Here is a 136210-nt window from a genome sequence, read left to right as displayed (position 1 = left end):
GGGCTCTGAGCGTGACGGCGCCTCACACGTGACTCAGGCCTGGCCACCTGCCACTGTGCATCGGCTTCCGTCCCCGCCACCTGGGCGGATTGCGGGCGACTTGTGCCATTTCCTTTCATTTGTCCTTTTGCTACGTCACCAAGGATCTAGTCCTCTTTTCTATCCATTTTTTAACCCTCAGCCGAGGACATGTTTATTTATTTGAGAGAGAGAGAAACATTGACCAGCTGCCTCCCATATGCACCCCGACCGGGGATCGAACCCGCAACTTTTTGGTGTCAGATGACGCTCCAACCAACTGAGCCACCTGGCCAGGGCCACCTTTTCTATTCTTCTCAATGACAATTTTTACAGCACCCAGTCTGACGGCTCCTGCCTCCTGCTCCCAGGGTCCATGTCGCACACAGAGGTCACCACCTCATGGTCGAGAAGCCCCGAGGGGCCGTCTGCAATGGGCACGCTGTCCTGTACTTCCTGATTCTCAGGTGCCACAAACGGCCTGGTTTAAACATTTAGTGAATGTCGGTGCAGGCTCTGGTCTAGGGACCCACCGGCGAGCAGTAGAGCCAGCTTCCCTGACCTGCACAGCGACCTGTGACCCCCTTGTGGTGGCTCCGCTGGGCATGAACACTTGGTGTCCACGGCTGTTTGTGGGGGGAATGAACAGTGGGGGCTTCTCTCTATGTCCTCAACTCTGCCTCTTCCTCCTCCATCTCCGCGTCTCTGGCCAGCCCCCTGCCTCGCTGTCCCCAGCCCAGCCTGCACACTCGGGGTTCCAGCTGTCCCTTCTCTGCCAGCTCCCTACCCTGTCACTCCAGCCCGTGTCCTCTACAATGTCCCAGTTCCACCTGCTGCTGGGACACCTGTGCCTTGATTTGCCGGCTCAGAACAAGACACCTTCAAGGTCCCATGGCCTACTTCCCCCCCACACACACGTTCTCCGCAGCAACCTTTGCCCAGGTCACCCTGGACCCTCATCCTGCGCCAACTTCCCGCACTTCTGCCTCTTGCGCGTCTGCCCCGTGAGAGTCTCGCCTTCACTCCCCACCGTGGCTGTAACGTGGGCCCCGCCTCCCGCCTGGGGTCACTCAACGAACGGTCCACAGAGCGTGGGCCCTGAAGCCACGGCCTGCTGGAGAGCATATCCCACGAGGGCGTGAGTGGGCCGCACAGACGCAGAGACACAAACAGAGCCTGGGAAGGGCTGCGGGGCGTCCGCAGGATGCCCCCTGGGATTGCTGCGGGGACGGGGCAGCCGCTGGGACAGGATGATGTGGAGCTTCCTGAGGGGCCCCACTGAAGTGTGATGATTTAGCCCCTGGGAGAGACACAGGAAGCCGCGCAGAGCAGGGGGATCGGCAGAGACGAAGGCCAGAGTCGGTGGCCGGTGTGACTGGAGCTCAATGAGCGGGGAAGGGGGCTCAGAGGACAGGTGTGTGTGTCCCTCAGGTCGCGGGTGCGTCTTCTGCTGAGAGCAAAGGAAGGCCATGGGAGGCTCGAGAGAAGAGAGTGACAAGATCCAATTTCGATGTGTTTGAAATAACTAGCGTCTCAGTGGGGAAGGGGCTCTAGGGGAGACAGAGGTGGGGAGACTGGTCAGGAGATAGGAGGAGGCTGAGGGAGCCCCAGGACCCAAGATCTAAGTCGGAAGCAGACCTGCGGTGTGAAGGGGGTGGGGTCTGGGGGGAGGGCGTGAGGAGAAGGCAGCTGCCAGGCTGGAGAAGCCGGGTAGAGGGCCGCGCACAGAACAGGGAGACTGAGAAGCGGGAGGACACGAGTGTCCCTCCCAGGAGCAGCTGAGCGCGTGCATCAGAGAAAAGTGTCCCATGGCAGCTCAGGGTCCTCGGGATCACGGTGACTGTGAGTTTGCGGAGCGGCCCATCTACCTGCCACCCTGCCGATCTCAGTGGCACCTGGCTGAACACAGGCGACCCCAGCAGTTCAGTGGACCCAGAGGAGGGCAGGGCCTCCCGGGGGTCTGCAGGGAGGCAGTGCACAGTGACAACGAGTGACATCACTTTCTCTCCTGCAGCTCCAGCAGCCTCCGCAGCTGGGACTCCCAGTCCACATGGTGAGTCCCGCCCCCCGGCCCCCAGCTGCCCTCCCACTCTGCTCCCAGCACCTGCCTGCACTTCTGCAAGCCCCTGGGCCCAGATGGGGACAGGGTAAGGCAGCTGCGCCCTCTCCCTCCCACCTTCCTCAGCCCCCTGCTCCCAGCTGCCGGGGGCTTTGGCCCTCTAGTTCTGTGCTGGGGACAGGCATAGACACTGTCACCCAAGTAACCCCACCCTCCCTCTCGGCCCCCTTCCTCCCGGTGGAGGTGCTCAGTTCCACCGTAAAAGCAGCCGGGCCCTTCTAGTGTCGGCCCAGAGCAGAGGAACTCTCTGCTTTGCGTGTGTCTGAGGGCGCTGGGGCCCGGGGCTGTGCAGGTGCTGCTTCCTGGGACCACAGATCACGGCTCCCAGGACCACGGGGGTCGGGGTGTGTGTGGGTGGGGGGCTCTCCCTACCCTGAGCCAGGGATCCCGGCACTGGCCCCTGGCCTTTCTTGCACTTTCTCTGCCCTTCTCTGCCTGGGGGCAAGGACAGGTCTGTCCTAAGGGACAGAAGAGGACTTGAGGTCAGAACAGAAACCAGGCACTGGGCTCTCCATCCACACCTGCCCCTCTTTCGTCACCCAGCTCTGGGGAGGGTTTGCCCACTGAGTCCAGGTTACAGGGGAGGAAAGTGAGCCCCCACGAGGGATGTGGGGTGTGTGTGTGTGTGTGTGTGTGTGTGTGTGTGTGAGAGAGAGAGAGAGAGAGAGAGAGAGAGAGAGAGAGAGAGAGAGAGAGAGACAGCACGAGCACACACCAGCTGGTTGGGGTGCCCAGGTGAGCTGCCTCTTTCTAGAGCATAGCCCCGCCCCCGCCCCTTTCTCCTCGTTCTTGCCCAGCAGGAGGGGCAGCCGGCCCCCAGCGAGGCCCAAGCCCTGTGAGGGGGGGCGGCAGGCCACCCAGTTCCGTTCAGGGCTGCTTCTACTCTTGGTGTCCCCAGCAGGACCACAGGAGCCCCCTGTCTGAGATTTGAGGCTGCTCGCTCGGGTCCTGTTGCCTCAGGCTCCTCTCTCTGCCCCTCAGCAGGTCTCCCGAAGGCCGTGGTGCGCCTGGAGCCCCCCTGGGTCAACGTGCTGCGGGAGGACAACGTGACTCTGCACTGCCAGGGGCCCCACGGCCCTGGGGACGGCCCCACCCAGTGGTCCCGTGACGGGACCCCCATCCCGACCCAGGTCCGGCCCCGCTTCAGCTTTAAGGCCCAAGTCAACGACAGCGGGGACTACAGGTGTCAGACGGGCCAGACCAGCCCCAGCGACCCTGTGCGTCTGAACGTCACTTCCGGTCAGTGGAGGAGACCAGGACGGCCTGGGGGATGAGGACCTGAAATCTGCTGACAGGGCCGTGGGTGTTGAGGGATAGGGGTGGCTGGTCCCTGGGAGGCATGGCTGTGAGCTGCTGGAAGCCATTTCTGTCCAGTCATTTCCCTTTCCGCCCCCACCCCCCGCCTTTGCTTCCATGTGGGGTGCCTCAGAATGATGAGGTTGTTCGGCCTCAGTCCTGATTAAGCAAGAAGGTGACAAGGCCACCAGCAGGCCACTGGGGGTGAGAGAAGCAGAGGAAACCCTGACTTCAGAGAGCCCCACGTTCCTGGCAGAGCCCTGGAGGGTTCCAGCTGTGGAAGCAGACGCACTCCGCCCCGAGTCTCAGTTTCCCCTTTGCTCTGTGGGGGCACTGGCCCCTTGTCGGGTTCATTTCCCGGCACCCCTTCAAGCACGTCCAGTCCAGCTCAGGGCGGCTCCATCCCTCTGCTGACCTGGCGGCCGAGCTCACGGAGCTGCTGGCAGCAGGCAGTTCTCCGGGAAGTGCGCTGGTGACAGGACAACAAGGCCTCGTCACCGGTCCCCTCTCCTCAGCTCGTGCCCAGATCTCCCTCAAAAGTGCACAGCAGGCTGCTCCCCCTCGGCCTGGCAGCCAGGGACAGGCCCCAAGGGAAGGCTGGGTGGCCCTGCCCCTCCAGGAAGGGGAGGGGACACACCAAGACAGGCGAGTCCCCACCAATGGCCACACCAGCCAACGGGACCAGCAAGGAGTTGGATGCCCCCTGGAGGACTTGTTGACCAGCCACCAGAAGCTCTGGTCCCCTGCTGGGCCTCCCGGGGCAGGGGCAGGGGCAGCTCACGCATGACAGTGGGCCCAGCTCCCCAGGGGCAGCAGACCAGATTCCAGGCTGCAGGTGTCCACCCGCCCCACCCTTTGCCAGCCTCTCAGCTGGTCCCTGGTCATGGCCGCTGCTGTCAGGGCTGTGGGTGTTGAGGGATGGGGGTGGCCAGTCCCTGGGAGGCATGGCTGTGAGCCGCTGGAAGCCATGTCTGCCCGGTCATTTCCCTTCCTGCCCCACTTGTCGCTCTTACGTGGGTGCTGCTGTGACCAGCGCCCCCAGCCCCATGCACTCTGGGCCCACAAGTGCCCAGGGCCCTAGCTGAGAAACTGAGGGCAGGAAAACCAGACCCTGGGCTGCCCGGCTCACCCAAGGCCCCTGGGTGGTGCTGATGTCAGCCTCCGGGGCCGTGCAGGTGCTGAACTTGGCAGTGAGGAGCTCACAGGCCACCGTCCAACCACTGAGCAGGGCATGGCCCCTCTGTGCCCTTCTGTCTCTGCCCCTCCCAGCCTCTAGACAGGCCCTCACTGTGGCTCTGGCTCCCTCTGGGGCCTCAGGCCAGTCCCTCCACCGTAGCCAAGGTGAGGGAGGCAGTGGAAGTGGCACCCCAAGGTCCTTGAGCTCAGGTGGAAGTGGCTGGCACCTGGGCGCTCGGCTCTGTTGCCTTCCTTGGGAGCGGGTGGTAGTGGCAACTGCCCCAGGAATGGCCCAGGACAGCTGGACTCTGGCCAGCGGCCCACATGGGGCCCACAAGCCAGAGAGGTCAGCAGGGTGCAGGTGCCCCCTAAGGCAGACAGTTACACCAGGTCCCCCACATGCAGGTCCAGCCCTGTCCCCTGCCTGGGCAACAGCCCCACCTGCCTCAGGAGAAACAGGTGGGGATCCAGCAGCAGGGGCCCCCACCACCCACCGGGGCTCCAGCCCCACCAGCCCCACCAGCCCCAGTACTGACAATGCTGGCTGTCCCTCGGCCACCACCGCCAGGTCCCTGCTGTCTTCTGCAACATCCCCCTGCTGGGCAAACCTAACGTTGGCTGAGTCTGAGGAGGACAGGCACCTCGGGGCGGGGGGGCAGCAGAGAGAGCTGGGCCAGTGCCTTGCCTTGGCCACGGCGTCCAGACAAGTGGGTGACTCACACCCCCACAGGCCACTGGGAAGCCCCGACTGCCACCCATGTCACTGAAGGCTTTTGTGTCCAACAAGGAGCAGAACCAGAGAGAGAAACTGCAGCAGATGCGGCTGGGACAGGGCTGAATGAGGCTCATTCAGGAGCCCTTGGGAGGGGATGGCCCGTCTGCCGAGCAGACAGGCCGTCTCGTGCCTCCGAGAGGGTGGGTTCTGCAAGCTGTGGCCACCAGTTCTGGCTGCAGATGGGGAATAAATGAGTGAGTTTCAAGAAGCCAGCTGGACTCGTCCAGCTGAGATGCAGTTACAGTGGACGTGCCAGGACCCAGGGCCAGTGTCGCCGTCGAGGGGGCTCCAGTTGTGGGGACGCCCTCTTCCCCAGGACATGGAGAGTCAGTGTGGAGACCGGGCCCTGGGGCCCCTGCACTTGGCTGTGCTGGCTCCCACCCTGCATCCCCGTACCCTCTGGTCATCTGGCCTCAGGAGGATGGAGGAGATGTTTTTATGGCTTCTCCGTCTACAAGGCCAGGGGCCTGCACAGGCGTTTCCCAGGAAACGGATGGAAAGACCCTTTCATTGCTTGGAGAAGGACATCTCCCGAGTGCCGTGAATGTGAAGCAGGGTGCCGCCCCGAGAGTGGCACCTAGATGCATCCTCAGGAGCCTCGGGGCCCTGGGCGCACCTTCCCCTCAGGCCCCTCACCACCTGGAGCGGCAGAACCTTCCAGGGAAGGAAGAGCCGCCCAGCAGCTGCTGCGACCGCTGTCTGGCTTCCACTCTATTTTTTAAAATCTTGACCCTTCTCCGCCTCCCCACCCGTCCTACTTGGGGAGCGTGGACCTCCCAGCTGTGCCTGGAGCAGAGCCCAGGGGCCTCCATTCCCTGGGGGGCAGGATGTGAGGGGTGCTGATGCCAGAGAAGGGGGCGGAGGTGTCTCCCCAGCGGAGAGGCGGGGTGTTCCAACTCGTGTGATGTGCTGTCCCTCCGCACTGTCCCTCGGAGGCGGTGGCCCTGAGCTTTCGCTCGGTTGTCACCCTCTCCTGCACGCCGCCAGCTGGGGTAGCCTCGGGACAGGGGGCTCGCTCTGTCCGACATGGGGCAGGGATGAGGAGGGCTAGCCTGGCATGCTAGAGGCTGTTGTCATTCCCTGCAGCCCAGGCCCCCTTCCACCTTGCCTGTTGCCTTCTAGCCAACATTTCCTTCCGATCCCAACCCTGCAGCTCCGGGGAGCAGTGGCATGTGGGCTGAGCTCAGGAGTCCAAGCGCCCCTCTTGGGTGCTCTTCCCTATACAACAAAACATTTGACATTTCCCCCTCCTCAGTAAAAGGCTGAAAAGTGGGGGAACTCACACAGCAGACTAATAGCCCCCCTGGGACACGGAGGTCTTCCGACAAAGACCCCACTCCCCAACTTTCACCAAATGTCCACGAGTTTCTACTGTCCCCAAAGACATGGGTCTCCTACATCAGAACAGACCCTCCCATCTCCACCCCAGGGTCTGGGTCTTCCTTCCCCGAAGAGGCCTGTCAGGCAGGATGGGGTGGTGCCACCGTCTCACAGGACAGCAGAAGACAAGTGCACGCCCTGAGCACCCACGGTGTGCCCTGTCTCTCTGTCCACCCTCACCAACGAGGAAGCTGAGATGATGGAGCTCACCCAGGAGGGAGCCAGAGGGAGAAACCAGGGCACCGAGGTCCACACTCAGCCCCTCCTTCCCCACAGCCTGTCCCGCGGTCAGTGTGCCCTGGGTCTCAGAGCTCAATCGTGACCTCCGGGGCCCCGTGTCCCTTCTGTGTCCTTCAGACTGGCTGCTGCTGCAGACCCCGCGCCTGCTGCTGCAGGAGGGCGACCCCCTCGTGCTGAGGTGCCACAGGTGGAAGAACTGGCCTCTGTTCAAGATCACATTCTTCCAGGACGGCACATCCAAGTGGTACTCCCCTGCCAATTCCACCTACTTCATCCCACATGCTAACGTCAGTCACAGCGGCAAGTACCACTGCTCTGGATTCATCGGGAAGAAGAGGCACATGTCCCAGCCTATGAGCATCACTGTCCAAGGTGGGAGCGCTGTCCAGGCAGCAGGAGATGAGGCGAGGGGGTTAGGGTAGGGCTGAGGTCACAGGAGCCCCCGTGGAGGTCTGGGAAGCACCCCAGCAGTGCAGGCGGCCCCCAGGGCACAGGGCAGGAGGACGGGCCAGAGCTCAGAGCGTCCGCTTCCAGGGGAAGAGGCCCCACACCAGGACAGCGGCACAGTGGGCCTCCCTCACGGGTACAGGGGCCCCTGAGCCCCTGGACATTCCCGAGAGCTGAGGCCTTCACGTCTGTCCATCACTCTGTAGAGCCTGTGCCCAGCAGCTCATGCCTGCTGGACGCAGGGACGGTGCCTGCACCATGGGGGCTTCAGGCTCCCCTCCCTGCAACCCCTGAACTCTCAGAGGAACCCCGCTCCCTGCAGTGCGCCTTAGGTTAGTGGACAGTCCCAGGGATGGGGGTCGCAGGCCCAGCCATGGAGAGAAACCCCGGGCAGGTGAGGCTGAGGGGCCAGAAGCCCTGCCCCTGTAAGTGGCCCAGACACAGGGACCCGCACTGGGAGCAGGCGGCCTGTCCTGAGATCTGTCTTCCCCAGCACCCAGCCAGAAAGGTGACTCCTTCCTGGTGACCATCGTTGTGGCCGTGGTCGCGGGCATCGCTGCAGTGGCCGGCGTGGCTGCCGTGGTGGCCTGGGTCTGCCTCAGGCGGCACCAGAGCTCAGGTTGGTGGCTTTTCCTTGTTTCTCCTGTTATGGGCTCTGACGTGGCCCAGGTCCAGGCCCAGGGCCTGAACCCTTACCTGTGGCCCAGAGGCTCCGCAGCGCTCAGAGGTAGCCCTGTGTCACTTGTTCACTCACGCATTCCACGAGGCACAGGCCCTCTTGCTCACGTGAGGAGACCGTGCCAGATGCTGGGGACAAGGCCCAGACGCAGAAGTGCAGCCTGTGCCTCAGGGAGCCCCGTGCCTCCCGGGAAACGGAGACGGGATGAGAGCGGTGGTGGACAAAGGCACAGGCCGAGATGGGGGCAGAAGCGTGGGGTGGTGCGTTGTGGATGCTTTCACGGGATCCCCCCTCCCTCGGGGGGCAGACCTCCTGCGTTCCGTCTTAGGTCCTGGCTCATGGCGACATGTCCTGGGCCGAGCTCTTCAATGCCTCTGAGCCCCAGTCTCTTCTTCTGGACGAGAGGCCACTCGCACAAGTGCCGTCCCAGGGTGCTAGGCGGAGGACGAGGCCACGGGGCTCACGACAGTGGCCACTGCGCAGGGCGAGCACTGTCATCGTGCAGGAGGTGATGCTGAGGGTGGCCGTTAGCAGGGGCCATGGGGCTGGCGAGTGTCCCAGGCAGGAGCCACGGGGGCGAGGACCCGTGTGGCTGGGACAGGCTTTCAGGGCGTGTGAGCCCCACACGGCGAGGCAGGGACACCGAGAGAGGAGGTGGGCAGAAAGAGGGGCCCATCTCAGTCTCCGGCCGGCCGGCGCCCAGCACAGTGCCTGCTGCCCACTGGGTGCTCCGCACGCACTTGCTCACTAACGAGGCAGCGGAAGGACTTCTTCACCCTAACCTGTACTAATTGACGCCAAGCGCTGAGCGGGGAGGGAGAGCGCCAAGAAAAGCAACGAGCAGATCGTCACAATTCCTCTCACTGAAAAGCCAGGAAGGTCTCTGGATGGAACAGGTCCTTTTGCAGCCGGGGCAGGAGAGGTGACAGGTGGGAGCGGAGGGCCTGTCTGAGGGCCGAAGGCTCCACACTGGTCCTAAGCCAGTCCCATCCCTGGTCCTCGAGCTGAGGACTCAGGCCCCGCCCCTCACCTACTGACCTCCTGTGTGCCCTCCCAACCCTCCCAGGAGCCCCTGAGAGCAGGGAAGTGGGAGAGACCCCACCTGAGGAACCAGGTGAGTGCAGCCCCCTGGGGGCTCCTGCTGCCCCACCTGGGGCTGCCAGGTGCACGGGAGCAGGACGTGGCTTGTGTGAGGTCAGCATGGCGCCCAGGACAGGGAGGGGGCAGGGGAGGCGGGCAGGGCTCAAATCGCTTGGTCAGCTCTGAGACTAACACCTGGGCCTAAAGAGGACTGCTCCGCAGGGGCGGGCCTGGGCGGTGGGGGCAGCACACCTGCGCCAGGTAGAGGGGTGGGAATTCGCCAGGGTCAGCATTCTTGGGGCTAGGAATGCTGGGAAATCTCCAGAGCAGGAAACGAGAGACAGTTGGGTCTTCTGGGGGCTTTGGCAGGGTTGGCACAGGGCGGGGAGTGCAGGTCTGAGACTGAAGCAGAGGATAGCGGGGCAGGGCTCTCAGGGGGAAGGAGGCAGCTGAGGGGAGACCCTGGATTTGTTGGGGAGCCTGCTCAGGCTCAGCTGCCACAGAAAGTTCTGGGGCTCCAGTGGCATTGGTGGGCTTTGTGGGTGAAGCTCGCTTCTAAGCTTCTTGGCTGAGGGCTGGACTGAGTCCTGTCTCTATCGGGCAGTGGGACCTTTAGCGAGTCGTCCGCCCCGTGGGTTCAGTGCCCTGCTGAGGACGCGAGCTCCTTCAGGTCTGAGCTCCTGAGAGCCGGCGGCCGCCCAGCCCTGGCCCAGGGCAGACTGTGGGGAGAGGTTCCAGGTGGCTGCCGGACTGTCCTCAGAGCCAGAGCATGGAGGCACTGAGGGGCAGAGTTAGTCAGGGGAGGAGGCCCTTGGAGACCAGCCTCAGATGGCCGGGGTGTGACTCAGAGCAGAACAACAGATTTGAGGGCTTGAGCAAGTGGCGCTGACCAGCTGTGCTTCGGGCGGGGTGGGCCAGGCCGCGGGGGGACAAGGGCCTGCAGGGGCCGCTCCAGCGCTGGGCTCTGTGTGCAGCGGGCGGATGCGTCTCACCGGGCACTGACGTCACAGCCAGCACTGGGGCTGCGGCTGCCCCAGAGGCACAGCCGGGTTGCTGGGACTGTCGCAGGGCTGAGGGGAGGAGTACTCAAGACAGAGACTGGGGAATTCGGAGCATGGCACACGGGGACGCTTCGCCCAGGGCACTGGGAGGACACTGCCTGCCATGGTCTCAGGTGCCTCCCTCGCCATGCAGACGCCGAGGTTGCTGTCACGGGGAAGGGGTTCATGGTCAGGAGCTGGGGTGGGGGGGATTGGCTTGCTTGTGCCATTCCCTCCTCCCTCCCTCCTCGCTGTGGCGCTCGCTCTCCCCTTTCATGTCACGGAGTCACTGGATTCCTCGAAGCTCCCACAAGGGCGCACTTCCTCGGTCCAGCATGGCCCCAAGTCTTCTCACCTTCCAGTCTGTGATTGCAAAAATTCAGACTTGACTTCAGTGCGATGCTGAGCTGCCCGAGACCTCAGCCCCCAGAGGCCGCCTGCTTCCTCTGGGAAAGCACAGCGACTTGCTGAGAAGACTCGGGCGAAGACGGCAGCTGCCCTGCTGGGACCGAGGACGAGGCCTCGTGGACTCCGGAGTGCTTTGGCCTTGGGTGGCAACCGAAGCGCACAGTAGGCCCCCTCCTGCAGCAGGGCCCTGGCTGACCTGTTCCTTTTGCCCACAGCCAACCTCACCCACACTGAAGAGGCTGCCAAAGCGGAGGTGAGCCACCCAGCCCCCACCTGCCCCTCCTCCCCCTCCCCTGCCTCCCGTGGCTTCTCCATGGGTCCCGTGGCTCCTCTGCTTTCTCCAGGCCGAGAATACCATCACCTACTCCCTGCTCATGCACCCGGAGGAGGACGCGGGGCTCTCGGATTACCAGAACGTGTAGCCGTGGGGGCGAAAGCCAGGCGGCCCGGGTCAGTCTTCCGCCCTGATGAGAGGCCCCAGGGCTCCCAAAGAGCAGGACTCATCCCTGTGTGAGCGCCCAGGCTCCTGTCCCAAGAGTCACAGAAAGCGTGGTCCCAGCGGACAGGCTGCGCCGACCCCGGCCCAACACTGGTCACCGCCACCTGGCCTCTGCCTACGTCCACACAGCCAACGAAACGCGCTTTTACTAACACAGTGTCGCCGTATGGGAAGTGCCAGCGTTCCACATCACACGGGAAAAATTACGTGAACATCTGATTTCAGGTGTGACGCGCGGAGGAGCACAGGCCAGCGTGTTAAAGCGTCTGTTTTGGGGTGATGGGACTTGGGGGGCGGGTTTCCTTTCTTTTCCTCTACACAGCATGTATCACTTTTATAATAAAACAGCATTCCCGCTACCGTTTAAAGGCTGTGGGGTTGGAGTGTGCTCTGCCCTGTGTGTTTCCCTTTGGTGACGATCTGGGGAAGGTGGCGATGGGTAGGAGGTGGGGGAGAGGGGGCCGGGGGCGCCCTGCTCGTCCAGAGAACCTGTGCTCTCGCCTCTATGTCTCCTTCCTCTCCCTCCCCTGGCAGATCCATCACTCTGTCTCGTGACACCTGTTCACAGGAAGCCACACTGCTGCGGATCCCCAGTGGGGACTGCTGACTCGCCCTGTCCCCAGTCATGGTGACCCGGAGGTCGTGACCTCGGAGACCCCACCCCAGCAGGTTGGGGATGTGCCCGACAGCTTCCCTGGGGGTTCGTGGGTGCCCTGGGAGAGGCCTCGTCGTCCAGGGACCCTAACACACTTCCCTCCGCGACGTTCTTGCTGTCGGGAAGCAGCAGCTTCCCTTGCCGAGTGGTCTCTGTGGCTTTCAGCAGACACCACACAGTCCCCCAGTCAGACTTCACACTCGTGTTGGGCTGTGATCCCCGCGATTATGGGGTTGTTGGGGCTTACGTTGTGCCAAACTATGTGCTTTGGAATTAGAGAGTTTGAGGATTAGCCGTTCATATGTCGTCTGGTGGTTTTTCCGTTCACATACTCCTGCCCATTTTTATAGAAATGGTGCACGTCTAGTCTATTTATGAATTACAGTATGGCAGCCCACTTTATTTTATTTATACATACATTTTTACTACATGAATTTGAAAACTAAAATTAAAATACAGATAAGCACCCCTGGCTGGTGTGGCTCAGTGGACTGAGTGCCAGCCTGCGAACCAAAGGGTCCCCAGTTCAATTCCCAGTCAGGGCACATGCCTGGGTTGCAGACCAGATCCCCAGTAGGGGGCGCACGGGAGGCAACAACCCATTGATGTTAAAACAAAACAAAAATACAGATAAGCAAGATCATTAAGATCACCTGCAAACCCACGAACTAGACAGAATCAAGGTGGCATTTCAAGTGTGTGTATTTGTATTTTTTAATTGGGCTTTACGTGCTCCTAAATACACACAGGCAAAAATCCATGCTTATCCTGAGCGTGTAAGCTCACACAATACGGAAACATAAACAGTGAAAACGGAAGTTTCCTTTTGTCCTCACTGCCCGGCCCCCAATCCTATAACGCTTTCTCCATATGGTGGCCAGTGTGGCACGTTTGGTGTATATTTCTGGATTTTGGGTATGCATCTATACATATTTTTAAAAGATTTTATTTATTTATTTTTAGAGAGGGGGAAGGGAGGGAGAAACCGAGGAAGAGAGAGAAACAGCAGTGTGTGGTTGCCTCTCACGCGCCCCCTATTGGGGACCTGCTGCAACCCGGGCATGTGCCCTGACCGGGCATCAAACCAGCGACCCTTTGATTCGCAGGCCGTCACTCGGTCCACCGAGCCACACCGGCCAGGGCACATCTTTATAGTTGTTGTTGTTGTTTTTAACGTGATCATACTGTAGGTAGGCGTGTGTGGTTGGCTTGTTTTGATTGGCAGTGGGCTGTGGAGCTCACTCCTCGGATGGCCCCTTTTTGAGGGTCATATAATGTTTCACACCATGTCGGGCTGCCTATTTCCCGACACCCTGGTCAGTGTTGGGCACTCTCCGTTTTTGCCAGTGCGATTACAGTGGACGATGTTCCCGTTCTCTGCCCAGAACGAACTCCCCCGATTCTTGTAACAGGGGCTGATTTTGCACAATGGCTCCCCCTCCCCCTCAGTCTGTATGGGTGGGTGGGCTGACGTCATCCCTCATTCCAGAGGAGACTTGCGCTCCAGGTGGTCCACGTGGGTGCTGCTTCCCTGGAATTTACGTCTGGAGCAGAGAGAGCAGGGTCCTGCACCCCAGAGGCGCTGCCCAGACTGACCCAACGGCCTCCCTCCCTGAATCTGCCCTGTTTGCTGTAGTCTCTAAGGTCTGCCAACTTCCCTTTATATGCGTCAACTTAGATTTGATAGGTTCTGCTGTAATAATAACACTTGGGCTGGATACCTTTTGCAGAAGAGATCTTTGACAAACTTGTTTTTTCTGTCATCACTAGTCCCATTAGGCTTTTCAATCTCTCTTGGAGTCAATTTGGAAGAACTTTACTTCCCTAGGAAATCACCCGCTTCGCTGGCATGCAGCTGAGTGCTGTGTTTTCCTCCATTTGGGGCGATAATGGATGTGTGTGCAGTCACGTTCCCCTCTGAACCGAGACCCAGGATTCTCTTATCAGTTAGGGTGACTTCAGATGGAAATAACAGGAAGTCGTGATTCCAGTGCGCTAGAGCGATAAGGAAGTGTATTATCTCACGTAATGGAAAGTCCGGAGAGGGTGTCCTGAGCTTCTCTGGGTGTGGCCCTCGGCGGTGGAAGATGTGTCACTGCCTGAGAGCGAGGGGGACGTAGGGGACAATGGCCTCTTCTGCCCAGCTCTCTCTTAGGGGCTAGGAGGCCTGTCTCCAGCAACCTTCCCCTCACGTCCTATTGGTCGGCCCTGAGCCACACGCTCCTCCCTAAATCTGTCACCAGAAACAGGAATGAGATGACCTACCTGCCATCACTCGGCTCAACCCTTTTGAGCGGAACAGTCGTTGAAGTGCCGACCACCTTGGCCCCCGCATCTGCTTGTCTTAAGCAGGCTTGCGAGCGGTTGGCCTGCTTCCTCCGTTTCGTCACAGCTTGCGACCTGACGAGCAGTCTGTCCTTCGTTTGCTTCCTGACGGGGCCTTTCTTCTGCTTGATTGGGATTTACTCTATCGCTCATTTATTTCTCAGCTGATTTTACACAGTCACTAACGGCTATAACTTTTCCTCTTACTGCTGTTTTGGCCACACCCATCAGACAATTTGATATACACTCTTGTCATTGTCAGTTTTATTTTCTTCTGAACTCAAGGTTTAGTTAGAGGGATTTACTTTGTTTACTCCCACTATCTCTTTTTGTTGTTATGATTTCCCACCTTTATTGCACAGCGGTGTCACCTGTGTGATCTGTGTGCCTGATGATGTCTTTCAGTGTATATGTGAAGACAATGCTTTTTTCATTTTTCAATAAAACTTTTCTTTCTATTAAAGTAAGTTTGAGTTGTGTAACAGGACCCAAAGCTGCAACAAGAAGGAGCTGCTTCTTGCTCATTCCTCACACCCCCTCAGTCCTGTTCTCGTGGGCAATTTTTCAACAGTTTTAACTATGCCTTCTGCTAATTTACCACCATGCTTTGACTTTTCGGTGTTGGCTGTCACCCACCTGTTCCCCTGCTGTGGGATCCGAGGACTGGCCGCGGTGCAGCGGGTCCACGCCCTCCCCTCCTTCCTGACCCAGGGCTCCCATCGAGCGTCCTCACAGTCTCCTGACTGGCGCCCACCTCCGAGACAGTGCTCTCTGATGACGCCGCCTTTCCCCCGCAAGCTGTTTTCCTTCTAGAGATAATAACTACTTCATTTTCATCCTTTGTTTAGTTTTCTATGTGCCTATTTTTAGTTTTTCTCAGAGCTCTCAAGAACATTCTGAAGCAGCTTAATACTATTTCCCATGGGGTCAAATAACCAAGTAGTTTTTCCATTTCTCTCTCTCTCTCTTTCCCTCCCTCCCTTCCTTCCTTCCTTCCTTTCTTACCCCATCTCCCTCTCTCTCTCTCTCTCTCTTTCTTCATCAGCAAGAAGCCCCTCCTGGGATTCTCTGTCCTTTGACATGAATGTGGATTGTTCCAGCTCTTGGCACCTGCAAGCCACTGTCTGGGACTTCCCTTCAACCGTCTTTTGTATTAAACCCCCTTTTCCCTGAATCTTACATCTTCCAGTTTCTTGATTTACCTCCCTGCTTGGCTGGAGCGTGCTTGCCAGGTATCCTGAGAAAGGGTGGCTGGTAACAGGGTGCAAATGTCCTTCGTGCCCACCTCGCATTCACTCCCCTCACCTCAGTTCACCTGTACCTGCTGCCTGGTTCCGTTTCCCCTGAGAATTAAACTATGGGGCGGGGCAGAGCAGTCACCTGGAAACACCTATGTCCCCTGGGTGGGAGAAAGGCCCCAAAGGCTGGCTTTCCAGCTATGCCCTTATTTTCAAAACCATTCCCGACCCCCCTCTTGCATTGCCCCCGATTCCTCTAGTTCCTGAACCTTCCCCGGGATCTTCCAGGGGGTGTGTCTTGCTGCTCATCAGCAGTCCCTCTTTAGGGACATAAACTCAGTTCCCTGTAACTGAGTTTCCTATGACACATGACCAGTGTTCCTGTGCAGACATTGAATAAAATGTTGTTCAGTGGTGACTACCAGAGAGGCACCTTTATCTCCGTTTCTCTTAGTCAGACTTGTCAGAGATCTATTTTATTGTTCTCTTCACAAGATTACCTGCGGTTTTCTGATCAAGCCTTCTGTTTCATTTGCTCTCTAGTGTGTACGTAGTTCTCTCTTCTATATTCATATAGTTTTTCGTCTTCACTAATATCCTCTTTCTTATTTCTGATACTTTTGTATTTTTTAAGGATTTTATTTATTTTTTCTTTTAGAGGGGGGCAGGGAGGGAGAAAGAGAGGGAGAGGAACATCAATATGTGGTTGGGGGCCTCTCACGTGCCCCCCACTGAAGACCTGGCCCGCAACCAGGGCATTTGTCCTGACTGGGAATCGAACCGGTGACCCTTTGGTTCACAGGCTGGCACTCAATCCACTGAGCCACACTAGCCAGGGTCTTTTGTGTTTTTTAACACAAGGAAATATGTATAGATTTAAAGTCATCTGAGACATTTCCTCAGTAGTCCCCTTGTTTTCTCTGCTCCTGTGGCCATTGGAGTGAAATATTCCTTATTTCTCTTATATTTTTGAGAAAAGCACAATTCCATCAGAGTATTTCAATCATATAGACATTTATGTCAACAGGATTACTTCTCATCAAACCCCAGTAGCAAACATTTCTATAAGCTGCCCACGGATGGTTTTCACACCTCCAGGGGAGTCGCTGTCTTTGAGGGATCATGCTTTGGGTACCAAGTCCAGCCCTGGATGCCAGAGCAAGTCCTCCTGTGTTTTTCTAGACGGTGTGCAGTTTTCCACTTGGTATTTAAGCCCGTGACCCACTTTTGGTGCATGTTTTATGGGTTATGAGATGTGGGTGGGTCCGGGTCTGCTGGGTCGCCACAGGGCTCTCTCCCTCCCACAGGCCCATGCGCAGCTGCCCTGAGCTCCATAGGGCCACCTGCACCGACACCCATGCCTCTCGATAATGGAAACTTTACTGTAAGGGCTTATTTTAGATAGCCAAATATCCGCCCTCCGGGGCCATGGTGCCCCCACGTCTGCCCTCCTCTGCGGTTTCACAGCTGAAGGGTCAGGCCGGCCCCCCTGCCTTCACACAGGACCACCTTCCCCATTTCTGAGGGCTCAGGTCTCTTCTCCTGCAGCCCCCGAGGGCCTGGAGGGGACAGTGGTGGCAGGCGATCCCCGTGGGCAGAGCCACAAGCACAGGGCAGACAGTGAGGGGCCGCATAGTGGTCTGTGAGCTGGAGCAGATGCTGTCACCTCCACATTGCCTCCCATCCCTGGGTCTCCCTGGGTTTCTCCAGCTACCCGGTGCCTCCCAGCTCCAGTGTCCTTGGAGTCAGGGCCTCGGGCTGAGCCTGAGCCTGGGTCCCTCTCCACCTTCCCAGGGGCCTTCTCTGCATCATGCGCAGATGGCACCCGCCTCATGGGCTGCAGGTAGAGCTGAGACGTGAGTCCGAGGAACTCATGGCCAGATTTGTGTGGGTTTGGGACAGCTGGAGCCCAGGAGGGACCCGCCGGTGTCTGACTTGGTGCCATTTCCATCCTCTGGCCTCCGTGTGCTGCTGTGGCACCGTCACGGTCATTGGAAACACAGAAGGTGTGGAACCGGAGACGGCGGGACTGGGACACTCCTCCCTGTCCTCACTGTGGTCTCTGCAGCCTTCCAGCATCTTCCCGCCTCCGTCCTCAGTGGTTTTGCCAGCGAAGGGCAGCACTGTTGCCTTTCCCCAGTGTGTGCGGGTGGCCAGCGGTCAGATCGTGGCAGGCCTGGGAGTCTGGAATCTTGGGGGGCACAACCCTTGGGACTCGGGGGGCCTGGAACCACCGTGGCCCCATCTGAAGGATGGGAGCCAATCAGGGTTGAAAATGGGCCGAAGATGAGAAGAGAGGAGACAGTTAGACTCACTTCCTCTTTCTAATTTGAGAGGTTTCATGTTGACGAAGGTCAGGGTGTCATTGTCGGCTGCTGCAGAGACCCTCAGACAGCGGCCATGGGGCTGGGCGGCGTTCTCGGGGCCTGCTCTCCTCCTCCGGTGCTGTGGGGGCTGCTGGGTGAGTAGCAAGCACACTGGGACACTGTGAGGGGGGCGCAGGGGCCTGACCGAGGAGGACCTAGTGGGGAGGAACGGGGACAACCTGGGCCTCCAAAGACGCGGCATTCAAGAGAGTGTGAAGAGTACACGCAAGGAATCTGTTTTTAATTCTTTTTTCCTTTTATTTATTCTAGAGAGCGGGGGAGGGAGGGAGAAAGGGAGGGAGAGAAACACTGATCAGCTGCCTCTTGCACACACCCCAGTCGGGAACCAAACTCGTAGCCGGGGCACGTGCCCTGACCAGGAGTTGAGCCGGCCGCCTTTCACTCTGCGGGAGGACGCCCGGCCCACCGGGTGGTGCCGGCCGGTCAGGGTGAAACCAGGAGGTCTGTGTGCAGGACTCATGGCGTTTTCCAAACACGAATGCCTTTCAGCCTGGCCGTCCCTGTCCCTCGGCTGTGCTGCCCTCCCCAGTGACATCTCAACTGTTTTTCCTTTCTGCAGACACGTGTCCCCTGCACTTACTTCCCCACGTCCACACTGCCACTCAGAGCTCGCGGCCTGGCTGCCACTGGGTCTCTCTGGCCTAGGCAGTGACATCTGTGCTGACGGGCCTTCACGGACTTTTGAGTTCCTACCCCACTGCTGCTGTCCCTCGTCCCCCATGGCCCCGGCCCCTGTGCCCCACCGCGCCCGTGCCATCCATCTATCTCTCTGTCCCTTTTGGTGGCTTCGCTGCTCTTCCCTTGAAGCCTGTCTTTCCTGCGCTGCTTCCTTGCCTCCCTTCTGTTCTTTCTGTACTCGGCCTCCCCCGTGAGCTGATTTGCAGGTATTGTTTTCACTGCCACACCTGTGCCACTGAGTCCTAAACCCCATCTGCACCCCCTGCTGCATTCGAGCTTTGCGTTCAGATGCCCACAAGTCATGCCTTCTGCAAGCCTCCCGGGGCCGCAGCACCAGCTGGCGCTCTGTCCCATCTCGCACGCGGCCACCCAGCCACAAGCTCGGGCCCTGAAGACCGTCAGTTATCCGGTTTGGCAAGGGTCACCTCCTGCACTGTCCTGGGGCTGGCCAGCGACTTCCCAGCCGACTGCCCTGTCTCAGCCCTGTGTCCTTGAAACTCACTCTGCCTGTGGCCCACCCACGCTTCTTCTTGTGACACAAGGGCCCCTTGCCAGCCCAGTCGGGTGACCTCCGTGGCCTTGGCCATCCCTCAGCCTGGCATGCAATGCTCTAGGAAACCCCAGCAGCTTGGGTTCAGGCATTCTCATGCCAGACTCTCACCTGTCTCCAAACTCTGCTCACCCAGCCCCCTCTGTCAAAGTGGGCATCTCATGGCCCCGTTCCCCTCTCGCGCCCAAACTTCCAGCATCCCCAAACCCTCAGCCTTGGTGGCACCTTTGCCAGGATGCTGCCCTCAAGCCCTCCCGTGCTCCCTTGGCTGCCTGACCCTCTTTCCTGTCCCTCCTCGGGCAGAGATAATGTGTCCATGGCCTGTGCCGTCCACCAAACTCAGAGTTCCTTGTAGGCAAGAGGAGGCCTTTTTATTCTGTCTCCCAACCTTGTCCTGCCCGTGTTGGAATTCTCAGCACCTGCACTGTCGCCGCACAGTGGGTCGCAGATCCGTTTTACCAGGTGCACAGACAGGACCGGGTGGGTGTCCAGGCACGGCCCATCTCTGAAGGACTGTGGCACTTCTCCTGTCTCTGGGTTTGGTTGTCTTACTCACAAAAGTGACAGAAAGTGCCTGGTAGCCTGACCAGGTCTTGTGTTGAAAAAGGAGAAGGTGTTGAGTCCTGCAGAGTGACAGTAGAGGAACTGAGAAGGAGCAGCTGAGGGGGCGGGAGCTGGGAGAGGATGTGGCACCTGGGCCTGATGTGGCGAGAATTAGGAAGTAGAGAGGGGGCCCAGTGAAAGGAAGTGACAAAGTCAAAGGGCATGTGGGGACTGTGGGAGGGGAGAGGTCGAAGGGGAGAAGACAGAGAAGGATGGAGTGAGGAATGAGCACATGGCCATGGGCCGGAAGCGGGGAGAGGACCAAAGCATCGTGGAGTGGGGAGAAACGGAATTACCTTGCTGGGGACACCCATGGGGCTCAGAGGCTGGGTGAGCAGATTCAGTGAGAAATCCGTAGCTCTGACTCTCAGCCTGGGAGCAAAGAGAGCATCACTCCCTAGTTACTGAACTGGGACTAGAGGGTTGGAGCAGAGAAGGACATGGGAAGGGACATTTCAAGGAACAAGGACATCAGAGTAGAGATGGCCGAAAAGTGAAGACCCAAAGGTGGGAGCGGGGAAGGACAATACACAGCTGGGAACTGAGAGCTACTGGGGGTGTGGTAATCAGGGGCCAAGGGCCGAGTGAATTTGGGGACAACAAGGTTACGGAGGACAGTCCCCAAGGAAGGCCCAGGGGAAGACTGTGTCTGAGCGGTGTGGCAGGAAGGGCACCGGTTCTGGATTCAGACATTCCTGGCTCCCTTGCCCCATTCCTGCTCCCTTTTAAACTTTGGATTAGTTCGTCCCGTGTCCCAAGCCCGTTCCTTAAAGACTCATAAATGGGGGGTGAATCGAACACCCGGAAATCTTGTGTTGGTGAGATGAGCGCCTGTGGGGAAGAACCTGGCCTCTCAGGGTTCGAAATGACCCCTCCCTTCCCTCCCGTCCTGTGTCTGCTGGCTCTGGGGTCACCTGGTTTCCTGTGTCCACAGCAGCCAGATGTCACGCCCGTGAGTCCACATCCCACCAGTCTCTCCCCTGCCTCTTCCCCAAATCGCTGAGCCCTCCCAAGATTCCAGCAGCCTGGGAATCACGTCAAAGACCCTCAGAGGGACCCATGGGGGTCTGTTGATGAAATGGTTTCAGGGTCCTCCTGTTCTCAGTCTAAAACGGGGGATTCCCCAGAAGCAGGAGAAACCCCTCTCCTACCCTCTTTCTCCAAGTCACAGCATCGCTGGCTCAGCCGGCGCCCTCCTCTGCGGCCAGCTTTGAGCCCCTGCAGTGCGAAGGGCCGGCCAGCACCCGGGACAGCGGCTGCCACACTGGCCGGCACCTGACGGGCTCCAGGGAGGTGGACTTCCAGGCAGAGAGCTATGTGTTCAGCCGGCCCTTCCATCTGATTGTGTCCTACGGTGAGGTCCTGAGAAGGGCTGACGGGTGCGGGCCTGCTCTCCTGCCCCCTCCCATAGCCCCCTCGGCCCACAGCCCCCTCGGGAAGGGGCCCCCAGCAAACTGGCATTGATGGCACATCGCCTTCCACATCTTCAGCCTGCAGACTGGGGCGCCCTCAGGCCTAGGCCCTAGAGACATTGTTGGGGTGAGGGTTCCCGGGGCCCTCAGAGAAAGTTCCGGGGTCTGTGGTGGGCGGTGCTGGGGGGCACCCATGGCAGGCAGTGGGGGACACTCAGCTCCTGCTTTGGGTCACAGACTGGCTGATTCTGCAAGGCCCAGTCACCCCGCTATTCGAGGGGGACCCGCTGGCTCTGCGCTGCCAGGCCTGGCAAGACTGGCCCCTGACACAGGTCACCTTCTACCGAGATGGCTCAGCTCTGGGCCCGCCAGGGCCTCGCCGGGACTTCTCCATCACCGCGGTGCGGAAGGCAGACAGTGGGCACTACCGCTGCAGCGCGGTCTTCCGGAGCCCCGGCCCTGGGCGCCCGGAAACGACGTCCTCCTTGGTGGTCACGGTCCAGGGTGAGAGCTCGGGCAGTGTCCTCGTGGCAGAGCAGCGGGTGGGGGTGACGGTCCATTGACCGTCTTTCGGTGGAGGGGCAGGATCGCTGCCGGCCTGCGGAGCCTTTTCCAGTCCCTCAGCCCCCGCAGGGGCCGTGCGTTTCCGGACCCTCTGTCCCACACGCCGAGGGTCCGCCGACGGGGCGTCTGGACTATTGTCAGAGACGCCCATCGCTGGGTCTGCTCTAGTCCTGGGCGCGGGGAGACAGGGGACGTGCAAGGTGCCCACGGAGCCTTGCTGAGGTGGCTGGTTCTGACGACGATGTGACCCTCGGAGGCCTGAGCCCTGCCTCCCCTTCTGTCTCCCCAGAACTGTTTCCAGCCCCAGTGCTCCGAGCCGCACCCTCAGCCCAGCCCCAGGAGGGGGGCCCACTGACCCTGAGCTGCCAGACCAAGCTGACCGCGCAGAGGTCGGCCGCCCGCCTCCTCTTCTCCTTCTACAAGGATGGCCGCGTGGTGCGCAGCAGGGTCCCGTCCCCGGAGCTGCAGGTGCCTGCGGCTGCGCAGGGCCACTCCGGGTCCTACTGGTGTGAGGCTGTCACTGAGGACGGCCAAGTGTGGAAACACAGCCCCAAGCTGGAGGTCGGGGTGCAGGGTGAGTGGGCATGTCTGCTCATGTGTGAAAACGCGGGTGGGGGGGTGGGGGGGCAGGACGACCAGCCCCCCGGGGCAGGGGTGGTGTGAGCAGATTCACAAAAGACACAGAGGAGCCAGGAGTCGGGGTAGGAGGGGCTTCACCCCTCGGACCATGGAGACCCTGCACCAACCTGGGACGAGCAGCCTCGCAGCTGCCTCCCCCAGGCCTGCCACTCCCGACACACAGCCTGCGCCCTGGTGGGTGGTCAGTGTCCACAGGGGGACAAGGAGTCCAGGTCCAGGCCCAACTCGGGAGCCCCGCTGAGGAGGCTGCTTCTGACCTGAAATGCACCCAGACGAGCTGCCCAGGGCAATAAGGGGACTGGAGGCCGTGTCGGGAGAAGAAAAACAACAGAAGGGAACGGAGGGGCTCATCCTGAGGGGAGGTGATCGGGGCCTCCAGAGCGTCCCCCAAATGCGCAGCACAAGGAAGTGCATGAATGTCACACACCAGGTGTGGGGAGCTGAGCGCTCCTGCCTGGCTGAGGGGTGGAGCCTCAGGCTCAGATCTGGACCAGGAGGGGCTCAAGCTGCCCTGGGCCCCACAGCGACCATCTGAGAACTGGGAAGACAGACAGGAAGCTGAGGGCGGGGCCAGAGACAGGCTTCTGTGGGCACAGGTGTGTGTGTTTCCCACCCCATCCAGGTCCCTCGAGCTCTGTGGCACCACCCACCTCGAACCCAGCTCCTCTGAAATCCTCGGCTCCAGGGACATCTGCCGAGAAGCCCCTCGGGCCGCTGCCTCCACCGCCCAGCCCTCCCTCCAAGGGCGCTGGCCTGCCCTCTCCTCTGCAGACACCTGACCCCCATCTGTACCACCAGATGGGGGTCCTCCTCAAACAAATGCAGGATGTGAGAGCGCTCCTTGGTCACCTGGTCTTGGAGCTGAGGGACTTGTCTAGCCACCTGAAGCTGGAGACCAGGAAGGGTCCTGCCAAACGCGGGTGAGGCTTTCACCTGGAGTGTTGCTCAGCCCCCCAATAAACCTCACTCTCGTCCCTCTGTCCGTCCTGTCCACGCGCACAGAGGCATCTCTGGGATGTCTGGAGCCCTGTCCGAGCACTGGGCATGGGTGAGTGCCGGTGAACTTGCACCCACTGGCAAGTGGGGTCCAGCCACCCCGAAGCAACGAGATGTTTCCCTGCCTGCCCAGGGGACGTTTGGGAATGTCTGGAGACGTCAGTTTTGGGGGGCTGCTACTGTCATCTAGTGAGTAGAACACGGGGGGCTGCTGACACCCTATGATGCACAGAGCAGCCCCCACCACAAAGGATTCTGTGACCCCAAATGTCCATAGTGCCGGGGCAGAAACCCCGGCCTGGCGGAAGCTTGGTGTCCGACTGTGGGGGCGGGGGGGGGCGGGAGCTTTGCCTCTTCGACTCCCTCCCTCCATTCCAGTCTCACCGCGCAAATACTGATTAATCTCACGCTGGCACGCCGTGGCTCTACCTCTGCCCCAAGTCACGGTCTCCCAGGTACACGCACAAGTCAGCGTCTCTGCCTATGATCAGTTGCATGCCCCTCCCCCCTGGCTGCACAAGGTGCAGCGGAGGCTGGACCCCTCCCCCACAGGCTCCCCTGGACTCGGAAGTCTGCGGCGAGCCCGCTGTGGTGGAGCTGCGGCGGTTTGTTGGGACGACTTGGTCTCTGAACTGATTTTCTTTAAAAACACACGTGAATCTCTCTGGGACCGCACTAACCCCTTCCCTGTGGTTGGCCGGCGACCGTCCATTCCCAGGCAGTGGGAGCCTCTGGTCAGAGAGGCTGCGTGCGGTTCCACGCTGACCACAGCCCACGGGCCCCACATCCCGGGCGGCGCTATCCGCTTCCTCTTTCTTTGCGCCGATTCCTCTCTGCGTGGTGGTGACTCTCAGAGACTGACGAGAGACATGTGTGTCCAGACAAGCTGCAAAGAGACAAGGGCATGGGCCCTGGCCGGGTGGCACAGTGGGCTAGAGCGTCGTCCCCCGTCCCCACACGCCAAGGTTGCGGGTTCCATCCCGGGTCAGGCAGGGCACACGCAAGAATCAGCCAATGAAGCACCACTAAGTGTAACAGCGAAGCCACGTGTCTCTGCCTTGTTCTCTCCCTTCCTCTCTCTCTAAAATCAACTTTTTAAAAAACCCGAGGGAATAGAATCAATGTGCAGGTGTGAGTTTTATGAGGTGACATCTGGGAGGCACGTGTGACACGGTGCCTGTCCCACATGACCTGGAAGAAAGCCAACAATACAGAAATGTTGGGGGGGTGGATTTTTCGAGCCAAACTCTGAGCTCTGCGTGATGTGAGCCCTGTCGGTGGTTCCAGAGGTTTTCAGGGACAGCTGTGCGCTTTGTGAATTTGGGGTGTGACCCGATTTCTCGAGGAATCGGGCCAAGAGCCTGAGCTCCGTGCTCCGAGTGATGAGAAGCCAGACGAGAGTCACCTGGTGTGGATGAGGGCCGCGCTGTCACGCTGCCCCATTCTCACCGCAGAGGAGATGCCCGGTCAGGGGCCGTGCCAGAGCTTGGGGCCGCTGTGGGGGGCTGGGGAGGACCCACACCGGCGGGCCGGGGACAAGGAGGCAGGCTGGAGAGGGGGTGCAGCTGTAGAGCAGGTAGTTCTTGGTCTCAGCCGCCAGCACCTGGCTCTTCCCTCCCTCCCAGCTCCTGGGCCCCTGATCAAGTACCGCCCGCCTGGCTTTCCAGACTCCGGGACGCCATCTCTCTTCCATCAGAAGCTGCTCTCGGCACAGGATCTGAAGTGGCCCCCAGAACGAAACGACCGGTCCCATGTTCCCAGGAGGCCTTTGCATCTGTAACATGGACTGGCACCTCAGGAGACATTCTGAGGGAATTCTCAGAGCACGGCCCTGGGCGTCCCCAGGCAGGAGGGGCGGGGATGGTCTTCCACTGAGTGGCCTGATGGTCTCCTTCCTGCCATGGTTCGCAGGGACAGAGGTGCCCGTGCTGAACAGCCGCAGGTGGGGACGGGACCCAGCCCAAGCAGACACACTATCAGGCTGGAAAATTCATTAACTATTTACCCGAGCACCCGGGCTCGCCATTGCTCAGGGCAGATCACCTGGCTCAGGAAGACGGGGAGGTCGCATCCAAGGTTTCTGAGGGACCGCTTGTAGGGGCTTCTGTGCCACGGGTAAGGGGCGCCGGTGGGCGTGGCTGGGGCGGGGGTGCGGGGCGCCCAGGAGGACAGGGAAGGAGGGCTCCCTTGGGCGCAGGGGCCACAGGGAGAGATGACTGAGGCGGGCAGGAGAGGGGACTTTCTAACTTCTGAGCGTCTGGGGCTGCGGGAAGGGAGAGAACAGGGGAAATTCATTATGGTTCTCTCCTTGACTGGGGTGCCGGGTCGCCTCTTCCCGTCGGCTCCTCTGAGGGAGGCGCGAGCCCTGGGCACAGGGGACCCGAGGTCAGCCCCACGAAGCCGCACACCACTGTCTGTCCTCGGGGGGTGGTGAGCCCTGGGTGGGCCTGCAGGCCAGGCGGCTGTGTCTTCCTCAGCGGAGGCTCATGGGGCCGGATGGACGGCGGGTGGCAGGGTCACCTGCCGGCGCCTGGGCTGTGGGGTACAGGCCCCGGGGCTGGCCTGAGATGTGAGGGCGCTCTGGGGGTGGGGGGTCGGCAGGGCACCTGAGGGCTGACACCTATGCAGCCTGGCTCAGCGCTCAGGGGTCTGCACTGGCCCCTTCTCCACCCCCCAGGCAGCCTCCCCATCACAGTGCAGCAGCTGCGGGCAGACCTCATGTGGGTGCTGGTAGCCCTCCTGTTCCTGGGTGAGTCCACGAGGGGGCAGGAGACTGGGGTGTGCACGTGTGTACACGTGTGTGTGTGCTGGGAGGACACGCCATCCCCGACTCCAGACACTTCATTGTCTTGGAGGGATGAGGAGCTTTCTCGGAGCTGGGGAAACTGAGGCAGAAGACGAGCAGGACTGGACTCCTGCTGAGTCTTCTCTGTGGTCTGGGCGGCCCCCCCTTGCCTCGTATCTCCAGCACTCTCCCTCCTCCTCCTTCTTTACCTCCCGTTTCCCAGCTCCCGGCAGTGGACAAACCGGTGAGTCCTGAGCCTCCTTCACCCCAAGTTTCGACACCTTTCCCTTCAACCCCAGAGTGGCCTGTCTGGGCCCCCCTTGGCTGTTCTGGGAGAGTGCCTTTTCCCACTCAGCCACCATCCCTGTGACTCAGCTGGCCTACGGGCACTTACACATGGGTGTCACTGGGGGGCGGGGGACTGGCACTCAGTAGCCCCACGTGGTCTCTCCCCCTGGGGGTTGGGCTAGTGATGTGGGCCAGCTCCTGGAAGCTGGGGTTTCCTGAGACTTCCTGACCACAGAGCACACCTTTGGGGGCCTCACCACGGTCTTCTTCCCCACGTGGCCCCTCCCACACGCTGGCAGCCACTCTGGAGAAGCCCACGCTGTCTCTGCAGCCGCCCTGGACCACCATCTTCAAGGGAGAGCGGGTGACACTGAGGTGCGATGGGCACCACCCTCTGGTCGTGGAGCTCCGGCCGGTCAGCACCCTGTGGTACCTGGGCCACCTGCTGCTGCCCTCTCACGGGAGGAGCATGGAGGTGCAGACCCCCGGGGTGTACCGGTGCCAGACCCGGGGGGCGCCGGTCAGCGACCCGGTCCACCTCTCTGTGTCCAATGGTGAGAGTCTGAGTGGGGGGTGGCTCCTCTGGTGATGCTGGATGTCCTGTCGGAGGGGACGCTGGGCCATGCCTATCGGGGCGGGAAAGGGGGGGCTCTCTTGAGTCTCCGGAGAAGGGAGGTGCATGACAACGTGTGAGACACGCAGGAAAGCTCGCCTGTCCCTAAGTTCCCCTCATCCTCCTACCAAGGTAGGAGGCAGAAGAACAGTACTGCTAGTTCATGGGACTAGGTCCGAAGGTCCGAAGAGCAGAGGCCCGAGGGACCCGGGACACTGGTCAGAGAACCGGGCTGGGGTGGGGGTGGGGCAGGCAGCAAGGGGCGAGCAGAGCAAAGCAGGCCTGAGGTCCCCGAAGGGTGGTACAGCTGCAGGGTCACTCTAGGCTGACGGCCCTCTGTACCTGCCATCAGTAAGCAGGGCCAGTGTCCGTCCTCTCCGCCCCCACCGGTGTTGTGAAGACCAAAAATGAGTCACAGGTGGTGGAAGCAGAAAGTTAGCAGGCGGCCAGAGCACTTGCTCAGGACTCTATTCCAAACACGCCTATGTGGGTGCCTGGGGGCCAACGGAGAGACTGGCCCCGGGGACCTTTACAGGATAAGAGCGATCGCAAAAACGTGTTCATCGGGGCCCTGGATTGGCCACTTGTAGGGACTATTAGGTCCCCTGGGCCCCGTGGGCCACAGCTGTGCCCAGAACTTAATGACCATCACTCAGTGTGCAGACCAGCACCGACGCACCCCTCACATCCACCCGCCTCGTTTCTCGGTTGGAAATTGCGGTGAGTGCGGTGAGGTGCTGGCAGCGGTCCACCACGGTTGCTGCTCGCGGAGCCCAGAGTGCAGAGGGGCTGCAGCCGGTGCCTACGGAATTCCTTCTCCATGCAAAACACCAGCAGTGTGCCCCCCCTGTTCTCCGCTACGTCAGGGTTGATGAACAGGGGGTGCCGTGGGAGGTGCCTTGGGCTACCCAGGGGTCAGGGAGCCTTCCGCAGGAGATGGTCTCAGCTTTGACCTGTAGGACGAGTTGGCCTCGTCTAAAAGGGAGGAGGCAGCAGGTACAAGCTCTGGGCTCTGGCCTCTGAGCGGGGCCCAGGTTCCCCAGGACTCACCTCCACCCTGAGTTGCGGGTGGGGAGGTAAAGGGGCAGAGGGGAGGTAGGAAGCCCTTGCGCATCCCGACAAGATTAACCTGCACTCCGGCGGGCCTTTCTCTTTGAGGCTGGAACCAAGTCTCGGGCATCTTGGCCCCCACCCCTTCCCTGCCACTCACCTGTCGCTTAGTAGGTGGAATCGGCAGGTGGGAGGGAAAAGAGAGCAGGAGGGAGTGGGGCGGGAGCGGAGGAGAGCGGGACCCCGGGCCCTCTGTGGTGACTGTCGCAGACTGGCTGATTCTGCAAGTGCCCTACGCCGCGGTGTTCGAGGGCGAGCCGCTGGTCCTGCGCTGCCGCGGCTGGTACGACAAGGTGGTGTACAAGCTGCACTATTACCGCGACGGCCAGGCCGTGCGCTACTTCCACTCCAGCACCAACTACACGGTGCCGCAGGCGCGCGCCAGCGACAGCGGGCGCTACCAGTGCTCCGGCACCATGCGCATCCCCGTGGAGAGCGCGCCCATGTTCTCCTCCAAGGTGGCCGTGACCGTGCAAGGTGGGGAGACCTGGGGTCCAGGGTTGGGGGGTGGGGTCGAGGGCTGGGAAATTCTGGATCGGGAACCTGGCGGGGAAAGGAGGGGCGGAGGAGGGTCAAGTAGCTGCCGGTGGCGGTTTCTCTGCTGGACCAGGTGCGCTTTCCTCTCCTGCTCCTCAGTGAAGGCGCACTTGACCTGCAGCCGGCGTGGGGGCGGGTGTCCCTTGCCCCACGACACACGCCCCGGCTCTTGCTCCGATGGGGACCCCACATAGGGGGCGGCGGCAATGGTGGGGATCCCTCTAGGACTCCGGGCGAGGCAGGCGCAGTGACCCCCTTCCGTGGAGAGCCCGAGCTGGGTGTTCACTCCCTCGTGGGCTCCTTGCCACGTTTCAGGAGCCTTTCCTCCCACACGCTCTTTGGTCTCCTGGTGGGCGAGGAGCCCTGGCGGGACCCCGGAAGGAGAGCAGGGTCGGGGGCCGCGGACTGCGCGCCCGGGCTCGGGGGACGCTGGCTCCGGCCCACGCGCGCGCTCTGCCGGAACTGTCTCCGCAGAGCTGTTCCCGGCGCCGGTGCTGAAGGTGGCAGGCCGCGCGGAGGCCGGCGGGGTGGTCGTGCGCTGCGAGACGCGCCTGCACCCGCGAAAGAGCGCGGTGCCGCTACAGTTCGCCTTCTACAAGTACAGCCGCGCGGTGCGCCGCTTCGACTGGGGCGCCGAGTACAGGGTCCCCGAGTCCGAGGCCGACGAGCTGGAGTCCCACTGGTGCGAGGCGGCCACAGCCTCCCGCAGCGTCCGGAAACGCAGCGCGTGGCTGCAACTGCCTGGGCGCGGTGAGCGCACGCGCGCCGTGGGACGCGCCCCCGCACTCCGTCTCCCTGGGCCCCCTGCCGTACACACCCTGAGCGTCCCCTCCACCCCGCTCCCGCCCGTGCTGCTTCCCGCGCTGGCTCTCTCCTCCCACCCAGCCCGCGCCCTGTGCTGTGCGTCCACAGGGCCCTCCCGGGACACGTCCACCGCCGCTCCAGGCCCGCAGGCCGCACCCTTGGCGCCTGGGAACAAGCCACTTTCCTTCCGAAAGCCCCTGGTGTCCACGTCAGTCCCGTCGGTCATCTCCGTCCCTAACGCCACTTCAGCCAGGCGTCGGGACCCCGCGGGTAGAGGCTCAAGTGCTGAGCCAGCCGGCTGCGCACCACCCAAGCCCATGGAACAATCTGCGGGAGCCCTGCAATCCGACGTGGACCTGCTGCTCCAAGAAATACGGCTGCTCAGGGGCCTTCTGGGCCGGGTGGTCCGGAACATGAGGGACCCTCAGGCCTCCCCCGAGCCCGGGGCAGCACTCCAAACGTCCACGGCTCACTGGGCAGGGACACGGGGAGCCCCGGAGACCGGCACTGTGGGGAGCTGAGGGGCGGCCCGCGCCCTCGCCAGGCCCGTCTGTCCCCACCTCTCCTGCTTCCTGTCACCTAAGGCCTTGCAAAGCCATCTGTTGGTGGCCTTTGTTTCCTGTGGTTTTCAGAAACACATAAAGTGTGGTGGCCACAATGGGTCTCCACGGCGCGTTTGAGCTGCAACCACCGGGCCTCGCTCTGATCACTTCCTTCCGCCTCAGAGTGCAGGAGGGAAGTGGAGGCCCAGTGTGCGCTGAAGGGCTTGTGTCTGGAAGCGACCGGAGTCACCCTTAGCTTTTCAGTAGCCCACCCCCTACAGACTTCGGCTCAGGCTAGTTTGCTGGTATTAAGGTCACTAAGGAAGCTGAACCCTTTGGGACTTGTTAGGGTCAAGCTGTAATCATTGATCACTTCATGCTAATTCTGAAAAGACAGTCTGTTCTATTTCTGATGGGTTTATGCCCTGAGAGTTCTGGATTTGGTTTAGTTTCAGAGGCTGAAAGGGTACCTGTGTGGGTCTCCCGTATGAGGGGCGGGGGTTACAAGGGTCAGCCCTGCGTGACCCACGGGGCAGGCATCCTATCCGCAGGTGGCAGCGGGCAGGCCCCGCTCACATCAGCCACGAGTTACCAAGTGGAGCCACTGCTTCCAGAAATGTCTTGGAGGAAAGTTGAAGACCGATCCTCAAAGTCGCTGAATTCTAGTTTTTAGGCAGTTTTTTTTTTTACTTCCGGAAGAGCCGCTGCAGCACCAGCACACCTAGACTCACAGTTCACTGCCCCCCCCCCCCCCCGCAGGGTGACGGTACCGTCACCTGGAGGGAAAAAGCAAGAGGCCATGCCCACCGCGGTCCTGGGGTGTGTCCCTGCGGGGCCGTTCTGGCGAGCCCCATCTGCCTTCTGGGGCCGCCAGCTCCCCGCAGGGCTGGTGCTCAGCAGCTCTCGTTCTCCCTGGGTCTGCGCAAGCTTCGCTTAGGACTGACAGCAACCCCGTCCTCCCCTCTGAACTTGACCTGGGTAGACAGGCAGCCATGCCCCACTTTCCCCACGTTTCTGTGAGCGCTTAACCGGAAGAACAGCGCTCCCCATCACACACTTCTCAGTGCTGTTCTCCCCCGTGTTGTTCCTGAGTCACTGGAAAGACCCAGGGAGGGGCGGGCACCCCAGAATTACTGTGCAATGGGGTGAGCTGTGGCGGACAAGCAAGACACCTCCAAGTGGCGAGGAAGAACGGCGTGAGGACGCTGCCGTGCTCACGAAGACAGGAAGGACCCCAGCGAGTGTGAAGGGCTGCAGGAGGGGCTGGGGGGCTGGAGGCGCTCATGGGGTGTTTCAGGGAGACGGTGGCAGGGGACGATCGTGGGTGGTAGAACGGGACTGGAACCGGCAAGTCTCACTGGGAAGTCCTCTCACCTGTTGGGTACTTGGGCGGGTGCTTGGAAGCCTCCTTCTCCGGGGCATGGATGAGCCTGACTGGGGGGGATGCTCGTTTAAAATCAGAAAAAAAGAATCAAATGAGTGGGTCTCAGTAGGCACAGGCTTATCGCTGAGAAGGCCGGCCCAGGCCCCTGGGGCCCAGGTCTGGGTTCTGGGTGACCAGGGGTTGGTGGCTCTGCTTCCCAGCTTCCCTGTGAGAGTTCTTCTCACTTCTGAGAGCCCTGCTCCCAGCGAGCCCAGCCTGGCCAAGCCCGCTCTACGCCTTCCTCCCGACTCTTTTCCCCTTGCCCCCAGGCTCTGGCCACCCCCATCAGCACAGGAAGGGGGTAGCATTAGTGCCAAGAGGCTTAGCAATCAGAGGATTTCGAGTCATAAAAAAAGAATCGGTTGGCTATTTTGTAAGACAGCAAACAAGTGGACTAGACCCCCCCCCCCCAAGAGAGCTAGTCGACCAGTCAAATGTCCTTCCCTGCCGTCACCTGTCTCCAGTTAGAACTGTGCTTAGGAAGTGGGAGGCTAAGCAGGCCAGGTGGGTCTCAGGCTCATTCCCAAGCAGCAAGGAAGGCAGCCAGAGGCTGGGGGTGGAGGGGCTGGGAGGAAGCTGCCTCTGTCTGGTTCTCTGATCAGCTCCGTGTCTCAGACCCTAAATCTGAGGGCGTCCGTACCAGAAAGCAGGCAAGGAGCCTGCATCTTCCATCGGAGAGCAGAAAAGGGCCTGGTGAGTCCCACCTGGTGCCAGCCTTCCTCCCTTGCTCCGCTAACCTCGGTTTCCTGTCTCGACTCTGCCCTGTGCGTAGGAGCTCTTTCGGATCTACAGTGGATTTTCTCTAGGGGCTTGAATCGGTCCTGTAGGGGAAAGCCCACGATGCTCTCGTGGCTCCCAGAGCCCATCCACCCTGTGCCCTGCCGCATGCTCTCCGCCTGGCACTCCAGCCGCATCCTCGCCGCGGGACCTCACCCTCTCTGGGGGCCACACGGGCCTCCAGAGCTCAAGCTTCTTTGTGTGCAGAAAGCAGAGCCTTCCATTATTAAGGGTTTAAGCTTGGAAGCACAGAGGAGGGGCAAGATGACGCTTGCCAGTCCCTATGGACGGACCCATGGACGTTCCTAAATGTTTCCAGGCCGAAATTGTGCTGCGGAGAGTGTTCCCACACGTCCGCCCTTACGTCTCCATCCGTATGCACGCATTTGAGCATGTCTGTGGGGTAAACTGCTAGATACCATCAAAGAGGCTTGACAACGTGCACATTCCCTGCGAGAGAGCTTGTCTTATCCTCCCGCCCCTCTTCCGGGATAAGAGCATCACTTTCAGTCCTATTTACTTACGAGAGGGGGAGAGAGAGAGAGAGAGAGGGAGAGAGAGAGAGAGATTTGTTGTTCACTTATTTAAGCATTCATCGGTTTGGTCCTTGCACGTGCCCTGACCTCGGATCTATGTTCTAACCAACCGAGCTACCTGGCCCTGCCCGCTTTTAGTTCTTCATTACACACCCAGGGAACCTCTTGGCGCTTTACGCACTGCTGAGTGCCCCCCACTGGATCCCGATGGCATTGCAACCTGGCGTGAAGCCGCGGCCAGCGGGCGGCGCACTTCCGGCTCAGTGCCCCTGTTGCAAGGCTAACCCATCCTTCCAAACTCCTGCCTCTCTGGCCCCCAGTTACCGCAGCGAAATGCGCTCCAGACCGCCCTTCCGTATTAAACGCGGGTTTTGTCCAAGTGGAGCCCTTATTGTAAGCCCGATGACCGCAGTTCTCCACAGAAGATCCAGGAACGACGTGGAACATGTACTACAGTTCTCCCGTGTTGGTTTATCAGCGGCCACGACACCTGCAAAGACCATTAATCTCCATGATTGATGTCCGGTTTAAAAAAAAAATATATATATATATATATTTATTTTTAGAGAGAGGGGAAGGGAGGGAGAAAGAGATGGGAAGAAACATCGATCAGATCAGTTGCCTCTCGAAGACCTGGCCTGCAATCCAGGCCTGTGCCCTGACTGGGAATCAAACAAGCGACCTTTCCGTTCACAGGCTGGTACTCAATCCACTGAGCCACACCAGCCAGGGCTTGTTCTTTTTCTTTCTGTTCTTGATAATAGATGGGTAGACTTACCCTTCCGTAACCCTTCCGGCTTAGTTAGAAATAGAATTTTTAAAACTCCTAACTCAGCCTTACAGATGCATAAAAAGGAAAATATACAAGAAGTCAGCTGGGTAAGGTCTTCCCAAAGCTTCCTCACTGCCATTTGGACTTTTTCGAATCACTTCTCCACTCAGGCTTATCAGTGTCCAAGTGTCCCCCGCCCACTGCAACATCCTCTTTCCTCTGAAGGGCTAGTAAGCAGCGACTCTCACAAGTTTCTTAGAAGCCGTGATAATTACATTGTTGCCGATTTGACGCTGACTTTGCACTTAGGTGGAGCTCGCTTGCTCTGGAACATTGCTAAATGTGTCCGATCCACCCCACCCCACCTCTGCCCACAGATGACAAGTGTCCCTGTTGTCTCTAGAAATTTCTGGGCGGCTCTGGCCACTGGAAGTCCTCCCTGACACAGAATGAGCAAAATGATTTCGTTATAACGTTTGTTCCCTGGGCCTCCCAGGTTTACTGGAACACACCTAGTTCCTGGCGCTCTTGCCGACCCCTTAGACGTGTGAAGACACTGCTTGGGACACATCTAGTTATCCCGAAAGACAGAGTTCACTTCCAACTGCTTTTCCCCCCAGTGTTTTTGACTGTTCTCCTTTTGAGATCCCTGTCCGCCCTGGCTCCTCGTCTCCAGAAGGTCCGTGCTGGGTTTGAGGTGTGGGGCCCGCGGGGACTGCTGCTCCCCAGAGGCAGGAGGGCAGGGTTTTATTTTGCTTTTTCACAGTTAGGCAACTGTGCTTGTGACAGGATGTCAAAGGCGATATTTCACGACAGAACAGAGATGCGAGGCCGTCAGGGGCAGCGTTCACACAGGAAACTGGGGGGGGCTGGAGGAGGAAGGCTGGCGTTGAGCTCTGAAGTCACAACAAGGAGGTAAGAAGGTCATGGCACAGACAGGAGGGAGGGTCTGAGAGGAGGTTTCTTTGTCACAAAAGAGTCCCCATCACAGTCCCCGTCCTAGTGGACCTAGGGGAGGTGCCAAATGTGGGAGAGGGGGGCTGAGACGTGTCCCTGGGACACAGGCAAGGGGCCTGACTCACACCTGGGGGAGTTGAAGGGCGCTGAGGCCATGGGATAGAGGGGCCGGTGTGGGGTCAACCTGAGCCCAGAAGGTCCTGGGATCAGCCAGGTGTGTGCGTATTTGTGGCTCATGAAAGGCAGAGCTGGCCCGTGCCTGTCTCGGGTCCCACCCAGCAAGGCCACCTGGGCAGGTAGACTAAGGCACCGAGAAGCCAGAGGTGAATCTGGAGCTGAGGAAGGAGGTGCAGTGGACCCCTGGAAGAGATGTGTCCACCCTGAGGGTGGGACAGAGGACAGCAGTCCCAGAGGACACAGCCCCCAGGTCCACACCAGTGCCCATCAGGGAGAGCTGGCCCCGCCACCTGCCTGGCTCAGAGGGTGGAAAGCTGCTCAGCCAAGTGAGACCTTGCTGTTCCCTCACCTAGTGCCCCCCCCCCCCCCCCCCCCCCCCCCCCCCCCCCCGCTTAGGTGGGGAGCAAAGGAAACAGATGCAAATAAGAGGGGAAGATGGTGGGGGGAGAGGGGGAGAGAGACAGAGACAGAGAGAGATTGAACTCCTCCCCGAAGTCAGGACCTCAGCTGGGTGAGGAGGACCAGGCTGTCTCTGGGTGAGGGGACAGGTCTGCTTGACACTGATGACCCGACCGGGCAGTCCAATGTAGCAGTGGAAACCAGCCTCCCAGAGCCGGAGCCGGAGCCTGGCCCTGGCGACCTCGGCTAGTGCTGCTCAGAAAACCCCCTCAGCCTGGTTTCCAGAAGCCACAGAGGCTGCCAAAGGACAGTCACCATCACCCCCGTGTGCTGTGCCGGGCTTCAGAGTGGCCAGAACCACGGAACACCAGGCACCCAGCGGCATGGAGTAGGAATGCGTTAGCTGCTGCAGTAGGTGGGGGGTGAGAAGGGGGTGATGAGAGGCTGCCGGGGGCGTCCACCAGCCCCAGACAGTAGAGGGCAAGTCCTAGAGTGTCACCGCTGCTGGTGACCTAGAGACCACGTCCGACTGTCAGCGGTAGAGGTCAGGAGGTGGAAGGCCCGAGACTGGCTGAGGCCGTGGCCGGTGGAGGGTGGAAACAGGACTCCACGGGGCGTGGAGTTTTCCGTGTGGCCTAGTGGGTGCCGCTTTCCTGGGAGCCGGTGCCGGGGGCGTGCTGCCTGAAAACCCACCGAGAGACCGGTCCTCACCTCCAACTTACGGTTACAGTTTTTTTTCTGGGTCAGGGGGAGATCAAGGTGTGGAATCTTTTTCTTTTTTAAAAAATTTGTCTTTGCTAGCTTAATGTAAGACAATTTTTGGACCCAGTGTAGTCCCTCTCAGTTGTGACACATGCAAATTAGGTACACTTGTGTTCTGTGCCCTAATCCAAATGACTCAAAAGAAAAAGTTGAGTAAAACAGATGAAAGAAATGTGGGTGACAGCTCTATCTCACCAGACATCTCTCTCGACAGCCAATGGTCCATTTCTTACCTCTTGGGGACAAGTGCTTCACCACGTACCGATGTAACTCAGCTGCTCTAATACCCCATAGGTGGTCCCTCGTCCACAGGGGATTGTCCTGGGGAAGTAATATTCAGCGTGTTGCCCTAACCGGCCTGTCTAGTCCTTCCTCCCACAGAGAACTGGCCAGCAGGACCCGACTACTCTTCCTGAGCTTCTGCTGCCCCCTGCTGGGGCAGCTGCATCCTTACAATTGACATGTAACATTGTATTTATTTCACGTGTACAGTGTAATGATTCCGTATTTGTGTCTGTTGTCAGATGGCCACACTAAGTCTAGTTAACATACAATTTTTTTCTTGTGCTGAGAAGTTTTAAGATCCACTCTCTATGGAAATTTCAAATACGCAAGGCAGGATTAACCGAAGTCGCCCTGCGGTTGATACATAGTTAATAAAGCTGCTTGTTTTTAGAGGTGCTGACAAGCCACCCCTGCAGTTACGGGCCCTGGAATATCGCTGTGGGCTGGAGGCAACCTTACTGGTTCGAGAGCCTGGAGGTGTAGGAGCAGCCGGGCTCATCCACTTGGAACCAGGTGGCCCCACTCAGGGACTAGGAGACCCTCCGAGAAAGGGGCTGTGGGGGCATGAGGCCCCTGGGGGCGCGCTGGGCCACTGCTCTCCCAGGGGCTGCGACTCTGTGAGGCTGCTGTTGGGACTGGACGTGGCCAGCTCGATGGAACACATGTCCCAGGAGGGCTTGTGAAGTCGCTTTTGTTAGACCAGTTGTCACTTTTGCTGGACATGTGAGGCATGTTTAGTGAAAGTGTCTCGTGTGGTGGCCTCCTGTCTGTGGCTGCGCCATCACTTGGCCTCCCCACCACCCTTCCAGCCCTCACCCCTTCCTCTCCTTCACTGTGGGAAAGACCAGCTCAAATGCCACTGGCTTCCTCCTGCCAAAATATAGTCTTTTTTTTTGTCCGAGTCCCAACATTTTGTTTGCTCTGTCAGCAGACAAATGGACACTTGACCTTCACCCTGTTCGTGTGGTGTCTCCAGAGCTGAGCAAAAACTAATACATTTAGATAAAAATAATCGAGGGGAGGGGGTGGCTAACTAATCTTGAAAACTGTATCGCTTTGGGACCATCTAAAAACACTTCCATTGAGTATTCAACGCCACTTTTTCCTCTTTTTGGGGAAGTTTCCTTCTGCCAACTCAAATGCTGGTAAGTGGCCGGCCCATCTCTATTTTCAGTCTTGGGGTGGGGGACGCGTGAATTACTGGTAGGAGTGAACAAAGACACACTTCTTGGAAGAGGCGAGAGCAAAGGCGAAACCCTCAGAAGACACGGTGTATTTGGTGGTGAGAAGGGCGAAGAGCAGCTTCATGAAGGACTTGGAAATGTTCTGTGCGCTGACCACAGGTTTACAGGGTTTCTGATTTTGATGGTTTTAAAGTCCCACAGCGAATGCCAGAGCAGGCACCGCTGGCCGAGCAGAGCCTGGTCAGGTCACACAGCTCCCGCACAGCTGATCCAAAACCTGAGTCCGGGGCTTGCCCGCGTGAGTCAGAGCTCTTTCTGCTACAGCTCCCGGGACTGAGTTCAGGCAGCAAAGAGCTTCGAGGGTGGGACAAAGGCGGGGAGGGACAGCGTGACCACTGCCCGCCTTCTCTGTGCCTGGGGACGAGTGGAGGGGCAGGTCCCTGCTGCGCACAGACCTGCAGCCCCGGGCACAGACTCGGGCGCAGCTGTGGTCGCCTTGCTCCACTCATCTGACTACTGACCAGCTTCTCCTTGAGTCAAAAAGGAACCGAGAGCACAGCTCCCGTGTCACAGCCAGTTCCCGCCCGTGTGTCTCACAACGGGATGACTTTGCAAATGTCGGTTGGGGGTCGGTTGGGGGACTCGTCGAGTCAGTGGACCATGCTGTCCCTGCAGAGCAAATGTGCGTCAAGTCCCTCCTGTCCCCTCTGGTCCCCGTGTTTGGGGAGCTGAGGCTACTCCCTCAGAATCTCGGCAGTAAGTACCCTTCTAGGGAAGGAGGGCACATCTCCACGAGGGCACGGGTGCTAAACCAGTAACTGGACTTAGGGACTTGGTGGCGGCAGTGTGGGTGGTCAGGGTTGGCTCCCCCTTGACGTCATCAGCATCGGATTCCTGGGCTGCCCAGGCCCAGCAGCTGCTCTCTGCTCTGCAGTGTCCAGGCAGCATCCCTCCCACTCCTGGCTCGGCCTCTGCTCTGTCCCCTCTGAGCTGCCTTGGGAGCAGGGGTTCAGCCTGAGATGTCTTTCTCCCCCAACAGCGTTTTTGGTGATAGTGGAGGTTCTTGTGGGGTCTGAAGGAAAAGGATTTCCTGAGACCCACGTGGGAAGGTGGGTGGTTTGGTGATGATGTGCCACGAAGGGGCTTCCCCTCCTGACTTCCCACCGTCCCATCTCCGTCGGTCTCACTGTGGAGAAAGGCCAACCTTGTCTTGAGTAGGGCCAGGCAAAGGCCAGTACCCAGAATTTCTGCTCGGTAGTAAAGTCCAGTCCAGCCCAGCCTCCGGCCAGCTTAGCGTGTGTTTCCTGCTGCCACCCATGGCTGCGCTGCCATATTTAGGGTCCCTCCCGCCCCCAGAACTCATGTGTGGAGCCCCCGTGGCCACAGAGAGAACAGGCAAATGCTTCATGTGAGTGTGGGTCCGATCAACTCAACTTCCCAAACGTTCGCAGGCCTTGACAGGCCCACCACCTAGTTAGACTGACTCCTGTGCCCCCCAAGAGTCCGGTCCCAGAAGTGGGGGAGGGACGAGTGTTCACCCCCTTGGCGGAGCACAGTGGGTGCTAGACCCCCCGAGGGCGCGAGGCCGGAGCTTCCTCGTGAAGCGAACACGCTCCCGCTCCCCAGGTTCTCCAGCTCCTTGTCTCATCTCGATCTGCAGGTAGACTGCAATGGTATCAACAGGACGAGCAGATCCTCTTTAGGACTCTGCCAAGTGGCCGCACGTACTCCTGTTTTGCAGTGGAAGGAGCTGGTGCTGAGAGAAGTCACACACTGTTCTGAAGGCACGTGGCCACAGGTCAGGAGGTGCTGGAGCCAGACGCAGCTCTGCACTCAGACGGAGCTTTCCTCTGGCTTCAGACGGTGGCCCTGGAGACAAATCTGAGCTCGCCACTATTCACAAGCACAGACGAAATGACAGAATTATGGTGTTATCACTCACTTATATCTTTTTTATTTGGAGGCCTCAGAGCATGCTTCATGTGCTTCTTCCTGAGTGTCCAGGAGCTTCACCCCCAAACATTCCCCGATGACTCAGTGGGTATGGGCGGGTCTGGACCGCAGGCTGGGGACAGAAAGAGGAAGCTGGGGCTATGATGGGGAGGTGAGGGGACCAGGGAAGGGAAATTTCCCTGCTTGTTTCCCAGCACATGTTTTGAAAGATGAAAATCATACATGTGACTATGGCCAAAGGGGGGGGGAGTCGGGGAGATGTTCAGGCCATGTCGAATAAAATGGGTGTTTTCTCCACACGCAAGCCACCACATACCGGGCGATCTCCTAGCAACTTTAAAATTTTTTTACTTACTCTGGGTTTATCAAGCTCGCAGGTGTGCCGCGGTAAAATGGAGGTGCGTGTGAGGTGTGCTCACCCAAGGACAGAGTCCATGTCCTCTCCCGACAGGAAGGAGCCCTGCGCCCTCTCTGAGCATGGCGTTTCCTTCCCTGGGCCTAACCTGCTCTTCTTACAGGCTCCCACATTCATTTCCCCCCTTTTCAAGGGAGGTGCTGAAAACACAAGAGGCGTCCCCCCCAAACCCAGGATTATCTTCTGTAGGGCGGGCCCCTTGTCCTACAGGCTTCCCCCACCTGGTAAGGGTTCTGGGAACCCAACTGTGTCTGTGCACCAGCTGGCGTTGTTGTGAGAGGCTGTGTTTGGCTTCAGTGAATTTTTTTTGAAGACTCTTTCAACGCCTTTGCCCACTTCACGATGGGTGATCTACAGGCGCACCTGCCCGCACCGCGCTGAGTGTTCAGCAGTTTTCCACCCACAACAGCACGACCCCGTGCCCCACCCTCCCTACTCACCCAATCTCGGCCCCAGCCACTTTCGTTTGTTTCCCACAATGAAAAAAGTCCTCAGAGGGAAATGTTTTGCCAAAGTGGAAACGGCAGAAGCACTGAAAAGCACTGAAATCGATGAGTTCAAAACCGGTTTTGAGCTGTGGAAAAAACGTCTCGACAGGTGTATTGCGTCAAATGCAGCGTACTTTGAAGGTGACTGAAGTTGAACTATGTAAGAAGAATACACAATTTTTTATAAATAAATTTCAGGGTTTTGGGGGTGGAGTCCCTCTCTTTGGTCTTCTCGGAGGAGAAATGGTGCCACCTAGTGGCCAATAGTACAAATACAGAAACTGCAAAAGACACTTCAGCCTCCAAGGAAGGCATTTTTATGCGCCCAGTTTCCGATATTTCTCCAGGCTCCGTGGGTGATTGATGATTAACAATTCACATATGTGCCTACTTCCATCCTTGAAGGAGCTTACGGTCATTTGAGGGAGCTGAGGAAGTACAGCTCACTTCGAGCAGAAAACCAATAAAGCTGAGGGAAAGCTCAGGATCCTTCACAAAATGTTCGGGACCTGAACCCTTAACAGCTTCCCTCCCTCCTTCTTCCAGAATGTAAACATCTGTAATTGCTGACAGTAAACCATTTTAATAATACCGGTTGAAAGAAATAAAAACTACACAGAGAAGTCGTACAAATCCTGAAGCAGGTCTCCCACATGCCAGCACCCAGAAATAACCACTGGGCAGTTTGGGAAATATCTTTCAGTATTTTTTTTTTTATTTTGCCAAACAGGAAGCTCACTCAAGCCTGGGGTTCAGGGCCTTCCCTGGGGGACAGTCACAGAGGCAGGCCCAACCTCGTCACTACCCGGCCTGCAGCCCCTGGGGGTCTGACCTGCACACACCTTATCAGGCCCCAGGGTCATCTCCCGGAGCCGGTCAGGCCGGTCTTGCAGAAAACAGGCTTTCTGGAATGTGCAGAGCTTCAGCCACTGGGCCTGCTGGGTCCACCCCTTGCTGCACAGAAGCCTTTTGTCTCCGTGACCTGGACGCTGACAGGCTGCCTGCTGAGGCAGGACGGAAAGCAGGAAATTCCTGGGCAAGTGGAATGAGGGAAACTGAGGCACAGTAGTTAAACAAGGTCCAGCAATTCGCCGCCCGATAATAAATTGCAAGATCTTATCTTCTCAGACCAAGGATGCTTGGGAGCAGACGGTTGAGACCTCTCCTCCCCAGCCGGAGAGCGAGGAGCTCCAACCGCCCCGGGCAGGGAGAGAGAACAGAGGCCTCGTTAGTCCCATCAGTGCCCGCCAGACCCCAGCACGGGGTGGGGGGTCAGGGGAGTAAATGACAAACAAACGACAAACCAGTCAGAGCCAGACAAACCCAAGACGCACGCGAGGCAGTGTGCCTGGCCGAGAATGACCCCACACTCCCTGCACGCGCATTCTGCTGCGTCGGCACACTGAAGAACACACCTGGACAGCCGTTGAATAGTCTGTAGAGACCCTCCCTGAGGCCTCCCCTGCAAGTCCCATCTCCAGAAAGCAGATAGGACCCTGGAGACAAAGGACCCGGTGTGGGCTCTCTCTTGAGCCTACCTGCACCCCCTTTCCCAGGCATGGACTTTTGCTTTCTTTCTCCTGACTCTAAAGGTTTCCACAAGACTTGCAGCCAGGGGAGCAGTGGGCAGTGCAGCTTGTCCCGGGCCCACCCCCTGGGCCCGTCCCCGAGGGCCCTCCTTTTGTCTCAGGGGTAACTTATCTCCTGAGCCCACGCAGGCCAACGTGGCTCACTCCTGCTGCTGTGATCTTGCCTCTCACCGTCCCCAGCTTTAATAGACGTGCTCTCAGAATCACCTGGACTCCTGTCTCCCATTCTTTCCCACAGGAACCCACTGCAGACCCTGCCAGGCAGACCCACCCCGTCCAGGACCCTGGCCCGTGACAATCCCACAGGTCAGCTTCCACGTATATTCTCCAACCTTTTCAGGCATCCCCCCCAAACTGGCCGTTCTTCTCAAACCTCTGTCCTCACCTTCAGTGTGTGAACTGGATTCTTCACCCAGAAAATAAAAGCCATCACAAGAGAGCTAGCTCCTTTAACTTCTTGCCACCTTGCACCTGCACCCCCCAATTCATCTCCGGTGCCCTGTGTCTGTGGCTTCTCCCTCTGTCCTGGTTTTCCCTGTACTTTTAAAAAAGGTTCAAGTCTTTCCTGTGGGGTGGGGGGCGGTGAGCGGGGAGAACAGGAAACATCCCTTAAGTCCAGGTTTCCCTCTGGCTGTGGCCCCATCTTTCTTGAAAAGACACGGGATTAATACCTTAAAATATAGAACAGTAGACAGCAACAACAACAAAAAAGATTCACACACCAATAAAAACTGGGCGACAAGGGGAAAAAGGAATAATGGGAGAGGAACTACAAACAAATGGCTTTAGAAGCATTGGGAGCAACGTTCTACTTTAAATGCCTGAAACGATGCCGCTGATTCCGTCGGCGGGACCATCGTTTCAAAGTCGCCTTGAGTTGCTGCGGCGGAAAGGGCGGGGGGTCCCAGCTCCAAAAGGCCGCGGAGCCTTGCGTTTGGGGAGGTTTCTTCTCAGCTCGAAGTTGGGGTCCGTCTGGGGTCCGTGAGGAATCAGCGCTCCCCCGGGGCCGCAGTGCCGCACACGGCCGGGTCCTCCGAGGGCGCTGCTGCGCAGTGCGGGCGGCGGGGCCGCTCTAGCCGCTCTAGCCGCCCCCTCTATGGCAGGCGCGGCCGCGGCCCGGGCGCCACCGCGTTGGACGCGGCCGGGATGCTGCAGGTGCGGCCGGGGTTGTACCTGGGCGGGGCGGCGGCCGCGGCCGAGCCGGGCAGCCTGAGGGAGGCGGGCGTCACGGCCGTGCTGACGGTGGACGCGGAGGAGCCCGACCTCCAGGCGCCGGACCTGCAGCTGCTCTTTGTGCCCGCGCTGGACGAGCCCGGGACCGACCTGCTGAGCCGCCTGGACCGCTGCGTGGCCTTCGTGCTCCAGGCGCGCGCCGAGGGCCGCGGGGTGCTGGTGCGCTGGTGAGCGGGCTCGCGGGGTCGGGGTGGGGGGCTCAGCCGTGCGCGCACGGCCGGTGGGTTCACTTTGCAGCTTTTTTTTTGGGGGGGCGGGGCAGGGGAGGAGGGTCGTCAGCGGACGTGGCCCCGGCAGGTGACGGCGACGCGGGCGGGGGCGCGCCGGAGGCTCCCGCGCCAGCCGGAGAGTGAATGCGGTGTGTCCGGAGCGCGGGGGCTGGTGCAGCGGAATCGGGAGAGAACGATCGCCGAGGACACACGGGGTCCCCAAGCTGTGCCCTGGGCGGAGAGGGGGCGGCCGCGACGGCTGTTTGGGGACCCTCAGCGGCTGGGTCGGGCCGGGTTGCAGCTTAACCACAGCAGCTGGAACTCGCCGAGTCGAGACAGCGGGCGAGGACTGGAGGGTAGCCCGAGCCCAGGTCTCAGGGGCCCTTCAAGCCAGCAGCACAGAAGATGTTCCGCAGCCATTATGAGATTTTAAAAGTTACTGTAATTCTATTTGGGTATCTGATACACTCACATGGTTCACAATTCAAAAGGAGTAAGGAAATGAAGGAATAATTCTCTTGCACATGGGTAGTATTTCAGAGGCAGAGGGTTTGAAGCAGACACGTGGATCTGAAATTTACCATTAGTAGGGTACTGCTTTTTTTTTTTCTCCCTAATTGTTGCTGTTTTCTATTTTTATGTTAAGTCATGCCGGAGTCAGTCGAAGTGTGGCTGTAATGACTGCGTTTCTGATGAAGACTGAGCAGCTCTCCTTTGAACAAGCCTACGAAAACCTCCAGACGATCCAACCCTTGGCTAAGTGAGCTTTTGGTTGGCATAATTGTTCTGCTTTTGTTGTATGTTTTTATTTACTTAAAGAAAACTTACCTGTGTTTGTCTTTACAGGATGAATGAGGGGTTTGAGTGGCAGCTGAAGTTATACCAGGCCATGGGGTGCGACGTAGATATCTCCAGTGCGATTTATAAGCAATACCGTTTACAAAAGGTTACAGAGAAGTATCCAGGTTAGTATGAATTGCTAGTATGTACTGGGACCTTTCTAGAAGCTGGTGCATTATCTCATTTTCCAGCAATCCCTTGAGGCAGGCCCTAGTATTTCCTTTCAGGACCTTGTTCAAGGTCACAGCGGCTTGTGAGTGGTGGGCTGGGATTTGAGCACAGGCAGCCAGTGCCCAGAACCTGAGGGCTCTCCTGGCTCATCCTGCTTTCTCAAAGCTGGAGGCCTGGTTTTTTGTTTTTGTTGTTTTTTTTTAATTTCTGAGGTTAGCATTTGTCGCCTCAACTTGACATTAATTGAATTTTGTCTGAAAACGCAGAGAGTTGATTTCAACCAATGGGCACATTTTCATTGTCGTGTAGAACTGCAGAACCTACCTCAAGAGCTCTTTGCTGCCGACCCAACGACGGTTTCACAAGGACTGAGAGATGAGGTTCTCTACAAATGCAGGAAGTGCAGGTAAAATATTTTGTATTTCTCAGAGATTTTACCTTGTCTCTGCAACTGAAGAGTACCGAAAACTTCAGTTTCTTAAATCTCTGTAGGGAGACTTTGCTTAGCTGAATATTATAGAGCTTTTGAGTTTAAATCTGCTTTCAAGAACGTGAATTCTCAGCAGCAAAAGCAGTCAGGTCCCTTGTAGAGACTATCGGAAATTAAAGTAGCACAATCAGTGTCGATTGTTTTGCCCTTCCGGAAGTACTGCACATTTCATCGTTGTTTGTTTGTTTGGGGGTTGCAGGCGGTCTTTATTTCGAAGTTCTAGCATTTTGGACCATAAGGAAGGAAGTGGGCCCATGGCCTTCGCCCACAAGAGACCGGCACCAGCTCTGGCGGGCGTCTCGGGGAGCCCTGCCCCGTGCACGTCGCATTTCGTGGAGCCCGTGCAGTGGATGGAGCCCGCCCTGCTGGGAGTGATGGACGGACAGGTGAGGACTCGCCTTATTTTCCAGCTTCATGGAGTCGCCTGCGTTTTGTTGCTTCTTGCATTTTAAACCATATTTTAACTAGAGTTTTGCTGTAGATACGTTAGGAGAAAATACAGCAAATTCGTTAAGCATTTTTGGATTGATCTACTTGACTGGAGTGTCAGCTTGTTTCTTTTTCAATAGGTAGGAATCTGAGGACTAACGTATGGACCGTTAACATCAGCAAGGAATAGAACATACCAATCCTAACATGACTTCCTACCCTTTAGCCATGATGGTTTTGGTTTGAAATCGTCAATCGCAGGCTGGTTTAAAGGCCAACACGTGTGCCACATACATGGACCCTTCTGTTTCACCTCTCACGCTCTGATTAGTCAGCTCCTCCGAGAACCTGCCAGGGTACAACGTGCTTCTTCACACGACTGTTGTAGTAAATCTCGGTACCGTCTTATCTCATTGATGAGGTCATGACTTCTTGAAGGTATAGGCTGCGTCTTGTTTTTATATCCTATGTTGCCAGAGAGAATTGCTTTGTCCAAAAGCAAATGAATGAAGTAACGCGTTCACTTGATTGCAGCTTCTGTGCCCGAAATGCAGTGCCAAGCTGGGGTCTTTCAACTGGTACGGTGAGCAGTGCTCCTGTGGTAGGTGGATCACGCCTGCCTTCCAAATCCATAAGAGCCGGGTGGACGAGGCGAAAGTGCTGCCGGCCCTGGGACTGCCGACCAGAAAAGCGTGACCTTGTGACACTTCCTGGCTGGAGAGGAGCTTGCCGGTCCGGTCCGTGCGGGCTTCTTGCCTCTTGCCGTTCACACAGAGTGTCTGGTGTTTGGACCGTCAGCGTTCGGGGGGATGTGACTGGACGCTGTGTTTAAGTAGAATACTTCATATGGAGGTCAGAACTTTTGGGTCACAAAATTATACTTTATTTGATATTAAAATCTTCTATAATCCAGATACTTTCTGTTTTATTTATTTTTAGAGAGGGCGAGGGAGGGAGAGAAACATCAATCGGTTGCCTCTTGCACAGGTCCCTCCCTGGCACGCGTCCCTTGTGGGGACCAGGACCACACCCCAGGCGTGTGCCCTGACTGGGAATCGAACCCCTGAGCTTTCTCTTTGGGGAATGATGCCCAACCCACTGAGCTGCGCCAGGCAGGGCCCAGATGTACTTTAATGCCTAGGAACATAAAGCCGATTTGTAGGGACATAGTTGGACATTTATTTCTCTTTCTTTTAAGGGACAGTAAATCTCCGCATGTCTGAGTTTTTTTGGAAATGTAGATGGAAAGCCGAGGGAAACACTTGTTACATTGTGGCTTTTCTGTCACTTCAGGAAGTTCAGTTACCTGCGCGAAGACGCCTAGTTAAGTCATCTGCTTAATGATGTTAGGTGTGTTTCTAGTGACAAAATAAATGTGGAATAGCTACAAATCAGTTATCTTTTAAGCTTTGACACGTTAGAGTACTAGAAGGTAATGTGTCCAGGTTACCTTGTTAACATGATTTCTGGAAATTGGAATTTTTTAACTCATTACAAATAGTTAGAATTGGACCAAATTAGATATTTGAACACTTACGTGAAATCAGACTTAGGCAATAAAGAGAAATAGAGCCCATGTTCTTAAGACATTTTGCATATTTACACATGTGAGTGTGTTTACGTGAATAGACACCAAAATGGGCAGCATCTTAAATGCAAGAAACAGAATGATCCTGTTAAATGCTGAGTGTGTTTTTGGTTGTGTGGGACTGTGATACATGATTGGTGAGGGATCTCAACATACAGCCTGGAGCTTTCAGCAACTCTCGTCAGATAATTTATCTTAGGAGAAAAAATGTCTCCGTTTCTGTCCTAGTCTTCACGATACACTTCATAATGCTGCCCTGTAGAAAGCTTTTGAAAACCAGTCGGGTGGAACCCTATGAAATCGCCGTCTCTGTAGGTAATACGTAGTTGTGTTGCAGCGATTTCGTGTGGCTCGAGTCAACACCGATCTGCCCCACACCAGCATCGGCACAGAGGAACATACGTGGATTTTATTTAAGTTTACAGTGGTCAGTGCAGTAAATACCGGCTGGGGCGAAAGTAGGTTGACAGTCGTGCGTACACAAGGCGCGGTTTGCTCTTGTATCACTATGATTTGTCAACCACTGCGTTACTCTCGCTGCGCCCTGCGTTTACCGACCACCTAAGTGTGCACTACCCTGGGTGACACGTGAACAGACTAGAGAAACCCCTGCCTTCTGGGAATCTGTAGTCTAACCCGGAGATACAGGACAAAGAATACATGGTTTTGAAGGATATTTTGTATTTGCTAGTGAGGCATGAGTTGGGGGAAAACTTCATGAGAATTTGGAAGTCTTGTGAAACACCAAACAGAATTTTCAGATTTAAAGTCCTTTAATGGTTAACTTTTGGGGGGTAGTTAGAAAGAAAACCCCTTCGCCTTTGTTCTAAAAACAAAAGCCATTGGAACTGTTTCTTTTTTTAGTATTTAGGAGATCAGCTTCAGAGCGCTTGGGGTTCCACATTTGTTGGGAGCAGCGGCATGACCCATTTCAGAGGCTGGGTGGGGGAAACAGCACTGATGCAGAAGTCAGGCCGTGGGCTCCAATAATTCCGGCTCCTCCTGCAAGCGAGCACGCAGTTCTTGTGAAAACCGAGGGTCTCTTCTTGCAGGGCTGTTTCACTTGCATGAGCCTTAATTCTTTCTCGTGCAGAATGAAGATGCTGCTGGTGGCCGCATCTGTTAGGAGGAGTTTTGTGGTACAGTGCCCGTGGAGGATTTGGGATAATGCCTGGCTGGCAGCATGCAACACTTTTTCCTTAAAAACGGCTGCCCTGTATTGAACACTTACCACGTGCCAGCCACTGCACTAAGCACTTACCGAGTGTCATCCAATTTAATCCTCACAACAACCCTTTGAAATCAATCCTGTTATTCCCATTTTACGGGGGAAATTGAAGCTTAAGAGTAAGTCACTTCCTCAAAGTTACATCGCTAGCAGATGGTTGAACCTGTATTAGAACCAAGATTTGGCTTACTCCCACATTTGAGCTTCTAACCTCTATGTTCTATGCTTGGGTTCACCGTTGAGGGTGACACCTATCTTAAAGATGTCTCACTGAAAGCGTAAAATCTAGTACAACTGATGAAATGCAGTTTTTAAACTGGTTATAAATCCACTAGTTGGACACCCCACCCATATTTGCAGGGTTCCGACTGCTTTCATTTTCAATTTTTCATCCAGAAAAGAAGTCTCATTTAATGGGAAAACTTAAAATTCTCATGTTGAAGTCGGGACCAGGTAAAAAGAGGCTTACTGTTGCCGGGATCTTCAATTCTGTAGTAGGCGGTCCTGGCCGTTGCAAAGGAATAGGAAGAAAAAGTTGCAGACTTAATTAGGAAGAAGCCTGACCGATAAACCTTAACTTCTCTACAAGTGAGATAATTAGAAATTATGTGCCTCCTGATAGGATGTTGGGAGGTATTCTTGCAAATTTTAGAGAAAAGTAACAAAAGCAAGACCATCTAATCGAAGTTCTAGATTTAACCAGCAGTTTACAGGAACAAGTTGCCATGAGGACACAATCAGCAGAGTGACAGTGTGGACAATTCTACGGGACAAGTGACAGGTTCTTGTCTCGTGTGTTTACAATTTTCTACATTGAAGGTTAATTGTGAAAAAGGTCACGATGTTACACAAACTAAATTTTATCATGTTAGTGTTTGCATACAAGTTACTCTACACAGGAAATCCTAGAAAATTTTCAGACAATATTAGAATCACATAATTCAGCAAGATTTTTGGATATAAAATACTGTATAAAAACCAATAATTTACTATACCCCAGCAATAACCAAATTAGAAAAATGTGTAAAAAACCCTAAAATTGTGAAAAAAATATTTAAAAAATATGAATGACATCAGGAGTGGAAGGATTTCTTTAGCAAGATAGAAATAGCAGAGATCTCAAGCAAAAAAAAAAAAAGGGATAAATGTTGACTGCACAGAAAGGAAAACCTACAAGACAAAAACCCTGCAAACAAAGACTCGTGTCGGCCTGGAAGGGGCTTGCACACATGCACGCTCGATGCGGGAGTGAGCTGTCCAAAGAGGTACATGTGATAGGCAAGTTCAACAGCAAGTTTTATAAAAGAAGGGTGGGCAATTCTCAGAAGGGGAAGTAAGGCTTAATCAGCATGGAAAGGTGCGCCGCAACTTTGCTTGTTGGGAAATTGTAAGTCGTCGACGCCCCCTTCACAAGTAAAAGTCTGACTGTCCAGTGTTGGTGAGAGTGGGAGCAAAGGGAACTCATCACTGCCAGCCAGGGTGTAAACTGGTTTAATTTGGCGAATATTAATACTCCTACTCTGTGACCCAGCATGGATCTTACACATGCTTCTGTGCACCAGGAGACTCAGACAGGAATACATTTTGTGTAACAGTAAAAAATTGAACAATTCATATGTCCATCAGGGAAATGAAGGTATAAATTGTGATATATGTTCAAGGAAATACCATGTAACAGTTTACACACAGATAGATCATCCAAAAGTGATGCTGAATGAGAAAAGTGATGTGAAAAATACAGTATAGTACATATTCGTAAATCTTAAAAACCCCCAAACAACACTAAATATATGTATCTAAAAACATATTGAACATATAAAATAAAAAAATAAAAATGAACTTGAATGATTCCCATAAAATTCATAATAGACGTTGCCTATGTGGATGGAAGGAAAAGCGGAGTTCAACTTCATAGTGTTTAGTGTTTAATTTCTTACATTAGGAAAGTGAAAATAGAGTGTTAATATTTGTTCATCTTTGGTGATAGGTACACAAGTCTTCGTTTCATAATTATCTTCTCTTTTTGAAAAAAAGAAAAGTTTTGAAAGTTAAAAAATTACAGAAAACTGTATTTGAACAACAAAAAATAAAAAAAATTAAAACTTGCTAGAGTTCAGTCACGGTGATTTTAAAAAGACTGAGGTGAAAAAAAAAAGTAAGGTGTTCGGTGGATACAGAATAGAAAACTTTTGCTGGTTTGACTTTAGTTTTCATGACAATTTTTGGACGTGCAATTGGTTGAGCATAAAATTGTTATAAACGTCACCCTAAGGAAAACCGGTCAGTTAACTGATGGGGACAGGAACCGCGGTCCAGCAAGGGGCCCCAGGGCCGGCTCCCTGGGCGGGGCCCGGGCCGTTTCCAGGTTGTGGACGACGCAATCCACCGCAACCGCCCCGCCGGGCGCGCGGAGGGTTCTGGGAAGCGGTTTGTTTTTTACTTTTTTTTTTTTTTTTTTTCTGACCGTGGGAAAGACTGCGCTGGGCGGTAAGGGATACGTGTTCTTAAGGTAGGGTGTTTTAAACTTTGCCCGCTGAACACGCGTTAAAAACAAATCATGTTAAGTTGCGTTCTCGAATCTGTTTTATAAAACTCAGTTGAGTGTTGGGTCGGAGTTGATTTCTTTTTCTGCACAAAACCGAGTTTCCGTCCTGAAAAGGTAGGGAATGCACCTCGTCGTGGAGGCGCGCTGGGAGTCGCCCGCCCGTGCTGGGCGTGGGGACTGTCCCCTTGGCTAGTTTGCGCGTGTCCTTCCTTCTCGCGGTCGGGCCCGGGGCTCCATGCGGGGCGCCTTTTTCTCACGCCGACCCCGTGACCCCGCGGAGGACTCGTACGTGGACCGGGAGTTCCTTGAAACCGCGTTCCCGACTCGCTGCCTGCCTCCAGGGCGGCCGGGAGATCCTAAGAAGGGCGTTTCCGGGGAACCAGCCCGCGTGTTCGCAATGTGACATCACTTTTCCTTGTTTATTTCTAATTTTTCAGTCTCAGTGGACATCGGAATTATTTTATACTGGCTTCAGGTGTACTGCAGGCCGGTCAGACACTTCTGTAACTTAGGAAGGGGTCGCCCGGTCCTCCGAGTACCCCCCTGGCGGCGTGCTCAGAATTACGGGAGGGAATTTACTTTTCTGTTTTAATATCATCAATAGCTTTTGTTCAGCGACGCACTATTTACCACGTGTCTCACTTTTTCCCTCGAACAGCGGGACAGAAAGTGCTGCCAGCTCGGAAGGGAGCGGTCGGAGTCGACGCGATCGGGACGTTCTCGCTGGGACTCGCACGGGATCCTCGCGCACGGAGGCGGTTTGTCCGCGCTCGGCCACCGTCGCGCCGGCGTTGCGCAGCATTTTGTCCGCTGGTCGCCGCCGTCCCGGAGTCAGTCACTGAGTTCCAGGGGCCGGAGCGCGTGTTTGGGGGCGCGGGCGGGGTTGTCCGCACCATGGAGTCGCCCTTCAGCCCGGGGCTCCCTTTGCGGCCGGATGAAGATTGGGGTGAGTGGGGTCCGAGGAAGGGCCGGGAGGCTGGGTTTCTCCCTCCCCGCCCGCGGCGGTGACAGGTGGGGACGGTCTGCCGGAGCGAGGCCGCGCGTGGCTCTCGTCCGTGGTCCTGGGGGTCCGGCGGGCGGGGCCGACCTGTCGCTGCCCGGCTCCTGATGGGAATGACTGTTGGGGTCACTGTGGCCCCTGGGCCGTGCCAGGCAGGGGTTTTGTGGGGCGAGGACGGCGTCGTTCGCGGGCAGCATAGGGCCGGAGGGCTGTGGCGGAGTGTGGGATGGGTGACTGCCGCGAAGTGGGTGCGCGTGTCTCTGCGCGTGCGCATGTGTGCCGGCGCGTACCTGTGTGCTACATGTGTCCACGCGCGCGCACGTCCGTACGTGTGTATGTGTAACCGTGCTACCCTGTGTACCACATGTGTATGTGTTGTGTACGTCTGTACGTCCGCTCGCCTGTGTGCAGTTCCCGTGTACATGTGCGCGCTCGTGTGTTTGCACGTCTACGCACGTGTGTCTTTGTCCTTGTGCTGCGTGGGTGTGTGCACGTGTGCGCGCGTGCCTGTCCCTTCTCACACCTGTGCACTACGTGTTTGTGTGCGTGCCTGTGCATGTGTGTGCGTGTGCGCACGAGAATGAGTGTGCAGTAGATGCTCGTCTGGCAGCGTCCACTGTGGCTCCGGGCTGAGGTCCATTTGTCTTAGCAGAGAAGCAGAGACCCGCGTTCCTGGCCACGGGCGCTCACCTGGGTGGACCCACAGGCCGTGTAGCCTTCACTGCTCCCCAGATAAAGCTCGGGGCTTCCTGGTTACGTGTAGTTCGTTCCGGGAGTTTGTTAGGTTTTGTGGCTGCGAGGGGTGAGGGGGTATGTGGTCATTGCGGAGGAACCAAATCCAGCTTGTGATCGCGAGTCCTAATGCCGATACTGCTCTCCGGCTTCCGTGGGAATCTGGGATTGTGTAGGTCCCGGAAGGGCTACTGAGCCTGCACCATCCCCCAGCTTGGAATTCAGGGGTAAACCAGAGGGGTCTTCATCTTTCCCCTTGGACCACCGTTCCCGGTAGCAAGAGTGTGAGCTCAATTCCATTTATTGAGCTGAAGGTCCTCACTGGGTTTTCCAGAGGCAGAACTTCTTTTAAATTATATACCATTAGGATTTGTTTTGACCCTTGGGTAGACTTTCTAGGAGTTGCTGGAAGAACTTCAGACTGTGGATCCAAGAGTATTTCATCAGGCCGGACACAGCAGAAATAGGAGCAGGCGCCATCTGGCATTCCTGTGAGGCACCCTGTTGAACTCAGTGCGGTCCTGTGTTTAATCCTCCCAGCAGTCCAGCGAGGTTCTGTTATTCCACAGCTGAGTAAACGGAGGCTGAGAGGGAAGGGACGCTTGGTCTCGGAGCCCGTGGGTGGCAGAGGCAGGACCAGACTCAGGCTTGCCCACCTCCGCAGCCTGTGCTGTGGTCACGGTCTAGACCGCTTCCGGAAGCTGTTTCTACAGGTCGGATTCTTACCCAGACCCCCAGTCACTTTAGGTCGTCAGGGCTGTTTCTCCCGTAGTAAACTGCTGACTGTTCAGGGCGCTTCCAAAGGGGCGCTTCCCGAGGGCACCGCGCCGTGTTTGCCTTCCAATCCCCAGGCTGCGCCTTCCTGACCCACCCGGACCCTGACTCCTGGTCTTCACGTTCTTTAACGGAGCGTTCAGGCCGTGGAGTCGGTGACTGCCCTCCCGGGACGTGCCCACTTCCCATGTTTTCCCGGCTTTCCCTTCAAGCCGTCGCCAACCTTCTCTTCGTTGGACATTGTAATTCTGATTCCTCGGGTGCTGAGTAAGTCGGAGGGATTTTGCAGGCACTCGAGTGGAATACTTCTGTCTGCTAGTGTTTCTCTGTAGACGGTGGATTATTTTTCTGGAAGTACTTCATTGATTTGTTTTGTTTGTTAGAAGCTGAGCAGTTAAATTTAGAGTCAGCTTATGTAATTAGTACTGCTTGTGACCCTACCAACTGGCTGATTTAACTGAACTGATTAGCCCAGGACAGCTCGTGATGGGGGCTCCCCTCCCTTCAATCTGGGTGATGAAATGCCCAGCAGGATTTTGCAAACAGTTTCTGTGAAGGTCCAGATAGTAAATATTTTCAGTCACGTGTTTCTGTTGCAGTTCCCGGGCTCCACCATTATTACGACTTCATTGTGGACATGGGAAGTTGAATTTCACAGTTATTTTTAATGGCTAATAGACTTAATTTTTAGCGCAGCTTTAGGTTTACAGAGTGACTGAGCAGACAGCACCCTGAGTTCCACATCCACCGCCCCCCCACCCCCCCACAGCGACGTCGTGCAGTAGTGCGCGTGTCAGAGCCGTGAGCCGGTGCGATGCACCCTCCTTAGCCAGGGTCCATGGCGGACTTGAAGGCGCACCCTGAGCGGCAGGTGCTGTGGGTGCCGACAAGTGCGTGGTGTCACGGGCCCACTGTTACAGTGTCATAGAGAACAGTCTCCCCAGGCCCGCCCGCCCTCCTAGGCAGCCGCTGATGGTTCGCTGCTGCCCTAGTGTTTGTGGTTTCTGGAAGATCTTGCAGTTGGGAGGGAGAGAGAGGAGGGGGGAGAAAAAGAGGGATGGAGAGTTGGGGGGGGAGTAGGGGAGGGGGAGGAGTTAGGAAAGGGATGGGGAGAGCTTCGTGGTCATAGCAGGCCACAGCCCCATTGGATGGGAGCCCCACCCTTATGACCTCATTTAACCCAGGTGCCTCCTGCAGACCACCTGCCTCTGGCTGCCGTCACATTGGGGTTGGGACGTCAGCATGTAACCTCTGCCTGTTTATCCAGTTACCTGTCGAAGGGCATCTCGGTTGCTTTCACATGTTGACAGTTACATATAAAGCTGCTGGAAATATTCGTGTGCAGCTTTGTACAGGGATGTAAGTTTTCAGACCATTAGGGTAAAGACCAGGGAGCGATTGCCGGGTTGAGTGGTGAGCGTATGCGTGTTTAGCTTTGTAAGGAACTTGCCAACTGTCTTCGAAGTGGCCGTGCCAGTTTGCATGCTCACCGACAATGAATGAGCGTCCACATCCCGCCAGCCTGGGTGTGGTCAGTGTTTGGGGTTTCAGCCGGTCTGGTCAGTGTCCTCGGCCCTCACGGCAGTTTTAATCTGCGTGAGGGTGGAGGGCTGGTGTCACAGGCTCGTGGGTCATCCGTGTGTCTTCCCTCCCCTCCTTCCTTCTCTGCCTCCTGCCCCCTTTCATTTGTGCAGACACCGCCTTTTCCTGCCACGTGGGAGATAGACGCACCGAGATCAGGAGCTCCGTCTGCACTGTGGTTTCTGTTGAACCACATTCTCCCCTGTGAAAGTTGTTTGCCTTCTTCTCGCACTGACCAGACCCGAGTCCTCTGCATTCCGAAAGCCCTGGTGCGTGGTGGCCGCTTGCATTCTCCGACTCTTGTTAGGGCTTCTGCAGGTGCCACGAGCGCCTTCTTTGTTCTTCCCCGCTGCCTTGGGACCCTTCTTTCGTCCCGCCCAGAAGCATGCAGGTCTCAACCACACACCGTCCCAGGATGCTGTCTCCCACCTCTCCACGCCTCAGTCCTCTGCAGGTTCCCGGTCCCCTCCTCCTCACTGCATGCAAGATTTTAGCTCCTCACTCATGGTGACTTTCTCCAGCATTCCTTCCGTCACGCTTTCTGGGTGACTTCAGTGTTCCCAGGACACTTTACACACCCTCTGCACGGGACCTCCCAGACCTGCTCTGCACCGTGACCTCACCCTCCGCCCTTGCCATTACCAAGGACATCAGCTGCACCTCAGACGTCCCTCTCTGGCTGCCTGCTCCTCTCACCACCCCGCCCCCACCTAGTGTTCCACTTCCAAAGCACCTGCCCTGCTGCGGAGATTCTGCCATTTTTCATCCCCCCACCCCCTTGTGCCTCCATCCCCCACCCAGTTTGAATTCCGTGGACAGCACCATCCCCTCGTGCCTCAGTCCTTGTCTCTCTCTTGTTTGGCCCTTCTTTCTCGGGTGAACCATAACGTTAGTTAAATCCAATCTGCCTACTCCATGTCTGCCTCGGAAAGCAGAGTGTGGCTGAAAAAAACAGTGAGCCGTGCCGGCTGGCCTCACTTTCCATCTGCCGTGCCGACCTGAAACAGACCCTTCTGCGTTACCTGCAGAGCATCTGTCCCGGGGCCTCGCCCTCCCTCAGAATTTGGGCACCCGCCCCTCCCTTTGCAGCAGAGGAGCACCCTGCAGCGTCCCAGCATCTGCCCGTGTCTGCTGTCTCCTGCGGCTGGGGCGCCTGGGCCCCCACCTGTACTCAGGGCTGTTGCTGAGCACTTCGGCCTCTGTCTCCACTCCTAGGCCGCCTGTCTGCTCGCACACGGGGATGCTTCTCCCGTAGAACCCCAAACCCTCTTCCGATGTTACTTCCTCTCTCGCTGCTGCTGCACTTCTCTATTCTACAGCAGAGCTCTGTGTAAAGATGGCCGTGTTCACTGACGCTGTTTCCCCGGAGCTCTTGCTGATGTCACCGGGGACTCCAGTGGCGTTTCCCTTCTTACGAGAAGTTGGTGAAAGGACGGGTAAATGGCTAGGGTGAGGTCAGGCGGGAAAACTTGCCGAGCAAGCTGAGATCACTTGCTTCCACAGCCGCCGCTGCCGCTGTTGCCGCCGCCGCTGCGGGAAGTCTAAGTGTCAGCAGTGTGGGACACGCCTGGCTCTGAGGGATCTCCGGTGACTTCTGGGGTCCTCCACACATACGCACAGGTGTTTCTGGACCCCCTGTCGGTTTAAGTGTTCACAAACCACAGGAAAGTTAAAAGGCCTGAGCAGCGATCACCTGCATTTCCTTCGTCTAGATTCAGCTGCCACCATCCTGCCACACTCACTCTTCCTGTCACCCACACCCCTCCTCTCACCGCCTCACAGTGGGCTGCAGATAGCGTGGGACTCCCGAACACCCACCCGGGCTCACCTCCGAGCGAGGAGGTGGATGCGTTCAAAAGGCACGCACTCCTGCCCGTCCTGCAGCTCGGGGCCCTTTCCCACCCTCTGCACAGTGCGTTTCTCTCCCCGTGAAAACCCCGCTTCCCACCAATCGCCTAGGGTTGTGGGGCTCGCTTTAGCCGCGCTGTTGCGGACGGACTGAAGGACAGGCAAGAGCAGGGCAGGGGCCACTGGAGAAGCCCAGGCGGCCGGTGGCAGCAGCAGCGGAGGCGATGAGCTGGCGGATTATGGATCTGTGCGTGTGCACACACACACATTCTTTACATTTTAATTTTGAAATAGTGTCAAACCTACATAAAAGTTGTAAGAACAGTATAAAGAGCTAATGTGTGCCCTTCACACAGATTCCCTAATTGTTAAATTTTACTGCATTTGCCCCGTTTCTCTCTTTCGAGATGTGTTGAGCCATCACTTCTAAATACCGCAGATAATACTGTCTCCCCAAACAAGGGAGCCTCTGTGTTCCTGCCACACACTCCTCCCAGCTAGGACGCGAACACCACCACAGTGCTGATGTCCGGTCCACAGCCACTGCACGCCTGGGCCCTTCCGTTCTCGGCCAGGAAGCTCGCTGCAGACACGCATTGCGCTCCCTCGTCTGGGATGGCTCAGCGGTCCCATCTCTTGTGGCCCTGACTGTCCTGAAGAGTACAGGGCACCCTGGACCTCGGTCTGTCCCCTGGCTCCTCGGGAGTCCCATGGGCACCATGGGGGACGCTAGGAAAGGACGCTGTCCTCATCTCAGTGGATTGCGGAACATCTGCTGCACACGCCCTTGACCTGTCCCGAGGTGACGGTCACCTTGATTGTATGGTCACGTTGTCTCCCCAGTTTCTCCACTGTAAAGGCTCCATGATTTGGGGGGGGAGCATCCGCCACAATGTCCATGTCCTGTTCCCTATGAAACCTGCACCCAGCAGCCCTAGGCTCCACTGATACCTCCACTGATACCTGCGGCCCCTCTGAGCTACCCCTGTGGTGCCACGCGGGGTCATCTTTGTCGCCCTGTCTCCGTGTGTGACCGCACGGTAGGGAGAGCCTGCCTGTGTGCGTGTGTGCTTTTCACATGGGCCTGGCCCTCTCCTCGCATTTCGATGCTGAGATTTCCCCGGATTTGACCCTTCACACTGGCTCTTTTAGTCTTTTGACATGTTCCCACCATTCTCTGGGAATTTCCTTGTTTTCTGTCACGAGATGTTCCGGTCTCATCTTGCACTTTCTCTGCTTCAGCCCTGGAGTGAGCCATCCCCCGATGGAGCCCGCCATTGGGATTCCATTCAGGAAGGGGGTTCAGTCCCCGGTCTGCTCACATGCACTCAGCGCCGTGGCTGCCCTGAGGCCCCTTCCGTGCAAGGTGGTCTCCCCGAGAGCTGAGAGGGGTGTTCGTCTGCACCACACGCAGTTCTCCTGCTTGTGGATTGCTGGGTTGCGGTTGGTGAAACGCTTGTGTCGCTGGTCGAGTTAGTGACATAGGGGCAGCATCGCTCCCGTGCGCGGTGAGGAGACCCCAGAGCCGTCGTGGTGCCGCGGCGCCGGGAGAGCGGAGGGCAGGCCCGGCTTCAGAGAACTGTCCGAGTTCTGAGCGTGTTAGGGAAACACACTTCACAGAGCGAGCAGCATCTTGACTTTTTTCTCCGGGGAGTTTCAGCCTAGTTTATTGAAGATTATTTTCTGTGTCCGCACATTTCCTGGTTTACGATGAAATCTCACTGGGAGATCGGGATGTCATTAGACTTGGTGAAGTATCCCGAATGGTTTAGATGCCTGAGCTCTGTAGTGTTCAGGTAGGAAGTGCGTTGTCCTGTAACTTCCAGTGCGGACGGCAGACGCACGATGCGTGTGCTGCCCTTATCTTCTCCTGTCCTCGCTGCTGACCAGCCTGTCACTCTTGGTGCTGAGCCCAGAGGCAGACTCAGAACCGGTGGGAGTGATGTTCCAGAGGGTTGCTACCAGTTAGTCCAGCGTGATGTGACGTGAAGCCTGTTTCCAAAGCCCTGGTGTAAAGATTGCGTTCACGACATAAAAATCGCGTGGACGGTGCACATAAATTAGAACCCAGCTTTGCGTTAGTTGTCATTCACACTGCTGGGTTTGTCAAGGATCGAATCGATGACAGCATTGTCAATGATAGGAATGGCCTCGGGGTGCGGTGCTTATCCTTGTGTCAAAACACTAACCCGGCAGCTCACCCCTCTCCTTTCCTTCCGTCCCCAGACTCTGCGCTGTTTGCTGAGCTCGGCCGTTTCACAGACATGGACTTGGACGCAGCCAACGGAATTTATGTGAGTATTTACGGGGGGACATACTGACTTGTGTGATGGTTTGTTTATACCCTGCCTTGTGCAAGGAGGTTTCGGGATGGCGGGGTTAGGCAGGTTGTCTAGGTTAGGAGGCTGTGAGCAGGAGAGAGAGAGCTACCTGGCAGCCAGTGGATTCAGAGCTGTGGGAGCTTCGGGGGTCCTGGTGTGAGGAGACTTGTCGTCTTCGCCCACCTGTGGCCCAGTTGCTCACCCGCCTCCTTCCTGGTTTTCAGAGGTAACTTTGCTGTGTGATGGAAACAGTGACGTGAAGGGCTCGTGTGAGTCACAGACATCACGGAGCACTCCCCGTGTCTCTAAAAGTTACATATCCAGAGCTGGCAATGCTCTGAAGCTCAGGTGTGCCCTTACTCGTTGCCTTTGTGTAGCTAGAAGCCTGTGTAACAGCTTTTGTAGCTCTTTGAGTCCTCAAAGCACCTTGGGTTTTCTCCTCTCTCTCCTGGACCCGCACCTGGGTGTGAGTGCACAGCGCTCTGGCCCGGAGGGCTCTTCGGTGTCTTGCCCTTGCTTGGACGAGGCGTTCCGAGAGGAAGTTGTTCCCGTGGGCCAGGGTTTCGTGTGCGTGCCAGTCGGGTCGAGTGTCTGTCACTTGTGATTTCAGCCCTTGTTGACCTGAGTGTGGAGATACGCATCGGTTGCTGAGGGGGTTTCTCAGACGCTTCTCAAAGGGCAGTTGAGCGGTGGTTTTACTATGAAGGGACACAGAACACAGTGGAAACACGGCGTACTTTATGATCGGTGCATGGGTTAGCGGTTCTTCTGCTTTCCTGAGAGGCTTAGAATGTGGTCTGCTGATCCAATTGACTTTTCCTACTGGCCGGTTGCCCAAGCAGCTGATACTGTTCCGCAGCCTCTGCAGCCTGAGTCACCAGTGAACGGTGTAGTGAACGGGAAAGATGCGGGGGAACGTGGTCCCGGTTTCATAGTTAACGCTCTTACCTCACACAAGTCACCCAGCCTTTCGGTCCCGTGGCTGGTCCGGCGTGAAACAGAGGGATCGGAGCAAACGCCCCTGAGGGCTGTCCTGGCCCCCCGCTGTGCCCTCCTCTTCCCCGCTGCAGTGGGTGTCCGTCCTGAGTGTCCGTCCAGCCAGAAGGGGTTCTCAGGCTGGGGAAGGCGTTTGTCTCTGGCCGAGACCGAGGGGCAGGGTCCCGAGCAGGGCTGGATGGCGTGGCCACCACCTGAGCCCCATGCAGGGGCGGGGAGATGGGGAGGGTATTCTGGTTGCTGGAAGGACTGGGCCGCCTGGTTTCCTGACATGTGGGTTCAAGTGAGAGGAAAAAACGAAGGAGGTTGATTTAGAAGTGGTTCTGCATGATCTAAGTAGCTGTTTCTTTTCTTTCTTTATGTGCTCTTGCACACATTTTCCTTGTGTAACGTGTGCGGCTCTCACTCAGAGGCAGTGTGACAGAACAGTTTGCCCTCTCTCCCGTTACACTCTCGGTAAAAATAAACCACATGCGGACGTTTTGAAACGATAATGTTATTCTACAAGTCATTACCGAGTGGCTGGTGATACTTGCTACGTTAATCCTCACTTTTGGCCGGAGGCTTGCTCCCTCTGCTGCCGTCGGTCACATCAAGTTAATGTCGACTGCCTTTTGGCTTTGCCGCGCTGTTCCCGCCGGTGCTCACTCTGGGCCTGCCTCCCAGGCGCAGACGCTGTGAGTGGTAGCTCTCTCCCCGGATCTGCCGCTCACGCGGGGGCTCCGGAGTCCAGTGGCAGTTCTCCGAGTGTTCACGTGTGTGGCGGGGGTCGGCCAGACGGGCCCGGTGTGTGCTGCTTTGTGGGGAAAAGTGTCGTCTCAGTGAAAAGAAACTGAGAGTCCCTTTAAGAGGTTTGTTGGCCCCAATGGAAAAACTTAAGTTTTATCTTCTTGGATTAAATGATAGTTTAGAAGTTTGAAAGTGCAGGACAGCAGAGAAAAGGAGAAAGGGGCCCACCCTCCAATGGGCATGCTCCTTCTCGTGGAGCCGTCTTACTGGGGTAAATCCGAAGGTTCCGGTGAAGCTCCCATGATTCTTGCCCAGCTCTCGCCTGCGTCTGTGTTCTCGCCACTGTCTGGGGTGCTGCTGTGAGTGGGCTCGGCTCTGAGTTGCTCTCCTTCACAGCAGTGGGAAAGCTTCCTTTTCTTTGCTGGGTCTCCCTGACGGCAGACCCTCTTGTGTCTGTGACTCTTGTGCTGGCCTGCCCCCCTGAGAAGAGTCAGGCCAGCGGGCTCTCCCCGGTTGTTACCGCTGTGCCAGGTAACGGCGTTGGCTTCTCTCTGGGCTCCCCGAGGTGAGGGCTCCAGGTGAACCTGTGGCTCAGAAAACTGTGTGCTCAGTTGGGTGACAGCAGTTGTACTGTCTGTGGCAAGTTGCATCTGAGAGTCTGATGTCTAGGGGCATATGTTTTATTCTTCTAATATTCTTTTGCTGATTTGACACCTACAGGCAAGCAATTTTGATAGCCTCGATTTTGATTTGGATTTGGTGCCGTGGGAGACAGGCATGTGGGATATCAACAACCAGCTCTGTGCAGGTAAGGGTCTGTTGTCACCGGAAAAACTTCCAGAGGGTCCGTCTTACTTTGTAGTTTGGTCACAGCCTCACGAGGTGGGGCTGTTGGGCTCCCTCGATGGGCTGAAACTGCAGGGACTGTATATCCTACTTCCGGCGCGGCGGTGCACACAGGAAATTCTCATCCAGGCGAGATAAGACTTTCAGGCCTGTTTCAGTCACACACGTGAGTAAGGCACCCGTGTCAGACGTGCTGGTTTTCGCTTACATACAATACCCCTGTGAGAGAGCGGCCTCAGAACCAGGCAGACTTGGGGGTCCAGGAAAGAGCCCGGGGCTACCCGAACCTTGGAGCTCGGTGCTCGGAGGGGCGCTCCCCGCTGGGGAGGGGGCGCGCCTGCACAGACAGAAGCTGGCCCCTGCGCGAGCTGTCACCTCCCGGGAAGCTGACGCAGGATGAGAAACCCTCCTCCCCTTCTCCCAGCTGGTGTCCTTCCACGGTCCCTGCGGACAGGCCCCAGCAGCAGCCAGCGGGGCCTGCGCATGATGGGCGTCTCAGCCCTCGGCTGGTGGGCTCAGAGCTGAGGTAGAGGGTGGATAAACGGTGGGTGCCCACACTGCACTTCCTCACCCCTCCATTCTGTGTGTGTGTTTGGCTTGCTCACTGCCCGTCTTCCCTCGGGGCACTTGGGCTGTGCAAGGACAGTGTTCCGGTCACTACTGCTGTGTGATAAACTTAGTGGCTTGGAACACCCACTGTTTTGTTATGTTCCCCGAGTCTGTGGGTTGGGGATGGGACAGGGAGCACCAGGAGCGGTGTCTCTGCTCCGTGATGTGCTGACCCCACTGGGAAGACTTGCAGGCAGGGGTAGCCTGGGGGCCAGAGTTCTCCTAAGCTTTCCTGCCTCACGTGTCGGCTGCCTGGCCTGGCTGATGTGCAGACCTGAGGACTGCCCGCGAGATGCCCGCACGCGGCCTTTCTCCGTGGCTCGGCTCCCTCCCAGCGTGGTGTCGGGTGGCAGTCCGATGTTGGAGGCTCACGTGGGGTGTTGGGCGCAGACGAGCCCCCACAGCACTCCAGACCAGGAGTCCCGCACGTCCGAGGTTCTGATGGGGGCAAGGTGGCGGGTCCCATGCTAGATCCTCAGGGGTTACCAGGGCTTTTGCAGCCGCATTGGGGAGACACAGACTCGGTTCCCCTTACCAGTTCCACACCCTGGAGGCTGCCTGGGTGACCTCTGCTCAATAAATTATTATAAATATACCAACAGTTCTAAAGACACGACATTTTTGTGAGTTTTAACAATATTGCCAAAACGCTTTGCAAAAGAATTCTTTCCCGTTACATTTTTCAGAATTACTTCTCGGCAGGCTATCGTTTTCGCGTATGGTGCGATTCAGAAGGCACGAGTCTGTGGAGTAGGACGTTGCCTCCTCCTGCCCTTGCCCCTCAGCCAGCCCATCGTGTTCCCAGCGCTGTTCCTCCGATTTCTCCCATGGTTTCCGGAGAATCAGGGCAGAAGCGAGCGGCTGGCACTTGTGCACAGCATGTGGGCTGCCCCCTCCTCAGTCCACCCTGGATGGTGGACGGGCGCCCCCGCTACCCCAGGGCTGGACTTGAAGAGCATGTGTCACCTCCTCTCTCGCTTGTGTGGTGCAGAGTCCGTGCTGTGCGGTGGAAAACCTGTGCTCTGTGTGTTTCAGTCTCACCTATCAAGGCGGAGCCCCAGCCCCTCTCGCCGGCCTCCTGCAGCTGCTCGCTGTCCTCTCCGCAGTCCCTCGACTCAGCCTCGCCCACGCAGCATGTCCCTGTGAGTAGCAGCCTCTGGGGGGGCCCAGGTGGCCCTGTGCAGGGAGGCAGAGGCCATTCGGTGTCCCCTCTGCGGGACTCAGTTTCCCCGTCAGTCGCTGATCTCACTCCCTGCCTCCCTTGCACCTCCTTGGAGGAGGGGGAGACGAGGGCACTGAGCCTCAGCCACAAACCTGGGAAGGTGTAGATGTGTCAGCAGCGCCCACCCGCCTCCCGAAGGGCGGGGGCGTCACCAAGGTCTGGTAGCCCCTTAGAAGTGATGTGGCTCCTGTCGGCGGGAGCCCGAGGCCAAGAGAGGGTGTGCGGGCGAGGGCGGGGAGCGATGAGGGAGGAGGGAGGCTCGAGGCTCGCACCCAGGGCGTCTTGTCGCTCAGGAAACCCCGAGGCCTCCTGGGCCCCGAGTCTCCGGGAGTCACCTTCCCAGGTGCCGGTGTCATTGCCGCCCCTGCCCGGATCGGTGGCACAGTCACGGCTCTGCCCCCACGGCCCACAGCTTCCCCCGCAGAGAAGCCTTCGATTTGGTCGGGTCGTCAGTCCTCGGCTCGAACCGGCCCGGTGCCTCCCTGCTGCCGCCAGGGGGCTGCGTTGCACTTCCCACTCTCGCTCCCCCTTGGCGCAGCCTTTGCAGTCACCTGCGCGGCTCCTCCTTCTGCTGCCCAGGGCACTCTGCCGCCCCTGGGGGTCTGCCCCGTGGTCCTGGCGCTGGGTCCCTGTTGGGCGGCTCGCCTTCGGGAGTCTCCTCGGGAGGACGCCTGTCCGCCTCTCCTTGGAGTGGCGGCAGCCTTTCTGTCCTCCGTTTTTAAACGTGTTTTATAGCGTGGTAGGGCTGTTAGTCCTCAGGCATACTTTTTTTTTAAACAGCCCAATTACTGGTCTTTTATTGTTTTTTTTTTCACTCAAAGAGTTTTTCACAACTCAGAGGTTATAGTATCTTTATCCTGTCTTTTTGCCTCTATTAATTTTTTAAAATTTGGAACAATCTCAAATTTACAGAAATGTTACATTATAAAGAACTTTTTCCCCTGGGGCCATTTGGGAGTAAGATGCCAGCCTGGTGCCCTGCCACCCCCAGTACCTCAGTGTCTGTTTCCGACACTAAAGGACATGTCTTAGGTGGCCACACTGTCACCGTCAAAATCGGGACGTACGCACGGCCCGTGACTCATCTAACCCTCAGCTTCCACTCCTGCCCTTCGTCCGCAGACGTCCTCGACGTGTGCGCGTCTTGTCCCCTGGCCCTCTTCACAGGAGGCTGCTTGTCCTTCCTGACTCTTGAGACCTGTCACTTGGGGTAGCAGAGACTAGCGCATGTGCAGAGGGCCCCCCCGCCTCGTGGGGCTTGCCTGGTGTGTCAGGGTTGGAGTCGGGGGCGTGCCCGGGACCGGCACAGTGCGTAAGGGGCGCCTGCCTCCGTCCTTGGCTTTGGATGAGGTGGCGCTTGCTCTGGGCTGTCCTGTGGCTGAAGATGTCACTGTGCCCCCTGGACGGTGGCCGTCTGCCAGCCCCTTCCACTGTGAAGTCGCTCTCCCTTCCACTGCTGTAAGTGGGAAAATAAAGCAGGTGCTTTAAAACCACAAAAATAGCTTCTTTCCCATCAGATTTTCTGTGTTTATATTAGTACTGACTCAACGGTTTCCTACTTTATAACAGGTGGTAATCCATCTCTCTGATTACTCTGTATCCCCTGACTGTGTTTATGCTCCACTTTTTATTGTAAAATATCTTCATTGTTACTGTTTGAGCCTGCTCTTCTCCCTGGAAGGCTTCTAGGCGCCTTGGACGCGGGGGTCCCGTCACGCTGAGTGTGAGCGCTCGCTCTCCCAGCTCTCTTCGGTGACCTCACAGACCGAAGGCCCTGTTCCGCCAGAACGCAGAACATGGCTTTCTCCCAGGGCAGAAAAGCTGCGGTGCGCCAGGCTGACTTCTTCGTTCTGTCGAAACGAGACAGGGCCCCTGCGTAGTAAAGGTCTTTGGGAAGGTAAACACCATCATCCCAGGTCTCTGCGTCATCAGCTCGCTCGTCAAAGAGAAGAGAGCAGCCCCACTCCTTTTGGTGCTCGCCCGTCCCTCAAGCGCTGGGCACAGAGCCGGAGCCGCAGCAGCCCCACTTCTTTCGGTGCTCGCCCGTCTTTCAAGCGCTGGGCACAGAGCCCGAGCCGACAGGCAGAAAAGGGTACAACAGCAGGGCTCACTTGCTCTGAGGGTCTTGTCGGACTGAGCAAGAGTTTGTGCGGAAAGGGTTCCGGCATCTTAACTGTAGCCTCATAATACACTAGTCGTTTGTAGGGCCAGGAGCCAAGTGAATCGTGTGTTGGGAGGAAGTGCAGAAGCAGATCTGTGACCGATGGACAGACCTGGCACTTTGAGTTGTCTTTCTTTCGTATTGACGATTAGTGTTGGTTTGTCTGCAGTGTCTTGGTACTTAACGCATGAAGTTTCTGATACGTCACACCTTTGCCACGGAGCTGTCTCGAAGTGTCTCTCTGTTTCTCTCTGGATCCGGCCTCTCTTTCCGGACGGCTTTCTGCTCGGGGACGGTCTTCTGCATGAACTCCTGTTTGATTTCGCTGCAGGAGGAGCTGGATTTGTCTTCCGCCTCCCAGATGTCTCCCCTTTCCCTCTATGGAGAGAGCTCCAGCAGCCCCTGCTCGGCCGAGCCTCCGAAGGAGGACAAGCCCATCCCCAGTCCCAGGAGCAAAACCGGTACTGTTCCCTCTCCCGACAGTGTCACTTCTGTCCTAGCCTGGGCTTGGGTTCCGTTTCTCAGGAGTAGACGTGGGGGTCTGTGTGGGTCGCTGGGCCTGTCTGCCATGGAGGGCTGGTGTGGGGAGCACGGGGAGGGTGTCCCCTTCTTGTCCTCTCTGTCTTTAGAGGTGAAAGGGCTGCAGGGGACTCAGGCCCCTCCCATCCCGAGCGGAGGGTCCTGGCTGTGAGGGCCATGGGGTGGTGGCCTCTGTCACCTCGTGATGCCAGGCTGGAGGCCAGGCTGTGCTGCTCCGCAGGGCCCGCGCCCTCCCCAAGGCTGCGGCTCATCCCGAGAGGAAGGTCTCGACCCACAGGGGTAGGATGGAGCCCGGGGAGGCCGTTTAGTGCACGGCGACGACCCGCTTGCTGACACTGTCTTGCAGATGAAAGTTGCCAGGGGAATAGATTGTAAAAGTGCTCATGGCAAGAAAAATAACTGTAACTGTACATGACGGATGTTAACTAACCAGACTTACTATGATGATCATTTTGTGATGCAGATACTGAATCATTGCGTTGTGCGCCTGAGGCTGATAGGACGTCATGAGTCGGTTACACCTCGGCGAAAACAAGGAGAGCCCCCGACTGAGGGCTGTTCCTCAGTCCACTGAGGCCTGGAGCCACCGGGCTTAAACTTAGCCGAAGGCGGTCCAGGCCACCTCAGGATAACTTACCTTCTGCGGTCAAAGTGTAGAGAAAGGTGTAAATAGAATCTGTTTCCTACGACTGCTTGCTTGTTTTCAGATTGATTGTGGTTTGGTTTTTCTCTAGAAAATGGACTGACTCCAAAGAAAAAACTTCAGACAAATTCAAAACCTTCAATTCAGCCCAAGCCTTTACTGCTTCCAGCAGCACCCAAGCCTCAAACAAACCCCAGCATTCCCGCGAAAGCCATCATCATTCAGGCCCTGCCCACACTGATTCCGGTGGCGAAGCAGCAGCCAGCCGTCAGCATCCACCCCGCACCCCCCAAAGGTACCATGTGCCGCGTGGGCTTGACTGGCATCCGCCGAGGCTGGTGCCACATGACGCTCTCTAGTTGGCGCGGTGCTCTCTGTGTCCGTGCCCCGTGTCGGGAGCTGTTCTTGGTTCTGGGACGTGGCAAGTGACTGATACCTGGTCCCTGTCCCAGCAGTGGACAGCTCTCAGATCAGTCATGCCAACACGCCTGTTTCCTTACAGGTTTAGTTACGAGAGACTTGTGGTTTGTACGACCACTTGTAATGAAGAAGCAGGCGTGGGAAACTTTCTTGGTGACATTTTATCCTGAGATTTTTGTGTCTATGAACTTTGTTTTTAAAGAGAGTTTGGTGTTTAAACACTATGGTCCGCTTCAGGTCTTGTGGGTGTGTTTTGGTGGTAGAACCCGGCTCTCAGTCTCTCAGGCGTGAACGTGGCCGGGACTGGCTTTGGGACCCAAACCCTGTCTTCACCTTGCCCAAACCGTGTGTGTTTCTGCATGCCGTCCACCAGGGGGCCGCGCGGACTCGATTCCGCGAGGATCAGGTGGAGGCCTGGCACTGTCCAGATGCAGAGTCACTGGCACGCCGTGGCTGCTCTGACAGGTGCTTGTCATCGCTCTCGTGCTGGAGCGTGTCCCCCCGAGTCCAGGAAACCTGTGCAGCGTCGTTCCCTGGGTGTTGTGGCCGGGGCCCAGGAGGATGAGGTGTCGCAGGGGTACAGGCTGTCCCTAAACACAGTGTGGCGTTTGCTTTTAGGGCCGTCTGTCCAGCTCTGGGGCGTTAGCTCCTTTCTCTGGACTGTGGTCGTGATGAGGGCAAGGCTGTGCATGCGGTGCCCAGGCCGCTCTGTGGTGTCCTGGCTTGTAGACAGCTCGGCAATGATCACAGGAGGCCGGGGAGACTGGATGGACGCAGACACACCCACAACGCCTGCCCTTCTGGGGCCTCGCGCTGGGCCTTTCTTGCCGGGGGAGCAGGTGTTCTTGGGGTCCAGAGTGGCGGTCAAGCGTTCGTGAGCTTCTTGACGTGACATGTGAGACAGCGCATGTCCACACGTGCTCACTGGGGTCTCAGAAGGGCCTGTGTCTCCTAAAGCTGCGAATGTAAACTCGCGGGGCCCCACTGTGGTTCCCATACGTTGTTAACACAGGCGTACAGAGTGAAAGCCTAACGTTGGCTCGGCTGGTGGCACAGCAGAGGGTGTGCGGAGGGTGTGTTCTCAGCAGCCTGTGGTCTGGGGAGTGCTAGAGGGCTGCCCCTTTCCGAGCAGTGCCCTAGCCTCAGAGACCAGTGTGACACGCCACGCAGACGCCAGTGCTTTCCCAGCGTCTGCAGGGGCCTGTGTCTGCTCTCATAGGGCCATCTGCTGAGCGGGGCTTCTCTTGACGGACAGAGGGAAGGGTGCGTCTCCCGTTTACATGGGAGTATGGGGAGAAGGAGGGAAATACAGGGAGGCACTTCACCATCCACGAGTGAGCCTCCGCAGTGAGCGTTTCCCACTGGGAACTGAAGTCATTCTCCGAGGAGGCGGCTGGAGGCCTCCTGCCCATCCTGGTTTGGCCCGGTTTAGTTCTCTCACTTGGCGCTGTGGCATCACCCCTTTCTACAAACCCCCTTTCTGGCCCGGTCGCCGAATGACCTTGTTTTCCCTGGTTTCATAGCACATACCATTCCGTCTGCCTGGCGCAGCTCCTGCCATTTGTGTCTACACCCCATGCACCCGTGCGACTGTGTGCGCGGCGCTGGTGGCTGCGACGGAGGCTGGGGCAGCATCCCAGCGCTCAGTGCCTGGATGGTGTGGAAGGGAGTGGGGGCAGAGAGGACAGGACCCTGTCGCGGGCTCTCTGGGTGGAGGACGGTGCCACTCACAGCAGTGGAGGGCAGGGATAGGTGCTGGCTCAGGGCGCTCTGCGGGCGGCAGGCAGGGTCAGGCCGTGAGCCGTGGGGTCTGTCTCCGAGGGCGGATGCTGACCCGGGTGCTGGATTGCCTGTGGCCTCCGGGAGGGTGCCGAGCTGTGGCCGTTGGTGTCAGGAGTTGGGGGTTAGCAGGTGTGTGTCAGCAGTTAAATACAGTGACCGTGAGAAGGAACGAATCGATGATGCGCACAGTGCCCTGTGGAAGCTCTTGTGCAGATGGACAGCAGTAACAGTGGCGAACATTCACGTTTTTGCTCTGTGCCACACTCTGGTCCGAGTGCTTTTCTCATCACGTGCTTCTCAGCGCAAAGAACTGAGAAGACAGTCCTAGCCGCCGGGCGCCGGACGTGGTGTTTGTGACATGAAGGCGGCACAGCGGAGGCTGGGGGCCTGGTGTGTCTTGTATCAGGACGAGTGTGTTTTTTGGGGCCAGACTGACTGTGATTTCTTAGTAAGTGTTGTTAAAAGACCTCACGCATGGTCATATGCTGTTTGCTAATTATTTTTACTTATGTATTTGGCCTAAGCGTATTTATATCAGCTTAGGAGTCATTTCCTCATTTTATGTTTTTATTTCATAAAAGTTATTCCAAGGGAAAACGTTTAGAGATCATTTACGCTCAAGTAAATTGTACATACTACAAATCTATGAAATGACTGTTACATCTTTCTCACAATTTACCAATTTGAAGTGGTTTTTTTAAGTGGAGACAGATGCTGTTAACGCACAGGTGTCCTGAAACACCCTTCCGGTTTTTCACTTTCCTCGATGCTGCCAAGTGCAGGGCTGAGTGTCGCGTGGCTCCTGTCGCAGTCTGAAAGCACAGCGCTTTTTCCCTTGAAGACAAATCATGAACGCGCGTGAAGTTGCAGTTGCCGGGTGTGGCTGTGCCTTCATGCTGCTGGGCGGGCTCCCTTGGTCCTGAGGACCTGGCGAGGCTGCTTGGTGGGCCGGCTGTCCTTCCCAGTCGAGTGTTGGGAGCTGGGCGTCTCCTTGAGGTCACCGACAGCCTGTGCTCAGAGGAGTCTGACTTTAGACTGAGGTGAAATGTGAAGGCGAGGAAAGACTGGTAGGCCGTCTTTGGGGGTGGGGGCTGTTACTGTGTGCACACTGTTTTAAATTACAGACTTACGCTTCCTGTGCTTGTTAGCTAAGAATTCATCTCAGGCTTTAACACTTTTGATATTTGTAGCCCTGTGTTTTTCTAAGCACCAAGTTAAAGAATCTGTGTTTATATGTTTTTGGTGTAGTATTTCTAAGTCCCATTAATTTGAAATACATATGTGGCTCTCTGTGTTAGTAGAAAGGTTTGTTATATGTAACGTGAAAAATCCTTTTAGCGCTAATAAATTTCAGAGGTTGATACCTTGGTTAGAGATACCTCTGTATAACTGAGCGCATCCGGTACGTGTGTAGCTGAGACCACATACAGGGAAGTACGCTGAACGCTCACGTGGGAGGCATGGCCGTGGTGGGGTTCACTGAGGCTGGACAACGTGCGTCCTCGCGAGAGTGTGCGCTGCCGGCCAGGCCGGGGTGGGTGGCTTCGCGCCCTTCCCTGTCGCTCTGCCTGCAGACCAGGCCTCCGGTTGAACAGTGGCTCTTCCTGCTGCAGAGCTGTGCGTCCTCTGACCCCTGTCTTTTCTCCCTGTAGGTCAGACCGTGGTGCTGTCCCAGCCTACAGTGGTTCAGCTGCGGGCGCCCGGGGTCCTGCCCTCTCCCCAGCCCGTGCTGGCCGTCGCCAGGGGAGCCGCGCAGCTGCCGAACCACGTGGTCAGTGTGGTGCCGGCCCCTGTGGCCAGTAGCCCAGTGAACGGAAAACTTTCTGTGGCCAAGCCTGTCCTACAGAGTACCGGGAGAAGTGTGGGCTCAGACGTAAGTTTGACACTTGGTGCTTTTCCAATGCCTGATGTGAAAGCGAGCACAATCCATGCCTGTTTCTGTCGCGGTGGTTTTGTGTGTGGAGCACAGAGGCGGTAAGCCCCGTCTGCGGTGGGGGCAGGGTCGGGGTGGTGCCGCCAGGGCCTCCACACAGGTGGCCTCAGGCCTGCGGTGTCGGGAGGGCGCGCTCACCCTCCTCCTCTCCTGTGGCGCGCTGCAGTCCGGCCAGCCCCGCCGCCCAGGCCTTCGGGAGCGCTGACGGTGCTCCGTACTTCCTGGGAGAGCTGTTCCTGGCTCCGCACCGGACCGCAGTCTGTAGCCGGCTCGGCTCTCGGTCAGGGCTCTGACGCAGTGTTGCTCTTGGCTGACGGAGGCAAGTTCGGCGTGAGGATGGCTTGCTGCTCTGGGGATTCTGACTCTTGGTGGTTGTTTGGTGCTTTCCCGTCTTTGCAAGTCTTCAAACCTCCGTGCAGGTTGTAGGGGTTTTTATAGTTTATAAGTCACAGGAAGTTTCCCGAAACCAGCCACAGCACCTGCTGACTAATCCTCGCTCTTGGAAAGTGCACGGCTTGCCTCGTGTTTCGTGTCCAGCAGCTGTTGACCGTCATGGGCCAAAGGTTAGTGGCAGCTAGAGCCACACAGTCGGCCTCCCCACGGCTTCTCTGAGCAGCAGAGCAAACCCCGCGCTTTCCTGAACGTAGAAGTGGGCGTCCCTGCCTGCTGCTGTGGCTACTCCACCCTTCCGAGGCGTGGCAAAGGCGCTTCAAAGCCCGTTAGTTGTGGGAGGTGGTTTCTCGCACTGCTGGTGACCCATCTGCCAGAATTCAAGGAGCCGTCAGCAGCCCGTCCTGCTGTGACACTGCCCCGCTGTCCCGCAGCTGCGTAGCTACCAGTGCTGACCTCCGTCTGCAGTGCTTGCGGAGGTGGCAGTTCCTCAGCAGTCCCTGTCCCGTGTCTGGGTGCCATCGTTGTGCTGCTGGGGCGCAGGGCGGAGCCCGAGCATCATGTGCTACAGACATGGGGGTGCAGAGTTGGGCTGGACGTGTGTCCGTCTGTGTTGTGGCTGGAAGAGCGGGCACAGCATGCAGCCCAGCGACTGCCGTGGTGGAGGCCCGGGTGCTGGGGTCGGCCTGGGGAGGGGGACGGGCGGGGTGTGGAGAGGAGACGGGAAAAGGTGCCATTGCTGAAGTTGGGGTGTCACCTCTCTCCTTCAAGTAAATGAACAATAACAAAAACAAAAATGTTCCACAATAGTTTAATTAAAAACCAATAACAAAAGAATATTCTTTTTACAGAAGCCTGGGGAGGGGAAGAGTGATGAAAAAAGACTTTTAAAAATCTGTTAAAATTTCCTTTTGATTATGAGTTTGAATGTTTCCCCTTGGCAATTCCTAAATAGAACAGAAAATGGTCAAAGTTGTCTTTGTAATGCATTAGGACATTTGAAACATTTGTTACGGAATATTTCAGGTGTATAAAAGGTAACGACTGACTCGAACTCTACAAGCCACGGGTCACCTGTACGTGACAGTCATGGAAACGTTACTGTGATCTCCGTCCGCGTTCAAGGGTTCAGACAGCGACCGGGGTGGGGGTGGGGAGGCTGTGCAGAGACCTGGCGCGGGATGGGGCGCAGGACAGGGTGCAGTAAATGGGGGGGCGAGGGCTGGCAGTGGGGCCGCCGTGCAGGCCGTGCGGGTTGTCGGCGCAGAGGGGACCCGCCGCCTGGGCACCCCGCGGACCCCTCGAGCAGGTGCAGGCGGCTCAAGGAAGGTCCCTCCGAGCCCTGAGACCCTGTGGCCTGGTTGTCGCACTGAACACACGAACAGTGAGCTGCCCAATGCGGCTGGCGCTGCTCTGCACGTGTTGGTGGGGAGCCGGCTGGTCCGCTCGCCCGCCGTCCTGCTTTTGTGCTGCGAGGATGGTTGTGAACTTGGGGACGGGTTTCCTGGCGAGGTGTGCGTGAAGGAAGGGCCTGGGACGCGGCTGAGGAGAAGGTGCAGAGCCGGCAAGAGCGGTGGTTTCAGCAGTAGCTGTTAGTTGGCGTTCTGTTCAGAACTCAGAGCTGACGGTGTTATGAAAGGAAGCTTCGTGTAACTGCATGCAGTACAAGGGACCTAGGACGGTTAGCTGTGGGCCAGTGGGCCACGCGCTGCCTGCAGATCAGAGGGGACCTACGGCGAGTAGAGTGAACGTTCTCGTGAGCTGGCGTTGAGGTGGTTGTGCTCGGTTTCCCTCGGCCGGCGCACGAGGGAGAGAGCCAGGTTCTTCCCTGTGAGTTTCTGGGAGAGGTTTTGACTTAATGTTCACTTCAGGTGAAGAAACGGCAGCCTGGCCTGTCAGCTGGCCGAGCCCCGCGGGGGCCCAGAGCACCCCTGCTCCAGGAGCAGCTGCAGGCAGCGGGGTTCCAGTGTGTGTGTTGGTTAGGGTCCTGTCCAGTCAGGGTTCGTTTGGATTCGTGTACATTCCTGATGCAAAATGGCCAAAAGAAAAAATTGTCACGATCTGCTCCTTGTGCTTTTAATCAGAAAGTGGGGTGAAAAGTTGGAATTCAGCAGGAAAAAAAGGAATGAAAGAGAGAAAGAGTGTACCAGCCAGTGCCGTGAGGCCTTGTGCTGCATACGTGGCTCCCGTCCCACTGTGGCTGCTCCCCGGCGGCCGCCGCACCCCGAGTGCATGTCTGGCGTGCCTTCCCTCTCCTGCAGCTGCCTGATGGCCGCGTGGTTCAAATTATAAACTCACTCTTCCTGCTTTTGCTGGTAAATCTGTTCTGCTTAAGGCTTGGAAACCTCACCCAAGCTTTCAAGAAATACAGTTTGTTTTTGGCTCCGGTCCTGATGGAAAAAGTGAACCTGTCTCCTGTCTTGGAGTGGAAGCTCTCATGCCCATTCTGAGCGAAGGCCGAGGCGCCCTTGCCGGAGAGCCTGCTCTTGTGGCCACACCGGGCACTGAGCGCTGCCACCACCTGCGGAGGACCCAGGCTTGCTGACCAGCATCTGTGCCCTCCTGCACAGCACCTGCCTCCACCCTGCCGCCCTGAACTCCGTGAAGGTCACGAGACGTTGCCGCCCTGGCTTCTGGTCATGAAGCTGCGCGGTTCTGGTTACTGGGACCGAAGACGCGGGAGGAGGTGGTGGGGTTACTTTGCACACCTCCGCAGTGGGCCGGCGTGGAGCAGGGACTCCTCGTGGAGATCCGCAGATGAGAACAGTGGAGAGGAGGTGGCCAGACATCCGCAGAGGGCCGTGGATTCAGGATCGCAGCTGCACTGACAGGATGCCCAGGCCTTCCTCTCAGCCCACGGTCCAGACCCTCTCTACCTTGCACCTTTTTCTGATTCTTTACTCAGTGGCCTTGACCCTTCCCCACCACCCCCACCCTGGGAGTTCCTGTGCTGGTCACCAGATTCATCATGAGAAGCGAGGTGCCCGCAGGTGGTGTGTGATGTGAAGGGGACTGACTCTCTAGTGCAGCAGATGGGAGCTTTGTCTTCTTACCCCGGAGACAGTGTTGCCGGGGAGGTCCAGGGCTTCATGGACGCTAGTGCTGTGAGCGTGGGCGTCGTGCCTAGTCCTGAGCCTTGGGTATACGCTGCTTTTCCAGGGGCAGGAGCAGAGGCTCCTCATGGTCCAGAGCAGGCGTTTCCTCTCTTGAGGCTTCTCGCTGGAAACCTGACCCTGAGAAGTGGCCTGGGACAGGAAGACCTGGAGTAACGTGACTCGCCAGAGACCCACAGGAGTGTCCTTCAAGGAAAATACGGGTGTAAGATAATCTGCTCACAACGCCAAGCAGTGCAAAGAAACTCCTAGAAAAATGGACATTTTTCTGTTTCAGAAACAGCCCAAGCGGAGCTGAGACAGGCCCTTTGGTCAGGGTGTGGGTGGGCGGAGGTCCACGGCGAGCGCTGCTTTCCAGCGGGTGACTGCTTTGGCAAAAGGGCACGGACACCATGCTGCTGCTTTAGGCTGCAGGGTGGGGGCATCCATCGGAGCAAATCCCACCGGAAGGGCTTGGAGATCTGAAAAGCATCGGGTTTCAGGAAGACGTTACTTCTGTGCTGGCCACTTCTTGGCTTTCTTGCAAGTCGGGACTCTTTGTAAATAAAAGAAAAACATGCTTTGTTAAAATATTTGCAGTCTCTCTCTAGGTGAAAGTTAGGGGCTTCTAAAGATTTACCTTGAATAAAAATTTTGGCAACTTGTTTCATTTGCAGTTACAGTAACTTTGGGAGGGGAGGCCGATAGGAGTGTCTTTCCTGTTGTACCACATTAGGTTAGATTTACATTGTAGCCGCTTTGGTCTGTGCTTTTCAGTTTTCATCTTGATAAGGTTAAGAAATAAATATTTTAAAAGACATTCTGATTTATATCTTAATATGTAAATACATCTCTCTCTGCTCTTCGATTTCTCTTCCTGCAAGCAGCCCTGGCCGACTCATCCTCGGAGACATGCCCAGGCGCTCTGCAGCCCCACGGCCCCTCCCGCCAGTGCTGGTGTGGCACGTCCTTCCTGGGGCAGCTCTTCGGTGCACAAGCACTATGGCGTTGCCTCCTGCTCTTCGTCCAGATGTGGCGACCAGCGCGCCTCGGTCCCACCTGCGCTTTTCTCGTGGAATGTCCTGTAGAGCACTTTCCGAGTCAGCCCATACAAAGTGTCCGGTTCTTTTGGTTGCTGGATGGTTGTCTGTCGTATGGGGGGGGCGCCACGCATGTTTAAGACGCTCTCACAGCCCCCCCTTTGTGAACACGCCTCCACCGGCTCACCTGCTGCCTGTCTTGTTGCTGCACAAGCACATGGGCGGGCCACGGCTCGTGTCAGAATCGCGCTTCTTCAGTTTGGTCGTTTGAACAGTGGCCGTCCGCAGGGTGGCTCCGGCCAGTTCTTCCTCTGCGCGGGGCGCACCAGGTGCTGCCGTTGGTCACGGAGGCCCCGACCGGTTTGAAGTGTGTTAAGTTGTGTGCCGTCTGGGAGCCTTCCCAGACGCCAGGACTAACCAGCTGTGAAGGGAAGGTCGCCTTCTCCCTGGCTTGTAGTGTGCGTTCTCCCTTCGAGGCTTCTGCCTCACGTCCTGTCCCGCACCCTGTGCGCCTGGGCTCTCGGGGCCAGTGACGACGGGGGCATTCTCACCACGGGAGGGTCGCAGAGAGGCACGGGTAGGGGGACAGAGTGGCCTTGTCCAGAGAAGGGTTTGGCCTTGGGGAGCCGTCCGTCTGCCTTGGCTTTTGCACGTGCATGGGTGTGCACACATGTGCAAGTGTGTACGCGTGCACACACATGTGAGTGTATGTGTACGTGCACACTCACACGGGCCTGTGCATGCATGTGCCCGTGCATGCACATGTCTGTGCATGTCCATGCACACGTGTGCTTGTGTGTGCGTGCCTGTGTGTGGCTGTGTGCGCATGGGTGCCTGCCTGCCTGCGTGCGCCTGCGTGCGCGGTGTCGCTGGAGTGTGGGGTGGCTACTCCCCAGGGAACTCTTACAGATGGTCACGTAGATCAGCGTTCTTGGAACGTTTCTGGTGAAAAAACAATGAAAGTGGAAAAAGCACCCTTTTCCAAAACCTCGCGTGATGTTCCTTCTCCTGGACCCCAAGGAGGAAGGGTTGTCGGCGTTGACAGATGGTGGTGCTGAGACCACCTGGCTTTGGTGCAGCTCTGTGTCTAGGGAATGTCTGGGGGACCGGCTTGTTATGTTTAAGAAACCAGGGTTAAGATGTCTACCTTCGTTTACTGGCCTCGTTAAGAGTAGTTATTGAACACTCCACAGTAGGCTGCTGATTTTCTCAAGTCGTTACATGTAGAAGTCAGCAATTCAGTCACCTTTGTACTTACAGTGATCGAAGTATTACTCAGTGCTTCTGATGGACTTGATTTTGCTACCTGTCCCCTGCCCAAATAAATGAGGCTGGTGTAGCAAGTGGGCTTCATGACTTAGTGTAAAAGACTCGACACACGGGTTTTGCGTGGAGAGTCTTCACTGTGGCAGGTGCTGGGGCGTAACTCAGTGAGTAGCGTCAGGCGGTTGTGGTGCGAAGGCCAGGTGGCGGGAGAGCTCACCTTCCTGACGCGTCGAGACCGCTGGAGTGCTCAGGTAGCGGGGGCGCAAGGCAGAGTGCCCAGCGGGCTAGCTGGACAGCGTGGGGGCTCCTTAGAACTGGGGGTGCGGAGGAGAGAGCGTTGGAGACGGGAGTGCTTGGCATGGACAACGGCCTGAGGGAGGCGCATGTGGAGATCCCGGGGCAGCCGGTGGTGCAGTGCCAGGTGGGGTGAGGGCCTGAGTGGTGGCGGCCACGGCACGGAAGCCTGGAGAGCCGAGCTGGGGAGCAGGGGAGCCGGACTAGCATTGTTCCCCACACAGGAGCAGCGTGGGCCTGATTTTCTGGGGGGAGTTTTCTTGGCCGTGGTGGACGGGAAGAGATTCCCGACAGTCGAAGTGGTCCGGAGGCTGCTGCTGAAGCACAGGGATGGGCGGGGACCCTGCATGGGAGGGGCCGCATAGTCCATGTGTGGTGAGTGACTGAGGAGACAGGAGTGAGCTGTTGCTGGCTTCCCCTGTGCACCCGGCAGTTCTTGTCATCCACCGAAGGTGGAGAGAGAAACGGGGGGTGGGGAGGCTTGTACATGACGTGTCTCCGGTGCTGGTGGCTCCAGGGTGGCAGCCTGGCAGCGGCTGGGTGTGTGGCTCCAGAAAATGGTCAGTGCAGGGCCTGAGCCACAGACTGCAGGTCTTTTTGGCGTGCAGGTGACACCTGGTGCTTTCTGGGAGTTTGCAGATGGAAATCGGAGGAGAGATCTAGAAGCCTGGAAAGCAGAAGCTGTGTCGTGTTAGGCCTCAGAAAGCCTCGTTCAGTCCTTTCGCTTCATTTGGAGTAGTAGTTTTAAAAACCTATTTTGAAACAACTAGCAACACGTTTTGAATAATTGTTTTAAAATAACGGTAAAAGCGGTCTATTCTGACCTGTCGTCGTCGCTCCCCCAGACTGCTGTGCTCCGGAGGCAGCAGCGGATGATCAAGAACCGGGAGTCGGCCTGCCAGTCCCGCAAGAAGAAGAAGGAGTACATGCTGGGGCTGGAGGCCCGGCTCAGGGCCGCCCTGTCCGAGAACGAGAAGCTGAGGAAGGAGAATGGGTCGCTGAAGCGGCAGCTGGACCAGGTGGTGCTGGAGGTGAGTGCTGGTGGGAGAGTGGGCTCGGGGGCAGGTGCCCCTTCTTTCTGTGAAGTCAGCAGGGAGAGGCACCTTTCAGATGAAGTTGTGTGAACTAGCAGAGTGAGGAAGGGGCCCAGGGAGCCCTGAACGTCTGCTGGAGGGCAGAGCCCTGGGGGCGGGCTTCTGACCATCTCTGATCGCAGCCCCAGGTCGCCTCCTCTCCTGCGTCCCGCAGCTCAGCAGTCCCACCCAGGCTTCCCTCTTAGGAAGGAAAACAGTACAGATGAAAGTGCCTATCTCCCCTGGTACCGCCTGAGCACAGTTCTGGGGTTTGCACCGAGCCATACTGCTCCCAGGCCGGTGAACATCTACTCTGCCCGCACAGCGCGGTGCTCTCGGGACCTGTGGAGCTGCCCTGGACCCGGCGTGGCCTCTCCCTCTGCAGGAGGCTGGGCTTCTCCCTGTCCCGTCTCCCCGTGCCACCTGCCCGCAGGAACAGCCCTGTCTCACTGGCCCCAGCGGCTGAGGACACAGGACAGGCTGCTGGAGTGTCTCAGGGGGTCAGCTTGCTGGGTGTCCAGCGGAGGGAGTGGGAAGGCTCTGCTCTGGTCTCTGAAAAGCGGCATTGGCTCGCCTTTGAGTTTTGCTTATTGCTTGAGCATTGCTGAGGCCGACCACCCTCCCCTAGAGGTTGCTTTTGGGAGGCTGGCATGTCGTCTGATTGTGTTTCACGGCTCCTTTTCAGAACCAGAGGCTGAAGGTGCCCAGTCCGAAGCGCAGAGCCGTCTGCGTGATGGTGCTGCTGGCGCTCGTGCTCCTGAACTGCGGGCCCTTCAGGTGAGTGCGGAGCCGCTTGTCCGGGTGCCGGCTAGAAAGGAACGCTTTCGGTGGGACTGTTTCAGCTCCAGTCCTAAGCTAGAGAAGAATGGAGAGGGACCAGGGCCGGGAAAGACTGGCCCCCCTTCCCTGTCTTCGCCCAGGTCTGGCAGCAAGCTCACGTATTTCCATGAAGGAAGCATAAGCTGTCAAACAGGTCGCTGGTGAAGCAGAAAAATGACTAAGATCTAGGGCCTTGAACTCAGACTGCCTGAGTTCAAGTCCTGGCTACTCCTCCACTGGGTGACCCTGCCTTTCTTGGGCAGGTCCCTTACCTTGTCAGGGCCTTCACAGGAACAGGGTTCCCTGTGTCCGGGCTTGGTGCCGGAGCGTGAGCGATGGGAAGGCGCTGGGCTGGCTCCTTCCCCAGCTGCGGAGTCAGCGGGCAGATAGCTGCTCCGTTTCTGGCCCGGGAGTCCTGAGAGGGGCCGGGAGTCTGCATGCTGGCAGCCGCCCAGCGGTTGTGGTTCAGGTGTCATCTCACAGCGCGGGCAGCTCTTCACTCGGGCTGCGGTCCCAGAACGCCACAGCTCGGGGGTCCTGAGACCAGCTTCCCTATTCCCGCTCACTGTGGCCCACGCAGCACAGACACAGTCACACCCTGGACCTGAGGTCACAGAGGGGTTGGGCCGGGGCCAAACCTTTGGAGACCCGTGACACCCTGGGAGGACGGGCGTGTGCGGGGGATGCACACAGTGTCTGGTGTGCCAGTGGGTCACGGCAGCAGGGACAGAGCATGGGGGTGTGCGTGCGTGTGCGCAGGTTCCCAGGGAGGCCCAGGCGACACCAGTAGGTGCTCGGGCGCTGTGGTCGAAGGGTAGTGATGAGGGAAGCCCCACTAAGAAAGCTGCATCTCGGCGCGTGGCAGCAGTTTGCCTGGTGTGAAGTGTGGGGAGGACGCCACGCTTGTGGAAGGTGCAGTGACGAAGTGCCTGGCACGTCCAGAGAAAAGTGCGAGATTCTGTGTGTCTCGTGCTGGTGGAAGTGTGCATGGGGGAGACTGGTGGGGGGTGCAGGTGGGGCCAGGTGACAAAGGGCCTTGCTGTCACTGCATCCAGGGGAGGGGGTCCAGCCAGCGAGCGCGCCGGGCGGGGCCTCGGGGGTGTCGAGGAAGCTGAGCAGAGAGCAGGCTTCTGTCCCTACTGCCTGGGGTGCTCGTCCCGAGGGCCTCAGTGTGGCCGTGTTCTGGGCCACCTCCTCCAGTGTCACCTGCTCTGCCCTTCTCTCTGCCACAGCACCTTCGCCTTCTAGAACAGTGTGGTGTCGACTCCGCGGTGTGCTTTGTTTCTGCCCCACAGAGACTTTTCTCTGTTTTCTAGGAGTCACTCGGTAAACATTTGTGGTGTGACTGAGTGCGTTGATACCCCCAATTAGTAGTGAGTTACTTTTTCATGTGGTTTCAGCTGGTCATACTCCTTCCTCTATTAAAAGGTTACTTGCAGTCTTGACCAAAAAATCCTTTGGTCTGAGCTGCTCTAGCACTTCACACATCCCACGCGTGTCCAGTGTCTGACACTGAACCTGCTCCGCACTCTGCTCATGCTCACTCAGCTCTGCCTTGTGCCTTTGCACAGACCATCCCTGACCTTCCACGTTACTTCTTATGCCTGTGATTTCAGGAAGCTCAGCACATGGCTGTTCCTGGGGCTGCCATCTGCAGGTGCCTCACCCAGCTGTGCCCTTGGTCACAGATGCTTCCCTCCTGTCCCCCCACACGGAGGCTGGGCTCTGGGCTCTGCTGTGTCCTGTGCGTGGTCCGTTGCAGCCGTGAGGTCTCCAACTGCGCGTCTCGCCCTTTCATTTCATTCTGGGACAGGGCACATATGTGCCCCACGCTCTTTCTCACTTGCTCTTTCTCACTGCGTGCCCGTTCCACGTCCCTCGCTCTGCTGCAGGAGGGGCTCACTCCTCAATCTGCTCAGACACAGGAGATACCTCAGTGCGTCCCTGTTTGCCAGGCCTGAGCAGGGAGCCACACTGCAAATGGACACCAGCGACCCAGGATGAGCAGGGATGAGGCAAATGTCCCCCGAGATGTGGGCACATTCAAGGAGGGAGCCAACCAGGAGCCAGTGGCCCTGGCAGCGGCCTTGCTAGAGGCTCTGTCCATGGCCTGTGATGCATGCACGCCGGCGGGGGCCTGTGGTGCCGGGAGGCCCGCACGAGTCTGTGGAGATTTGAAAGGAGAGGAGGGAGCCACAGCCACTCAGTGAGTCGGGGTCCCTCCCCACTGCGGAGGTGCAGGGGGCAGGCAGTGGTGGGTCATCTCTGTGAGCAGGTGCCCTGGGCCGTCATGGGAGGAAGGGAGGCTGGTTCCCCCTTGCCAGTCAAGGATTGTGTTCAATACCTGAGATGGGTGGGACAGGCCGGGGAGCTAAGGGGAGGTTTAAATACTTGAATCCTGAGGAGCAGCCAGAGGAGATGGGTGGAGACTTCAGGAACCAAAGGCCAAGGAGCTCTGGGGCTCTAGGAAAGCATTCACATCTAAAAACCTGTTGAAAGGCTCAGATGGAGGAAAAGCAACAACAAGAAGAGCTGGGAGAATGAAGAAGCGTTTTGCAGCTTGAGAAGTTGGAGGAAGCGGGACAGACCAGCCCGGAGACTTGCACAACTGGGACGGTTCCTTCCAAAGACAGGGCACGAGCAGCGAGCCCCCATGGCCCCGAGAGCAGCTGCCACGACGCCGGGGGCTGCAGCCTGCCTGGACCCTGGCTGTGGGCCCGCGCCCCGAGGCACTTCCTGACCACCCCACCCCGGTGGCCTCTCCACCGGAAGGCTGGGCGTCGTCTCAGGGCCAGGAGGCGGCCAGTGGAGCAGGGACCCCCAGCTGAACCTGGTTGGTGCCTCTTGGAAGACAGTGATTGCACACCTTCCACAGCTGTGGCCCCCGTGGGCAAGCCTGACATGCTGACTCTGTGCGAAGCTGTACGGGCTTTTAAAACCAGGCTGTGAGTGCTAACTGAGCTCAGGCCAGAAAACTAAGTCGGGCCAGACAGCGAATTGGAGTCCGCGGTTTCCGAAGCATTTTACGTTCAGGAAGCGGAGCGCTCAGAACAGGCTGCGTTACCGTGTACAGCTGTCCGCGTTGTCTCAGACGTTCAAGGCAGAATCGAACGTCTGTTCTTGCTGGTACGGCTCCAGGTGAGAAAGCACGTAACCCCGGAGTTTGCCAAATACGGCTGCGCCTTAAGAAACGTGTCCAGAGGCATCTGGGGATGAAATATGGAGACATCTTGCGTTGAAGGCAGAGAGTTTTGTCGAAGTTTGTGCAGCAAAACTGTCTGGTTTGAAGAGTTTTGGGTTGCTGAATCGTCGTCACCCAGAGGAAGAATATAAACTAACCAGACTTAAAAGGGTTAGTTTTCTCTGACCTGCGGATGGGTGGCTGGTAAAGGAGGCATCCAGCTGCTTTTGGCACAGGATGCGAGGGCCAGGCCCACTCTGGGTGGCCTGGAAAAACAGGGACTCTCAGTGCAGGGACCCCCTCCCGTGCTGCCCGGGGGTGGACTCTGTAATTGTTAAGTCTGTTTTATCGTTGAAGAAACTAAAATTAATCCAGGTCTCTCTTTAAAAATTATCATTAAACTCCGCCTTCTCTACTAAACCAGAAAGTGTTTTTCCTTTGACCCTTTTTCAAGAAACCCTGAGGACTCTGGTTCGGCTCCCTGGTGGCTGCAGGTGCAGCAAAGCCCCCGCAGACCAGCTGCGGGAGCCGGTTGTGACCCCTCGTTTAATGGCTGCGCTGAGGAGAAAAGTAGGGCTCGAGGGAGGCCAGGGGCAGGCAGGGGGCACCAGCCCGGTGCTGAGCTGGCGCTCAGAGGTGTTCTTCATGAAGTTGTGTCCTGCCCCTTTCGGTCTGGAGTCTGGCAGCCAGGCAGAAAGCTCTGGAACCAAGCAAGGGAGGGAGTGGCAGCTGGGGCGCTCCCCCTTACCTGCCGAGATAGAGCTGGGGCTTCCAAAGGAAGACACGTGTGGCTGCTAGAGGAGAAAGCAGTGGGGACTGTGCCACTCAGGGAGAGGGCGCCTGTGTGCCTGCCTCACGTTGGCCTCCAGTGGAGGGGAGAGGAAGAGAGGGTCTCGCCCGGGAGTTCACTGCCAAGGCTTGTGCAGGCTGAGCTGAACTTACACCACTGCCGTGACCCCCAGACCAAGCCAGACGTGGAGGCCGGGTGGTCTGTGTTGTTGGTGCCCCAGGCTCCTGGCAGGAAGGCCCGTGTACCCCTGTCCTGACAGCATTGCCACAGGCAGCCGAGGGTAGAACGGGAGTCTCAGGCCGATGGCACGGACGAGGCTCGGGGACAGAGCCGGAGGAAGACACAACAGAGACTCCAAGAGGCCACAGACATTTGAACCAACAGTTACAACCTGTAAAGTAAATATGTTACATAAAAGACAAGGGAGCAAAAGACTTTCAGAATCAAGCAGCACATTCTGAAAAAAATGTGGACGTGGGCTCATTAATAGTTAAAATTAGCAAACCAGTGCCTAGGTTAAAACAACGAAACAGGCACATTTGCAGAAAGACGCAGTGGATGGGAGGGTGGGTCTGGAGAAATCTCACAGGATGTGACGCAGAGGGACAAGGACATGGAACACGTGAGACAGTAGGAGACCGCGTCTTGGTGCCCAGGGCACATCTGCAGGTGGGAAGCACATACCTGCTCCTCCGGGTGCGTGGCGTGGGGCTCGTCACCCGGGGCTGGCAGTGCACAGCGTGACTTCATCCTGAAGAAACACCAGAAAGGGCCAGAGCGAGGGGCACTCCACGAGCAGGTGTCCCGAACCCCCACACAGGCATGGAGGTCGTCAGGACCGGGGAGAGGAGCCTGGGAAGGTGTGGAGTGCAGAAGCCTGGCTGGCAGCAGTGGCGGCAGCAGACCACAGTGCCTGTGGGCGGAGCTTTAGAAATGTCACTGGTGTCCAGTTTGTGAGGCTGAGATGGGTCAGCGTGGCGGAGCTCCCCGGAGGAACAACGGGTCCGGAGCAGCTGGGGGCCCAGGCTCCTGTCTGTGTGGGAAGTCACCGCTCAGACTCACTCAACCGCTAGCACCTGGGTGAGCGGAGTGGAGAGGGCGGTGGCACAGGACCACGGGTTGAGCTGGACATCTAGGCTCCTTAGGAAGTGTCGGGGGGACAGCGTGCAGTGGTGGGCTGAGAGGGCTGCGAGGAAGGCGGCAGGGAGCAGAGCTTCCTCTTGGGGAGCGCGCCTCTGGGGAGGGAGGAAAGCTGCCGAGGAGACGGACGTCTGGTGGGGGAAGACAGACTGCCAGGGAAGCACACCCACGTGACGCAAGCCCGCAAGCGGAGGTGCAGCACGGAGGTGGAAAGAAGGCCCCCGCCCCACCCTGTTGTTGACGTTGGAAGGGAAGCCGGCAGCAAAGGCTTTCCCATCATTGGCCCCTCCGATGGGCTAAACTGTCGAGTTGTTCGCTGGTTGTAGGTTTTCTGAGACGCTGACGGTTTTGAGGCCATTCTGTCTCCGTAACACGACCGTCTGTGCTGTGAGTGCGGCTGCTCCTGGCCGTCCCCACGCCCTCGCCTGCTAGCACGTGGAAACTGGGTCAGACACAGCACAAGCGGTGGCCAAGTTCAGGTTTCACGAGGCTGAGGAAGAGACGTTTTCTTTGTAGGACGGTTGAACTAATTGAAGAAAAGAGAGGGAAGTAAGGGAAGAGAGGGAAAATAGATTAATTGTGATGGAAATAACTTTGGAAAGGTTCTGTGAGCAGCATACAATTTGACCGACAGCAAGTTGTGTGAAAAATACTTCCTTCTTTACAAAACAGACGGTTAACAGCCAGCTGGAGAAACATCAGTCTGAACGCTCCTCGCCACCTTGCCGATGGGTGCCCGTCCTTTGTTGACTGTGAGTGTCGGTAGGGGGCCGGGTCAGGGTCAGGGCCAGGACCAGGGTCAGGGCTAGCGGCTGACAGCTTTCCTCACACAAGCGTGGTGGCTCCTGCCTCTTGACCAGCGGGCTGGGCTGCTGTGTGTGTGCTTCTCGTGGTCCCCGCCCTGCTTGTGCTCATGAGAGGGGCAGGTCCCAGCCCACCCTGTGGGACCCGCTGGGGCGAGGTCACTTGTTGAGACAGAACGTGTGTCCTTGGGCAGTGCTCTGGTTCTACCTTTCCTTTCCTTTTTCCTTCCTCCCTTTCCTTCCTTCCTCCCTCCCTCCCTTTCCTTTCCTTTTTCCTTCCTCCCTTTCCTTTCCTTTTCCTCCCTCCCTTTCCTTTTTCCTTCCTTCCTTTCCTTTTTCCGTCCTCCCTCCCTCCCTCCACGTCGTCCCCTGTGGCAGTCGATAGAGTGCTTGCCCGTCACATCAGAGGGTGGTGCCCATGAGAAGTCCCCTTGGTTCTCCAGACAGACGCCTCTGGGTGAAGAGGTTTGTCGGTGTGACTGAGAACATGTCTGGGCCTCCATTTGGGACAGAACAGGAGCCCGGTGTGACCCTGTGCGGGGCGGCCTCCGTGGATTCCTTCACCATGGGTCCCCTCTCTGTGTGAGCATCATGGCCGTCACCCTCCTTTCCCACAAAGAAGGGAGCTGCGTCCCCAGCAGGTTCTAAACAGGCCGGGTCTTCAGGCACCTTAGCGAGGGAGGCTGACCAAGCCCCGTCCTCGTGTGTTATGGCTGAGGAATCCCCGTGGTTGGGACCTTGGACTGGGGTGGGGAAGGGCAGTCACACTCCTGCCGGGCCAGCTCCTCTGCGGTTTTCTTAGGAGATGACCTCGCGGGAAAGGCGAGCAGAGGGGGTGTGGCGCTGAGCCGGGGTCTGGAGCTGGTTAGAAACGGAAGTCTCTTCCAGCCGCCCTGAGTCAGTCAGCTCTCCATCGTCCTACGGGAAGAGCTCTCGCTCTTACCTGAGACGAGCCCCTCTCCAGGCCTGGCTCCATCTCTTTCTCCTGGTCGCCAGGCCCACTTCGCTGTGTGAAGTCATGACTGGCTGTGGGTTAAAAGTCACTGGGCAACTCAAATGTTGGAATTGAAACTGCCAGCTGTACGTGGTTTTGTTCAGCCAGATTTTTAAATGAAACCTGACCCAAGCTCTTGGCCAGCAGTAGCCTCCACACTTGTCCAAGTGGCACACGAGCTGGAGAAGCAGCAGACGTCTCAGCACCTGCAGTGGCTGAGCCCGGGGCCCCGCCAGGCTGCCCCCGCCCCCGGCAACACACTTCGTTCCCATTCTGTGCAAAGCGCCTGGCCCCCCTTCCTTCAGCCTCCGCAGGGTTCGTCTTTTGCTTTAAAATGTGGCTAGAGTCTGTCACCTGCAGAGCTGGCTGACTTTCTGTGGGCTCCGCCTTCGGGTGGGTGGTGTCCCGTGCTGCCCCCCCCCCCCGCCCCCCGCCCCCAGGGTTGTTGTGAGAAAGGCGAAGGCAGTTGAGTGAGAAACCTTTGCTCACTTCCTTCTTGACCTTGAGAAGCCACTATGTTGCTGTGAGAGAGGAAAGGAGGTACGGGAACTCCTGCCGCGTCCCTCTCGGGAGGGCGTCCCTGAGAGACTGGGTCGGGAGAGAAGACTGGAGGGTGCGCTGGGCGCTTCCACACATCTCAGCAAACAGAACACGGCCCAGGGGGTGGTTTTCTGGAATGGCTGCTCACCCCCGTTCTCCGTGCTCAGCGCAGCTAGCGCTGTGCCAGCAGTGGCGCAGCACACCAGTGACGAAGGGAGTGCGGGTCCGGCCTCATGTTAAGGTAGCTCGCACAGGATCACTTTCTGATGTAGGAAAAGACGTGTCATTATTACGTATTGTTCAGCTTTCGAGACAGGTTGTCATTGATGCCTTTTTTGTGTCCAGATTCGAGCTGCGTTGTCATTTCAGTCCGCGTTTGACTCTCGCTCTTTGGGGTGAGTTTCGGCGAGTGCCAGCCTGGACTGTGTGTGCTGCGCGTGGACCTCTTGGTCCCGTGTCCTGAGCGCGCGCTGGTGTCAGTGTGCACGTCCACGGCCGAGGTGCCGCCGCCCCCTGGTCTCCGGGCAGCCTGGGCCAGGAGGCTGCAGGCCTCCGCCCCCCTCGCCTGGCGCCTGCCCTTCCCCAGTATCCCCATTAGCCTCATCCCTCGCTGCCATTTTCCTTCCCGTTTTTTGTGTGAATTTAGAACAGAGGCACGTGAAAACACGACGGGGAAAGATGAATGGAAGAGGAGGTCCCCAGAGTGGTATCCACGTTCGTGATGGTTGCTATCACCGAGTGTGTCTTCCAGAACGACCTAGGTTGGCCGTGTGGAGGCGTTCTTCATGGGGTGCTGGTGCGAGCAGCCGCCTCTGTGGTTTTCAGGTTCTGTTAAGCCACTCGTCAGACCCTAACGAGGCGCTGCGTGCTGGTCTGAGGGCGCAGTACGAGCAGTTCCTCCCAGAACCGGGGCGCGAGCCGCACACGCGCCTGCTCTGATTGCCGTAGGGCGGGCTCGGGGCCGGGCGGCTCCGGGCGTTGGAGTGCACGGGAGCGTCCCGCCTCTCTCACTTCAAATCGGCAGCTGTGAGGTTTGCTGCCTTCCGAGGGCGCGGCGCCTGCCACCCCTGGCACGCAGGGCAGTGACATGGATGGTCGCTGGGCACAGGCCTCTGTGACAGAACAGGTGTGAGAGTGTGAAGTCTCATGAGAAGTGCCTGCACGGGGCGCAGGGACCTGAACAGCAAGTGCTGCTGGAAGCTGGTGCCAGGTCTGCGGAGGGCGTGGAGGGAAGGGCAGCGACCCTGGGCGGGCCTGTGAATGCCTCAGGCCAGGAGAGACGCCCTCAGGCCTGCAGAGTCCAGGACACTCAGAACCCGCGGGGGCGCTGCAGAGCCGCTTGGCGTGCCTGCCTTAACGGCTCCTGGGTCACAGACACGTAATTCGCGGCCTGAAACAACAGCCGTTCCCTTTGCCAGAGCGCCTGTAGTGTGGGCGGGGCAGGCCTTCTTGCTCCTCCAAGTGTCGTCACCTGCGGTGGCTCCTTGGGGGACCTGCTTTGCAGATGCCTCAGTCCTAGAGGCCATCGGCAGGGACCTGAGCCATCGCCGTGGGCCCAGTCTCAGAGTCTTGTTACCAGGGCCTCTGCAGGGGCTGCTGTCTCCCTCCCAGCGTGGAGCCTGGGCCCTCAAGGGAGCCCTGCTTGCTGCTGCGTCGATCCCTGCAGGGAGAGACCGGGGCTCTGGCTGACGTGGTCGCGCCGGCGCCCTTGGCTGGTTGGGCAGCAGACGTCTCTCTCGGGTCTGGGAACCCCTGTCCTGGGAGCTGCTCTTTAGGGGGCTGTGCTGTCTTGGTTGGAAATCTGCTTTTTCAGTCATATTTCTGTTTCCAGTGAACTGCCCCCATCACTGCCGGCCTGCGGAAGTCGTCTGTGAGCCCTTCAGAAACAGAGAAAGTGAGAAGGTGGGCAGGCTCCCCAGCCGGCCCTCCATCCGCAGCCTCCAGGCACCGGAGGCCTACACCCTCTCCTGTCCCAATGAGAGCACACCTCTTTCCTGGCTTTGAGTTCGTTTTCCTAAGATAAAGATCTGGATTTTTCTCTGGCACAAATTTGTTAGTTTGTTGGTAAAAGGGACGCTTCCTGTGGGAGGGGCATTGCCTTGGGACAAAGCAGAGGTCTTTGGGTTCTTACCTGCCAGTGAGGACTGCAGACTGAGCAGAACACACGGGGGCGGGGGGATGGCCCCTCAGACCGTGGAAAGTGAAGGGCAGGGCAGCCAGCAGGTCTGGGAGAGGCAGGAGGTGAGGCCAGGGGCTCAGCAGCAGGGAGCTGGGGAGGACAGAAGCGCAGAGCCACCTGCGGGCCTGGACTCAGCGGTGCTGATGGTCTGACCTGGGTTGGATGGTCGAGAGTGCGCCTGGCTCTGCCCCAGACTGCCTGGCCGCCTCTGGGGCACATGGACCTTTTGAACCTTTTGAAAATCCCTGTGAAATATGTTTTCTTCTTTCTTATTGTACACGTGAGGAATTGGCGGGGGGCGGGAGCTCAGAGTCACCCCTCAACCCCAGGTCTCCTGGCTCAGATTCTGGGCTTTTCCCACTCCTGTGTATGAACCCGAAGGTCAGCATCTCGGGAGTTCAGAGGTCAGGTGTGGCTCTCAGGTCGACAGCAGCAGCTGCGTGGGGCTTCTGTGGGGAGGAGAACCAGGGGGAAGCCCACCTGCTGAGGTGGCTCGACTTTCCAGTTGCCCTGTGTGTACCATAAGAAAGCAGGTTTGCAGAGGGTGGACCTGATTTGGAGATGTGCCATTGGTTGCTCAGCTACGTGGTATGAAAACTGGGTATCTGAGATTATACCCTAAGGGTGAAGTAGCTTCATGAATAATCTAAAGCAGTTGTTGGCCTTTAGAACTTCGTGAATGGAAAGGTTCAGTAATTGTTGTAGTTCTTTTCCAGGCCTTCGGGGAAATTGAAATTAGTTGTGTTTTATTACTCTACGCTGTCCAGGCCCGTTGGCGGATAACACGAGCGAGTTTATTGGTGTAAGGATTAGTTTGTAGCTTGACACAATCGAGACTTGTGGTAGCAAGGAGTGGGGGGTAGCATGCTTCTGGTGCTAGAGACACAGGAACCACCACTTTCGTAATGTTTACTAGTTTGTTTTAAAATACTGGATAGATGCCCTGGCTGGTGTGGCTCAGTGGATTGAGCACCGGCCTGCGAACCAAAGGGTCACTGGCTCGGTTCCCAGTGGGGGCACAAGCCTGGGTTGTGGGCCAGGTCCCCAGTGGGGGACATGCAACCACATACTGGTGTTTCTCTCCCTCCCTCTTCCCCTCCCTTCCTCTGTCTCTCAAAATAAATACATAACATCTTAAAAGAACAGGGTAAAGTTAAAGTACTGACCAGAAGGTGACCGAAGCCGATCGTGACAAGAGTGCGGTCAGGCCCTGTGTCAGTGTCACAGACTGTGGTCACAAGGACAGGCAGGCAGGCAGTGCCTCGCACTGTGACTCGGAGCCGTCTCTTCGCCAAGTTACTGGACGTTTATTTTTCCAGAATTAGCAAAAAGGGATGTCGACTGATGCCACAACACACACGCCCAGAATCTAACAGTTCACACCAACATGACTCTCACGTGACTTTGTACTTTTGCTGGTGACCAGGGTGCTGACTCCCTTCCTTAGTGTCTCTGGTGGCACAGGGAGCCTCCTTCGGTCTTTCAGACGTTGGTGAAAACAGAGGTGAACCTGCGGTTACTCACTCGATGGTTAGAATCAGTTTGTGGGGTCATTTCATAGGGTTGGGGCGTTTGCAGGTTTTTGAGCTGAATTGGACCATTACCTTGGCTATAACTTAACTTAAGAGAAGCTTCATGTTAATACTTCAAAAGTACAGGGAATGGAGGACAAATGACAAAAGCAACTTAAAAAATAAGTGAAAGACTTTAAAAGATTCGTTGTGGAGTTTCTCAGAATGTCACCTTTCACAAGCGCGTCCGGGGCCTGTGGGTAGATGATGCAGCAGAGACTCACAGGCTCTTCGGGTCCTACTTTTTCCCCACCCCTGACTCCGGCTCCCCTGTGCTGACGCCACCGAGGGGGTATCACAAAGGCCCTCTGGAGAGCTCTGAGCCCCTTGGCCAAAAAAAAAAAAAAGCAAAAAGAGGAGAGTTTCTGCAGGAGCTGTGGCTAGAGACCGGAGCTGTGGTTGGACCTCTGTCCTGAGGCTGTGGCAGCAATTTTGGGGGCTGGTGCTGGTGGGGAAGCGTGGTCTGCAGCAGGTGTGGCTGCTGAATGGGGTCACAGACCAACTGGTTGTGACGAAAGTGCTCTGATGAGCCAGGTTTCTGAGCCCGTGACGGATGGGTTAGTGTGTGCGAGGTGTTAAATAACTGCTGCATGGATGCCCACGCACACATGCATTGCGTGTGCGTGTGCATTTCTGTGCCTCCCAGAGGCCCATCCAGAGAACATACGTAGACGAATGAAGGTGTTAGGGGAGAGTGGACAGGAAGAAGTGAAAGTAAACAGGAAATTTTTACAGGAGATAAAAAGAGAAGAATTTGACGCAGTGACCTCTGTATCAGGTAGCCTGCCTGCTGGGACTTGAAAGCCGGATGACTGGCTGCATCCGAGTTTGAAACTTGTTCACTGTGCGCTCTCCTTACTCCTCCCTCATACACGCCGACGCCGACGTAGAATCCTGACGTCGTTTCAACGGCCGACGAGCGAGGTGCTTTTACACTTCAAACTGTGTCTGCAGACCGTTCTCCTGTGTTGGGGATGCCAGGCCGTGGGTCTGAGCACGTGAGCGTGTTTTCTGGCTGTGTGCTTGGGCCCACGCGGGAGCTCTGGCGTGCTCAAGCCCGCCGCTTCGCATGTGTGCCATACTGCTGTTTCACTTCCTGTTTTGCATGTTTGAATCTTCAGCATGCTGGAGCAGGATTCCAGGAGAATGAATCCGAGCGTGAACCCTGCGAATCAAAGGAGGCATCTTCTCGGATTTTCTGCCAAGGAGGTGCAAGACACACCTGACAGCATCGTCCGGAAAGACAGCTACAGGTGAGGAGGAGGGTGTGTTGAGCTGGAGCCGTGAAGGTGACTCGGCCTCTGCAGCAGCACTCACATCTCACTCAGCGTTGCAGACGGCGCAGCTGGGAGAGCACACGGGTGCCGAGGTGGGCTGTGCGTTCTCCTGTGGCGGTCAGGTCAAGGGTTACGTTTACTCTCTGAAAACTTTTCCTGTGTTAGGATTCTTGCACAGATGTGGGCTCAGAACCTCAGTTTTTCTGCATTAATACACATCTTGAAAACCACGATACATACACGTTACGCTGTATGTGCTTTCTTCGTGTGGTTTGTCACGTGTTGACACACGTGATGTATGCAGTGTCTGTGGCTCCTCCCCTGCGCTGGGGCGAGAGGGCAGAAACGTGGCGAGCCTGTTTGCCCCGATCAGATAAAGCCGTTTGTTCCTGCTGCTGATGCTCATTGACCATTCCTCCCTTGGTACAATTCAACATTGTCTTGATACACTTTCATATTGCTTGTGGAGAGTAAAAGACACAAGCCTGTGGGGGTGGGATTTCTCTGTTACATTAACCAGAAGTTAACCACTCAGTGGAGTTCGTGGGCATTTTCGGGGCTGTACCCTTTTTGATAAACATTTCCCCCTGTTGCTTGGAAGTGTCACTAGAGCCCCGGGGAGTGCAGTCCTCGGCTAACAAGGCAGAGGGAGGTCCGACGGGCTGCCGTGGCGGGCTGAATCTCCCTCATCGTGGGGTGTCCCGGGGTGAGAGGAGGTGCCCTGCCAGGTGTCACCGTCACACCCACACCCCTGCTCGAGGTCAGGGCCGAGGGCCTGCAGGCTGGAGGAAGTGCTCGTTTTCCAGGGCTCTGTGCTGTTCGGGGCTGCGCTGTGTGTGGCAGTCCGAGGAGTCGTGTGGCGGTCCCTGCAGTGTGCGGAGTGTGACTGACGCTGTGGTGTCGGAGACCGTGGTGCCTCCTGACTGCTCCCTTAGTGGTGTCCCTGCGTGTCGCGGGGGTTTAATAGCATCTTCAGTTTTGCTAAATTATCTGTTCCTGTTTGCCATCCCCGGCCTGGGATTCTGAGTTCTGTTGTCTGTGTGAGACCCTTCAAAAGTGACGTTTAAATGTAATAGTGTGTGGGTTTATGGAGCTGAGGGTGTGCCCCTTCAGTGCGCATAGCTCGCTGATAACACACTTGACGTCACAGCTCAGGTGGCGGTACAGGTGGCTCCCAGAGAGCCTCCCAGAGGGTCATCCTGGTTGAACTGCAGGTCTGGGTGAATTCCCAGCTGTCACTTACCAGCTGTCAAAGTAGGACATGGAATGCAAGCCATCTTTCCGTCCCCACCCTGAGTCCCCATGCCTGTGTATCCCATGGGTTATGGGTCTTGGCAAAATTGGAAGAGGTGATAGATTCTTGGCTACGTACAAGTCTCTTGAAATCTCTGAGATTATTGTTAAGCAGCTTGGGAGATTTACTAAGCATCAGTCCGGTAAGTCGCTGTTCTTGCTTCCATCATTATAGTACTGAGTAACATACCAAAGTTTGCAGAACATTTGAAATACGGACTTGTTTTCAGTGAAGTTTTAGGTGATTTATTTGTCCTCTGCCATGAACTTGTATTAATTATTTTAATGTAGCTTATTTTATATTATGTTTCATTTTTTAGGAGGGTTATGAGAACTGGTTCAAATAAAAAGTAGACTCCAGGCCTGTAATTTATGGTGAATCCTGTCTTTGCTGTCACTTCATAGTTGAGTGGGTCTGCTTTGGTCTCAGAGCCGTGTGGCGCAGAATCAGAGGACCATGAATCTTGTCACCCACACCGGGACGCTTTTGAGAATGAGAGGTGGTGTGAGTCATCGCCTCGGCCGGATGCTGGGCTCCGACCAGGACCGTCCGTGAACGAGAAGGGACGGCCACTCCCGAGGGCACCGTCCAGCCTAGCCTCATGCCCTGCAGTTCTCTCCAGCCTGGCCCTGGACTCTGCTGTGGGGTTTGTGCAGGTACCGCCCTGCGTGGCATGCGGGCCCAGCGGTCTCTGGACAGAGGCTGGCCGAGGCCCCTGTCTCTCCCCTTGGCTCTGCCTGGCTTCTTCCCTGGTATTTCTCCTATCAGGTTTTTCTTCCTCTTCTGAAGAATGTTTTTGGCTGATAGAACAAAGCCAGTCACCACAGATGTGCAGAAATCATTACTAGACTCTGTCACATGGAAATAGAGGTAGAAACCAGAGACGGACTGTCAGCCGCGGTTCTGGACCTGTCTGGCGGGCGTCACACTTGTGTTTGGCAGTGTGCAGACCTGATTTCTGCGTTTGTTCTCGGGTTTCAGGGTGGCCTGTGGCCTCGCCTGGCGTGCAGAGTCAACCAGCGCTCCAGGCCGACTCTCTCCTTCTACCTCAGCACTGGCGTCTGGGCCGATCGCCCTCTGTGTGCGCAGCCGTCACGGGTGCAGACTGTCTCTCTGTCCCAAACCCTTCTCCCGGGCAGGGCTGGGGCTGTGGGAGGGACGTCTGGGCGTTTCCCCGTGGGGGTGAGGCATGCGTGCAGTCTCTTACCTTTGGTCACTTTTCCCTCCACCAGATTATTTTTGTCAGTGGGCGGGGGCAGTGGTGTCAGTGTTGACAAACCCAGTGGAAACTGGTCTTTTGTCTCCCTCGGTCTTCCCTCACACTTGGCTGTGGGTCCGTCCTTCCTGGAAACTTCCTGCCTTTGCTGTGTGTTTGAGCTTGCTGCCTCCCGTGGGCACCCGCTCTGCCCACACCCCAGGTCTGGACCTGGAACTCTGGTGTCCTTTCTGCTGGGGGCCTCAGCCATAGCTCAGCACACCATCTGTGTCTGTCTGTCCGACGCCTCAAGTTCACTTCCCGCCCATACTTCTTCATCTCAGACTCAGGCGTGCAGGAGTGTCCACAGCTTCCCTGTCTCAGCATTGCAGAGTGGACACTTGACACAGGGAGGCCTCGTCCCTGTCCCTGCTCTGCCGCAGTGACTCCTCCCTTCCAGTGAGGGCTGTTGATACTGTTTCCAAAAGTTACCTGGATGCAGCCCGGTCTCCCTCTTCACGGCTGCGCCCTTGGTGCATCTGTCCCCGCCCTCTTCTGGCTCACCCCGGTTCCGTCCTGACTGGTCTCCCAGCCCCCCCGTGTCCCCGCCAAGTCCACCTCGACGCCACAGCCTAGTGTAGACATCAGCGGCAATAAGCCCCTTCAGTGGAGTCTCCTTCTGTCCGCGCGTCCTTATCGGAAGGTGCCACCTTCCCTCGCGCTCAGCCCCCGCAGCTGAGTGGCCTCCTTTACGCTCCTCACACGCCCCGCTTTGCCATCCGCAGCCACTCTTCCTGAGGCTGCTCTCGTGCGCCAGCCCCCACCGGCACCCTTCCTCCTCTGACCCTCTCCCCTGACCTCCGTGCTGCTGTGGGTTCTCTCTCCCGGCTCCCACCCGGCTCCCCCTCCAGGCTGGGAGCTTGTAATGTTTGCTTTCTTGGTTTGGTCCGTCTTCCACAGTGGCATCTGCAGAGACAGACTTCGTTTGCCCCATCCCCTGTTGGGTCCCCAGCACCTAGCACAGTGCCTGGCGCACTTCCTCGGTTTCAGACATCTGATTTTCCAAATCCAGAGCGTCCCCCGCAGAGAAATTCACGAGAGATCTCTGGCGTCCTAGTGAGAGAGGGTTAGATGGCAGACGGAAGGGACTAACTAGCAGTCACATCCCCAGTTCCAGCTCTGGTTTTCAGCGTGGCTCTGCATCCTGCCGTGTACCCTGGACCTGCGTCCACACCATGGAGGGACATCCCCTTGAGTGTTAGGGACCCACACTCCTCCGGGAGTCCAGGGGCTTCGTTGGGCTCTTCAGCGCTCCTGCTTCCCTGCTGAGTGTGTGTGGCCTCCCTCCCGCCACATGTGCAGTTTGAAGGAGCCTGTTCAGTCTCGTTGTCGCACAGCTCTGGTGACCACGGAGTCTTAGTCCTGGTCACATGCTCTGTCCTTCCCGTTCGTCGGGGGTTTCCTCCGCGTCCCTGTACCGTGCCACCGCCTCTGTGCCAGCAGCACCCCGTGTGCCTGGAGCTCCCTGAGAACGCGAGCCCAGTGTTGTTATGTCTCCTCGCTCTGGCATCAGGTGACTGCTCGGTCAGCCGTGGCTGCGTGAACGGAGGACCGTGGTCTCTCTGTAGGGAATCGGGAAGTGGCATTTGTGCTCTGCCATCTGCACATTTGCTCCGATCTTACAGGGTGTTCTCTTTATTACGCTTCCATGTCCGTAACAAGGGAATATGAGTGCTGACCTTTTTATTGCCAAATCCTCAGGAATCCGGGGCACCAGGAGACACGTTTGTGCACGTCTGTTTCAGGTACGACCACATTGTCTCGGACGACAAGGCCCTGATGGTGCTGAGCGAGGAGCCCGTGCTGTACCTGCCGCCCCCTCCGTGCCGGCCCCTGATCAACACCACGGAGTCCCTCAGGTCAGTGTCGCTGAGTGGCCTGGGAGGGGTGGGCACCGAGGGACTAAGCCACTGCTTGTCACGTGCCCCCTCTGCCTGAGAGATTCGGTGCCTCCATTCCGTGGGGGGCGGGGGTGCAGCCTGAAACGTCCCATCCGAAAACTGCAGAGGGGCGGTAAGGTAAGAGTCCGGGCGTGCGTTAGGCAGGCGGGTGGTGACACCGCAGCGCTGCGGACACGGTGACTGGGATACAGGTGACCCCGGAGACACTTGCACAGGTGCGCCTTTCCTCACCTGCTTCTCCTTGGAACTTTTTCTGTGGTTTTGGACCCTGTCCTCGAACCTCAGAAACCGCTTCGGTGTTTTGTGATTAGTAGTAGCTACAGTTAAGTAGATGCAGTCGCAGCGGCTTCAAAGCTGCTCCAGGAAGTAAGGGAAGTAAAGGGACATTTAGTAGAACTCGGCTTCTAAAATTTTTGGTTGGAAAATTGGAAAACTTGGATTATGGTACCTAGAAATTTCTTTTTCTTCCCGACCATTTGAGTTCACTCTTTCCCTTCCCACAGAAGAGGTGATTTTCAAAGGTTGTAACGCACCTGTTGTTGTTGGGCTTCCTGTGGCCGTCTCCCCTGCCCGTCTGGATGCGGGGATGCAGCCCAGGGCCGAAGCAGGGGACACTTCCTGTGGAAACACCTCTGTGTCGCGTGTTTCTCCCGGGCAGGTGCTTAGCTGCGGTTCTCTCTGCACTTTGCCCTCGAGGGTGAGGAGGCCACCACATAACAGTTCATGCCTTCTTAAAAACAGCTTACCTGCGTCTTCGCTTTTTCTAAACAGACGGCAATACTGAATCCTCAGGCACCTGGAATGCTCTTTGGAACCTGTGGAGTGTGGTTAAATTTATTTCTCATCTTTACTTCTGTGTAATGTGCATAATTAACGAAGCTGTTTCTTAGGTTAAATCATGAACTCCGATGGTGGGTGCACAGACATGAGGTGGAAAGGACCAAGTCGAGAAGGGTGACGAACCATCAGCACAAAGCCCGTGTCCTTCAGGTGAGTTTGCATGTGCCCTCTGGCAGCGGCTGAGTGGTTGCTGTCTTTGTGGGAAGGCTGCCCCCAGCTGGGCGCCCTGTCCCTGGAAGATTCGGGGAGTCCGACCCTCAGCCGCCTCCGACGGCGTCCTGCAGCACCCCGCCCCCGCCCTAGCCCGGGGTCGCTGGCATGGGGTTGGCCTGTGCGCCGTGGGCTCCCTGCACAGCCCGCTGCTGTTTCCTGCTCTCTCCCACAGACTCGCTTTCACGGCATCCACATCATGTGTTTGCTCGCGCAGCGTGATAAACGATACTGCTCACGTTCTTTGTTCTTAGGGCCTTTCAGAAAGAGGGTGTTGAAACATAGGGCCGTGGAGAAGGAAAGGCCCCTCCGTGGACAGTGTCCTTGGACTTAGGGAGCCCCGCTCTTGGGTGGACGCCAGCTCTTGTGTGGACCTGGAGTCGGGTGTCGTCCGCGCGTCACTCGTCAGGTGTCTGCCGCTCGGCTGAGCTGCAGCCCTGGGAGCACAGGGCCGAGGGCGGGCTGTCCGCCCCGCACGGAGCCTGCTGTCTGGTGCGGGGCACTCGAGATCGGGTGCTGCGGGTGGAGTCCGTGGCCCACGTGAGCCTTCGTGCTTCCGTCTGCCTCACGTGTTCTCTGACTGGGCCTTTTGCTGGGTCCCTGGAGCTGCCGGTGCCCACGTTCAGGGCCGGTTTTTCAGGTCTCTCTGTCGAGGGGTGTGACCCTTGGATGGGCAAGTGGCAGCTCCAGCTTCTCTCTGCCTGCCGTCTCTGTCGGTCAGGTTTTCACAGCCTGGTGTGGCTCGTGTGGGGACAGACGCCTCGCTCGCTTCGGTGAGCTCTCCTTGATGACGGCGTCGTCCCCAGGGGTTTACGCGTGAAGGTTTTTGTGCCCACTCAGTGTGGCTTCAGGGTCAGAGGCTTCATGATGGACCTTCCACACTTCAGGAACTTTCCGTTGGGAAAATAATTGTTATAGGCAAGCATAAATTGTTATCTTTTCAATAATACTTACATGGCTTGGCCCTGAAACTTGTAATACCTAAGCTTGTGAACTAAGCTTTGGGGATCTCAAACAGAAATCTGAATGGGAAGGGTCTTAGATGCCTTGGTCTCCCTGAGACGCTTCTTGGCCCAGACTGTGGCCCAAGGGCTCCGTGTCTGCTGGCGCCTCGCCAGGCTGTTCGGGAAGGAGCGCTGCCCGGCCGTGGCGGCAACGAGAGCTCGGGGCTGCAGATGCAGAGTGGGTCGGTGCTGGAAGACCTTCGCTTGCCTTCATCTGTGGCACCTGCCGCTCCTTCTCTTCCAGGGTGCACTGCAACAGGGCCTGCCTTCGCAGCTCCTGGCCGTCCAGTACACGGAGACCACCGACATCAGGTGAGCCGGGTGGGCCTCGCTACCCTTGGGCTCTGTGTGTGGGAATCCACGGGCTTGCAGGGACGTGTTCAGCACTCCAAATGCTTTTGTGCTCACTTGCCAGCCTGCGGCCCGGGCCAGGTCATCTAGCAGGGCTGCGCCCCACCTCCTGCTGCAGGTGTCCTGCGCAGACGTGGCAGTGCCATGTTTTCACACCTCTGTGCCTTTTGGCACCTGCCCTGTCCTGCATGTGCTGGAGTGCAGGTGTCCCCAGCTCAGGAAGGCCGGGCGGTGTGTCAGGGGAGCTTCAGTCTGGCCCGAGTCACTGTGCGGTCAGTGGCCATGAGCCACACACCCGCATTCCAGAAGGTGCCGCAGGGAAACAAGCTGCACGTTGGTTGTCGATGACCACGCAGCAGCCAGGAGCTTGCAGGGACCTCAGCCTGCTCTTCCCGAGGAGAGTGGAGCTCGGCGTGTGCACGATGCGTAGGTGCCGTGGATGATCTCGAGCTGTGTGTGCGAGTTCACTGCCAGACGTGGCCCCGCAGCACACGGCATGGTTTCAGGGGAGCTCTCACGACTCCATAGACTTTCCTTCCTGGCTGCTCTTTTCTCCTCTTAGTAGAAATTGAAAAAATAAAGATTCAGGGAAACCATGAAAGAACGTAATATAAGAGAAAAAAAGTAAGCTGTTTTGGAGGAAAATAAGCATTCTTTCTTCACTTGTCCTTTAACCTATGGTGTCAGCTTACTGTGCGGAGCTGTGGAGACCTGTGTCGACACCACAGTCCTCGGGCGGCTCTGGGCAGGTGCTGTGGTTCGAGGTCACCCTGCTGGTGCCGCTGTGGCACTTTCCACGTCTGACCAGCCCTGGCGAGAGATAGCTGTGGGGCGGGGCCCCGTAGGTGCTTCCCGTCCTGTCTCACCCTGGACCCCAGAGCTGCTCCGATGGGCGTCTCCCCAAGGATGCCCTTGGGGACGAGCACAGGAATTCAGAGCCAGGCTGCTGTGTTCTGAATCCTGAGCTCTTTCCCTTCCGCAGCCTTAGAGGCGGGACGGTGCAGGGCTGACGGTGCAGGGCTGACGGTGCAGGGCCGACCGCGCGGGTGGTGCTGTCCTCGGACTTTGTTCTTGGTGCCGGAAACGGGCAGTCGTGCCGGCCAGTTGTGCCGGCCAGTGGCTCTTCTGTGATCTTCACAACTCACAGGGCTGCCTGGGGTATTTTAGAGTCTCGATTCAGAAATGGAGTTTTAGCTGCAGCTGATGGGATCTTACAAATCTCCTGACTTCGGGCTTTTCACAACATTGTTTAAAAAAACTGCCAAAATGCTACCAATATTTGGTTGAGATTCTTATAATTCAGATGTGGGTGTGGAGTGGAAGTGTCTCTCGGGGCACGCGACACTCCTGGTGTGAAAACGCTGCCTCCTCTCACTCCGCAGGAAGGCGGGGAACGAGCTGCAAGTGTACCACGCCTCCCCCAGGAGCTACCAGGACTTCTTCGACGCCATCCGCAGGCGGGGGGACACGTTTTACGTCGTGTCGTTTCGGAGGGTAAGTGCCTTTGAAAGGAGAAAGGACACCTTTTTGAGAGCCTGCACTGTCCTCGGCACTGGGCAGAGTGTTGGGAGATGGCCGGTGTGGATGGGGCTGTGGGGCGAGAGGAGCCGGCTCAGCACTGCGCACCTGCCGGGCTGGCCGCCACCGCGAGGGCGCATGCGGGCTTGGTGCCGGGCAGGGGCTCTGCTCTGACAGAACATCGACTCCCTCCTGATGCTTTTGTCATCCCAGTGGCCACGTGGCCGTCCTGTGTGTGTGCCAGCAGAGGAGAAGGGACAGCACCCAGGTGTCTTTGTGGGCCTGGGGGTGGCTGTCAGTTAACGAGATGTCGCCGTCGCTGGGCAGGTGTCGGGTGAGCTGTGGGCTGGTGAGAGTAGTGGCCGTGGGATGTCTTGTCCGTGGTCCCTTCTTCTGTCCTTCAGCGACATGGACTCCGTGGTGCAGAAGGTGCTAGAAGTTTCTCAGCTCACAGTTAGCGTCCACATGAGTCCCTTTGACTGTCATGCGTGGTGGCCAGATGGAGTACACGCTGTGCGTGCCGTGTGTCTTTCTTACAAGAGGAAGACGCCCTCTTCGTGGGGCTGCCCTGTGCAGGTGCCCGCGCTGTGTGTTAAACCAGGAGCAAATGATGAGCCAGCAGTCCTCCGTGGTTTGTGTCTGAGGTTTTCATTTTTGAGACGAATGTACAAGGTGTGGCTATAAATAAGCGTGTTCCAGCAGCAGAGCCCAGGGCGCCTTCCCGGCTTCCTGTTGGCACCGCAGCTCTGAGGCCCTTGGTCCCTACTGCGGTGTGAGCGCCAAGGCGCCCAGAGCTCTGGGGCTGGAGGTGAGGGAGCCCAGCCTGCCCTGCATTTGCGGTTCTCAGTGACGCCCGCTGGGACAGTGGAGGGCCCTGGTGATGGCACCTCAGGGTCTCAGCCCTGCACACCCCTGTGCGGGGCCCTGGGCGGGGCCACGTCAGCAGCAGGGGCAGCTGCCCTTCAGGTCCACGAGACTGAGTGGAGAGGAAGGAGACGCAGAAATGGGATCCGGCCCGGGAAGACGAGACGCGGTGGGCGGACGTGGAGACAAGGGTGCTGCAGTGCGCGTAGCAGAGTGTGCTCCACCAGGTGTCATCACACCCAGAGAGCTGACCGCCGAGGGGCAGGGCGCCCGCTGAGCTGCTTGGTCCGGGCCGGGGTGCGTGTCTTGGGGCGGAGAGCACCACCTGCCGGAGAGGACGGTCCTGCCTGTGAAGGGGCTGTGGCTGCGGAGAGAGGCGGATGGCGCTGTTTTCAGTGGGTGCCGCCCGGGTCTGCGTTTGCGGAAGCGACTTCTCGCGCCTTTGCCGTGGACAGTGCTGGTGGAGGGCGATCGGTGCCGCTCTTCACCTTCTTGTCCTTGTAGAAACTGTCCCCTCACGGCGGGGACCTGACAGGACTCTCGCCTGTTGGGATTCTCCGTTCCTGATCCATCGCTGCTGGCGTCTCCGTGCTTTACAGGAAGCGAAGAGAAGGACGAACCTGAATTTCCTTAGACACCGGTGGTTGGAGACAGTGTCCTGTTTCCTTCTCGTTTTGACAGTGGGGTGAAGAATGAATGTTACCATAATGACCACAAACCGTGTCACGGAGAAGGACTTTGTTTCTCAAGCCCTGGGTTGTGCCTCTTTTTCTCGCCGAAACGTGAAGGAAAGAAGTGAGAGCTGGCTGTGGCGATGCTGGGTGTGATGAGCCCCTTACCCGGACGCAGGACGCAGCCCCCACAGCCTGCCTGCTCCCTGCACCAGGCCCCATCCCCCCCTCCCCGGCCCCCCAGGGGCATGGCTACTGTACCCTGAGGTGGGTGCGCCCCCTGCTGTCCCTTCTCTCCTGGGAGTTTCGCCCCAGGCTTTCACAGCTCGTCTCCCACTTGTGGCTTCTCTTTTTCTCCTCTTGGACTGTTTTACTATGATTTTGGCGGGGGGCAAGTGTGATAGAAAATAACTTTTCTTCCAAGTCACCTTGAGGTATAACTGATACAATAATAAGAAAAAATCCAGTGAAGTTTAGTGAGCATGTTTCCCTTAAGAAGGAGGCGCACATGAAAGAATGTAACAAAGTGAGCGCGGGAGCTTGGGGCAGAAGCAGACGGGGGATGAAGCTCCGGTCAAGTGGGACACGAAGGTGGTTGCAGGGGAAGAAGGTGGGAGGACGCGCTGGCGTTATCAAAACTGTGGCAGACACTGAGACCCATCCTTGTCCTCTGCTGACTGGGGACGGGGACTTCTGTCTCCTGGGTGGTGGTTCTGTTGCTCAGTGGTCTGTGAATGTCACATCTCCGTGATCCCCATTCCTTTTGATACTCCTTTTTCAGGTGAGGTGGATGCCTACTTGTGGAACACTTCTTTTAAAAAACAGATTTTGTTTATTTATTTTTAGAGAGGAAGGGAAGGAGAAAGGGAGGGAGAGAAACATCAGTGTGTGGTTGCCTCTCGCACACCCCCTACTGGGGACCTGGCCTGCAACCCAGGCCTGTGCTCCGACTGGGAATCGAACCTGCGACTCTTTGGTTTGCAGGCTGGCGCTCAATCCACTGGGCCACACCAGCCAGGGCTTGGGGAACATTTTTTGTTTCTCTTACATTCTGTGTGTTCAGTACCGGCCCGTCAAATCAAAAGCAGACCCTTCACTTGTCTTCTCACCTGTTTGAAACACACACACAACACAACACACCACACCGCGAGAGCCTGCACGGGGGCCGGGGGCCGGCCTCAGAGACGCGTCCCCTGCTTCCCGGCACCGTCGGTCTTCCGGGTGGAGGGCCTTTTCTGGGCATCGTGCCCCTTCCTGGTGTCACAAGGAACTCACTAACGGTATTGTGTGCGTGGACTCTGAGGGCAGCCTCCAGCAATGGTAGCGTCTTGCTGTCACTGAAGAGGCACAGGAAGGGCCCGTGGTCTCCTGCTTCGTGACCGCCACGTGCCCCGGTCCCTGCAGCCGTGTGCTCACTCCACCTCCATAGCAGCCCCTGGGATCCCACTGCGGTCTCTTCCCTGCGGCTTACCCACAGCCCCCACAGCCCCCACAGCCCCCACAGCAGGGCCTCTGCAGGTGCGTGTGGTGGTCCCCTCGGGGGAGCTGCCCTGAGAGCCCCGGGCCTGCCCTCCACAGCCCAGGAGTGCGGCTGGCCTCTCTCTCTCGGAGCTGGGGCTCTCATCTGAGAGGCGAGGGTGGGGGCTGCACGTGAACGCACTCTCAGATGGGCCCCGGACCGTTTGACCCGAAGGGCGCGCCTTCTCACTGACGGTGTGAGCCTCTTCCCAGCAGCAAGGGTCACCTGCTTTCCATCCCCCGGCCCGTGCTGGTGCCAGCTTCTCAGAACCGCTCAGGTACCTTCACTCAGACGAGTCACGCAGTCGTTTTGTTGAAAGAAACTTGAGCCTGTGTCACTGCCCCCAGCGGTGACCGCAGCAGCGCTGAAATGGAGCAGAGGTTTCCGTCAGAGGAGCGAGCCAGCGACCTGTCACCTTATTCTTGTCTCTGGATGGAAGCTGCACCACCGAAGACATCGCCTGGGTGAAGTGTACCAGGGGCACCCCAGATGGAATTTCTTCACTGAGGAGCTGTGTGTATTCTTACGTGGCTACACGTAGTCGCCTTCAGAGTTCTCTGCAGTGGATGCGGTGCGCCTGTCGGGACGCTGCGCCGCCACTCATGGCAGCTCTTGAGCTCGTCGACTTTGAGGCCTTTTCGTGCTTCTGCTGCTCTTTGTTTCACCTCTTCCACGTCGGCAAAACGTTTCTCTAGGAGCACTTTTCCGTCCACGGACACAAAAGTCACCTGGGGTGAAATTGGGTGACTAGGGAGGGTGGGGCACAGAGGTCACGCCGTTTTGGGTCAAAAGCTGCTCAACACTCAGCGAGGTGTGGGCAGATGCACTCGTAAATCACCCGTCACAAAAGCGGCAAACGCGGTGAAAGAGCCTTCCAAAAAACCCACTGGAGCAGACGCAGCCTCTCGCGGCACTGCCAGCTGGCGCACTGGTGCTGATGGGTCTCTGGAACGCTCACCTAGAAGGGAGCCTGTGCAACAAGGGGCCCGCCCTCCAGATGATACTTCCAGGGTCTTTGGGTTCCCCTCACAGAGTTGATTCTTGCCGCCGCGAGGTGCCTGCAGCCTCAGTTACTAACATTCAGTGGAGGCGTCCTGGAGTGGATTGCTGTTAGACCTCGCTGCTTGCTCTGCTGGAGAAGGGACGGTGTCTAGCGTCTGTCTGCACTCAGGCAGCACGAGCTGGACCCGTGGAACTTGGGACAAAGCATAGGGGAGGCGCTACTTAGTGCAGAAGGGCAGACGGTGAAGTTACTGGTTCTGAAAGTTTATTCCCACGGAAGGCCCCCTGACAGAACGCCGCAGAGTAGCAGGGGGGCGTCCTGAACGAACCCGGGTTGGCAGTGGACACAGGCTTAGAGGAGCGGCATGTTTGCATTCTGTGCGCTGTTCCTTGGAAACTTGTTGGTGTGTGTAGTTTTATATAAAATCTTGAGAAGCGAGAGGAATTTGCTCAGTAATCCTAGGCAGTAAGTTTATAGTTTCCTTCGGAAGAGGCACAGACCCTCTTTTTTTGGGCCTTGGGGTTCGGCCACTTTCTCACCTGCAGTTCCATGGCCTTTTAGCGGGACTCCTTCTCCAGCCGGATAAAAGATGTGAATGTGTGACTTTGGGAAGGTACTTGCTTTAAAAAGAACGTCTTATCTCAGGAGAGAGACTTTTAAAAAATCTTCTTTTAGAAGGCTTTTTTCGAGTTAATTGTTTTGGATTTTGATATGTATTTTAATACTGTCCCTCATGTATCAATTTTGCTTAGGAAACTACCCATTTTACTTAAATCCACAAACTGTAGGTATTATGATAAAAAGACTTACCAGTTTGATAGGTAAAAAATGCTACCCAATTACTACTTTGATGTACGCTTCCTTTCTGCCTTGTGAGTTTGAGTATTATTAAATTGTCGTTGACTTCATTGGGGTGACGTTAGTTAATAAAATTATGCAGGTGTCAGGGGTACATGTCTGTAACACATCGCCACCCCCAGTCAGGCCTCATTCCGTCACCATCCACCCCCTTCACCCTCTGGTCCTCACTGTCGCCATCCTGGCATCTGTGCTCTCTGCCTCCCCTTCCCCTGCTTCACCCAGCCCCCGGCAGCCCTCCCCCTGACAGCTGTTAAGTACCTTGAGGTCCCGCTCCTTCGGGTCCACCGCACGGTGTTCACACTGCAGCAGCGTTGCCCCGGTCGCACCGGGCCTTCCTGCTGAGGTCAGCGATGCCCGTCCCTCCTCTGTCTGGTTTGTGGCGTGCAGACTCCCACACCCTCCGCCGTGTGCCGCCCAGCATAGTCCCAGGTCTCCTGTCCTGCTTCACCCTGTCAGTACCTCACACGTAGTAAAGCGAGTGTTCCCGCTGCCGTCACAGACCAGAGATGAGGCCAGGAGTGGTGAGGTGGCCAGTGGGGGACACGCGCAGCCCACGGCAGAGCTGGGCGGTGAGGCCACAGTGCCTGTCCCCATGGGCTGTTCTGCCCGTTGGAGGTCTGTGACCGGAGCCACTCCCCCAGGGACGCCCGTCCTTGCCGCTCTGGGGGGCGCGGGGTGCTTGCGGGACAGTTTGCTGGTCGAGCACTGTATTAGGTGAACGCTTCACTACAGCGCAGAACAACTACCGGCCGGACTATAACGTAGCTTCGGGTTTCAACCCAGGGCGTAGGATTAATAGGCTTCGAGAGTTTCCGGTCTCTTTTTAAAACAATAGGAAAAAATACCTTCGTGGTTTCTTAATAACAAAGGAGTTTAGCCAAGACAGTCACCACTGGAACGACCGGCGCCGCAGAGCCTCACACCGTGAAGACTGGCCGCGTGCGTGTGTGAGGCACTGTGTCCGGCGCGGGTTCTGTGTGGCTTGCCAGGCCCCCCGGACGAGGCGAGTTGGATCTGAAGCTCCTCGTTAAATGCGAGTTACTGCCGAGGTTTGGGGGTTTAGCTTTGGCTCCTTGGCTCTGTGACCGACTGCTAGTACCAGAAAAAACCCTGTCGTTGGGACTGTTCTGCTGTGAACTCTGAACTAGCTGGTGGTGTGTCTGTAGCCCTGTAGCTGCGCCTGTGTGCAGACCACCCCTGGGCACAAAGCACCTGCATACGGCTCACGAGTGGCATGACGTCTCAGGAGTCTCAGGAAGGGAGCGGTGGACAGCTTCGCGGCAGGTCCTCACCGCTGCGCTCTGACGAGCCGTCTTCCTCCTGGGACTGTTGTCTGCGCTCCCCGTCAGGGTGCGTGTCAGGTTCGGGGGAGTGTGGCTGTTGTGCACACTCCCCGTCAGGGTGCCTGCTTTCGGGGGAAGGGGGGGTCTGCTCACTCCACTCAGCAGAGGACAGGCCCAGTGCGCGGTGCTGCAGACTGCTGGCTCGGGCCTGGCAGACGCTGGTACTCCAGCTGCGCTTTCGTGCCTTTTACCCGTATTTTTTGTGCCCTACGACGCAGGTTTCCAGGGCTGGGGGTTGCAGAAACAAAGAAGGAAGTGTCTCTCACTGGATGTTCAAAATGACTCTTGTGACCTGAATAACAGTGCAAACCTAACAATGTGTCATCTGCAGTGGTGGCGATGGACCTTCCGCTGCAGAGCGAGTTGTTCCTGACAGACTCCAAGTCCCCTGAGAAAGGGGAGGTGCTGAGAGCCCCCTGTCGTGTTTCAGAACTTCCTGGTGGGGAGGGAGACCTTTCCTGAACACGGAACTGCGTCCTCGGAGAGAGTGCTGCTTCACGGCACGAGCACGTGGGAAAATGTTCTGTAAACTGTTCATCGGCGCAGACACTGGAGACCCGCTCTCTGGCCCTGCCCCCGCCCCGTGCACTGTGACTGGGGACAGATCGAGGTCTCTCTGTCCCAGGGCCCTCATCTGAAAAACGGTGAAGTTGCCATAAGACGGCACTGCCCGTCCAGCTCCGGACGGCGGGGGTGTCCTCTGTGCGTGACGGAACGCCGCGTTAGAGCTCTCATCTTCTAAGGGACTCGGTCTCTTGCAGTTAGTGCGTTTCAATGGGTTTGAAAAGCAGCCGCAGCAGAACAACAAAGTGTCAAGTTGCAAGGTGGACCCATACAGTAGTGAGTTTGGCTTTTTAGTAGCTGATGGTCTCGGGATTTAATGGTCACTTCTGTCGTGCTTGCAATGTGCCAGTCTGCCGCCCTCAGAACGTCCCTGGAGGCATGTGCAGCCCGGGCCTCGCTCCATGGACGGGCCCCGGAGGCACAGAGAAGCTGACTCACTCGTCCACCACGACCGGTTTTCGAGTGGAAGTTTGGCTCTAGGGTCTGTGCTTCTCTGACCGCTTCCCTCCATCGCCCTTATGGAACTTTTCCACCCACATGTCTTACCTTCCTAAGAATTTAACCTAGGATTTCATTGCCATTGATCTGTCTGTTTACAGCACACTTCGAGTTGCTTTAGGTTCACTTCCCACAGAGGTCAAGACCAAAACCAAGGTCCTGTGGAAATCCAGCCACATGTGCCTTAAAGTAACAGCATGGAAGGAGGAAGCACCAGCAGGGAAGCAGAGGAGGCGGTGGGGATGAGGGAGGCGGGTGGGACGAGGAGGAAAGACTTTTTATTTTAGAACATGGCGGTCAAGGGAGAACAGTTCAAAGTGGAGGCGGTTGGCAGTACGGAGGCCACAGAGCGCCGGGAGTGAGAGCAGAGAAGCCTCGTTTGGCGTGTCAGCCTGGAAGTCAGTGGCAGCCTGGGACCACCGTGCCGCAGGGCAGCCAGGGCAGCCAGGGCAGCTAGGGAGGCTGTGCAGGAAGCAGGCTGGGGGTACAAACCTGGCAGCACGGGGGGCCAGGACCCCGCGCGGTGTCCGAGGTGAGCAGAGACCGTCGCAGGTCACTCACACCCGGGCACGCGGGAGAGGCGTGCGGCCTGTTTGTGCTCCGCGTCTGGACCCGTGTTCTCTGCTTGCAGCAGAGCACAGAGACGGTGAGAACAGGTTTCGTTTGCTTATTCGCAGTAGGACTGTGAGAAAATAAAAGTATGGAATTAAAAGCAGATTTTTAAAAATAAAATAATATTTAAAATATTTTTTAACACACCAAAAATCTTCTAAGTCTTACGTAAGGAGCTGGTTTTTAATAAAGGCAAAGAGTTTTAAAAACAGAAAAGTCAGTAGAACTATTTCTGATGTAACTTGTCTGTAGACGGCCTTGGAGCCGTTCCGCGAGTAAAGGCAGAACCCAGCAGGGCGGCCGGTGAGGCCAGGCAGGTGCGGGCGAGGTCTCTGTTGCTGTCGCAGAGCCTAATTGGGGGGCAGCCGCCCCGGTCATTGGGAAAAGTGGCTGATTTGCGACCTGGCTCTGGATGAAGGTCTGAGACACTGTGTCATTGCCGCCCCTGCCCGATGTGTGGCGATGTGTTCATCTTGGACTCTGCTCTGTTTAACTGTGACGCCCGGCGAGCCTGACACTGACACGCAGCGGGGGGGGGGGGACACGTTCGCGTGCAGGCGCCGAGGCGTCCAGGCAGATCTCCGAAGGACCTGTGGCGGGTGGGCTCTGGGAGCCTCCAGTTGGAAGCACGGCAGCCACCAGCTCGCCAGGGCAGCTCGGTTCAGGCTTGGAGGCGTGACCCTCCGACCAGTAACCAGGGGACTTCCACTTCGCGCCTGTTTCCCAGCCAGGCCCTGCACACCCTGAGGGCAGAGACCCCTCCCAGGCACCTGCCCTACCCCCGTGTGCAGCATGGAGCCAGGCCAGGGCAGGTGTCTCGCAGGGGGTGTGTGAGTGGACGGGGCACCACGTCTACCAGCCATGCACCAGGTTCCAAGTTAACCTGCACTGTTGCCACAGGTGGCGGCAGACAAGTGTCCTGAGCAATTTTTTCGGGGCCCTCTCCATCTCACAGTAACCCCAGGAGCCAGTCTCTGAGGGACAGCGAGTCCAGATGCGCTTCACACAGGCCAGGGCCCCTCTGCACGCAGCTGCGCACCTGCTGAGACCCCTGTGAGGACAGAGACACGCGTGCCAGTGCGGGTGTTGAGCAGACGGGGTGCCAGGCTGAGCTCGGGTGCGTATCAGCGGCCGAGCGCCGGGGTAGAGGCCCTGCTGTGAGGTGTGCAGTGTGCTCGGCGGGCATGTCGTCCCCTGCACAACGCCTGCTTTGTCACGGACAGGGTTCATGGACAGCTCGTGTGTGTGAACCGTCACACCATCCGCGGCCAGTACTGTGAACAGTTTAAATCTTAAACTGAAGCTGAAGCGTGTCTACAGAATAAACAGGCCTCTGCTGCTCGGTTTGAGTTTCATAGGTATTTCTCTCCTGATCCCACGTACTTTTGGAGGGAACTCAGTGACCCGCATTCTACTAAGAGTGAGTCTGTCTTGGGTTGGTGGCAGGCGTGAAGTTCCTTAAGGAGACTGGTTGCAGTTGCAAAAATGTGGTTTGAAATAGTGGTTTCATTTCCTTCACGTGTATCCCCAGAAGTGGGGTTGCTCGATCACGGGGCAGCCCTAGTTTTAGTTTTCGAGGAACCTCACTACTGTTTTCCGTGGCGGGTTAGTTTTTTTTAAAACAGCCGCAACTGAGGTATAGTTGACACAAGAAACTGCCCACATTTAAACGTGCATCCGGGAAGTTCTGAGGTGTCTGTTCCTGTCTGTGAAGGCGGCACCGTGGCCACGGTGACCGGCTCTCCCGTCTTTCCCAGGGCTCTCCTGTCACCAGGTGACGCTGATCTGTGTTCTGTTACTGTAAATCCTTTACGTTTTTAAACGTGGCTTTGTACGAAGGGGTCCTACATGATGTGTGTTTTCCTCCAGCAGGCTGCCGTCTTAGTGGTGCGGCCCTCCGTGCGTGGCGCTGCGCCGCGCCGCGGGCCGTGCTTGCTCACCTGCCGCTCTGGGCCGCTGTGAGCACTGCAGACAGGACGTCATAGGCGCTGTGCTCTTGCTCCTCGCGTGTAAGTGTCCGGGAGCACAAGGCTTGGTCACACGGCAGGTGTGTGCTTAGCATTTGAAGTATCTGGCACACAGTTTTCCAAAGGGGCTGCGTTGCGTGGCGTCCCCACCAGCACTGAGAGGGGCCCGGGCCCCCCGCGTCCTCTCCTACGCCTGGTACGGCCGGTCGTCTCCAGCTCAGCCTTCCTAAGAGGCGTGTGCTGCTGCCTCATGGCTTCAGTCTGCATCTTGTTGGCCAGTATTTCAACCTCCTTCCACGCAGCAGACGGTGTCCCGCTCAGCTGGGGGTTCATGGGCCTGTTCACTGTGGTGTCTCTTCTTCGGTCCACAAGTGTCTGCTCAAAGTGAGTGGTTTTCGCATAACTGACCCGAGAGTTCGTTCTGTGTTCTGGATCCAGTCCTTTGTCAGACGTGCGATTTGGACGTGTTTTCTCCCACGCTGTTGCTGGTCTTTCTGTGTCTTCCCTGGTGGTTTTCAAAGAGCAGCGGTTGTTAACGTTGATGAAGTCCAACTCACGAGCTCTTGTATGGTTTGTGTTTTTGTTACCCTAAGAAATCTTTGCCTAATCTGAAGTCACAGAGATTTTCCCACTTTTTCTTCTGAAATTTGTGCAGCTTTAGGTTTTACATGTAGGTCTGTGATTCGTTTTGAGTAATTTTTGTACCGGTGCGGGGACGCATCAAAGTTCACTTTTTTGCGTGTGGGTGCCCAGTGGCGGGTGATGGTCAGTGCTGGTTTTCGCCCAGCAGCTTTCGCTGGGAGGATGAAAGCAAAGCGGAGTGCCAGGTCTGCACCGGGCTGGCGGCTCTGTGTGTGAGCCCTGACTGTCGTGCCAGGTCGTGCGTGGTGCTGGAGCTCCTTAGGACGGCACCCTGTGATTGAGTTTCCTCAACCTCAAGCTTCCCGTCTTCATGCTTAACCAGGGAAGTGTTATTTTTATACTCTGGAAACATAACATGTACTGTAGATAATTACAGCAGAAGCGTCACGGGTAGCAGAAGCTGTTGCCAAACCAAGACTCTGGAGCCCGGACGAGACAGACTTGCAGCGTCGCCTCCGTCGGCCACCGTGCTGGGGACACGCAGCAGAGTGGGCAAAGAGGGGCTAAAAATGAAGTTCTTACTGGCATGTCCTGCCACTTCCTGTCTAATCTTCTGGGTTTTTCCCTTTATTTAGTGAAAGAGAGTCAGACCTAGAATTTTTTAAAACAGTATGTATCGTGCACGTGTGTGTGTTGTACACGCGTGTACACACACACGTTGTAGGCACTGGCTTAATGAGCAGAGAGCACGGGGCAGAGAGAGGTTATCCTGGAGCTTTGCGCAGCCTTGTTCAGGAGTGAGGAGAAAAACGGTTTCCCACTCAGCTATGAGTCATTGCCTTTTGGTTTAGTGGAGAAAATAGCTTTTGGGGCTGATACAGCATTTTTTGTAGGCGGCCATGTGGGCGGGGCCGTGGGCCAGAGGAGTCTGGCTTTCCACCAGCATTGTTCTGCCGCCTCCAGACTCGAGAGGCTTCGGGGAGGCGCTTTGCAGGACTTCAGTGGCCTCATCACTAACGGAGTGGCAGGCATGGTCGCCTCTCTCTCTGCAGGTTAAGAAGTTGCGGTGACGTAGTAGGTCGAGCACTGGCGCTGACCTGGCACGTGGCAGCGTTCCGTGCACGTCTGTTTCTCTCATCGGGGGGCGGACCTCCGGAGCATACGGTTGCAGTTTTAGGGACCCAGAAGCGGGCAGGAAGGGTGACGTCTCAAGGTTTTGCGGCGATGGCCTCCCTTCCCGTGTCTCTGTCCCTCGAGGTTCGCGAAGGCTGGCTGTGGATGGCTCAGGCCTGCCCTTCCTTCCTTTGGGAGAGGGGGTTACACATGAGAAAGGAGGGGCCCTTCCAAACACACAGACAGAGGGCCGGAGTCTCCCTCAGGAGTGCACTGCCTTGCAGAATAGCCTTTAAAAAGGGGGTCTTAGGGTTCTTTTGAATATTTCCTGTATGATTGTGATTCAATGTTCACTTCCCGTGATGGCTAGACTTAGATTACGCATAGAAAACTAACAGCGATACCAGGTTTTCGGCAGTCTTCAGGGTTCATTCAGATCGCCTACACACATCGATTTTGATGGCTTCAGTGACATCAGCTGGCGAGTGGAAAGAAACTGTGCAGCCTTCAGTCTGACGTCTCCACGTCGATGCCGGAGAAGCCTGAGGCCTGACGTGTCAGGACTTCACCCCGGAGACACAACAGACACTGTTGCCGTGTGTAGCGTAAAGCCGGTGTTGTCTCCCTGTAAGTATTAATAACGTGGACACATTATCACATACAGATTGAAAACCAATTACATCAGCATCAGTTCAGTGACTGTCGACGCTGTTTAACAAGGCAAGTGAGTCCTTATTTCCCGTTTTTGGATGAAGCCTGTTACCTGACATTTTTATGTGTAATAGAAGTCCGTAGGTTATTAAGAAGATCAAAAATTAATGATAAAATAATTCAATTGCAGATTATAAAGCAGTTCAAGTCTGTTCAGGTGAACTTGAGTCTGAGGCTTTGGGGTCAGCTTTTTTGGCTAATTTTTTAGTAAAAGGTGTAAGTGCATACAACGCCCTCCCGTGGAGGAGGAAGGGGTGCGTCCAGCTCCCGTGCGTGCGTGGTCGCCCGAGGTTTCAAAGCCTCACCCTCGGAGGGCGATCTCACCAGCCCTGTGCTCCCCCTGCGCTGGGGAGAACGCGGTGTCTCCTTCAGCACTAGAACCCAGCCAGTCCCAACACAACCGTCTTTATCAGTGTTTCTATTGGATTTCACTATATATTTATGTAACTGACACAAGTTTAAAATACAAATCTAAGAAGGCATGTTTTCCATTCCCAAATGTGAATCTTACTTCCATTTTGAAATAAACAGTTCTATATTAAGAACATAAATGGTGGTAATAAATACCACAATCCAGAATTTTTTAAATGAGTAGTGCCTTTATTGTTGCTCTTTAAGAGAAAGTATAAATATGAGATATCTTCGGAGCGTAAAAGGTTTCCTCAGATCTTTAAGAATTAATTTTATTATCCAAAAAAAACTGTATTCATGCTAAGTTGTGCCTATTTCAATAACTGCTTTACTTTTATAATTATAAATAGTTCTTTTAAATGCAGCTCTCTGCAAAGAATGTTTATTTTTATCAAGAGATTTACTCAGTTCTACTGTCATCATCCAACAAATTATGTGAGTGGCCGTGGTGTTCAAGGCATATAAATTCTGTGACTTTTTTCTTCCTTTTTCGCTGTTGACTGATACTGTTGCTGGTGGGGATTGGTTACGTTGACTGGTACTGTTCCTGGTGGGGATTGGTTACGTTGACTGGTACTGTTCCTGGTGGGGATTGGTTACGTTGACTGGTACTGTTCCTGGTGGGGATCGGTTACGTTGACTGGTACTGTGCTGGTGGGGATTGGTTACGTTGACTGGTACTGTGCTGGTGGGGATCGGTTACGTTGACTGGTACTGTGCTGGTGGGGATCGGTTACGTTGACTGGTACTGTTCCTGGTGGGGATCGGTTACGTTGACTGGTACGGTGCTGGTGGGGATTGGTTACGCTGACTGGTACTGTTGCTGGCGGGGATCAGTTAGAAGGTTAGAGACTCATCGTACACTGTGTGCTGGTCCAAACGCTGAAGCCCCATCTAGCGAACGCTGCATTGAAAGTGGCATGACTGTGGAGGGATCAGACCCCTCGTGCAGCCTGCACCTCCTGACGCTGGGAGCTCTGGAACGGGCGGGTTCAGCGTGCACCGGCCCCTGGGGCACCTGCGGGAACAGCACAAGATTATTACTCAGCTGTAGCAGTTCTATGCTTAGGCATTTTCTTACCTCTTCCTCTCTCAGTCCGTTGCAATCGTGTATTTTTGCCAAATAAAACAGACCCCATACGAACCAGAGGCTATCAGGAGGCAGCAGGCGCGTGTGTTGGGGCCAGCGCCCCCCTCCCGTGTGCACCACTCCGGTGCTTCCCGAGGCTGCAGGGCCTTTTCACACGCGGCACTGCGCAGCCACTGGTCCTCAGGGCGACCGACACTAGTCGTCTGGGCTGTGTGGCCACTGGTGGGGCAGTGCCACATTTCCCCAGTCAGAGTGGAGCATGAAAACTGTGCGCGCCGTGGGTGGGAGAAAGGAGAGCCGGGTCTCCCTCCTCTCCTGCAGATCCCGGGAGACCTCAGCCTAGGGGAAGCTGTTAGAGCTCCAGAATGGCCTTGTGTAGGAGGTGACACCGGTCAGCAGTTTTCCAGGGAAACAAAAAAAAGTCACCAGGGGGTCCTCTCTTTTCCGCTGGGCGGGCTCTGTCTGAGAAATTTTATCTGATTTTGTTCCTTAGTTCATTGATTCACTCAGTGTGTTCGTTGGACATTCACTGTCACCAGGCATTGAGCTACCACGTATATGTAAAAACGAACAAGTGGAAACCCTTGTCCTCGGGAATTTATTACAGTGGAGAAAAGTGACTTGTAGGTCAAAGACTGCAGCGCTGTGATGGGAACTGCAAGGCGGCATGCGGGGCATCCAAGATGACCCACCACGCGGCTGCTGGTTCGGATGCGTTCACTGTCCGGCGGTTTGTGGACTCACTCAGTCCACAGACACTGTCTCTGTCTGTGACTTCATCTGTGGAGGAAGGAGAGGGTGTGTCAGGAGGTGTTCTGGAGTTGGTTGTGGGATCTGGTGGAGAGTGGGAGGCGGGCCCGTGGGAGCAGGACACAGGCTGCTGGGTGCGGGGCCGGTTCTGGGAAACACAGGCCAGCGGGACCCCCGCAGACGGAGCTGGGACCAGGCGCCTGGAGTTCAGCCCGCCCTGTGGAAGATGGGGGAGGAGCAGACGTGCACTTCGGGGGGAGAATGCTGCCTCTCGGCACCAGCGTTGGAAGAGTCCTTTTCTTTAAAGGAGGAGCTTCTCCAGCACTGACTCATGTTAAGGACACACAGACGACAGACTGGATACGGCTGTCTGGTTTTACAACCACGAAAGTAAACGACAGTGTAAGTTAAATGTAGAGAGTATCACACTGATGAAATTCAGGTCAGCATCATGGAGTCCCATGGCATCATGTGCTTGTGAAAGCCGCAGTTGACGGGGACGGTGGCGCTGACCGTCATGGGGCAGGTCCTCTCTGGACCATGATGAAAAGCTTTGTTCCGAGTAACGGCTGCTTGGGGGGAGGAGAAGAGGGCTGACGTCCCCAGTAGGCTTCGCCCTCTCACCCTGTTCCAGGAGTGGCACTGCCACCCGACCCACCCGGAACGGCATCGCCGCCTGGGATTGCCCAGGAGTTACCCGCGAGCCGGGGCTACTGCCGAAAAGGCTCCGCTCAGAAGCGCCCCCGGCCAGCAGGGTGGCCGTGCCCTTGTGCTTGCTTCACCTGCGCCCTGGGACGCCGCCCGAGGTACCGGGTGGCTGTGTCACTGCGGATTTCGTGCCCAGTGCCAGCCCTCTTTCAGTGCCGTTTTATTTGATTTTTCTTTCGGGGAGCAAATGGGGACAAACCATCTGCTACAAGGCCATGAGGTGGGCCCAGGGGGAAGGGCGACCGTTTTAAAAGCAGCTTTACAGGTAACTGTTGCCAAGGGCTTTTTGTTTTGTCTTGTTTAATGGTATTGGTGACATTGAATGGTCAGGGGCTCCTCCAGAAAACCTCGTGTTTAAAAGAAGGTTACATGAAGTTTCTCCTAAAGGAAATTGCTGCTTTTACGTCATCACTTTTGGGGGGTTTTTGCAAGGGAAGGAGTTCGGGGGCGTGTGGAGGTCACTGTAGGCCTCCAGTCGAGCAGAGTGAAGTGAGCCTCGGCTGCGGCTCTGGGGCGGCCCGGATGTTGGGGGCTCCCCCTCCTCAGTCGGACTGTGATCGCACGCGGTGTTCTTCAGCTCTGCCAGGTAAGGAAGACGAGCATGTGAACAGCAGTGGGCCGCTAATGCTCTGAAGAAGTGGATGTGAAACCCCCTCAGAACGGAGAGGAATCCGCCCAGACGGCTTCCTTGTGTGGCCTTTGCCATGGTGGCACCTCCCCACTTAGACTTTCTCCTGTGTGCCCGTCTGTGTCCCTGCTGAGCCCTCTGCTCTTCACGTCGCACCTTCTTTCCCGCAACCCACAGCACCCCGGCCCCTCCGAGTCGCCCTCTCGTGCCGTGCGGCCAGGAGACTGTGTCTGTGTGACAGCGAGAACAGGGCCTTCCTGCGCGTTTGAAAAAGAAGCGTTTCTGAGCTTGGGCTGCGCCTCTCCCTGGGGGCTGCTCAGGGTCCCTCCAGATGCGTTTAGTGACCCTGAGCGGCTTTGCTTTTTCGCCTGCCTTCTCTGTCTCACCTGAGGCAGTGAGAAGATGATGAAGGTGAATTCATTGAGGACCTGGAATTCTGGCTTTTGTGTTTTATGGAGAAGGGACCTCGTGCTTACTACTAGCACGGATATGAGTATTTGTGTTTTCTAGCCGACAGAGATTAGGGAGATTTGCAAACTGGTTTAGTGGAAACGTTATTTTCAAAGTAAACTCCTGAAAAATGAAACCACAAGAAACACAAGTTTAGAATTTTGCTGAACTCCTGCAAAGCCTGAGGCTTTCAAATCTGACCTTAAAAAACAGCAACAAAAGTTATTGCCTAATAGGAAGACGTCTGTTTGCATTTGACATCCCCCACCCCCAGGAGTGCTCCCTGTTTCCCTCGCCCTGCCTCCCCCAGGTGCACTCATACCAGGCAGCAGCTGCGTGGGCGCACAGGCGTGTGCCAGCAGTGCCAGGCAGGGCCCTACCCGCTTGGATCCCCAGCACGGCTCTCTAAGGTGTGAAGTGTCTGTTCTGTACACGGTGGAGCCTCATCTGCTGTTGGCTCCTTTTGCTCTAAGCTGCCAAATCCTGGGCCAGGCTGCAGCAGATGGCTTCTCATGCGCAGGCGTGCCTCCGACCGAGAAAACAGGCGCGTCCTTCGTAGTTGAAGGCCTTTGGCATCTGCATTTGCCTCTCTGTTCTGACACTGCACCCAGCTCAAGTGGAGCTGCAGTACTTTCCTGGAGACCCTATTTCTGCAAAGGTTAAGCCCTTTGTGGTTTTCCCCTTTCTTGCAAATGGTTGCAAAATTTTATAATAATAAACATATCTTATGAGCTGTTATAAAAACATAATACCCAATATAAATCATTTCCCTTTAGTACTTAAATCCCTCTTTTCCTTTTAAAAAGATAGCTGACTAGAGAGCGTGTATTTTGATTTTTGCTATTAAGAAATGATTTTAAAGACTCATTTTGAAATTAAATATAGTTTAAATTCTTTTTGTAATTCATGAGAGCTACCGACTCAAATTTGATTGGAAACTCAGTTGGTAGATCTGGCTTAAGAACTGAATGAAATACCTTTCTTTCTTTTTTGAACCTTTTTTAAAAAATATATTTATTGATTATGCTATTACAGTTGTCCCGTTTTCCCCCCTTCACTCCACTCCCTCCTGCCCACCCTCTCCCTCCCACATTGCCCCCCTGTAGTTCATGTCCATGGGTCATACTTATAAGTTCTTTGGCTTCTGCATTTCCTACACTGTTCTTACCCTCCCCCTGTCTATTTTCTACCTATCATCTATGCTACTTATTCTCTGTACCTTTCCCCCCTCTCTCCCCCTCTCACTCCCCTTGAAATACCTTTCTTAAGTAAAAGAGGCTTAATTTCAAAGTTCTTAAGCTGTGGAGCTTCAAGTTTTTAAAAATTACTGAATTGTTTATAAATGTTTGGTCTCTTGAGGCAGCATTTTTTAAAATAGTCTGTGGAGTTTTCATGTTTATACACAGTTCTTACCATACGATCTCAACCATTAATAGATAATTGTGATAAGGTTTCAATATGTCTTTATTTCGGAAGGACTATCTCATTGCTCAAAAATTTGTAAAATAAACAGGGAGAAACCCCCCCATAACCCACTAGTTGGATGAAGTTACTGAGGTGTTCCTGTGGGTGTCACTGATTTAAGAAGACGCGTGATGCTTTCGCGTCATCGCAGCGCAGGCCACACACGCTTCCCTACAGGATGAACACCTGCGTTGCGACCCAGTCTTACCCGTGGCATCGTTTCACTTGACGAGGGCCTTCAGGTTCAGATAGCGACGGAGAAACCCCTTCCTCTGACTTCGAGGACTCCTGAGGCTCCCTGACGCTCCTGCGAGGCTGTGGTCGGAGGCGGGGCTTTGAGAAAAGTGTGGAAAGAGACTGAGGCCTCTGGGTATTTAGGGCAGGGCTTCACTCTGCCGTGAACTTGGGGCTCCCTGGTGGGACTCTCCTCGTGTCTGTGATCGTTTTATTATTCCGTGCTTCCCCTGCCCCCTCCAAAGAAGAGCATTTAATTGCCTCTCCAAAGAAAACAATTCCCGCTTCCATGCTTTGTGGCGAGTAGGAGGGAACCCTACTTCCTGTCAACATTCAAACATTTCTGAAAGATGCTATTGTGCGCTGACTTCGAGGCGTTTTTTAAAAAATTACTGATCTTTTGAAAACACAAAGGACTCAGTCAGTCACAGGAACAGGTGCCACGGGCCAACCCTGCCTGACACACCAGTGCCTGCCCACAGGGTGCGGCCGAGGCTGTCCCGGGCAGCCGGGGCTCTGCGCCCGTGTCGGGGGTCACCCCCACCCCCACCCCACCAGCGGCAGGTGCTCCGAGTGTGGCACCTGCACGTTTGTGCGAGTTGCTTCTTTGCTGTTTCGCTGTGATCCGTCCTCAGGTTCCTCGAGGTCACTCCCAGGCTTGGATGCGGGAAGCTTTGCGATCCCAGGAGCTCGAACATCCAATCCTGCAGCGCAGGTGGCGGGCTCAGTGACCTCTCTGTCAGAGCAGGGTCGGCGGCGAGCAGGAGCGAACCCACCACCAGAACCAGGTCCCTTTCACGGTTCGGCCACGCCTGTTGGCATTTATCAGTCTCCCTTTACAGAGTTTTACATCGGCATCACTTCAAATAACAGTGCTTTCAAAGCGGTGAGCATTTTGGAGTTGTTGAGTAAATCCAGTTTCCATTTAGACTTTTGGGGTGGAGACGTACTCTTGCCCCCTTAATCTTGCAGATGAAGAAATTTAGACCCCAAGGTGTCGCAGCGTCATCCCTGCCACGCGTGAGGAGGCGGGATCTGAAGCGGAGCCTCTCCTGTCCCCCATCTGGCCGCCCCACCCCCTGCCCCTCCTCACCATCAGCTGTTGAGGCGATGTTAAAAGAGATATTCCAGAAATACCCACACTGGCGGAATGCCACAAATCAGCATGTCCCTACGCAGTTATTTCATGCGGTGAGATTCAAGAGACGTTGAAATGTTTCTAAACCAGAACAGGCTGTAATATTTTCAATTTTACAAACTTAGAGAAATCTGAGACTAATCTCTTAAGTTTGTGTGAAATGTAACTGAATTTTGGTCATCAAAGGGACCCCGATTGCATGGAACTGAGGGGTTTTGGCACAGCCAGACCCTCCCTGAGGAGGGGCTCCTGCTCACGTTCATCTGTGAGCCTTCTTTTTCGTAAATACTTGTGGGGTTTGGTTTTGTGTTTTGCAGAAGTAACCCCTTTGTTTGAAATGTAGTGAAGAGAAAGCAGGAGGTACTGTGATGAGGAAATCCTGTTTGACGACGAGGTTGAGCGTGGCCCCCAGACCTCGGCTGGGAACTGAGCCTGCGGCCTGAGCCTGCCCTCCTTAGCCCACGGCCGGCGGCATCTGACTGTCTATTTTTGCAGTAGCCTTAGTGGGGGGCTTGCAAGTTTGTCAGTTTGTTTTCTCATTCAATTATGTCTTAATTATAGGGTTTGTAAGTTTCGAGGCATGAAGATCAGCAAATGCTGTTTTCTCTTGACTGCCATGTTGTCTCACTCTCAGAAATCTGCGATCTTGGTGTCTAACAATGCATTTAAAAACACTGCCCCCTGCGGGCTGGAACCTCAGAGCCAGGCTCATTCATCTTCACCCCTTAAAAAAAACGTGTTCTCTGGGAAGTGTCGCCCTGAATGAGGCAAAGCACGCAGTTACAGGAGGTGTCTGCTCTCCAGTTCTGTTCACGTACGCTCGTCTCTGTGTTCACATTCTAGATTTTTCCTTAGCTTTGCTGACAACTGCATTTCATAATCACGTGGGTTTTGAGCTAGGCTGCGCTGAATTCCTGTCACTCTCTGCCGAGTCAGGCCTCCGTGTTGGTGAGTCCCGTGTAGCGAGCGTGTAGAGTGGTGACGAGACAGCCAGACAGAGGAACGAGCAGCTGGAGGGTCAACGCCTGTCTCTGCGGTGTCAGGTCGGCCTGGCCCCCCGCCCCCCATGGAAACGTCTTTGTCACGTGCCTTTGTCTTTTTCTTCTTGTTGTGACAATACCTGCTGTTGACAGGAAGAAGGAGTTCTTGGAGATAGTAGTTAATACCCGATCGTAAGTCCTACTCAGCCTTGGTATACCTGTGGAGGGACAGACCCTTCTAGAACACTCACTCCAGCCATTGTGAAGCCACATGCCTCTGGGCCTGCTCTCACTTTCCGTGTTTGCGTGGCAGGAACCGGAACCCTCGGAGGCCCTGGCTCACCCCGGGAGCATTGGGGGCTGGCAGCGTTACTCACGGTTGTGCTCGACACACATTTCTGCTTTTTAAGAGTGAGCCGTGTGCACTTTCTTTAGTCACTCGGACCTGTAGCTTACGGAAGTGTGTCACCTGTGGCTGCTTCACAGGGACACGGAGGCCGAGTGACATAGCCAGGCCCAGCCCTGCTTCCATCTCGCCGCGTGTGGTGATGATCTGGAATCACGAGTTTCTTGGGGGGGAAATGTCTGTCTTCCTAAAAAAGAACTTTGAAAATGACTGTTGGGCAGATAACTTGAGTGCTCTGACTGTGTCTAGACTGGCCCCTCATTTCTGGGGACTGGAGACAGACCCAGATCAGAAGCTGTTTCGTAGCAGAACCGCAATTAAAATCTTTTAATCTGACCACATGACCAGCACTCTCCCTGGTGTCCTGCAGTGAGCCCCTCACCAGAACCCGGCATGTCCCAGCGTTCTGTCCGGGAATGACAGACGCTTGATACCTGTTTGCTGCGTAATGAGTGAAGCAGCTGTGAGACGGCCTGAGGTTCGTCTTCGCTAGGTCAAGGTCAACTGGAAACTCATTATTTGCGATCCCCCTGAATGTTGGCGTCTTGGACACCCGGACTCTGGCCTGGTGCAGAACTGGGCCCCTGTTTAACAGATTGTCCATTGTCGCCCTTAGGACCACCTGCTGCTGCCAGCGACCACCCATAACAAGACCGCCAGGCCAAAGATGTCGATCGTGCTGCCCGCCATAAACGTCAGCGGTGAGTGGCAGTTCCGGCTCACAGGCAGCGTGAGAGCGCTCGGTGTGAGCCGGGACGCTCTGGGTTGACTGCGAGACATTCACAGTGTTCGGTTGGTCACGTATATGTCTGTGCGTTACCTTTGAACCGTTTTCCACTGTTCCCACAGGATATTATTTTTAAATTTTATACTATTTCTAAATATTAAAAGATTTAGATTACTTTTTAAATTAGCATATATTTGAAAGAAAAATCAATTCTCTTTTTTTGTCACAGTGGAAAAGTTAGCATCCTGACTGTGCAGACTTGGCGCCTGGGACCTTTTGGGTCCCGATGCCGCATGAGAGCCCAGAGAGGGGAGTTGGGGTTGGGATTGAGAACTCAGAGCAGTTTCCGGCATTAGGCAAATGGTGGTATCATTTCCAGGCCAAACCTCAGAAGCCTTTTGTATTTGGTCCATCTCGTGCTGCGGAACTTGGCATTGACAGCGTCGTGTTGCGGTTTGCACGTCAGTGCTGGCCGTTCACTAGAATGGAGTCAGACTGCGGCGCTTCCAGAGCGTCCAGAGGTGGCCCTGGCCGGGGGGCTCGGTTGGTTGGAGCGTCGTCCTGGGCACCAAACGGTTGTGGGTTCGATTCCTGGTCAGGGTGCTTATAGGAGGCAACTGATGGATGCTTCTGTCTGTCTCTCTCCCTTCCTCTCTCTCTAGAATCAATAAACTTATCCTCGGGTAAGCGTTTAGAAAGAAAAAATAAAAGACAGTCCAAAGATGTTAAGGCAAAGTGTACTTGCTTAACATCTTCGAGAAGGAAAAAATAAGACAAACAGAAATCTCTACTCCAGAAGGCAAGCCCCGTGGGAACATACAAAGCACTAAAGAAATGCAGCAAAGGAGAGATTGCTTCAAGCTGTGTTCCCATGGAAAAGGGAACCGGCTTCCGCCCAGTGCCGGCGTGCTTTGGGAACGAGGGGAGGTCAGGGCCAACTCACCGCTGCTCCTATGTGTCACACCGGGCTCTAATGAAAACGGGGGTGGGAGGCTGGCTGCCACCTCAGGCCCCTATGTCAGGGCAGCGGGACCCTCGGGAATTCTGTGTCTGGTGTCAAAGGCTCCTGGGGTCTGAGGAGGACGAGCGGGAAAGCCCTTGAAGGAGCCCACAGCTGGCCCCGTCCACGTGCAGTTGTGGTCAGCAGTAACCCATCAGCTACAGTGACAGAACCCACGCTGGCAGGCTGGGCGGAGTCCAGTGAAACCTAGTCCTGGGAACGCACCTGGGACAGTTTCTGGGCGCCTGGGGTCACAGAGGACTGCAGCAGCTTGGCGGAGGTGCGTGGGGGGCGCTTTGCAGCCACGAGCACAGTTTTTTGTTAAAGCGTAAAAGAACGCCAACATGTTCTTAGTCTTCCAAAGGCACTTAGGACGATGTGGAAAACCAAAACCGTGAGGTCGAAGAGCGCACCACCTTCCTGCAGTGAAGGCGCGGCCTGACCCCGGGTGCGCAGGTAGCGCTGCAAACCACAGGCTCAGGGAGTACCCTGTGCTCAGAGTGCCGGCCCCTGGGCTTCTCCACCTGAGCAAGTCCTCGTCCTTGGCTCCGAAATGCTCCTGTCTTCAGCTGTGGCTGGTCAGGGCTCGTGCGGCCTTGTTGCCGTGACAGTGGCCCCTGTGCAGGAGGGTGCTGGGCAAGAGCCGTGAGCTCGCCCGTGTCCGGGAAGCCAGAAGCAGAGCAGTGCCGCTGGCTCTGTACGTCTTGGCCGGGGCGCTGAGTTTTGGAAACAAGCATTCCATGGATTTGAAAAATACAATCATTGGAGAATCATTTCTTTTTTAATGTGGTTTGGATTTCTTTGTAAATAGTTTTGTTTTTTTCTCTTTAGGGCGTAGTAACCTATTAGGAAAGTTCAGGTTCCAAGTCAGGAATCACGGGCTGCGTGCACACTGCGGGCCATCCTCAGGTCCCGTCCTGTGCCCTCGCCCGCTCGAGAGAAGGCTGCTCCCACCTGAGGCTCCCTGAGCCCAAGGCATGGGGGGAGGGGACAGCGTCCCTGCCCTCCTGCAGCCTTCATGACATCTCCCCCGCCCTCCGCCACCTCCCTCCTTGAATCCTTCAGGTGTGCAGCTGACCCCTGTTCCTTCCTGGTTGCTGTGTTCTGCCTCGTGCTGACCCCACAGGTCTCTGCCAGCCCTGTGCTGCCAGCACCCACTCCTGACCTCATGACCTTTGTCCTCTGGCCTGGCCACTTTTTCTGCGTCCCTTGTGCCTGCTGTGGACAGATGTGCCCCCGTACCTAGCTAGATCCCATGTCCCTCTTCAGCCCCTCCCCTCCCCTGCTGGCTAATTCTATCCTGGGTCCCACTTGTCTGTGAAAATCCCACCCTCGCCGAACCCAGTTGTCCTCTGTCTTCAGCTGGCAGTAGCCTCGCCAGGCCAGCAGAGCTATTAACCCCAAGGAGCTGTCCCCACTGCCTGCAGACCATCCTTCTCTCCTCAAACCCCCAGGCCATGCTGAGCAACCACCTCCCCCACCCTGGCCGACGAGGGTCCTGGCCCTCAGCCAGGCTGGGCTGGGCGTCGCTGGCTTGGGACCCTCGTCTGCCAGGGAGATGGCAGTGACACCGCCCTCCCTCCCAGAGCTGCCGGGAGACTAGAGTCGGGGAAGGTGCTTCAGGTGGTGTGGCCACACTCAAAGTAGAGGCTGGGGGCCACTCATTCCCTGCCATCACTGTCAGCATCGTCACTGTCCTCTGAGGCTACTCCGTCCTTGTGGACCTGCATCCCAGTTCCTCTCAGGTCAGAGTCTCTGCTCTCACCTGTGAGCCCTTCCTGTCCGCCAGGGGCAGCTCCTTCCTATTGGCTGGTCCCATCAGCTCTATCCTGGGGGACACTGGGAGTCCGTGTCCCCTGCCTGCTGTGTGCCCCAGTGGAACCTGCAGGGATGACTTGTCCGTCCTGCCCTCTCCTCCCCGATTCTTACCCCTCCCTGCGCCAAAAGTCCCTTGCAGGAGGGCCACCGTGCCAGGCTCTTGCTGAAGCCGAAGGCCACGCCTCTGTTCCCTTCCCCGGCCTCTCGATGGGTTGCACGGCTGACAATTCCCTCTTTTCTCCGTCCTCCAGTTTTTAGTTTTAAAAGTTTCAAGTCGACGGGACGTTTGAAAGATGAATACAAGTATCTGGAGACCCTTTCCCTAGATTTCACCCATTGTCAACATTTTCCCACATTTTCTTCATCTCTGTCTGTTCTTTTATTTCATGTGTTTTTTGAGCCACGTAGAGGAGGTTGCGGACATTCGGACACTTGACCCCCAGATGTGTGAGGAAGGGCCCCCGCGGGAGCGCTGTCCTGGGGCGTGCGCACAGCCGCGTGTCCGCGCTGTGAGAGTCTCATTGCCGATGCCGAGTGGTGGTTATGCCGTGTGCGTCCCGGTTTTCACTTCTGCCCCGATATTCTCTAAGTCTCTCTGCGTCTGAGGGAGTCTTCACACCGAAGACTATTGAATATTGAAGTAAAATAAAATGCTAGCTACACTTTAACAAAGCTTTAAAAAAAATGACTGCAGACAGTTGGCAGAGCCGTGGACGATGAGCTAAAAGTGCTATTTTTAAAACAGGATTCTGGAAGTTTTTGCACTAAAGTCAGCATTTCCCACTTTTAAATTATTTCCACTTATGTTGTGGTAAAACTGCTCATTTCCTTTCAGTCTTAATAAATAATCCAGCAAAATAGGCAGAGAGGAGAGTTTTTTAACGGCCGCTCCTTTGTGGGGGTGTCCCGTCAGGGCAGGAATGCAGCAGGTTGCTCAGTAACTTGTCCCGCGCTCTTGAGTTCGGGTTGAGCTGCCGCCCTTCTCCCCCCCACCCCCCCCACCCCCTGTGCACACGGTCGGTGTGGCACTGAGGGATAAAACGAAAACCAGCTGGTTCCACTGTGTCGCTGTTAAGAGCCCAAGTAGGTGAACAGGCAACTTCAAGGCTACACGGTAATGACACTTAGTCTGTGAGTCGTTTCCATGCAAAGGAAACCGAGAAGAACTTACTGGCAATGAAACACCTTAGTTGGAGAGGATGTAGCAAGGGCAGGACACCAACCGACCCAGTGACCGTCGGAGGGCGGGGGTGACAGGCCTGCCTCAGCGATGGTCTCCCCCAGGCACTGTCCCGGAGAAGACCCTCAGGAGCATTCCATGGGAGATGCCTCGTGCTCAGGGAGGCTGGCCGCTCGTGCCTGGCAGTTGTGCCTCTGCTCTTAGAAAGCTGTTTCTCCTCGAGGCCCACAGGCCACCTGTTTTTAAAGTGTGTTTGCAACATTGTGCGTGGGCTGCAGTTCCCGCCGTTCAGTGCTGTGTAATCGAGTCCAGCCAGTGAGTGGAGTCCGAAACTGTGCTTCAGTTTTCAGCGGGAAGCGTGAGCGCCACCTGAGCTCTGGCCCACTGTCACAGGCACGGGTGGAGCTCCACTGGCCATCTGAGCAGAGGGTTTCTTCCTCTCAAAACACACACTGACCTGTTAATTTTACGTAGCAAATGCAGCGATGAGCGTCCTCATTTACTGACATGCTACGTGAGACCTTCAAAAAGCCCTGAGTTTCCGGCTCGAGCCCGTGGGTTGCGCTGGGTGACAACAGTCACCAGGGGAGGCCGAGTGTGGCTCTGGTTGTCGTGAAGATTTGGTAGAAGTAGGTTCTTTTCGGCTCGCAGCCCACTGATGCCGCATTGCCAGCTGGTCCAGACCCAAGGGGGGGTTTAGTTCTAACCCAGAAACAGCATGCTGACGGGCTTCTTGGAAGAGAGGTCACGCAGGTCCTGGGGGGCCGTGAGTCCCGTGCTTGTGGTGTCAGGTTGGAATTAGAAGACGGTGCGAGGTGGAGATCTGGGTGGTGAAGGTCAGCGGGAGCCTGGGGAGACGAGACTTGCCGGGGAGGGGCACGTGGAGCCCGAGGACGAGGAGAGGAGGAGGCGCTCACACAGGCCTGCTGTGGCTGCACGTGACGTGACGTGGCGGGAAGCCCTGCCGTTCGTGGCTTCCCTGGCTGTGGAGACGTCGCAGCAGAAAGCCCGCCCGGCTGCTGGTGCTGACTTGGCGGTTCCAGGGGCCGGTACTGAGGCTGCCGCCTTCTCTGGGCCTCTCCCGATGGCCTCGCAGCGTCTGCTGCAGCTCAAGCCGTCTGATCTGTGCTTTGGACAGAACATGGAGGAAGGTGGGCGTCTCTCAGGAAAGCAGTATTGTCCAGAAATTCCTAGCGGACTTCTGCTTGTGTGCCAGGTGCTCACGCCCAGCTTCCAGGGAGGCTCAGAGACGGGGTGTCGTGTTTGGGCACTTGGTGGTGTGAGAAAGCACGAGTCCCCCTAGGGTGGAAGCGATGGCGCCAGGCGGGCGGAGGAGGAGATGCCGCTTGCCCCATGCCACGCGCACCAAGTGGGGCCACGCGCGGCGTCTGGGCGGGGACCGTGGAGATGGCCTGTGCTAGGGAGGCAAGACCAGGAGTGTATGGTGCAGCTGGGGGCTCAGGTCATTAGTGAGCTCAGGAAGTGGCTTCCACCTGCTGACCACACGCCCACACTGCGGGCAGGAGTGCTGCTGGGGGACGGTCACTGTGGCCGTGGTCTGCAAGCAGAAAGGAGATCGGGGGAAGGCAGCACACGGCAGCTGCAGCGATGAGCTCGGAGACGTGGCGGCCGTGGGGCTGAGGTCACTGTGGGCCTGGAGTGGAGAGAGGGGAAAAGGCCAACGACGTGTCAGAGGGAAAATCTACGGCGCTGGCAGCTGGACGGGGACGCCCGCCACGCCGGGGACAGAGACCGCCGCTCCTCGCCGCCCCTCGCTCTCCAGCTGGCTTTCTCTCCCTCTTGTTCCTTGAAGCCACCTGGTGTCCTTGTCGAACTCCTCCCTGACGGACGTTTGGTTGTCCCCTCAGCGTGGCCGCTTCTGAGCCCTCCTCCACCGAGCGGACCTGGGAGCACATCTGCAACGTGAAGTGGGGGAGCCTGCCGGTGTGGACTTGGACACTTAGTATCGCTGTGTTGAGAAAGATAATTTATGGTTTACTGGCAGTTACATGGGTAATTTTTTCCATGAGTAGTTTGTCTTTTTGTATTTGACTTGCTAACGAGCTGCTTGAGCTGCAGGAACTTTCACAAGACTCACGCCGTTTAGCTGGGTGTGCACTGCGTCTCCCAGGGTCCGTTCCTCCTTGACTCGGAGAGGCTGCCCTCCGGGCCCCTGCCCCGCCCGGCCCCGAGCCCCAGGCAGTGAGGTCCCTTCCACTTCTGCCCTGTGGCAGGAATCTGCTTCTATGCACACAAATGGCTTAGCTTTCAACTAGTAAAAGCTAGAGGTCAGCATTTATCGAAGCCAACGGAGCTGATTTGCGCCCCTGCGAACTTTCCAGAACCCGATTGTCTCTGTTTTCCGTGTCCTGAGCAACTCAGCGCGGACCATCTATGTCCTGGAGAGTCCGGAACCAGCGGCGTGTCCAGGACCGAGCCGCGTCTCAGGATCTCACGAGTCTGTTTTCAGAGACCTGCTTGGCAAGCTCGAGCTCCAGTACTGTGTGCTTTTTGCAGGGACAGCAGCTGGCCCAACAGGCTGTGACCCCGGGGTGTCCCTTAGCCTTCCTCCGTACAGTTTTACCTTAGTTACGGCTGAGGGGCTGAGTTGCTAAGAGAACCGTTACAGAGCTTCCTGAACAGTCCTTTGCAACCAGTTTTCTGTAGCCCAGGTGCTGGTTTCTAACGGTGCCCCCTGTCCAGTTGTGACCAGGTGCGCACAGAGGACTGGGCGCCTGGGCCACGTCATTTCGGAGTGGCAGCCACTGCGCTCAGGTCCCAGCTCCGATGGCTCTTCAACCCGGAGCACATCATTGGTGCAGTGGCCGACACAGGGTGAAGTATTTATGTCCGTGATGAGGTAGACACAGTCACAGCTGGTTTGGAGTTTCCGTGACAAACCGGGAGCTTTTCCACCACTTTATTGAGACATGAAGAACAAACTGGGGCCTCTGAGCCCCAGCTCTCTCCACAGTGACGCTGCCTAATCAAAGTGCTTCAAGTGCAGGCGCCCCATCTAAATCCAGCAGATGGTGGTTTCGGAGTTTGCTTGCTTTTTCCATGCATTCTAACCCTAAGAAGTCTTGTTTTACGTTCCCTAGTCCATAAACGTAGTCATTTCCCTAAACTGGCTTGTCCCAGACCCGCAGACCAAGTCTGCGTTCGAACCCAAACATGTTTAATGGTAAAAATAATTGGGCCGCCCTCTCACTGATGGATTCACTGCTGCACCTCTCTAGCCAGACCGCATGCTCGGGCAGGAAAGCAGGCTTGCACACAGACGCACACTCGGCGCGGAGACCCTCGAGGGGCGGAGGCTGGGGACGTGCAGGGCCCGCCCTGCTCCGGGTGTGGAGATGGCCCCCATCCTCCGTGTCGCAGCAGGTGGCCTATCCTATCCTCTGGGCTGCAAGAGCCCTGTCCTCGGTTGGAGCGGCTCACAGGGCTCAGGCAGACCAAGCTGGCGCTCACCAAGTGATTAAAGGGCGCAGTGAAGGATGCAGGCTGCCAGCTAGGAGCGACCCACTGGGTGCAGGAGCCCCTGCCCCCGGGAGCCGGTGCGTTGCCCTCCTGGGATGTGGATGCCCTGGGGCTCTGTGGAGGCCTTCTCCTGGGGTCCTCCTCCTGTGACCTCGGAGCCCCTCCTCAGCCCCTTTCCCTTCCTGAGGGAATGGGGGTGGGGCTGCGGGTCCCAAGCTTCTGATCATGGCTTGGTCTTTCTGGGACCAGCCCCCTCCAAGAGCCAGATGCTCAGGGGCCCGAGCCTTTGGGACCAAGGCCAGCAGCCTCGGGAACCTTCAGAGAAGGTTAACTGAAGGAGGTGAGAGGGAGGAGGCCACCACCTGAGCAGCAGCGCTGTGAGTTTGGCCTTGGAGTGGCGGAAAGGAGAGCTGTGCTTTCTGAAAGCCTCAGACAGACGCTGTCGGCGGAGGGCTGGAGGGGCCAGGAACCGGCGTCTCTGGGAAGGGTCACGGCCGGGAAGACGGAACCCTCACGCTGATGTGTGGCCTGTGGGCGGGACGTCGTCTCAGGGGGGAAGGTGGGGAGGTGGGGAGGCAGGTGGTCTTTACGTCCCCTGTGGGCTCTCACATGACAGGCTGACAGCGAGTATCTACTTAATTGAGTGAGTTGGAAAGGGAATGAACCATGGGCTCGGTTGTGGGTGACAGTGAACTTCCAGGAGCCCGGAGAACTAACCCCGCCTCCCACGCAGCTGTCCTCTGCCTGCAACAGCGGCATCCCCCACGCGGGGCGGGGGGCTTCGAGTTGTGGCTGGGGAAGTGCTGGTTGAGTGTGTCAGCGTTGCTCTTGGCTCCCGTTTCAGTGGTCTGCTTCTCAGGTAGGTTTTAAGCCATCACATGCCTTGTTTAACATTTGCGGATTAAACTGCATTTATGATAATGAATTCGAATATTGTGTTTCTTTCTTTTTTAAAAAAAATTTTTATTGGTGTTCAAATACAGCTGTCTTCATTTTCCCAGCATTACTTTTCCCCGCCCTACCCACCCCTGCCTCCCACCCTCAAACCTACCCCCGATGGGCTTTGTCCATGGGTCCTTTGTACATGTTCATTTACCACCCTTTCCCACCTCTTCCCCTCTCCCCTCCCTTCCAGTTACTGTCGGTCTGTTCTTAATTTCAACGTCTCTGGTTCCATTTTGCTCGCTTGCTTGTTCTGTTGATTAGGTTCCCCTTACATGTAAGATCATACGGTGTTTGTGTTCCAGTGCCTGGCGCGCTTCCCTCAGCGCAGTGCTCTCCAGGTGCATCCGTGCTGTCGCGAAGGGGAGGAGCTCCTCCTGCCTCTGCTGCGCGGTGTTCCTGCGTGCAGATGCCCGCCGTTTATCGCTCCGCCACTTCCTGTGCTGTCTCTTTCAGAAGCAGCTCTATCTCAGGGTGCAACTCGAGGCTCTTCACGTTTGTATGATGCGGGGCAGTTGGGAAGCGCCGAGTGCCCTGGCCAGCTGGGCTGTGTGGCTCAGTGATTCAGTGCTGGAGACGGGGCGAGTGGTGCACTGGAAGCAAATGAAGTGAGTTGATGGCGCCCTCTGCGTCCCCACCAGTCGTGTCGAAGGTGCCCTGTCACCCCTCCTTGGCAGCTCCCGCCGCTGTCTGTCTTGGTCACACTGTGCTGGGGGCAGGAGGTGGAGTGGCTGGTGGCCTGGGGCGCTGGCCCTGTCTCCTGGGTGGGCCGTCGGCACTTCTTCTGGGCGGACGTCTCAGCTCGTCGCAGAAATCGCAGTGTGCGTCTAAATGATTGGGTGGCAGGTGTTCCTTCTGTGTCGCAGACACCAGTTCCGCATCAGGGGTGTGGTTTGCAGGCAGTGTCACTCTCTGTGGTTTGTTTTTCCACTTTCGTCAGCTGACCTGATTCTTAACTTGGGTGACATTTTGGTTTCAGGAACTTTCTGCTACCTTTTCTAAACGTCTAAAGTTGTGACATAATGAGAAATTCTTTAAAAGTAGGACTAGACTTTATGGCATAACAGGAAATGGCAGTGGGTGGGGACCCCCGTTCTGGGCCACTTTCCTCAGTCCATGTGCGGTGCTGAGCGGGCTGCCCCACCCGTGTGGGCGCTCCCGGAGCTCCTGTCACAGCGAGCACAGCGGGCCTGCGGCCTGGGGGGGGCATGGAGTCAGGGAGACCAGTTGGCGGGGCTGTGGGTCTGACCTGTGCCCAACGTCCACACATCAGTTCGTCTCTGCACCCTGCGGCCACTCTCAGAACTGGTGTTGTCTTGCAGCCTCGTCCCCCAGACTCGGCTCCGATCTCCTGGAAGCCAGCCGTTCGCATCTGCCCCTGCCACTGGGGTTTCTCAGTTTCTGGCTGAGTCTTCTCATCGATAGAACCTTTTGGGTTTTTTGACTCTCCCTCCCAAATTGGCCCTTTCGAGCCAATGGTAACATCAGGCGTTTAGCACTGCTGTAAAGGTGAACTTTCTTCCTACAGGCTGAGTAAATGTGCATCAGCCTTGTTCAGTGTCTTTCGGTTGAGCCACTGTTAAGAAGGTGACTGACCTGCTCCGTTGAACTGTCGGGGCAGCTTAGTGTGTCCTTTACATTTTGCTGGAACAAATGACCCCACAACACAGTGGCTTAAAGTGGCCCTGACCGTCTGACGGCCTCAGCGGGTCGGTGCCAGGTAGAGCCACACTGGGCTGCAGTCATATCTGAAGGCTCCGCACGGAGGACACAGCCAGGCCTGCTCCCTGGACGTCTAGGAGCCGGTGCCACCAGAGCTGGTGGGCTGAGAGCTGCGGTTTCCCTCCCTCCGTCCCAGCCACATGCACAGTGGCATCTGGCTCCCCGGTGAGCAAACCAGCCCGGTGCCTGGGACAGAAGCTGTGGATTTTAGACCATGTTGGTGGCGGTCGTTCTGGTTTTTGTGTTCTCTGCCATATATGTGAGGTCTTCCTCGGACGTACCTCTTCCCCAGCCGGCTGTGCCAAGGCCTTTTGGAGAGCATGGGGCTGTGACGGCAGGCGGCTAGGTCAGCCGGCCCAGAACCCCCAGCTTCCTCACCGGTGGAGTAGGCAGCCTCAGGCTGAGTTTGGTTGATTGTGTCATGAAAGTAAGTATCGAGTGCCACGCTTCCCGCGAACACGTAAACCGCTTCGTTCCTCTGCACGGGAGACCTCTGCGCAGCTGACGGGGCCCTCAGCTCCAGAGGACGAAGTCAGGACAGAGCAGGTTCGAGGCTGGGCTGCCCCATGGCCACCGAGTGAAGGGCCTGCCGGTCCCGTCGCCCTCGCCCTTTCCACCCTGCGGTGGCTCCCACGGACGTCAGAGCGCACTCCAGGCCCTGCTGCCCCTCACCCGCCCCTCGGCCCCCACAGTCGCGACAGCTGTGTGGAGCCTGCCTCCTGGCATCGTGCCTGGCTCCCGGCCCCGCCCCCCCCCGTTGAGGACCACTTGCCTCAGAGTGGGCCCAGCACCTCGAGCTCAGCTCCACCGTCACCTCTGTCAGAGGTCCTGCTTGTCCCCTGCTCCCCAGGCTGGGAGGGGGTGGGGGGGCCCTTCTCTTGGTTCCCGTCACACCACGCACACACGTAAGTGTCTCTGAGGGAGCGCCGTCCTGTTTACATAGCTGCCTCCCTCACCAGGCCGCAGATGCCTTGGTCTGGGGCCAGGCCTTACTCATCTCCGTCTCCGGGCGCCCAGCTCGGTGCCCAGTGCGCGAAGGCTGCTGAGTGCATGTTTGTGGGATTGAATCAGTGGGATCGTGTGCGCAGACCCCCCCCCCCCCCCCGAGAGAACATCTGCCCTGCCCACGCCCCCAGCAGGGCCCCACACGCTGAGTTCTGCTAGTCCCCAGCTGCGGGGTTGTGCCGTGAATTTGGCACCGTCGTCCCCTCACGACAGTCCATACCAGGCTGAGCACGTATGTGGCTCTGGGAAGGTTGCGCCACGCGGTGCCCTCGTTGTACATGTGGCAGAGCCTGTCCTTCGTGGTTGGGGGTGCCATCCGCCCAGCTGCAGGTCCTGGCACCCTGGTGGGTGGCATATGACAGGGTGGGCTGAAGGGGCCCTACTGACAGGTTAGGGCTAGGGGCTGGCCTGTGGGAGGGGTGGGGTGGCAAAGCCTTCTTGCTTTAATGTCTTCCTTTTTGGAAAGCCTTAGAAAGGCAGGTTCTTTTTAGAATGTCTATGGCCGGCCTTTTCTAAGGTGCTAGCCAGCCCAGTTTTCACCGTTGCCCGGGTCCAGGGTATTGACAGTAGCCGTGTGGGGGCCCCGCCCGGGGAGGGGCAGGGCTCTCACGGAGGAGGCACTGTTAGGGTGCCATTGGGGAGAGCCTGCCTCAGGAGGGAGAGGGCACGGCCGTGTCCCCTGCATGCCTCCGGCTCACTGGGCTCGGCCGCCTGCCTTCTCTCTCTCTGCCTCCACACTGGGTCCTGGAGCTCTGGAGACCCCGGGCGATGTTTTCACCACGAGCAGAGGCGTCTACCCTGTTCCCAGCAGCTTCCCCTGGGTGCTGTCACTGGGTCCCTGCTGCAGGTCCAGTCACCGTGTTAACGATGCGAGTGGCGGCGTCTCCTACACATGTGCTCCTGACCCCTCATGCCCCCACGGGATGGTGCCAACACCGTGACCATCCACAAAGTGCTGGGCCACGGCAGGTCTGGCTGGACCCGGGGTTGCTGGCTCCCAGGACTTGTCCGTGTTCTGCTGCTCCCCCCTCGGCCTGACGCCCCCACGCTGCACAGCCTGCCCCTGCATTCCGCCTGTGTCCCCGCCCGCCTGACCCTCCTCCTGAGACTCCGTCCAGCCCCGCTGGCAGGAGCTTTGTTCCCCGTTGGCAGTACCTCCCCACTCCTCTCCAGGCTCGCTCCGCTTGCTTCCCCGCTTCCATCCTGCGCACGCTCCACTCCAGCCGAGAGCAGCAGCTGTGCCCACAGTAGGCACTTCGTGAGGGGGAGGAGGTGGAAGGTCAGAGAGGTGAAGTGTGTTTATCCCCAGCGTTGCGGCTGAGCCACACAGCTTCCTGACGCCTGTCTCAAGCTGCGTCTTGCTGAGCTCAGTGCCCGGGGCGCCCAGGATGCTCCCAGCCCCACCCACAGCCAAGGCCTCGTCCCTGCAGCTGCCCTGCCACGTGGCCTGGCCAGCTAGAGTCCTGAGTCCGAGGTGCCACCCAGGACATGCCATCAGCTTTTTTATTTTCCTTTCCCCCTGGAGTTCTCGCCCTCTCACCCTGGTGCTGCGAGAACGAAGCTCGGTGAGGACGGGGTTTTCCCGCCGGTTCACTGCTGTGCCCTCGTGCCGGCCTGTGGGAGGAGCTCAGCACCGTGGGACGACTGAGTGTGCGCAGCCTTCAGGCATTGCGTGTTACAAGCAGAAGGCGTCTCGGACAAGCACGCCCCCGTGTCGCGTGGGGCCCAGAGTGTCTCCGCCTCAGGTGACATGATTTTCTGAGACGGTGGGTGACCAGTTCTCAGCTGAGTTCAGGACAGCCGCCTCCAGGTTTGAGGGTGCAGAAGCACCTAGAGCCCCGAGGATGGCCCAGCCGAGGAGGCTGGTGGGCGGGGCAGGTGTCCTGTGTCGCAGCTTTAGTTTCCCTCCAGGCGCCGGGGCTCCCAGTTCCCGTTTTCCAGTTCCTCTGGGCATTTGAAGGGCCAGGGAGGCCTGGTTACCAGCTCTGGCCCCGCAGGCCCGTGGCCCTGAGGCCTTCCGCAGGTGGACACGGACGCCGCCGAGCGCTGGTGCATGTTAGTCCAGGGGAGCAGCAAAAACCAGGGCGTGTGACGTGTTCCAGTCCCCGTGTGGCCATCGTCGAGGTGCCTGTGCCCCAGCGTGTGCGCACGCTCCCACGTGCACCTGCGTGCACACACATGCTCACAAGGCTTCAGTGTTCCTAAAGTGGGAGGGGCCGTGGTTCCAAAAGGGAGTGGCAGGCGGCACCTTGCCGCCCAGAACACGTGTAGCTTGTCTGTCTGTCATCCCCTCCTCTTCGGGAGAGAAAACGCTCTGATGGGGAGCGTGAGCTCACGGACGGGCGTTCGGAGCTAATTCCCTAAGGGTGGGAAAGGGCTGGTGGCCGTGGCGAGGGTGCAGAGCTGGACCCTGGCGCTCAGTTCCACGCTAGGGCCACAGAGAGCGGACCGCTGCTGCCAGGGGCGTAGCGCGGGGGGGTTGGCTCCGACTGCAGGAGGAGATGTCTGTGGGACTTGGAACCAGAAGTGCACCCTCAGTGGAGACTGTTAGACCTGGAACGGATGACCAGCCAGTGGGAGTGGAGGGACGGTGTCTGCTCTTGGCCTTAAATAGAATATCCACCCGAGACAAAGGGGGTGGATTGTCAGGGCTGATAGTTTTTAACTCGGGGGGATAGCAGACCCCCTGAGCTGACGGAGCGCCTCTCCATAAACTGCACAGCTGTCCCTGGGAGCCGTGGACCCCCAGGGCCCAAGCTTGAGACCCGTAAGACACTGGGTGAGAGGGGCCCCACCGGCCGCCTGGCCTCACGAGTGACATGCTCCGTGGCCGCATATCCCCAAACATGATAGAGTCAGAAGATCCGATGTCAGACTTCGGTTTTCTTCCGCCTGATTTATGTCGCTTGGCACGCACAGTGTCAGTAAAACAAGACAGTGGAATAGAAAGCCTCCCACTGTCAAACGCAGTGCTGTGTCCTAGAGAAGCCAGATGTTTAACTTTTACAATGTGGTTGGCCCTGTATCGTCTCCCTAAAAGGCAGCACAGGCCAAGCCTGGGCCGCCCTCCCCCCGCCAGCGCTGGCCTCCCAGACAGAAACGCAGGCCGAGGAGCCACGTTGACACGTCCTCCTGCGAGTGTCCAGCTGTTACTGTTTATAGTGCTTGTCAGTTTCAGGCCCAGGGGTCACTGGAACGCGCCCCCCGAACGGCAGAGGAGGAAGTCATGTGACCTCTCCCTCAGACCGGGAGCCCCGGCCACTGCGGGGCGGGAGTGGAGGCAGCACCTGTCTTTCAGCACCTGCGGGGTGCGGCCCCGGAGCAGTTGCATGTGGGTTTCCTGTGTCCTCCTGCAGGCGGCCTGCCTCGCACCTGCAAGTCCCGCAGTGGGAAACTCCCTTTGCCCCTGGAGTCCAGGGCTCGGGTGTGGAATTGGAGTGACCGAGGGGAGGCGGGGGCGGGAGGGGAGGTCTCTGGGAAGGAGGGCCGTCATCAGGCAGGCTCCGTGCTCAACTCTCTGGGCAAACCGAGGTCCCCTTACTGCGCACGTCAGGCGCCGGTCCTTGGGCGGTTGCTCCTCCCACTGCCAGGGGCCCTTCCCTGCGCCCCAGCCTGTGGGAGCACATGGGCGGCACGCAGACACCACGGCATTCCCAGGGCCCCCCGAGCCAGGGAGGTGGTTTGGGGGTAGAACTGAGGTCAGGCCTCTCGGGCACTTGGCCAGCGCAGGGCTCGCGCCCTGCACGCTGGTCCATGTGTCCCTGGGACCTGGGCTGGGGACAGAATCGCACGTCCTGTTGACCCCCCGCTGTCTCTGCAGAGAACGTGATCGACGGGCAGGACCACGAGGTCATGATGCAGATCGACTGCCAGGTGATGGACACCAGGACCCTGCACATCAAGAGCGCGTCGGTCCCGCCCTACCTCCGGGAGCAGCAGCAGAACCACACCAGCAGCCTCTTCGGGGCCCCACCCGCAGCCCCGGAGGCAGCCCGTGTGGTCAGCGCCATCCCCGAGTCGCTGCAGTAGCCCCGGGCCATGCAGGCACCGAGTGGGACCCCCGCAGGCTGGGGGCGGGGCACGAGTGCTTCCTCCAGCCTTCCTGGTGGCGTCTGATCCAGGACCCGCCCCATGATCAAGTTCATGGGCACAGAAAAGGAGCTGCCCCATCTCCACGCCTGCCCCCTCACCGCCTGGGAGGGCCCTGGATTTGGACACGGGGCGTGTAGCCCTTTCCCCTCTGGCGTGGTGTCAAGTAGACCCCTGCATCTTTCTGAGTCGCTCCCCCTCTGTGTGTGTGATTCGTGTTCAGTCACCTCCTGTGAGTCGGCCCCACTACCCGCTCTGCCCCGCACACGTCAGCACGCGCTCCTCGTGAGTCCGTGCAGACCCGCCCTGCACACTGCGTGCCCTGGAAACCAGGTTCCAGAGCCTGGATGGCCCAGCGCACCCCCAGAGTCAGCACAGCGTGGTGGCA

At 57.0% G+C, this 136210-nt stretch overlaps 5 protein-coding genes across 12 annotated transcripts in view; all 5 read left to right on the top strand.

Annotated features, from left to right (window-relative positions):
- The window catches only part of FCGR2B (Fc gamma receptor IIb), a 16889-nt gene extending 5364 nt beyond the window's left edge, over positions 1–11525 (top strand). Inside the window, exons 3-9 of one of the 4 annotated variants that reach the window (XM_045190243.3) lie at positions 2033–2071; positions 3119–3376; positions 7122–7376; positions 7945–8070; positions 9197–9244; positions 10874–10911; positions 11003–11525. In XM_045190243.3, coding sequence (XP_045046178.2) covers positions 2033–2071; positions 3119–3376; positions 7122–7376; positions 7945–8070; positions 9197–9244; positions 10874–10911; positions 11003–11080 — 842 coding nt within the window. In that variant the 3' untranslated portion in view covers positions 11081–11525. Of the gene's footprint in view, positions 1–2032; positions 2166–3118; positions 3377–7121; positions 7377–7944; positions 8071–9196; positions 9245–10873; positions 10912–11002 lie in introns of those variants that run through there. The other 3 variants (XM_045190232.2, XM_045190254.2, XM_045190241.2) reach the window with 3 other exon arrangements.
- A 6158-nt stretch (positions 11526–17683) lies between these two features.
- Positions 17684–25302, top strand: FCRLA (Fc receptor like A). 3 transcript variants are annotated; one of them, XM_045190211.2, is made up of 6 exons: positions 17684–17836; positions 20759–20947; positions 21243–21509; positions 21859–22143; positions 22831–23128; positions 25116–25302. In XM_045190211.2, the coding sequence occupies exons 1-6, from the start codon at positions 17776–17778 to the stop codon at positions 25300–25302; spliced, it is 1287 nt and encodes a 428-aa protein (XP_045046146.2). In that variant the 5' UTR covers positions 17684–17775. The 3 variants fall into 3 exon arrangements, with proteins under 3 accessions (XP_045046146.2, XP_045046141.2, XP_045046130.2); XM_045190206.2 differs by having other exon boundaries at positions 24872–25148; XM_045190195.2 differs by having other exon boundaries at positions 24830–25148.
- Positions 25261–30289, top strand: FCRLB (Fc receptor like B). Its single transcript, XM_053916077.2, has 7 exons — positions 25261–25319; positions 25882–25953; positions 26213–26233; positions 26577–26831; positions 28211–28477; positions 29012–29287; positions 29450–30289. Exons 2-7 carry the CDS (start codon positions 25923–25925, stop codon positions 29860–29862), a joined length of 1263 nt encoding a protein of 420 aa, XP_053772052.1. The 5' UTR covers positions 25261–25319; positions 25882–25922; the 3' UTR covers positions 29863–30289.
- Positions 30290–42704: 12415 nt separating this feature from the next.
- DUSP12 (dual specificity phosphatase 12) lies at positions 42705–45880 on the top strand. Of its 2 annotated transcripts, none has more exons than XM_053916225.2 (6): positions 42705–43000; positions 43689–43802; positions 43889–44007; positions 44363–44459; positions 44743–44929; positions 45507–45880. In XM_053916225.2, the coding sequence occupies exons 1-6, from the start codon at positions 42747–42749 to the stop codon at positions 45666–45668; spliced, it is 933 nt and encodes a 310-aa protein (XP_053772200.1). In that variant the 5' UTR covers positions 42705–42746; the 3' UTR covers positions 45669–45880. The 2 variants fall into 2 exon arrangements, with proteins under 2 accessions (XP_053772200.1, XP_053772201.1); XM_053916226.2 differs by lacking the exon at positions 45507–45880 and adding an exon at positions 45113–45500.
- A 4305-nt stretch (positions 45881–50185) lies between these two features.
- Positions 50186–136010, top strand: ATF6 (activating transcription factor 6). 2 transcript variants are annotated; one of them, XM_053914428.2, is made up of 17 exons: positions 50186–50297; positions 50992–51279; positions 58495–58562; positions 61035–61122; positions 62805–62911; positions 65484–65613; positions 66427–66630; positions 70190–70410; positions 77398–77583; positions 78311–78402; positions 90764–90895; positions 95214–95327; positions 96260–96359; positions 97668–97735; positions 99157–99268; positions 120476–120560; positions 135554–136010. In XM_053914428.2, exons 2-17 carry the CDS (start codon positions 51228–51230, stop codon positions 135760–135762), a joined length of 1968 nt encoding a protein of 655 aa, XP_053770403.1. In that variant the 5' UTR covers positions 50186–50297; positions 50992–51227; the 3' UTR covers positions 135763–136010. The 2 variants fall into 2 exon arrangements, with proteins under 2 accessions (XP_053770403.1, XP_053770405.1); XM_053914430.2 differs by lacking the exon at positions 50186–50297 and adding an exon at positions 50425–50447.
- The last annotated feature ends 200 nt before the right edge of the window (positions 136011–136210 follow it).

This window comes from Desmodus rotundus, chromosome 12 (genome assembly GCF_022682495.2).
Source record: "Desmodus rotundus isolate HL8 chromosome 12, HLdesRot8A.1, whole genome shotgun sequence".
In the NCBI taxonomy this organism is placed as follows: Eukaryota; Metazoa; Chordata; class Mammalia; order Chiroptera; family Phyllostomidae; genus Desmodus; species Desmodus rotundus.
Note: the sequence above shows the minus strand (reverse complement) of the source record. Positions and strands in the feature narration are given on the sequence as shown.

Bases quoted from the DNA above. Each gene is read 5' to 3' on its own strand.
- ATF6 (XM_053914428.2), top strand. From the start codon at position 51,228: ATGGAGTCGCCCTTCAGCCCGGGGCTCCCTTTGCGGCCGGATGAAGAT. The intron at 78,403-90,763 runs GTGAGTGCGGAG...TTGAATCTTCAG, and splicing joins CTGAACTGCGGGCCCTTCAG to CATGCTGGAGCAGGATTCCA. The intron at 97,736-99,156 runs GTGAGCCGGGTG...CTCACTCCGCAG, and splicing joins ACGGAGACCACCGACATCAG to GAAGGCGGGGAACGAGCTGC.
- FCRLB (XM_053916077.2), top strand. From the start codon at position 25,923: ATGTGGGTGCTGGTAGCCCTCCTGTTCCTGG. The intron at 26,832-28,210 runs GTGAGAGTCTGA...TGACTGTCGCAG, and splicing joins CCACCTCTCTGTGTCCAATG to ACTGGCTGATTCTGCAAGTG. The intron at 28,478-29,011 runs GTGGGGAGACCT...CTGTCTCCGCAG, and splicing joins GGTGGCCGTGACCGTGCAAG to AGCTGTTCCCGGCGCCGGTG.
- DUSP12 (XM_053916225.2), top strand. From the start codon at position 42,747: ATGCTGCAGGTGCGGCCGGGGTTGTACCTGGGCGGGGCGGCGGCCGCG. The intron at 43,803-43,888 runs GTGAGCTTTTGG...TTGTCTTTACAG, and splicing joins ACGATCCAACCCTTGGCTAA to GATGAATGAGGGGTTTGAGT. The intron at 44,008-44,362 runs GTTAGTATGAAT...ATTGTCGTGTAG, and splicing joins GGTTACAGAGAAGTATCCAG to AACTGCAGAACCTACCTCAA.
- FCRLA (XM_045190195.2), top strand. From the start codon at position 17,776: ATGGGGCTGGGCGGCGTTCTCGGGGCCTGCTCTCCTCCTCCGGTGCTG. The intron at 17,837-20,758 runs GTGAGTAGCAAG...TCTTTCTCCAAG, and splicing joins GGTGCTGTGGGGGCTGCTGG to TCACAGCATCGCTGGCTCAG. The intron at 22,144-22,830 runs GTGAGTGGGCAT...CACCCCATCCAG, and splicing joins GCTGGAGGTCGGGGTGCAGG to GTCCCTCGAGCTCTGTGGCA.